Below are 141,592 nucleotides of genomic sequence, written 5' to 3' on the forward strand. Positions count from 1 at the left end.
TATGCTCAGTGTGGGAATAACAGACCAGCACAACCAGTTGATCAGTTGTGACTAAACTGGCTATGAAACAAAATCACAAAGCATCATTCCATGCATCTCTCTTATTTTCTTCTTGTTTATCATTTCAATCAAATTACGCAAGGTTAGTTTAATGGACTAGTACGCACCAATTTCTTGTCTTTTCCAGAACTACTGCTCACAGGAGCTACTGGGGTAGTCACTTTAGAGAGGCAAAAAGAGCATGACATGTTACACTCTAAATTTCTTAAAATCTATGACTCAAGAGTGGAAGACAATGGTATATGCCATATGTCAAAACAAAGTGTTATTATGTTGAAGATTGTAATGCAATATAGGTTATGAGAAACTAATCCTTATGTCCCAACATAAGCATCTTACTTTCCTTTTTATGCTGTGCTAACATGTGCCACTTCCCTAGAACACAACTTTTATACCATGCTGTAGAATCCTTTTTGAATTTATGTAAGCAATAGAAGCAAGACCCACTCTTACACTTACAAAGTTGTAATTTTTACCAAGGAGTTCCGTATCTTTGAGACCGCATAAATGTTAAAATACTAAAAAAATTCTGTGCGTATCCACACAAATATTTAGACCCATGCCAGTACATTAGAAAAGTGAAAAATGAAGGAGCAAAGCACGTGCCATTGAGCACCACTAATGAGTCCAGCACGGTCAGTTCTGCAGCTTGCTTGTGTCTTCGGTGGCTTTCCATTGTAAGCCCCACCCACAGTGAGTAGGTGTGCATAAATCCATACAATGATCACCGTGAAAAGAACAGCAAAACGATCAAATATATTCTTCCCTGGACGTATCAGGTGTGCCAAATACTGCAAAAACCAGTGTTTTATTAAGAATGTGTAACTTATATCCTACTATGTTGTGTGTTTAAAATAATGTTTACGAGAAATATATGATATCTCGACAAAGCAACCCACCTGAGAGAAAATGACTAAAAGGACTAGCTCTGGCAACCCAATTTCAACACATTTGGCAACCTAAACAGAGATGAAACAAATTCAACAATCATCATTGGATGAATATCAATGCAAGACAAGTGTGGTGAGTTTCTGCTTACCCCAGGAAAACCAAACTCATAAAGACCAAAGCCAACAAGAGAAACCAAAGGAACAGCTGAAAGTGGGCTCAGAAACCTAAGAATCCACATGAAGTAAAATGACAATCAGAGCTAGCACACTGTACGAACACAAAGCACTTAACATAACTGAACAGACCTTAAACCACAGAAAGTGACCCTTAGACTTAGAGAACTTGCTCACAAAGTATAGCATAAGAATATCCAAGAGCAGGCAAGTACGTGCTTAATTGATGGTATAAAGTTAGGTAGCATTATGAGAAGTCGCTCAAATGGAGGGAGAAATCTTGTGATATAACAAACCTTGTAACATTGCGCCAGAGACCACTGAAGCCTAGGACAATCTGAAGGGTTGAAGCAACAATAAGGGCACCTTGGGTGGCCCGCATTATCTTCTTGAATTTCTGAATAAACAGAGAAATATTAACAATAAATTAAGACCCAATATCACCAAGATGCACTGGATGACCTCCTTTGTGTCTCTAAGCATCTTCCTGACTATTAAAGAAGTTAAAGGAATATGCACTACCATGAATTATCAAGTTGAAAGTAAACTATTTCTGCATCAGTTTTTTATTCTTCCTTTTTGTTTAGATAAGGTAATGTAAAATTCATTATATCTCAGTACCAAGAAGGTATGAGAAAAGAACAAAACAGCTGAACTAAACCGTCTGTCATACGATACGACCCTTACACCATGAGTATAAATTTGTAAGCATCTATTTTTAAGAAAAGGAAGGTGCTCTACCTTTCCCTCAAAACGTCTCTTTTTCTTTCCAAACAATCCACAAAATATGTAGAGGAACTGTCTTCTGTAGTAACTTCAGTCTTTTATCAACCCTAGACACTGCTCTGTAGTAAACTTTTAACATCTCCTGGCATGACCACATTACTCCAAAAAGGTTTAAATTTGTGCATCAGCTTCTTTTGACGATTGGATGGTATTTAAATTTGTTTTTCTCAAAGTGATATTATGGAAAATTATTGTTAGTGTTTGGATTTGGTTATTGAAAAAAATTGGTACTTGTATATTTTTTACAAAATTGAGAAGTTGTGATTTTGATTCAATTGTTTGGAGAAATATCATTACAACCCTAAAACACTGTACACACTTTCATATTGCTGAAAAATGAGAAAAAATGGATTAAACATATTTACGAATAGTCAAAAGGTAACAAAAAATGGTTGTTACACCATATGGACCAAATAAAGAGAAAAGAAGAAAAGTGATGGAGTGATTGTGCCACGAAATCTGATCAGACAGGGAGTGTAAAAAATTGGTTTAGAATTGGGAACCTAAATGACCCAAGAAGGGAAAAACAAGGAAGGCTGTAATTTATTTCTAACTTTTCGAAAAGGATTTTGGGAGCTGGCTTTTGAGTAGATAAGTTAACCAATATCTCAACTTTTGTCCTTGACAATCAACCAATAAGTTCACTAGATGATCCAAAGAATAAAGAGAAAATGACTGGTGTTTGAGGACACTAACCGACACAGGATCTTCGTCATTCCATTGTCCAGAAAGGATAATCGAGATTGTAGGTGCAACAAAGGTATAAGACCCTCCAATCACAGCAGGCAGTCTAGTCCCAAAGATAGACTGCAACAAGGTGTTCAGCCCAGCGACGAATAGCGATGTCTGAATAACTTGGGCTTTTTCCTCCTGCAACGGGCAGGTATTCTTCCAGTTAAAATGTATAACACTACATGAGGTCAAAAGAGAAACTCATATCTTAAGTAGTTAAGTCGTTCAATGTGTCTGGAGGCCTCACATTTCCACCTCCCATTTGGGGAACTAGAGCAGTAGGAATGATAACTATGGTACCAAGCATAACAAGATAATGCTGAAATCCAAGAAGAATAGCTTCAGCTGCATTCCAACAATTACACAAAATCAGCTTGGTCCACAATACACATGGCGAAACCAATTTAAAACATATAGATTCAATCTAATGATTCTTCACCAACCAGTACCAAGAAAATAGGGTGCACATTTTCGGAGCTGCTTCCCATATCAAACCAGTTTTAGATTCCAATTTGCTGGTTAAAAACACAAACCCCATGAACCCAAAGCATAACATGACACACACAAATCGCTAGTGATTTATCTTTGAAGAAAATAGAAAAAGTGAAACCAGAACAAGTGATGGTCAATACACATTGTGTTTAATAACATGCCCTCTTATACCGTAACCAAACGGCCCCTTATTGTCTTATGGTACATGGCACCCAGGCCTAGCAAACCCTAACCCTATCCTACCTAATATCTGACATTAATTTTTCATGTATTTATTGCATTTTAATTATAATATGTTGAAAATATAATCAAATAATAAAAGTGTGCTCTCTCTAACAGCTTAAGCTTTTAGATGAGATGATCATACACTTCAACAGGATATCAGAGCGGTCAAAGGTCCTGAGATCGAATCTCATCGCCACCCAAATCAAAAAAAAATTCACGTGCTTGGCCCATGAAAAAAATTAGGCCCGCATATAAGGGGGCGTGTTGAAAATATAATCAAATAATAAAAGTGTGCTCTGTCTAACAGCTTAAGTTTTTAGATGAGATGGTCATACACTTCAACATAAAAAAATTAGGCCCGCACGTGAGGGGGCGTGTCGAAAATATAATCAAATAATAAAAGTGTGCTCTCTCTAACAACTTAAGTTTTTAGATGAGATGGTCATACACTTCAACATAAAAAAATTAGGCCCACACGTGAGGGGGCGTGTTGAAAATATAATCAAATAATAAAAGTGTGCTCTCTCTAACAACTTAAGTTTTTAGATGTCATACTTCAACATAATCATATGGGTTTTCCATTCTACTAGAAGGATTAATCCACCATTCAATTCAATACATACATAAGAATATATACGGTAAAATATGGGTTGTATTCATATTGGATTAACTGCTGATAAAACAAACACTACAAAGGATCTACAGATAAATCTTTCAAATGTAAATCCTCGAAGAAACAAGAAAAAAAAACACACGATCCCAATCTTTAAAACATTCAGAAAATATACCCAAAAAAAAACTCATACAAATAAATAAATCACTCAATGCTCTTTATTTTCCCCTTATCAGCAACAGCAACATTCATGTTCTCCCAGAAACGAATTCTCCTGTTGACAGCAGCAAGCTTTGATTCAACTAGCGTCAGGAGATCTTTCTCTCCTTGTTCTTCTCCTGGTAATGGTACTGGTGTTGATGATTCCTTGTGTTTCTTTCCAGGTTTTAGATTTTGAGAGTAGAGATCAAGAACTTCTTTACAGGCATCTAAATTGACAGGCCAAGTTTGCAGTTCCCCATTAGGACCAGTAATAACAGTACAAACCTTGATATCGCAGAGAGTTGCAGCTCCATTGATTTCCTCTTTATGCATTCTTTCTTGATAAGACTTAGGATTGTTTGTTTGTTTTCTTCTTGCTTTGATCTTCATCTGCAAGAAGGCAGAAGAAGATCAAAGCAAGAAGAAAACAAACAATCCCAAGTCTTATCAAGTGAGGAAAGAATGCATAAAGAGGAAATCAATGGAGCTTGCAACTCTCTGCGATATCAAGGTTTGTACTGTTATTACTGGTCCTAATGGGGAACTGCAAACTTGGCCTGACAATTTGGATGCCTGTAAAGAAGTTCTTGATCTCTACTCTCAAAATCTGAAACCCGAAAAGAAGCACAAGGAATCATCAACACTAGTACCAGAACCAGAAGAAGAACAAGGAGGGAAAGATCTCTTGACGCTAGTTGAATCAAAGCTTGTTGCTGTCAACTGGAGAATTCGTTTCTTGGAGAACAAGAATGTTGTTGTTGCTGATAAGGGTAAAAGAAAGAGAATTGAGTGATTTATTTGTATGGGTTTTTTTTCGGGTATATTTTCTGAATGTTTTAAAGATTGGGATCATGTGTTTTTTTTTTGTTTGTTTCTTCGAGGATTTACAGTTGAAAGATTTATCTTTGATATGCAGATCCTTTTTTTCTTTGTAGTGTTTGTTTTAGATCCAATATGAATACAACCCATATTTTACCTTTTATATTCTTATGTATGTATTGAATTGAATGGTGGATTAGTCCTTCTAGTAGAACGGAAAACCCATATGATTATAATTAAAATGCAATACATACATGAAAAACTAATGTCAGATATTAGGTAGGTTTGCTAGGCCTGGGTGCCATGTACCATAAGACAATAAGGGACCGATTGGTTACGGTATAAGAGGGCATGTACCCTTCGGGGTGGCACAGTGGTTTGAGCTTGGGACTTCCATGTTGGAGGTCTCAAGTTCGAAACCCATTGCCAACGAAAGTAAGGGGTTTGCCTTCTAGGTCGAACTCGTCGCACCAGGCTTGCCTAGTGCGGGTTACCTCTCCTATGTGGTTTGCGAGCTATTGCATAGGAGCGGGGGTTTTACCCTGTGCGCACCTAAAGGGTAGCACCTGCGGGTTTCCCTTGTCATCAAAAAATATTTAAAAAAATAAGAGGGGATGTTATTAAACATTCGAACAATTACACAGAATCAACTTGGTCCACAATCACTTGGTGAAACCAATTTAAGACAATATTTAGAACATATAACTTCACCATTTACATAGTGGCATTCCAAAACGCTTAGCTCAATAGCACTAAAGGGAAAATAAGCAAATACTTTGCAGAGTAAATACGATGTCGGTCCACAAAGAAATAATTTATACAGTCAGCTTTATAGCCATAAGCTCTCTATAATTAGTTGAGACTATATCGATGGTAAAGACATCTTTCTCAACTATAAGATACACACAAACCTTGAGATGTATAAACAAAATAGACTCCATCCACAATACAACCAAATTAGCCTCAATTTGTTGAATGAAATACAATCAAATGATTCTTCACCAAGAAGTTCAATACTAAAAGAATGGAAACTCAAATTTTGTGGAACATTAAAGCTGCTATTGGTATAGCTTTCCCTAACTGCAAATTGTTTGATGATAACTACACATGGCTACATATTTGTCAAACTGTGGAAAGAATGAAACCAGTGGTGAGTTGTAAGGTCGTTGTCTGGAAAAAACCTACTGAGGGAAGATTCAAACTCAATAGTGATGCTAGTTTTTTAAGAAGCAATAACAGAGCTGGAATTGGGGGTATCATTAGAGATGCAGTTGGAGATCTTGTAATGGCCTATTCAATTCCAATATTTTGTGAAAGTAACAATCAAGCAGAAGCTGAAGCTGTTAGATATGGTGTTCAATGGTCCAATCAAAACAATATCAACAGACTGGACTTGGAGATGGACTCTATGGTTATTGCTAACATGCTAAAAGAAGAGAACAACTCCAACCTTAAACTCAAAGAGATCATCAGGGAAATAAGGCTCAACATGGACATAGATGAAACACAAGTACGCCATTGTTTCAGAGAGGCCAACCAAATGGCTGATTTATTGGCAAAAATGGCATCCTCAAGTGGAATGGGTAACTTTTACTATTCTTTTCAACAACTTCCAAAAGAATTAAAGAGACCCTTTCAACTAGATAAATATCAACTTCCTAGTATTAGAAGGAGGTTTGATAAGGCTAACTTTTTTGTAAGTTGAATTATTCCTGAGACTAAGGAAGAGACTTTGTATAGGCTAAACTCTTCCTTGAAGATTGTTATCTTGTATTGTTACAGTGAGGTAAGGTCCACGCCCTCCTCCTTTTGAATGCTCTTTAATGGAAATAGACATGGAAAAAAAAACCAGTACAAAAAAAATAGGTGCACATTTTGGGAGCTGCTAGACCAGTTTCAGATTCCAATTTGCTGGCTAAAAACATAAAACCCATGAACCCAAAGCATAACATGACACACACCTTTGAAGAAAATAGAAAATGTGAAACCAGAACAAGTGATTGTGTTATCAAGTAGTACAGTGCAGTCTTCAAGAAAGAAAGAAAATGGGTTCACAAGAATCATAACCCATAAACCATATGCATCTAGACTAGCTTGTATGCACCTCGATTAATCCACTTGTTAGCCGTACTATCCCACATTGTCCCAACCCTAAGCTCCTATGAGCTCACATTAAGCTGAGATTCGAACCTGAACCACTCACTCAGTCGTCTGCTCAAAGAAACTAACAAGTACCCATTATCAAACCCCCAAAATAAAAAAAGATAATAAAAACACAAAGCAATGTAGTGGGGTAGCATAAAAGGGAAAGAGATGTAAAGAAACTTACGCCATGGGGGAGGACTAGTAATGCAGTAGGAAACATTAGGAAGCTGATCTTTTGGTGGATGTGGCACTGGTTCACTTGCCTTTGCTGCTGGAGCTGCTCCTCCTCCTCCACCTCCTGCCATTTCTCTCTCTCTCTCTCTTCACCAACAAGTGCAACACCCCAAATCTACAGCACACCCAAATCAGCAAATCTCTCAGAAAAAACTATGAAAAAAGAAAAAAAAAATGTCACAAAAAAAAGTTTGTGAAAGTACCAAGAGAGCAAAAAACTGAAGAAAAAGGTTTTATGGTACAGAGAAATGGAAAAATGAAGCTCAAAAGGAAGAAGAGTGACAAGAATGGAGCAGCCAGGCCACATGGTGTAGTACTACACACCCCACTCACTTTTGTATTAATGTAATGTAATGTAATGTAATAATGTAATAATAACAAAATTTAACTGAAAATTATATTTTACGACTTATCATCACTTACAAATTGAATAGAAGAAATAATATTTTAACATAAAATAAAAATATTAAAATAATTTCATAACGAATTATAAACTCAATTCTTTCGAAATTTAAAAGGACCTTAGTAAAATGAAACTATACATTAAAGAAAATATCAAGAAAGACATTTCTCGTTATTGATTTAGAGCAATAATTATTGGTATTTGTTGATTAGAAAAAAACTGTGCTAATTCACAAAGTTTTATAAGCAAATGTGAATTATTTCGCATATTACAAGAATACGTTTAACCTTTTTAACAGAGACTTATATATTGAAAATCAAATAAAGACATATTTAGAGTAATTTTATAACAACAAAAATATTTTTACCACGATTAACGAAAACAGAATTTTTATCATAGCACAAAATTTGAATTATTATTTTTCTCGAAAATAAATTTATAAACAAATATTTGTAAGAAATAGAAATTAATCAAAAGAATCTTGACCCCCCCCCCCCCTCTCCCCGCTTCCTGTGTATTAGTTTAAGTGCTAATTTATATTTATTACTTCAATAAAAATAGTTTATCTTTTGTCAGCAATCTGACTAAGGTTTTTTTAAATCTAAGCCTTATATTTTAAAAAATTTATATACTTCAAATAGAAGAGGATTAACATTTATTCTAATGACGGATTTGTTCGTACAACAATCTCAAATTAAATTAAGCACAAATTCCAATGCAAGACAAAGAAAGTTAATGCAAGATTCCCAAACATACAATTTGATTTTGAATTTAAAAAATGTGTTTCAAACCTAATTGCTATCAGTTCCATCCCATATTAAATGGCACTTTATTAAAAATATTTGTCTCATTTTATTCGATAACTTATTAAATTATGAGAGAATTAATTTTTTTTTTCATTTTACCCCTATAATTATTATGACCTTCGAAAGTTTAAAGAAAATTTGAAGTCCAAGAATATACTTTTTAAAAGCTATTTAATATGAACTAAGGGCAAAATCATTAATAGATTTAAAGATGATCAATCCATTAATAATTTTTAATTATCGTGTAAAATAGAAAGTGTATATTTAATATGAAACAGAAGGAGTATAGTAGTTTAATGAATTAAGATCACACTACTCGGTATTTATTTTTTTGGGACATTTTCAATGTATCGCATAAGAAAAAGAAAATAAAAAGACAATTTAGAAGATTATGTCTTTTTGTTTTCATTTGATCATAGATTTTGAAATTAAAATTTTAACGACTACGATTTCTTATTTTTTGGGTACATAAGAATATATTAATTGAAACTTTAAATTAAATAGAATTCATATCCAAAGTGCATCAAATTGGGGACTTCTCAATTTACTTATTTGAATAATTAATCTAACGATTAGAAGTCATAATTTGTGGGAATAATTTGATTCACATGAGACTTTGATCTGCAATAAAGTGCATGAAGGTATGTTAATCTGATTTGAACTTTAATTAGCAAAATATACCTTTTACATTTTTGTACATTAAAAATTATAGGATATTTAAAAAAATTAGAAATTAATTTTAGGTTTAGTTTATTCCACGTTTGATTGAAATAAATTGTAGATTTATCTCAAAATTATAGTGTTATTTTTATCTCACATCAAGAGCTCATTTGGTACGAGGAATAAGATATACTTAATCCCATAATTAATTTTTGATGAGTTTATTTTATGTTTGGTTAAGGCAAAATCACATGATAACTGATTCCGAGTCAGTTATCTCAGGATTATAGTGTTATTTTTATTCAACATTGAGGATAAAATAACGATTTTCAATCAAACAAGTCTAAAAGGTGAGGACCTCACGAGATTAGTTCAAGCGCTTTCGGTGGGCAGGAGTTGCCCAAATTCATTACACATACTAACCTTGTTTTGATTCCAAAAAAGGAGTTTGTGCAAAAATTCAAAGAGTTGAGGCCCATAAGTCTGAGCAATTTTACTAATAAGGTGATTTCGAGACTGCTTCATGAGAGGATTGTTGGAGTGCCTCTAAATATTATATCTCCTAACCAGTCCGAATTTGTGAAAGGAAGAAGCATAACGAAAAATGTTTTGTTAGCACAAGAGATTATACGGGATATATACCTAAGTAATAAAGAGGCTAATGTAGTGGTAAAGTTGGATATGGCTAAGGCATATGATAGAGTGGCTTGGATATTCTTAACAAACGTGCTAAGGAAGTTTGGATTCTCAAGGTGATAACAAATATTGTTTGGAGGTTGATTTTGGCTAATTGGTACTATGTACTAATTAATGGACAGACTTATGGCTTCTTCCACTCAACTAGGGGACTAAAGCAAGGGGATCCATTGTCTCCAACCTTGTTTATTATAGTTACGGAGGTGTTATCTAAAAGTCTTAACCAACTTAATGAGCAAGAATCTTTTAAGGGATTTGAAATGCCAAAATGGAGTCCTAAAATCAATCATCTAGCCTATGCAGATGACACAATTTTGTTTGGATCGGGAGACAGGCATTCAATGATTCAAATTATGAAGATTTTGAGGGATTATGAAACAGTGTCGGGACAAATGGTCAACAAGGAGAACAGTTTTTTTTACTTACATGAAAAGACACCTTTGATTGTAACAATAAGGCTGAGGATTAGGCCTGGCAATTTGTCTGTCACATACCTAGGGTGTCCTATATATTATGGAAGAAAAAAGAATAGCTACTTCGAAGGGCTAATTAAGAAGGTTGCGGCCAGAATTTTCTTATGGCATAACAGATTCCTGTCCTTTGGTGGAAAATACATTTTGATAAATCATGTACTGCAGTCCATACCTATTTACATGTTATCAACTATCTCTCCACTAAAAGATGTTATAGATCAAATCCATCCGTTTTTTGCTAATTTTTTCTGGGGTGACTATACAAAAGTAAAAGGTAAACATTGGGTTGCATAGTCTGAAATGTGCTTCCCAAATAGGGAAGGGGGCTGGGGTTCAGATTCATTTTTGATATATCTAATGCTCTTTTCGCTAAATTGTGGTGGTTGTTTAGAACTCAGACATCGCTATGAAGCACATTTATGTGGAACGAGTATTGTAAAAAACACCACCCCACAATGGCGAATAACAGATGTGCATCACATGGCGGAGCCAGGATTTTCAATAAGGAGGTTCAAAATCTGTAGAAATAGACACACGAAGTAGCCGAAGGGGGTTCGACATATACTATATATACATAAAAAAACATTTTAACCATGTATAATTAATGTAATTTTTCGCCGAAAGGGGTTCGGATGAACCTCCTTAGTATAAGGTGGCTTCGCCCCTGATCATAGGTCTGGAGAAAAATGATACGAGTCAGGGAAGATGTGGAACATGAAATTTGATGGCAACAGAAGGCAGGGAATGCTAGCTTCTGGATGGACAACTGGACTAAACAAGGTGTTTTTTATTACATTGAACCAAAAGGAGTATAGGAAGAAGTGGAGGTCAAAGAGATAATTCAGAATAGGCAATGGGATATAGCAAGACTAAGTCAGTTATTGTCTCACAATATAGTAGGTTGTATTTTGAAGGATATCAGTTCTAATATGAGCGTGGGTGCTCAAGATAAGGCCTGGTGGATGGGTAATTCTCAAGGGGAATTTATTGTGAGGTCATCATTTCATGTAACTAGGCAAAAAAAAAAAAAATTGAATAGATGACTAACTTCTGAATTGGGTGGTTACCTTTTAAAACTTCATTATTTTTTTGGAGAGTATGGAGACAGAGAATTCCCACATATGATGTTCTTAAAAGGATGAGAGTAAATATGGTATCAAAATGCTATTGTTGCAATGTGGAGGAGGAGGAAACAATACAACACATATTTCTAACATCCCTCATAGCCCAAAAGTTATGGAAGCACTTAGCTTCATGTGCAGATATTAACATTGAGGGAATTCACCTACAACAACTGATTACTACCTGGTGGAATTGGCCAGGACAGTACAAGGTGAAACAAATTTTCAAGGCAATACCAGTAATTACTTTATGGAAAATGAGTAATGCTAAAAAACATGAAAATGAGGTGACATATATGAGGTTGCTAGGGCAATGTCACCAAACAATTCAAATGTTAATCAAAGTGAAGTATCCATGGCTAAGATAAAAGATTCAGAATTGGCAGGAGATGCTCACCACTCTAAGCGCATACAAACCAACACTATACTATAGAATAATGTGCTGGGAGAAACCAGATTATGATTAGGTGAAATCAAACACATATGGTGCATGCAAAGAAAATCCTGGACAGAGCTCATATGGATTCAACATACGAGATAACATGGGAGATTTAATTTATGCGGAAGCACAAATGATAGGGGAGGCTATAAATATGGAAGCTGAAATTATGAATGTGTTAAAAACAATGCAATACTGCACAACACAAAATTTTCAGAAGATAATTATGGATACAGATTCATTGACAATTAAACACATGTTACTAATGCAATGGAAGATTCTTTAGTCACGTGCTGAAAAGATAGAAAACATACAACAAACATAGCAAGAAAGCAGGTTGAAGTAAAACATATATTTCGGGAGGCTAATCGATTAATAGACTATCTGGCAAACTGGTTTTAGATCAAGCAAGGCAAGTACAAGTATATGACTTCGATAATCTACCAAGCACATGAAGAAGAATTCTCAACATAGATAAACGACATATTCCATTATTAAGAATTAAAATAAGGAGAATCAACCCAACATGCTAAGTCAACCAAAACTACATAACTACTATATTTACAAATCCAAGTTCTATCTTCTAAGAGACGACCTAGTTGTGCTGAAGCTTACTTACCTAAGAGCAACTTCAGCTTACATATGAAGCTCAAACTCGAGCCTCAGGCTGATAACTCAAAGCTTTCAGAAGGAACGTCATCGTTGACTGTGTGAATTCCACACATCTCCACCGGGGTATACATCTACAAAAAAAGAAAAGTTAACAGGGAAACTAGTTGGAAAAGACACAAAATATGATGGGAATACCTTTATGAGCTGAGATATCACTTCGTTGATCATGGATGTAGAATATTGAGGTCCCAGCGGCGGAGAATGATCAAAGACAAGAAAAAGGGGATAAGAAACATGGAGGCGGATGAGGAGAGACAAAGAGAACTCTTTATAGTAAACCCTACTGTTGGGGAAGCTTAACTTGTCTTTCCTAAATTGGGCCAGCTAACTCCTGTTTAATTTGGGCTTCTTTAGCCAGCTGATGTAAGGATTGTTGAGAAGCAATAATCGAACCCCATATCCAAAAATTCATTTTTTTATTTAAAAAGTCTAAGGGTATCTCCAACCCTAAACTCTCCAAATATAGAGTTTTATATTTTTTCAGACAATCAACTCCAACCCAACTCTCTAAAAAGGAATTTTTTTCTCTCTCTTCAATATTATATTATTATTTATATTTCTATTTCATTTTCTTATTTCATAATATAAATCTGTTCTTTTTTTTCTTTAAAATAATCACTCTATATAATTTTCATGTAATATAAAATTATTACTTTTCAAATTTTGTATTTAATATAAAATTATATTTTATTCTAAATTTTTAAAGAACAACTACAAATAATTGAAAAAGAGAAATCAATAAACACAACCGCATTCACAAGCACAACAATTCTCTAGATCATACACTATTTTTTTTCCGAATATTGTTAAATCTGAAAATGACCAACCGGATTACTAAATTATTGTTGTGATTTTTAAAATTATTATGTTATGTATTGTATTGTTATCTTGTATATAAATTATTATGTCATTTATTGTATTTTTAAAATTTTAAAATGTTGTATTACATTTTAAAAGAATTATGAATATTAGAAATTTAATTAATTGTCTTATATGAAAAATAATATGTTAGTTACAAATAATATAATAATATTAAACTAATGACAAAGTGAAATAGAGAGGTGAATACTAGTTCTCCAAATTTGGAGAACTACTATTCACCTCTCTATAAACAGAGAATAGAGAGTTTTTTAGAGGGTGATTGGAGATCCAATTCTCTATTTTACTCTCTAAATATAGAGAATGAAGAGTAAAGTAGAGTGGGGTTGGAGATGAACTAAAGGGTGAAATGAGAGGGAAATATTGAAAATACTTTTGAGTTTATTTTTATTCCACATTGAGGATAAAATAACGATCTTGAAATAACTAATATTGGGATAATTAATTATGGAATAACATAATCTTCAATCAAACAAGTCTAAAGGGTGAAATAAGAGAGAAAATATTTATGAGCTTGACACAAGTTATTAGTTTCGTCTCCGAACTATTGACAGACTTAAAAACATTCATTTACTTTACTAACTAAACTTAGATACACAAAGCATGAGACTCTTAATAAAAAAACTGAGAGAAGAGTTGAAAACACTTTTAAACTTGATGAGAATTTAGAGGTGTATTTCACTCATGTTGCAAGATCAGGGGTATATTTAAGTTCAGTTAGTCAAGTAAAGAAATATTTTAAAAGCTTTCAATAATTCAGGATGAAACTAATAATTTACGTCAAATTTAGAGGTGTTTCCAATACTTCTAATAATTCTGAAATAACTTGTTCTCTAACCAAACGAGCCCTAAAATCATTAACGGGCCATGTGAGTTGTAAGATATGGGCTAGTTCAGTCTTGCTTCCAAGGCAGGCCCATATCATATTTTTCACTAGTTTTTCCGCCATTTTCAAAGTTCGTGTAATGCCCTAAAAAGAAAGATAATTTCAGTTCAATTTTCACCCAGAAACTCATAATCCATAGATTAACGCATCAATTTTGTCTCAGAAAAAAGTTAATATCTCTTCCAAATTACTTTTTTGTGAAGAGAGTTTTCAATTTTCATTTTAGTATAGAATTTAGAATTTCCATTTTCATGGCCTTACCAATTTTTTTGTGGTCTTGATATTGCAGAGAGCGAGCCAATGAAAGTCAAGATTTTGCGTATCCTTTTGTGGTTATTTCACTGATGATATGAAATGTACAAATGAAGGCTATGAAATGTATATATGTTAATTTCATTGGAGCAGATTAAAGTGCAGTGAATTATAGCAAATGTTAGGAAATAATTTCTGTTATGGAAACATATTTTTACAGTCTAAATATGCAACTAGTTTGATTCCCACTTCGTAGGATTACATTGGGTATGTTGTTGTTGTAAATATGTAATTAGTGATTGGATATGCCTTATCATGTGATCTTGGGATTTTAATATCATTGAGTTCTGAATTTTGTTGGAGAATGTAGAGGCATTGAACTTCTTAGGATTACAAAGAAGCATTCTCACTAGCCCTTTGGTCTTTTTCCTCTGAAAATCTACTTTTTTAAAAAAAAATAAGTTATTAGGTTTGAACCTTTCACCTCAACTGTGACTTCTATTTATATTCCATCGATTATTTCATGTTTTTATGAGGTGTAGAAGTGCATGTTCTAATTTTGTTAAGTAAATGGAGTGTAAGCTTTATGTTTCAAGTTGGTTAGATGCTTTGACAGAAGGATATGTTGTGATATTTCTTTGGGATATAGACTATATCATGAATTTTCCCTTAACCAGTTCTGTTGTGTTTTTTGCTGGGATCGTGAATAGAGTATGTCCTCTTCATGACATTTGGTATTTAATAGTTGTCTGACTTTAGACTACATTATGTGATTACTGCATCTTACTTCCTTGTGTGTTGCAGATGGCACACCGTTGCTTCATGGACATGGGACGCGCAAGATGAAACTTGTGGTATATGCAGGATGGCTTTTGATGGTTGTTGTCCTGATTGCAAACTCCCTGGTGATGACTGTCCACTAAGTAAGCCTGTTTATCTCTCACTGATAATTTTCTCAGTAAGTTACTGAATCACCATTCACATGTAAACCTAGTGTATCTGCATATACAATGAGTCACACCAATTCTAATATATTTACATGGATAAAATATTATGTTTTGTAGATTTCATATCGTTAGTGCCTTTTATGTCTGTACATTGATATGTATTTGCACTTTCAACTTTGAGATACATTATTGAAGCAATTGATGAAACAATTCAAGCATCAGAAAATTTTGGTTCCTAGACTTTTCGTCTGTGCCTTCCAATTGAGGTTATAAGTCTGCTGCACTATCTTTCCAAGAGTAAAAAGAAAAATGTGATTGTGCATTCATTTCATCATGTATTGACAAAATGGGAAAAAATCCTCCTGCCTTAGTTTACGAGGTTTACATATTTCTATAATTGATGTTACTCATGAGCACAAGGAATGGTATAAAGTGTTCCTTGATAATATTATAGTCCTTCATTCTAGTGTTACCTATCACTGTCCTACTGGATGGTAAAACTAGTTTTAGTTCGTTTGATTTGGTTGTAAGACTGGAAATGATAAAGTAAAGGGTACAACTTTTGGATACAAAGTAGGTGGGTTACTGAAAACATTGATATTCTCAAAACTTAGCTCTACAATCTATATAAAATCCCTTCAAGCTACGGTACCTTGTTTAAGCACTCAACGGAAAGAAGAATACTACTTTAATTGCACACTGTTTCTATTACTGTACTTACCTTAGTACACCACTTTCATTAAGTCTTGTGTTTTTCAGGGGTCTTTTTAGTTTGATTTCATTACTTAACACCCAGTCAGTGTCAAAGGAATTTGCAAATGATGTATATGAACCGAAATGAGCCATCCACATGCATCAAACCACTTTGATCGCTATAGAAACATGTTATTTTCTCTTTACCAAAAATATGAATGAACAAGAAAATAACTTTTAATATTTCTACACCATACTGCTCTGAAACAATCTTGTATATCTTTCGTTCCATAAAGTACCAAAGAGGCATAGTAATGTTTCCCAGGCTACCCTCCTTTAACTGTTGATATCTGATGTGAGCCGTTGGCCCTAGCCCCTATGAAGCATAAATGCTTGTCTTGCCAGCAGGATTTTATAAATTGTCTCGCCCTATATCCCCATCTCTTCTCTTCCATAAACCGAGAGGCATTAGAATCAGCCTCTCTTGCTAGCAGGATTTCAATAATCCCAAGAGAAAGTAGTTTACATTGGTAATTTTGTTTCATTCTATTAATACTTTATCCTTAAATTTTTTTGATAATCATGGTGTCCATGCCAGCTTGCGGGCACCGCGACTAATTCCATGAGATACGTGTTACCTCCCACCCGCAACAACTACCACGTAACTCTTCCACCAAGGCTCAGATATATGGGAAAATCACCGAGTGTCTGTTTTTGTCTCCGCTGGAATTTGAACTGGAGACTTCATGGTTCTTCTCCCACTTCATTGACCACTAGGCCACACCCGTGGATGCTCACTGTTTCTTATCCAACTTCAAGGAAATTACATATCCAATATGTATTGCAGAAAAAGTGGCAAATAAATATGCATGGATATTAAGAGAAGTACTCTTAAGAATCAAACAGACATTAGTGAGAACTATTGAGAAGTTGTGATTTTCTGAGAACTCCTATGTCTATGGGAACTTATTTAAGTCATTACTGGCACGTGAAGCCTATCTTCATGCCTAAAACCAAATTTGATCTCTAACATGCATAAAGGTTAAAGTTGGTGATACAGTGTGATTATTCAAGCTTCTGTCAGAGTAGATAGACATTATTTTTCATGGAGAGAAGCATGATTCAATACCACAAGCGTCTCACAGCTTGGACAAATCAAATGGATACTTAACAATTTGTTTTCAAATTTGAGTCAGTAATATGAGCTAGTCATAGAAAGATTTAGTCAATAACTGAAATGCTCTGTAGCACAGACATATTGTTTGCTAATACTGATTCTCAAAAAATACAAGATTCTTGACAAGTATTTGTACTCTTATCTTTTTGTTGACAGCTTATGGTGAAAATATTTGACCAAAATACTCAGTAAGCTGCAAAGTTACACCCTATATTAACAATTATCTTCAGAGTCTCTTTCAAAGCGTGTATTTTAAAAGGTTCACTTGTGTTAACTACAAATTCATAAGGGGAGAAAAGCTGTCTTGAGAAAGTCTCTGTTGGCACATTTAAACATGCCAGAAACAGAGATGATGCAGTGGAGGATAATTGGGCAGCTCCAGATGTATCACAAGTTTCAATTGTAAAGTTGTCTCTACTACAACTACTAACAATCTTACGTGGACAAAACAAAAACTCTTAAATGATCACAACGTTGTCTCTGTTCAGAGACCATGTGAAATCTGCACCTTCTTTATACAATTTTCCTATACTTCAGAAAAAAAGTGAATTCTATACTTACCTTTGCATTCTAAACTCACAAACCCTTAGCCTTGACCACCCTTAAAACCCAAAAAGAAAAAACAAGGGAGAAAAAAGTAAGTCTTTGGTATCTCTCTATGGCTCTACAAGGCTGGTATAAAAGGGGATGAAACATGCCCACCCAAGCTGAATTTGGGAGTGGCAAAAGGCCATGGTTTTACAGGCTATACTCAAGTTTTTGTCAGCAGTAGTAGTAAGTTAACCAGAATGATGCCTTTTACTTACGGGCAATACCAGAAGGGAGAAGGGAGTAGTACCTTGCAACCAAACTTGCTGAAAACACCAAGGTTAAGCAAGATGATTGCCAAAAGAATGTCCACCGGTCATTTTGCTGTATTTTCATTTTCCCCTTCTGATTATTTCTTAACAAATTCAGATTAAATGTTAATTAAACAGCAAATTAGGAGTGTCACTGGATATTGAAAATGAGGAAGACTTGACGTTTGATTTTTTGATATGGTTAGGGTTCATAATCTTTTTGTGGATGGTATTGACATGACCTCTCAGGAGTCTGGCCCCCTTTTTTTTTTTAATCTTTTGATAATTTACTTGTCTTTGCAGTATGGGGTGCTTGCAACCATGCATTTCATCTTCATTGTATCTTGAAGTGGGTGAATTCTCAATCTGGACAAGCACATTGTCCCATGTGCCGTCGTGAATGGCAGTTCAAAGAATGAACAAAGATGATGGTAGTAGAACGAATGAATTCAAAATTTAAGTCCACAACTAGGATTTTATGTTTCATGCCTCTTGAGCGAAGGGGTAAAAATTGCTTGCTTTCTATTGATATATTTCAGTAATACAGTGTCTGTGTGTGATAGTATATATTATAGCGAGCATAGTTGTGTCCGTCCCGATATACAATTATCAGTTTAAGCCTATGTGGCCAAGAATAGGTAGTGTATTTGTATCAGCCTTGGAAGCAGGTGTTGAAGTTCTACAGCCATGCCATCGATCCGGATTCTTTAACTGAGATATTCTTCTATCTGAAGATGACAAGATTCAAGCTTAGCTTACGGATGCAGCTTCTTATATTCTTTCTATCTGAGAGATGTGAAAACCAACAAGAGTGGTTTGATGAGATGTAAGTTGGATTCATGTTGTATAAACGTGAGACTCATTAAATTAGTGGTCATTGTTGGGCACAAAATCTGGTGTCAACGTGTGTGTATTAAATAAAAAGACATGGGCAAGTAGTCCATGTGTATGAGTCAGCTTTTTTTTATAAGGGTACGTAGTGCTTTTGTACTATCTTTCTGACTAAAAGCAGATTTGGTTGCTACTGCCTAAAGCAAAGCAACTTCTTTGGCAGCAAACTATTCCTTTATTACTATTCTTGCTTTAGGTAGAGGGTCAGCTGCTGACATTTGCCCTCTCTTTTTATTTTTTCCTTTTTTTGTGGTGCTATCGTTTTCATTGTTACCAAAATGAATTGAATTTCTTGACACAATTAATTTCATACATCATTTAAGTAATACTCCCTCCGTTTCACAAAGAATGACCTCCTTTCCTTTTTAGTCAGTTTCAAAAAAATGATCTCTTTCCTTTTTTGGTAACATTTTACTTTTTGCTTTCCACGTGGCATGTTTAAGACCACAAGATTAAGGACAATTTTGTACATTTAACATAATTTTAATTTAGGACCACAAGATTCAAAAGTCTTCTTTAATTTCTTAAATTTCATGCCAAGTCAAACCAATCTTTTTGAAACGGAGGAAGTAGTTGAGAACTACGACGTGACATAACATAACAACTTCCATCGTGCATAAACATTGGAAACAATAAATAGAGTGATAGACACATGAAATTCGATGAACTGTTTACCGATCCTACATTCAACAAGCTTGTAAACACGTGGTTAAACAAGATTATGAACCTCATTGTCAAATTACATATAAGCCCTTTATGAAGATGGATAATTATTCCTTTTTTGCTCTTGTAAAGGAAGCTACCCAATCAATCACTCACCCACCCACATGCGTACGGAACCAGAAAACACAATGGGTCAGTGGTGAATCTGATGCCAAACAAAATATAAGGAAAAAAAATGAATGAAAAGAAAGAAATAGAGAGAGAGTTGCTTTCTTAGAAAAATTAAAAGTCAAATCCTCACGCCACATCTCACCCGCATCTGTCAACTCACCCCCCCTAGCTAGCTCGACCCCCTCCACCTCAAATTACTATATACTATGTACCTATATTGTTCGGACTTTTAATTAAAAAAACTTTATTATAATATTGAAAAATCTCTTTCTGCTTTATTAAGCTCTTTCCGTAGTTGAGAGCTTCTTCAATTTAATTTCGAGTGAGTTTGGTTTTGACTTTTGAATGAAAGTTGGTTTTATAATGAGTTAATGACGTCTGTCAAGGACACGTATAGGATTTGATTCGGTGGATACGATGATAAATGTAACTTCATTAATGTCCTTTGTGAAAGAAGAATTGGCTGATGTCCACTACTGATAATGATGACTGTCAGACACAAGTATATAATTTGAATCGGTGGATATATATGATGATAAATGTTACTTCATTAATGTCCCTTATGAAAGAAGAATTGACTTAAGTCGAAGGCAAATCCATCGGATTGGCTGATTGCAGCGCTTATAATCACAAAACCTTATAGCTAGTGCTACCTCTATTTATCATAATGAAATCAAAGCAACAATATAATAGAAGGAAGAACTTATTGTATTGAAATTGGAGCAAACTAAGAATAGAACTTTGTCAGTATTGAAATTAGAGCAAGAATCGAATAGAAGGAAGAACTTATCGTATTGAAAACACAGGAATAGTAGAATAAAAGGAAGAACTTACAACTTTATCTTCTCCTCCAATCAACGACGACCGTCTATGATATCAGGACTGACCTATGAGGAGTATGAGAGAGTGATTCGACATGATCTTCAAAAGAAGCATCCTCAAATCCAAATTAAATCCCTACACCCGAAAGATTGTTCATCCAATCACCGAACAACGCATGTACACTCTCTCCCCCTTAAAACGCCGACCACAAAAAAACACTCCTATAATCAAAACCACTCATAACAAATACTAATTCTATTTATCTCTATCTTTTTCTTTAACCGAAACCTTTGAACCTCAATCATAGAAAACACTCTTAAATACGACGATATTAAATCAAAACAAGAATAGAAAAAATAGGCCTGCCAGGTGTGTTTAGAATTAGCCTTTTTAGTTTAAATTTTTTATTTTTTAGTGAGTGCAGTCACATTCTAGCACCACGTCATCATCAGTACTACTCATATAGTAGCAGTCAGTCACAAAAACATTTCAGTCTTTTTAACTCATCTTTTATGGGTCCCACAAAGTGTTATCAATGCGTCTGCCCAATCTGCCCAAAATCCCCTGCCCGTTTTCCCCTAATCTCTACAACCCGAAACTTCTCAAACAACAACAACACCTTTCCTTTTTAACCCTTTCATAAACACTTCGCGATTTCTTCTTTCTTCCTCAAATACTCCTACTTCGTATTTTTTCACAACTTAAATTAAGGTTTGTATTTTATATAGTTGTTTTTTTTTTTGTGTTTTTGTGTTGGTGTTTGTTTGTTATGTGGAAAGATACGAGGAGTTGTTTGTGTATGAATTGGATCTAACAATTTGATGTTTGCAGATCGGTGAATTGATGTTTTGGTGTTGAAATTGAGTGAAGGAAGTTAGGGTTTTGGGGTATTAATTGGGCGATCGAGGTTTTTTTTGGGGTTCTAGGGTTGAGGAAAATTGGGGATTTTTGTTTTGTTTGAGGAATTGGATGGTTTAATTGATGGTTGAGAGTGAAGTGAGTGGGGAAAATGCAAGGGGAGTTTTATTATGCATGGGAGGATACAAAGGGAAGAAGGTCAGGTTTGTAAAAAGGGGAGTGGAAGCGGTGGTCAGCACATGCCGGCGACGACTACAAGGAGGACTGTAGACGTCGGTGGTTCTTCTATTGTTAATACTGTTACTGCTGATTCCTTCTGTAAGGTATTGTCTTGATTGCTTTTTTTTTTTTCTTTTTCTATTTCGTTTTCTTTTATGTGCCCGTCTGCTCACTGAGGGGAGTTCTGTAATAGTGCATAAAAAAGATAGTTTTTTTTGTTTGCGTGCGATTTTTTTGGAGGTTGTATCATTTTAGCTTAGCTTCTTGCGGCTTTATGTGATAAATATGCTCATATGTTTGCCTTGTGTTTGGTCATATTTTGCAGAGAGGTGTATAGTTAGGTATTTGGTGCGCGGATGTGTTCTTTAGTATTATGTTAGCTTCTTATTCATCCATCATCTGCACTTGTGCATCTTGAAAGCTTGGTCGTGGTCGTGTATGGTTGTTCACTACTTGGTTGTTGTGTCTTTTTGGGTGAAGATACTGGGATTAGATAAAGCAAGCAGTTAAATTGCAAATATACCTCAAACTAGTGTTCTCCAAATTCTGGGTAGATAAGTGTTGGTTCTACAATTATGAAGTACTGTCAATACAAAAAAGTGCCTAGAAACTATGGAAGTGTGTTACTATAATTTTTTGTTTAGAATGAAGAGGATAAGGGTTTTCCCCCTTTCCATGTCTTCAACTCTATCAACATCTCTCACTATTGCTTTTTAGTTCATATATGTGTTATCCTCTGTGTAGTTTTCTTATGTTTTTACGCTGTTTGTAGTTTTCTTATATTCTGTTAGTTTATTTTGGTATTTTTTATTCTGGTTTTCTTGGTGAAGTGAATGTTATCCTCTCTCTGCAGGATGGTCGCAAAATTCGTGTGGGAGATTGCGCTTTGTTCAAACCACCACATGATTCACCGCCTTTCATTGGAATAATACGTAGACTAAGATTGGGTAAAGATAATAACTTGCAATTAGGTCTTAATTGGCTCTATCGTCCTGCTGAGCTGAAGCTTAGCAAGGGCATCTTGCTGGACACCACGCCCAACGAAATCTTTTATTCCTTCCATAGGGATGAGACTCCAGCTGCATCATTACTCCATCCATGTAAAGTTGCATTCCTTTCTAAAGGGGCTGAACTTCCAACTGGGATATCCTCATTTGTCTGCAGGCGGGTTTATGACATTTCAAACAAGTGCTTACGTTGGTTAACTGATCAAGATTATATTAACGTAAGTTATCATTTCATTGCTTGACAGTTCAGTATTCCTCTGCTAAACTATGGGCAGGTAATTTGTTTTACAGATGATATAGATAAATAGGGTTGAAATGTTGAATGGAAAAGGGAGAGAGAGAGTGTCTTGTTCTTGGATATGTTTTTCATCAAAGAAAAAGAAGGTTTTGGGCTGCTTTGCGGGGTGGTTCCTTGAAATGGTGTGAGAACAAGAGGAATTGCAAAACTTTCAGGCATTTTTTTTGTGATCTCGCTTATTGTTTCACTTATCAAATATTATTTTTCCTCTGCAGGAACAACAAAAAGAGGTAGATCAGCTGTTATACAAGACACAAGTAGAGATGCATGCAACAGTGCAGCCTGGTGGTCGTTCTCCTAAACCGATGAATGGCTCTATGTCGGCGTCACAATTGAAAACTGGTTCTGATAATGTACAAAATAGTGTAGCATCTTTTCCTTCACAAGTCAAGGGAAAGAAAAGGGAGCGAGGAGAACAGGGCTCTGAATCCATCAAACGGGAACGTTCAGTTAAATCTGATGATAGTGAAAGCGTCTTAAAATCTGAAATTTCTAAAATAACAGAGGAAGGAGGACTTGTGGACTGTGAAGGGGCTGCAAAGCTTGTTCAGCTCATGCAACCGGATAGAGTGGAAAGGAAAATGGATTTGACTAGTCGTTCGATGCTTGCAAGTGTTGTTGCTGCAACCGACAAGTTTGACTGCCTTGCTAGGTTTGTACAGTTAAAGGGTTTGCCTGTGTTAGATGGATGGCTTCAAGATGTTCATAGAGGGAGGATTGTTGAAGTTAGTAATAGTAAGGACGGTGATATATCAATTGAGGAATTTCTCTTGATTTTGCTTCGAGCACTTGATAGGCTTCCTGTGAATCTTCAAGCACTACAGATGTGCAATATTGGTAAATCTGTTAATCACTTGCGCCAACATAAAAACATGGAAATTCAGAGGAAGGCGCGAAGCTTAGTTGACACATGGAAGAAACGCGTCGAAGCTGAAATGAACATGATTGATTCTAAGTCTGGCTCAAATCAAGCTGTCACGTGGCCCTCTAAAGCACGGCTGCCTGAGGCTTCTCATAGTGGCGACAAAAATCCTGGTGGTTCCACTGATGCAACAAGGAGCTCAGTTACACAGTTTTCTGCATCCAAGACAACCTCAATTAAGCCTACACCAGTGGAAACTAATATGAAGTCTGCATGCTCGTCCCCAGGCCCAATAAAACAAGCATCACCTCCTTCATCTGGAAAAGTGGGTCAGCCAAGAATTTCAGCTTTTGGTTCCAGTGATGTTCCTCTGGCAAGGGAAGATAAGAGCAGCAGTTCTAGTCAGTCTCACAATCACAGTCAGTCCTTATCAGGGAAGGAGGATGCGAGGAGTTCAACTGCTGTTTCAATGAGCAGCATCAAGATCTCTAGTGGTGGTTCTCGGCACCGCAAATCGATAAATGGTGGTCCTGGACCATCAGTTTCTGCAGGTCAAAAAGAAGGTTCTACAAACAGAAGTTCTTCATTGCACCGGAATCCTACCACTGAGAAGTCACTGCAGTCTGCATTGAGTGGTGAAAAAACGGTTGATGTGCCAACTGTTGAGGGGAGTTGTCACAAAGTGATAGTAAAGATTTCAAACAAAGGCCGCAGTCCTGCGCGGAGTGTCAGTGGAGGATCATATGAAGACCCTACAATCATGAGCAGCCGAGCTTCTTCTCCTGTGCTTTCTGAAAAGAATGATCAGCTTGATCGTAATTCTAAGGAGAAGAAAGATGCATATCGATCAAATGTTACTATTGACAGGAATGCAGAATCATGGCAGAGCAATGTTTTGAAAGATGTACTCACTGGATCTGATGAGGGTGATGGATCACCTGTTGCTGTTCTGGAGGAAGAACGGAGTAAAACTGCTGTTGAGGGCAGGAAATCAGCTGAAGTTGCCAAATCTGGTTCTTCGTCATCAGGAACTGAACTGAAGTCAGGAAAGCTGCACGAAGCTTCATTCAGCTCCATGAATGCATTGATTGAGAGCTGTGCAAAATATTCTGAAGCAAACGCATCCATGTCACTAAGTGATGCTGTTGGAATGAATCTGCTAGCCAGTGTAGCTACTGAAGAAATGTCCAAGTCTGGGAGGGTTTCACCTTTTGTTTCTCCCCAAGGAGATAGCCCTTCAGGTGGGGAGACCTGCACAGGTGATGAGCTTAAGTCCAAGACATCTCCTGGGGATAGTTCTTCAGGTGACCATGGTGGGCGAAATGACGGTGATGCTAATGGTGATAAAGAGAAACAGTTCGTTGTTGCTAGTACGTCGTGGTCTGAGGGTAAACTACATGCTAATAGAAGTGCAGTGACGGATTTCAACAGAGATAAAAGACCCTCTTCATCTCCTTCTGAAGAAACAACCACGGGAGAGTGCTTTAACTCTTCCTGCACTGATTCACAGACTGCCGGAAATTTGAAATCAGATGTTCATGAGAAGTTGGTTGAGATGACAAAGTCTGCTGCGGCTCCTTGCAGTGTATCAGAAAAAGCGAGTGATGGTGAACAGAGCAAACAATTCCATGAGGAAAAAGTAATTTCCACTAAGACGCTTGATAATGTTCTAGATGGTGAATTAGGTGGACATGGTAGTTCAATAGGAGAGGACCAAGTCACTAATGGCCTTGTAAGCATAGAAGACTTGAAACGACCAGTTGGAGTTTCTGCTTTTAAATATGAGGGCGACAACAAAAATGACGTGAGTAGGGTGTTAGGTGTTGCTAGTACAGAGGTGAAACCGCCTTCGGTTGTGTCAAAATCTGAATCTACAGAGAGGGGTGACAAGGAAGAGCTGCAACAAACTGGTTCTAGTCGAGATTCTATTGCAGGGAAAGGTGGACATTCTGATGAAATGGATGCAAAGAATGTTTTTCAGTCAGAACAGCCAAATTCTGATAAAAAAACTGTTGATACTTCAGTTATTGAGGATAAAGCCGCATCTGAATCTAATGTAGCTAGAAGGAATTTGATAAAGGATGAACCTAATGCTGAAGAGATGACTACGCATGATTCTGACAGTGGATTACTTACTAAGAAAGAGACACCTGGATTTTGTAATGCAGAAGTGGAAAATGTGGAATCAAGAGAATCTAAATACTCTGGTGTAGAGGCCGATAGACCAAAGGAATGCGTATCCATCAAAGGGGAAACTTCTTCAAGCTCTGCTGCTGCTGCCCCAGATTCAGCTTCAAAGATGAAGTTTGACTTAAATGAAGGTTTTATTTCTGATGAAGGGAAATATGGGGAGCCAATCAACTCGACAGGCCCTGGGTGTTTGTCAAACGTCCAAATAATGAGCCCATCAACGTTTGCTGTCTCTTCTGTTTCCAGTAGCCTTCCTGCTTCCATTACGGTGGCTGCTGCTGCCAAAGGTCCTTTTGTCCCGCCAGAAGATCTATTGAGAGTCAAAGGGGAGTTTGGGTGGAAAGGATCAGCAGCCACAAGTGCATTTCGTCCGGCTGAGCCAAGAAAACCCCCTGATATGCATTCAAGTTCCATGATCATCTCTGTTACTGAAGCTTCTACCAGCAAGCATGGTCGTCCTCCATTAGATATTGATTTGAATGTAGCTGATGAAAGAGTTTTTGAGGACGTAAATTCTCAGGATTGTGCTTTAGCAATAGGATCTGCGGTGGACCATATAACTAACCTTGTTTCATCAAAAAATAGATGTTCAGGTTCTCCTGCTCTTCGTAGTTTTGGAGGACTTGATCTTGATTTGAATAGAGTTGATGAACCTAATGATGTAGGCCAATGCTCCTTGAGTAGCAGTCATAGATTAGAGGGTGCTGTTTTTCCCACAAGAGCATCTTCATCCAGCATCTTGCCAACTACAGAAGTGAGGAGGGACTTTGATTTGAATAATGGGCCTGGAGTTGATGATTCAAGTGCAGAACCGCCTCTATTCCACCAGAGTCATCAGGGAAACATGCGTTCCCAACTAAATGCTTCTAGCCTGAGAATGAACAATCCAGAAATGGGAAACTTATCGTCTTGGTTTGCTCCAGGGAATAGTTACTCAACTATGACAATTCCATCAATGTTGCCTGATCGTGGGGAGCAGCCACCATTTCCAATAATCCAACCTGGTGCCCCACGAATGTTAGGTCCATCTGCTGCTGGTTCCCCCTTTACTCCAGATGTTTTTAGGGGTTCGGTATTGTCATCATCACCTGCTATGCCATTCCCTGCTGCCCCATTCCAGTATCCTGTGTTCCCTTTTGGAACCACTTTCCCACTTCCCTCTGGAACATATGCTGTTGGATCAACCTCTTATATTGATTCATCCTCGGGTGGAAGACTTTTCACTCCACCTATGAATTCACAGTTGCTAGGTGCTGTGGCACCTCAATACCCAAGGCCTTATGTGGTTTCCCTTCCCGATGCTAACAGCAATGGAGCCACAGACCACAACAGAAAACGGAGCCGGCAAGGTCTGGATTTGAATGCAGGTCCTGGAGCTGTGGACTTGGAAGGGAAAGAAGAGTCAGTTTCGTTGGTATCAAGGCAACTGGACGAGCATGGGAGGATGTATCCTGTAGCTGGGAGTCTACTGAAGAGGAAGGAACCTGAGGGAGGATGGGACAGTGAGAGCTACAGGTTCAAGCAATCACCGTGGCAGTAGGAATGCAAAAAAACTGCAACTTGGCGATCTTCAAGGTGATATGAGATTCATTTACTTGTGGTTATGATGGTCTTCTTTATGATTTAGACTGTTAACCATCTTTGTCTATTATGTTGTATAAGCACTGGAAAGTGATTAGATTCTAGGCATGTGCTTGGAAATACTTTGTCAAAATTGCATGTGACCTGCTGTGGTTGAGCTGCTTGTTTGTTTGTGTACATTCCTTTTGCCATGTAGTTATTGCTCTTTTTCGAACTCGCGTCCCTTCTGCCGGCATTGTACACTTGCAAGATCTATGAAGGTGTTTGACAACACAATCTTTTAATTCTTGTAGTTTTCATTGATTGGGAGAAAATGAAGATAATTCAAAATTTTGGATATATATATTTGGGATCTTTCTCCTATTATCAAGTAACACTTGGGCTGTTTCTCCTTCCTGAGAATGTGATCTTAATATGCCATTAGGATATGTGTCATCCTTAAAACAGAGGAATGAGTAGTTTCATTCTGTGGAGAGTAATGCTTTGAAGTGTTAAGAGCTTGTGCATAATTTTTAGTACCATATTTTGAATTTAAGCATGATGAAGTATATTTGCTGCATATTTGGTATGACTCTTTCCTTTTTCATTGCTTCTTGCAGTTATCAAAGGATGGACTATGGTGGGCTCCTCAAAAGTGTCAGCTTCTAGTATGCTCTTGTGGTTGTGTGATGTGACCAATGATGTGTTGAGTCTCCAACCACCATTTCTTTCAATGTATGAAAGGAAGGAGGATTTCAATCGGTTTGTGAGCACTTTTGTCAGCCGTATTGTCTGGGTGGACACAGACGAGTCTTCCCTCTGTAAATATTTTAACTGTTGGAAGGCTTGAAAGCTGCAACACCCGGCAACTGCGGATAAGTTGTCTTATCCTTGACCAAGATATTGCCAGTGGAGGTTGGATTTCTGGACAGAGTAAAATGAAATGCCTTCTATGTTCTTTGTTGCTAATGATATTTCTTTCTCCCAACTTTCTTGGCTGTTCTCTCCTCTTTTTTGGCAATTACATAAATATAAAGAGGTTGACACCAAATTTTGGTTCTAAAGTGCCCATCTGCCATGCTTTTATTTAATACAGCTGCATTGTACCTTAAATTCACTCGGTTCCTAACTTTAGCTTTAGTCCGATTCACAGATAAAAGACTACCTCAAGGTTATATTATCAATGGTGTGGTGAGAAGTGTGTTTTACCTTCTAGCCATTATTTGTGTACAAAATGATTATTGAGAGCTAGAAAAAGAATACTTTGGTTATGTTGAGGAACCAAAAGGTGTAGAATTTGGAGCATAGGTTTATTGCAATTTACATACTGTGGTGGTTTCTTCCCCCCGTGTTGGCTGCTGATTACTGGAGTGGGGATTGTGAATGAGTAAATCTTTAATATTGTCTTTGGTAACCGAGAAATTCCCTGCGAGTTAGCTAACCTAACCTCAGTCAGCCAACGGGTTAGAGACTCACCTCCTCTCTCTTGCTCCAACTAGAGTATTATTGAACCAAGGCCTTAGGGGAGGTTGAGTAATCTAATACATAAACAGCCGCATGCATCCCTAGTATTTGGTATATCTGCTTTAGTTCTCCACAAGTAAGTCTCAGATGCTCATGACTAAACTGTTTTTTTTAACTTTTCTTTTTCCTGCTCCAGCTAATTCACCAGAATTGGCCAATTTTGGCATCTCTTTGTGGACGTGTAGTTGGCTGTTCACATGCTGGTCATTTTCACGAGGTGCCCTAAATTAAGAAATGACCAAATTGTTGCACTCTTTTGGATGCTTGCTTATTTGTTGATTATGGTTTGTTGCATCTACTTAATTTGATTGAATTCCCCTCTTCTCCTTTCAACTCTAGTCTATTATAAAATAACAAGAATATTTGAGAACATATCAGCTTTGTGGCTAAAATTCATCTTCAAATTTCCTGTCTCCTTGTGGCTGTTATATCTTTTGGGGTATAGTAGGTTCTTCATCAATGCAGGGTAGTGAGATACATGAGTTCATTCAATGCCAAAGTTCTTTAGGAATACAAATAAGCTTAACTTGTCACGTTAGTTTTCATATATCTGATAAGTGTTTGATTTTGTTCTGTAAAATGCAGCGAACACAAGGCCTCAATGAATCATGTTATAGGCCTTTCTGATTTGTATTCGTTTGTTGAGATGTTACTTCAAACAAATGATCTTCCTTCTGGTTGTGTGGAGAGAAATTGGTCTGTAGGATGGATCTAAGAACCCAGTTTCCCTTAACAAAATTTGGGGATAAGGGCTCGATATCGATCTAGCAACTTAACCAATGCCTAAGAGTTATGTTTTATAACGCAAAAAAGCATATATTGTTCGTAGTGTCTTCATTGTCATTGGATTTGATTTGGATCATCAAAAATAGTTTATGTTTGCTTTATCAATGAGTCAATTTCCACTGATTTCTTCAATGGTGGCCCCTGACGCTACTTTAAAAGTACCCAACAAATAACTTTATTACCTCTGTGTAGCTAAAATTGATCAGAATTAATTTCAACACACAATTTATACTCAATATTGTTTTTTTTAAAATTCAAATAACACCTAGTATCAACTCAGCAATCATCACACAAAAAATGGATAAATGGATATTCTATGTACAGTGCTTATAAAGACAAAAACAAAATACAGACAACAGAAGAAAATTAAATTAAACAAGGAAAAAGACATTAGACAACAAACACCAACCACAATAATTTTTTTTGTACCAACAAAAAGTAGAAAACTTGCACGCACCTACTTATCTTTTATGATGAGCTGTGCTTTCTTAGCCCCACTACTGAACTGTAAGGGGTCCCCGCGGATTAAATTGTCTCAAAATTATATGCTGAGACTAATTTATCGATTGACGATATAAATTTATCAATCAAATTTAATCATGAAATATTTCATCTTTATCTCGGAAAGGCCAGATATCCAATCACTATCAAATAGTAGTTCTGTTTGCGACTCTGGCACTCAAACGAAACTGGGCCCATCTTTGCCGAAGTTACTAGACGCCGGAATCGATGCGTATCTCGTCGAGAAATTCCGAAGCACCAATTCCTCCTCCTCCTCTCCGTTATTCCCCCGTCCTTCATCGAAGTTCAGTGAGTAACTCAAAGGATCATATTGGAATTTCGCATTCCTATTACCGCTTTTGTTCCGATGGAACCGCCGGATGAAAGTCTTCCATCTCGGTCCGGCAACGATCTCCGACCATTCTCGAAGCTTCTTCAAAGCGTTGATTCCTTTCGCCCATACAGATCCCTCCGTAACCGCACCGCTACGTAACCTATGCCACCAGTCCAACTTAACATATTTTGTTAATTGATTTGGAGAACGGAAAGATGGGAAGCAGAAACAACGACGACGTCTTTGAAATAGCGTATCGGAATTATTGATGCTTGGCGTTTCTGCATATGCGTGAGGAAATTCAGAACCGGCCATTGAAATATCGGTTAATGCATTCGCTGGTGATTAGAGAAGACGGAGAAAAAGAAAAACTGGTAGAGCTTAATAATAGAAGTTTGGATGATGAGTATATTTGGTGGGAAATAATGTAATGTAAGTTTTTAAAGGGCCCTTTGAGTAGATAGATGGGACGCTTGAGTGATATTTGATGTTTGATATTTCTATCTAAGCTTGATTAATTTGAATATTATTGAATCTTTATAGAATACATTCCATTTTAAAGATATCTAATTTTGTATGGACTTAACTAACCCTAAGATTAGCACTTTCATATGCTAATCATGAAATTGTAACTTAAAAGTCACACCTTAATAACACTGTTAGTGTAACTTGAAAGCCTTTACCAACAAGGGTTGTGGTGGATTGGTAAGTACTCCTTCCTTCATCCTTAATCAAGAAGTCTCAGGTTCGATTCCCCTTGGGTACGGAGTCACATTTGTTAGGGAGCGTTTTACCCCCAATGGGACTTCTTGGCGCGAATCCGGATTTAGTCGGGCTCCAATGTGGATACCGAACACCGGATGGGAAACCAAAAAAAAACTTGAAAGCCTTTCACTTCAATTCCTAACCCCTTAATGTGGGACTTTCCGGTGCGAATATGAATTTAGTCGGGCTCCAATGTGGGTACCGGACCGGATGGGAAACCAAAAAAAAAAAGTGAAAGCCTTTTCACTTCAATTCCTAACCCCCCCAATGTTGTGGGACTTCCCAGCGCAAATCCGAATTTAGTCGGGTTTCAATGTGGGTACCGGACACCGGATGGGAAACCAAAAAAAAAACTTGAAAGCCTTTCACTTCAATTCCTAACCCCCCAATGTGGGACTTCGGGACTTCCCGGCGCGAATCCGGATTTAGTCGGGCTCCAATGTGGGTACCGGACACCGGATGGGAAACCAAAAAAAACTTGAAAGCCTTTCACTTCAATTCCTAATCAACTTAAATGAATTCGAATTTAGTCGGATTTCAATATAATTATAGGATAAAAAGCTATTCCTAATCAATTCAAATGAATTTGAATTTAGTCGATTTCAATGTAACTATAGGATAAAAAGCTAAAGCGTTGCAGTGGACTTGAATCTTTGTGTAAATTACTTTAATTAATATAGGCCAAGTAAAATAAAACGGAGGGAGTACCAAGCCTTGGACTTAAGGCCGAAAAACATGGGCAAAGATCAAAATTTCATCTGTAAATTAATAGGTATATGTAACTCTCCGATACCGTAGGTAATATATATGAAACTCTACAGCTTACCATCGCCTGGCCGGTTCTTCTTCCCCTTTCAACAAACGATCAAAATTCAAGATTGTTTTTGTTTGCTTTGCAGAAATTGCTGTTCACTGTATATGCACAGGCACTGCAGCGGAATTCACAAAAAAACAAACAGAAATGCCAGGGCCGGGACCGCACATGCTGTACACATTGGGTTCAGGATTAGGATTGATGAGTGTATCTAATGGCCGGTTTAGTCCTCATCACTGCCTTACCTATTCCATTAACGCTTTCTTTGGACCGGACATTGGATCTTTCTCTGAGTGGCTAACATCAACCCTTGGGTTAGGAAGTGCTTTGGGTTATGCAATTGAGCCCTGGATCCATGACCCCTTTTATTATATACTTATTCTTGGTATCCCCATGTCCATGCTTTACAGCTCTGTCTCCAAATTTCTCCTGAAGAAGGGATTGCTCGATTCCATTTCTGGGGTTAGCCCCCTTATCTTTTCTTGGTAGAATTTTGTGTGTGGGAATTGATGGAATTATGAATTTTGATTGTGTTTCGGAAAACTACTGTTTTTAGGACATGGGTAATTCTGTTTCGTTCATTTCGTAGCTGAATTGCGTGTTTAGGCTTGATTCCGTTTCTGGGGTCAGCCCCTAATCTCTCAGCTTCTCTATATGTTTGTTTTACTAACAATTTCCTCTGTGGAAATTGATTGAGTTGTGAATTTTGATTGCTATTGGTGTATCCCCTTGGAGAAAAGCTACTGTTTTTAGGAGGACATGGCTAACTCTGTTTTGTTCATTTTTGTCGTTCCCCTTTCGTTGCTGATTGTGTTCCGTTTCTGGGGTTAGCCCCCTAATCTCTCAGCTTCTCTATATGTTTGTTTTATTTGGTTCAATTTTGTGTGAGGGAATTGATTGAATTGTGAATTTTGATTGTATTGGTGTATCCCCTTTGAGAAAAACTACTATTTTTAGGAGGACATGGCTAACTCTGTTTCGTTCTTTTTTGCTGTTCCCTTTCGTAGCTGATTGTGATTTTCTATGCAAACAGGTGCCGCTTACGAGAAAACAGTGTCTTTTCCTGGCGGCTGCTGGCTCTTTGTCACATTTTTTCTTGGACCATTTGTTTGAGGTAATGTCTGATCATATATGGTCATGTTTCTTGTGAGCTATATTTTGCTCTGGCCTTTTTATGAAATCTTGGTGAAATTTCTGAGAAAATGGCAGCGTAGTGTAGAACTGCATATAAGGTTTAGCACAAGTAGCGTTGTGAATGTGCCTGCAAAAAGTTTTGCACTGGTCCTCATTTAATGCGGAGTCATCAAGGTCTTACTAGTTCCATAAAAGAGAAATTTTGTTTCCCTCTAGAATTGTATGATATGTTTACAAATGCTGATAGTATGTCTTTATTCTTTTTACTGACTTGAATGTGGTTCTCGAACTGGTATTGTTGCTCGAGGAAAGGCTTTGTAAGTCCACATTGTATAAATATTGTTGTGTGATTAAGAAATAAAAGAGTATTTTGGGTCTCTGAAGAGAATTTTGCTGTAGCAAAGATAGTTTCAAGTTATACAAGTATCTTTCCTTATCAAAAATATAGTTTTTAAAGTAGCTTGTACAAGTTAATTACTTTGGTTATGTATTACGGGAGGGGAAATATGAATGAGTCACATCTGTAAACTTTCAGGCATAGAACGGGGGAGGATGAGGTAAACAGGGACCATGAAGTGGTTGCTTCCCTGTCCTCCCGCAAGAAGGAAACTAACACAATTATACAGTACGCATTAAAAAAAATTCTATTATTTTTCGAAGACTCATCCTTGTCTTGTAAGAGAAAAGATTTTTCTGAATATATTAATGTATATATAAATCTGTGCCTCTAATCATCTTATAATTATTTGTGACTGGTGAGATGAAAGGGAAAAACTATAATAGTGTGTCCCGTCAAGGCAGTATGTTAATCCTCGAGGAAGGTGGCAATTAGACGTTGTTGTACCATTGTAGACAAAGGAGGAAACTTTATTACTATTTGGAAGCGTAGATTGTTATTTAACTAGTGAACTATAAGTCACTTATTTTAACTAGTGAACTCACCTACTTCCAATTTATAGTTCATATGGCTTAATCCTTATTTCTTAAAGCTCTCTAAGAAAGGTCATATTGATCTCCAAATCACCTGTTTATTGATGTCTCTAAGACTAGTTTGGAGACCATATATCAAATGCTTTTATCTCTGTCAGTCATAAATGCAGTTCAAAACTTCCCTAACAACAAAGTGCATCTTTTCTTTGCTTTTAGTACAAACTCTCTCTCTCTCTGTCTCCTACCTGAAATCAGCAAATCCCTTTTGTTTAATTCCTTATAAGTTATACCTCTTGAAACAGGAAAATGGGAAATCTACTATGTACACTTGGATATTGAGCACAGGTTGGTGGGAAGGTCGAGCACCAATCAATCCAGATGCTGTTGTTGTGGTTTGCATTTTATGTAGCTGCTTGATCGCGGACTTTATTTACATCAACAGGTGTTTGCTGATGGATTATTCAATGAGATTTTGTTTTTATTTCACTCGCTTGCTCTGTCGTTAACATGTCTTATTTTTGCTCGTAATTCTCTTGCAGAGTGAAGCCGCTCAAACTGCTCAAACTACGAGTTATCAACTCTGTCAAGCTGATGTTGGTAATTGCTTCCGTATACTGCTTATGGTGTGCAACCCAAATATACTTGGTTCAACCTCGTCGGCCAGCAGTTGGTGAAGAGGCTGATCTTGGAGTTCTTGTGTTTATGGCAATATATTTTTTCCTCCCTCATTGGCTATGCATTCAGTCCATGAACTCAAGAGATCCCCAAGATCTTATGCCCTTATGACTAAATGAAAAGCATAGTGACTAGTGACATAGAAAAAATCTCAAGGCTATAATTGATTGAAGTCAAGTCCAGCAACATTTTGTAGAGGAGCTGAACTAGTCAATTTTCGCCGTTCCATTGCAGCATATGTTGCTCTTTAAGGTTCATGGCATCAGCTAGCCATAGATTTAACTTCCTTTCCTTGCTCCACAAAGTGTAGAGATTGTGATTTTGGAGCTATATCCTTTTTTCCTGGGGATGGTAGGTTAAACTGTATGGTAGGTCCTAGTAAAATATTTCGAAAAAACGTAGACGTTATAAGGTTTTGTTGATCAAATAACTTATACTAGCTCATATTTATACCTTCATTGTGCATTTTAATAAACAAATTGGAGATGTTACATGAATTAGCTCCTCTTAATGTGATTGTTTAATTGCAACTCTCTACATTTTTGCCCCTCTTTAGGTATCATGCCTTGGTAGAAAATGAGATTAGAATGAAAATGTAGTTTTTTTTTGTTTTCCCAAATGAAGTTGTAATAGTTAACCCCTTGGGATGTGGCCTGCGTGAACACGTGATATTTTATGCATCGAGCTTTAGTTAGAATAGTAAAGTACATAAAATCTTTAAAGTTAATTACACGCAACTTACGTTTTTTTTTTTTTTTTTAAGTTTATATGATCATGCAGTTATTACTAGTACTTTGTCATTTTGACTTCGACATAACTTACGTGATCCACATTGATCGTTTATAAAATTTGAACCTTATTATTATCTGTATAATTAATTATATAAAATTTTATTTTAATAATATTAAAAGTACTTTACAAGATCGTATATTATATGTTTTGTCATACACGTGCTGAAAAAATTAATTAATTTAAATATACAGATCACTAATAATAATCAAATGCTAAACCTCGTGTTAAATCCACCTGTCATGTAAGGTGAAATGAAGCCTTTTGAACAGTATGTTTAACTGAGCCTAATCAAATTTAAATTTGGGAATTCATAATTTCAAATGTGTAATGAATTCATTAAGTAATATGTATTTGAATCTGTAGTTGCAGTGAATCAGCAATCGGGTAATTCGTTAAATGATATATGTGCAATGAGTATCTTTTTTAAACTCATTCTATGAATCTCTTGTCTTTAGGTAAAATGTCGGAATAAGTCTACAAATGACTTCTTTTTTCAAATTAGATCCCTTCATCGGTCGCATATTCCATGTCTCAATCGATCGAGCTCTATCGATCAACTATAGGAAACTGACCAATAGCTCTTCTTTCTTTTGATAATGATTAATGATCCTCTTCAAACATTGGTGCATAACAGAAGCCTAGCTCAATATATTACCTTTCCTATCTTGTTTGCTTTCATTATGTTATGAGAGAAAGTTACTATACGTTTATTCTATTTAGACAAATGACTGTCCACTGAAAAATACAAAGTAGGATTCATTCGTGTGGCGAATGAAAGAACATTTAATTTATATTTTCTATTATATAATACTTGAGATCATAGAGGGAAAAAAAAAAAAAGGACAAAAGAAAAAGAATTGAATTGCACTCATTTTCGGGTCAGATTTACTTGGCTCGCCAGTTTAAATAGTTGTCCCCATTCCCAAGAAAACCTCGCGGGTTTAAATATAAAGTTTCCTTCCACAGCCCAGAAAAATTAGCCAACCATTAATCGTCCATTTTCGCAACATACTGTAAGTTCGATTATTCATTTTTTTCTCTTTGATTTTCAATTTTTACTTGAAGCATATGCATTTCTGTTTTCGATTGACAGCAGCTAGGGTTTAGCATCTGGATTTTTCTATACTTTTTTCCAATCTCAAAGTTGTTTGTTGATAGTGTAAATTTGTCCTCTGTGTTAGTAAATCATAATGGCAACGGAACAACCAAAACCAGCAACTGTAGATGTGAAAATGGATCTGTTTGAGGACGATGACGAATTTGAAGAGTTTGACATTGATCAAGGTGAGTTGAAATTCATTATTATTAGTTTTTTTTTTTTTTCATTTTTCTCTTGATGATTATCTCTGCATTGGAACTTGAGATTTAGCATCGATGTGTTTTTTGAGTGTTGATGGAATCATTATACTTTTATAAGCTTTATCCTAACTGTGCAAACTCTGCCTATGTGAGTTTTGCAAATTATAGTTGGTAGCAAATCCGTATTGAGAAGGATTGATTCAGTAAGTTGGCATCGAACTGTGAAATAGTCAAACTATGATGAATACTTTGAATAGTGAGTAGAGCTGATTGGATGAAAAGAATTCATTTGATTAACTCTTAACTAGTTTGAGATTGACGATTTTTGGTTGATAACTGTGCAAACTCTGTTTGTTTGTGATGAAGTCCTGTTCAAAAGGAGTTTTGCATGAATGCCGTGTTGCGCCTCTGGTTGCAATACTTTGATTTTTTAGCATTGCTGATTCTAAAAATTAAGACATTTTTGCTAGATGAAATAAATAAACAATATACCTGTTATACTTTGTCACTTCAGAAGAGAATTTTGAGTTTGTTTTGTATGATACTAGTAGTCTTTGGTGTCCTAGCTCACCTGAAGTTCTGATATGAATGAATATATATAAGTGAATAGGTAGTTTGTTCCTTTTGTTTGCTTGCAAAGTGATTTTTTTCCTGCTGGTCCTGAGCTTCATTGTTTAGTTGATTCAAGCTGCCTCACAGCGGAAAATTTGGGACAATACCCAGTCATATCAAATTAATAGGAAATTTGTTTGTTTTATTTCTCTTGACATTATTAACTAGTTTAGGATATTGCATATGTCTGATACACCCTTACTTACATGTTAAGAAATAGAAATGTTCTGTTTGAACCCTGAGGTTTTATGTCAACACAAGGGGTGGGGGTGGGTAAGTAGTTGTGTGTATTGCCCTAGTTATTTAATATGGAGATGAATGGTGCACGAATAATAGTCATCTGTTCTTGTTTAGTTTTCTAATAGGTCTCTTGGAGATAGCAAGTTTATTTCCAAACCTCTCAGTTCAAGATGCGCAGGAAGACCTAACTCTTGGAGATTGACAATTTTGCAATTATTAGTTCACTCATTCTTATACATATCTTAACTGCTTGATCTCCCCATCTGCAGTCATGCAAGCACTAGTCCCTAGGGCTTCGGTCTAGTGGTAAGAGTGCAACATGTGATATGTGAGTTAGGAAAATGTCATGGTTTTGAACCCAGTGCTTGGTGCCATGTTAGAAAGGGTAAAAGGGTGGTCCCGTTAGCCATATAGTTTTTACCGTGCACCACTGCCCTCCAGGGATTTCTTAGTTATTAAAAAGAACTTCAGTGATGCAAGCACAAGATAGGTTTTCCTCTAACTTACCAAATGACAACTCCCAAGAACTTCATAGAAACCATAGTGTCTGATTCTGGCACTTGGTTCCAAGTGACGTTGGTATTGATTTTTTGTAACAATCTTCTCAATTTGGAGAACAGTTAATCATCTTAGGTTTTGTTTCACCCATCACAAAAAAAATCATCTTAGATTTTGTTCCCTAAAAAACTAAATTATTCTCCTTTTCTTGTTTATCTTTTATTTAATTATGTATAAATTGGAAAATCTATTATTAAGTTGAGACTTATGTTGCTTAGGCTCCCCAAAAATGTCACTTCCTTGTCTGATCCTCCAAAAGTAGTGCCTTTTTGTGGAGGATCCAACACAAGTGCAATAGTATTTTTGGAGTGTCCAAACAACATAGTTTGAGACTCTATGACCACTTTGCCTTTGATTTTCTGGTTAATTTGCCGCTTTACCTCCTCATTAACATGTGGTGTTGACGTCTATATCTTTCAGAGTGGGAGGCGAAAAAGGAAGGGAAAGAAGCTACCCAGCAGTGGGAAGACGACTGGGATGATGATGATGTCAATGATGACTTCTCTCTACAACTGAAAAGGGAACTGGAAAGCAACACGGAGAAGAAATAACCAAACCTTCACAGGATTGTTTCTCTTTCTCAAGATTTGACCACAGATTTCTGTTCGGGTTCATATATTTCCCATTATGGTAGTACTCTTTGTTTCACCAAACGCGATGAACCTTAGTCTGATAAATCTGGATGCTCTTAATCTGTAATGCTGTTCTCTATGAACATAGTTTTTAGCCGAAAAAACCTTGAGGTTGGTCTTATGTTTACCATGCATGTGTAATTGCTTTTTGTCTGAGTGTGAAATGTATCACAAATAGGTGAGAATTATCATCCACGTATAATATAGTTTAACATTTATTTATTTTTTTAAATAAATTGGTTATAAATTAATTTAGTGGATGAAGATAAGCGAAAAGAGAGGTATATCGGTTAAGCGGCAAGTAATAAGGATCAACCATTAATCAGGATTAATTAACCTCTCAATAAAGGCCTATAAAAGGAGAATTAGCTGAAACATTTGGTGAATATTGTTGCTGTTTGGATGCATGGCTGTCTAAAACAAAAAAGCAATAAAACAAATACAGCCTCCATGCAAATTGCAATTTTCAATAATCAATAATACTTGCCATCTCCTAGCTTTAAATTTGTAATTCTAGCATCATATAAATTTTTTAAAAATTAAAGATGGCAGATCCAGACACTATTAGAACAGTTGTAGGAATTATCGGTAATGTCATATCTTTCTTCCTCTTCTTGTCCCCAGGGTAAGTTCATCTCTAATCTTTTTCTTACGTATGTTTTAATTTAAGGGCTCAAAATATCGCTATTTATGAAATTTCCTCTCCATGCAGGCCAACATTTGTGAAAATTTTGAAAGCAAAGTCAGTGATGGAATTCAAGCCAGATCCTTATATAGCAACAGTTCTGAATTGTGCAGTTTGGGTGTTTTATGGCATGCCATTTGTTCACCCTGACAGTCTTCTTGTCATCACCATTAATGGATTTGGTCTTGCTATTGAGTTGCTCTATGTCTCAATCTTCTTCATCTACTCCGATTGGTCTAAGCGCGTATGTATATATATATATATATACGAGCTTACTGTCTATGTATATAATAAGTTAAAATTACTCTTTTTCTAACATATAGAATTTAACACATTGCTACGACGTACCTGCAGCAAAAGATCATAATTGCTTTGATTGTTGAAGCAGTCTTCATGGCAATCCTCATCTTTGTTACACTAACATTCCTCCATGGCACCAAGGATAGATCAATGCTTATCGGAATTGTGGCTATAGTCTTCAATGTCATCATGTACACCTCACCACTGACCGTCATGGTAAGTTTGTTTATCAATTTAGTCAGATCTTTCTATAACAACATTAAGCAACCACATGCACTAATATAATCTCTTTTGTATTGAGCAGAAGAAGGTGATCACCACCAAGAGTGTAAAATACATGCCATTTTACTTGTCACTAGCAAACTTTGCTAATGGCATTGTTTGGGCATGCTATGCACTCCTCAAATTTGATCCCTATATCCTGGTACGCAATTTATTACTCTTTCTGTTCTAATTTATGTGAAAAGGTTCAGAGTGTGACGAGTAAAATTAAGACACTAACATGTCTCTTTTTTTTGTGTATGTGATTATAATAAAACAGATCCCCAATGGATTGGGTTCATTGTCTGGATTAGTGCAGCTGATCCTCTTTGCAGCATTTTACCGCACTACAAATTGGGATGAGGATGAAAAAGAGGTTGAACTAAGTACTTCCAAATCCACCAAGTCAGATGTCTGATAAACAAAATTGCAGAGATGAAACTCCCACACTGTTTTCTAAGTGTGTATATATATATGTGGTGTGATAAAGAGAGAAAAAGAAAAAGAAAAAGTCTACCATTTTAACAGTATACTCTGATGTATTTACCCTACATTTTCACTTTATTTCATTAAAGCAAATCAGTTAATATATGCATGAGATCTCCTATTGTAGACATCTTTTTCTTATGGCAAGAGTTGATCATCTCACCTGGCTTCTATATCCCGTTATCCATAAATTTCCTTCCTTATCGTTGTTAAGTGAGCATATATGTAATGAGTATGAATCTAGTTGGTGTACTAGTAAGGGAGGTACTGAGTTTAGTGGATCTTTATTATCGAATGCTATGGGACACAATCAATTCATTCCAATAGAATGGTATAAAAAGAACCAATAGAGATAACATGGACTAATATTTGGTTGCATCACTTGAAATGTTACAGGAAGCTGCAAATTCCCTCAATTTGTTTTGACTATTATCCTTATGTAAATCATACATAGAAGAAGATGGTAGTTCATTTGAAATCCAAACCACCAATGTCAAATATTGGGGAAGATTATATATTTAAAAGAAGTAAAATCAAACAACTACAAGTGAAATGAAGAAAATGAAAAGAAAGGTATAAGCTTTACACCATCTAATTGAGAAATGCAGCGCAATTTGCCAGCCAATATCCACAATCACCAGGAGAATCAGGCACTGTATAAGTTCAGGACTCTGAAATATTTGGTAGTTGAGATAGAATTAACCTACTTCTTTATATGTATATCTGCACGGATTCCGAGTGTTCAAGGTCCACGATGCTTCCGGAAACAGAAACAGCCCTGTTGTTGATCAACGGGGATCATTCCCCCTCCTTTGGATGTGTCAATAGCCTCTATCATGGATACTACCTCATCCATCTCAGGTCGCTTATCAGGATTAGCGTCCCAGCATCGTTTCATCACATTAGCTAGGGAACTTGGGCAACATCTTGGTATTTCTGGCCTCAAATTCTGTGTGAATAAACCACATTAAACAAAGGGAGCTCGAAACAAGAAAAAATATTAAACGTCTTCAGTTTACAACAAGCTTAGTCACTACAAGAGAAAAATATATATGTTCTTCTCTTTCTGTGCTCTCTATATATATCATGTGCTTGGCAACATCACTAGTTCTGTTTCTTTTGGAACTCCAAAAAGTGCTAAACTAAGAGACTTTACCTGGCGAACCACGGCTGAAGTCACTTCTGAGAAACTGAGATCAGGATATGGCATGTCACAGCAGTATATTTCCCACAAACAAATGCCAAAACTGTACACATCGCATTTTCTGTTGTACGGGTTGCCATTGAGAACCTGCAGTTTAAGCACATATATCAAAAATGCTCGACTTCATATACAGCAATGCGTTATTCTTGGATCACATTTTTATTAATTAACTTGATTTTGGGGACTATAGTCCTTAATCTTTACCATTCCTCTTCCGGGAGTTATAAAGGAAGATTAGACAAAAACAAAAAGGCGCTGTAACAAATATTCAACATAAAGGTTTAACCTATCAGATTTCATTTTATAGTGGATCAACAGGTTTAATGCATTGCAGGTACATTGAGATAGCAGGAAAATAGGTTTGTAAGCGCTAGAAGTGATTAGAGTATATCATCTAATGGACAGCGAACAAGCAAACAGACATAAGTGAAAGCTATCTGTAAAAAAGGTAAAAATCCTACTCCAGTTCAAATATGTACCTCAGGAGCCATATAGCCAAGGGTTCCTGTCTCCCCCGTCATGTCATTAGGATTAGAGGCCTCAACTCGTGCAACCCCAAAGTCTGCAATCTTTACAGTACGTGTCTTGTCCAACAGCATATTCTCTGTCTTAACATCTCTATGCACAATCTTCTGAGTGTGAAGGTAACTTAACCTACAAAGTTCAATTGATTGACCTGGTTGAGATAAATGACAGATCCTAGATAAAGACCTGGGCGTTAGAAAGGCAGAAAAGAAACTAGGTACAACTTACCCTCTGGCCAAATCAAGTGCAATCTGCACTACAACTTTGAATGCTAGCTTCTTTCTTCTGTTCTTGATAAGGTAAGATTTTAAGGCACCACCCGGAAGATATTCCACAACAACACAACATATATTACTAGGCATGCCAATATGACCATTTTCTGTTTGTATATTTAGACCAGAAGCCCCCATGGTCGCCCCGATGAACTGTACTACATGAAAGAGATTATTTTATTATGTAAGATAAACAGTTTATCAATAAGCTATGATTGCATCTAAGCAACAATCAGTGCATATGCAGTTTCTTGTAGGAATTGTGCTCTTGCAAATGATTGGCAGTTAAATCAGATGAGAACCCGGACAAATTAAAGTTATATATTTCTCATGGTTTTAATCATGCTCAATATAAGCTACTAAAAAGCAATGCATCCAATCATCAGAACATAATGAATAAAGATTAATAGTAGCCCGTAAAGTAGAACACCTGTTGTAAACTTCGACTTGAAATTCTTTCTTACCAATAACAGCATGAGAAAGCTTCACATAACTCTTAGTGTCCCTGAAGGAACACACTTTTTCCTTTACTTACATAGGTTTCTGCTACATCGATGAATAAATTATCTCAGGTAAACCACATTACTACAAGAGCCTTGGCAATGATGTTTTAAGAATAAAGAACTCTGCACTCCCTGTGCAATGCGACAGCTCAAATGCAGCAAATTTTCAGAGTTTGCAACTTTAATAAGAACTCAAAAGTTGTTTGGATTTTAGAAAGAATGACAGAATTGAAACATAGTGATAACATTGTAAGGTGATTGTTAAGGCTAAAATATAATCTTCCAATCAAGCAGACCTTAAATAATACACAAGTCAAGAATTGTAATGTTTTGTTATCATTTCCTGAATTTATTTGGTGGCATCTTTTCGTTCAACAGTTACTTCACCGATGTGAAGGTTGGGTAACACTTTTCTCCCATCACCCGCTGATGGTTAAAAGCTAGATGAGGTGTTTTATACAATTGAACAGGTAATAGAATCCCTATAATTCTATGGTTGAGTGCTTGGACCATGCAAAAAGAATTCAACATGCACACATAGGGGCGTTGACGACCATGTGCATAAAAAAAAATGACTCTTATATAACAGTTTTAAGGATTGAAATGAGACAGTACACAAAATTAGACATATACTCCAGGCATATTTCTATGAAGTTTAAACAACAAGCAGCAATATTCAACAAGCTCTAAACCCTTCCTACACATTATGAGTTGAAGAAGCTTAACGTCACCTTGGTTACATTAGGATGGTCAAGTTTATGCCACACTGAAACTTCTTGAGTAAAAGCTGCCCTTAGTGATGCTATTTCAGCTTCTGTTCTGTGGCCCTCTTCCCCCCAGTCCAGCAGTTTAACTAAGTGTCACAAAATAAATCACATGTTAACTAAAAGTTAGTTTCTCCCTTTTTCCCTTTTAACTGGTGCAAAACTTTGCAAATTGAACCGGAAAAAGGGCAAAAGAAAAAAGACCAAGTCTGGACAATGTTAATTCCCTGTAGCAATGACAATGACAATAAAACCAACACTGCAATAAAGAGGGAACAGGAAAATGAGATCCAGAATTGTATAATAGATGGCATGCATTACTTTAATACTTAAATAAGTAACAGATTGGTTCACATGAAAGTTCAGATATACAGCAACAAATGCAAGACACAGCCAAGTTAATGCCGTCATCTGCAACTTGCAAGAAATTCAAGCCAAACCCGTGCCTCTATTCACGGATTGCATAAGAAAAAGATCAAAATGACTAACCAGTATTCTGCAAAATCCAAACCCCTCCACCCCCAAACACCAATCAAGAAAAAGGAAAAAAAAAAATGAACAACAAGAACAACCCCAGAAAGAAAAAAGAAAAAAAAAGTATCATTATTCCAGCAGCTCAGAGGAACCCCACAAGGTTAAAACTGAACCCCACAAGATTAATATGGACCGTAACACAAAAATTCCACCAGACAAGCAAAAAAATCAAGTCTTTAGTATTTGCAAGAACCATTTTTTACCATTCTGTCATCTTAAAGCTAAATACAAGAAATTGTGTAGTTTAAAAGATTATTTGGAAAATGAAGAACTGACCGGCAACATCTTGACCATCATAAATGCCACGGTGGACAGTACCAAAGGTGCCACGAGCAAGAACAGTTTTGATGATGAGCTTTGAAGGGTCAATTTCCCACTCATATCTTTGCCTAGGAACAGATGAGCTAAACAGGGAGAGGTTGGGGTTGGGGATGGTGGGGTGGTTGGCCACTGTAGCAGTAGAAATGTTGTAGTTAATGGAAGAATCATCCTGTGGTTTCTTCTTATTCTTGTCCTTGTCCATAGTTCTTGCTCTGATAAGATGCCTTTCCAGTTGTTCATCCAAGCTCTTCAAATCAATCTGATCTGCTCTCACAAACCCATCACTGCCCTTCTCCATATTTTTTCAAAATCTTGCTTCTGCAAAGTTGTAAAGATTGGATTTTTAGCAGTTTCACAGTAGAAGAATTGAAAAAGAAGAAGAAGGGCTTGTTGGGGTATATGGTGCAAGGAGAGGAGAGTAGAGTTTGTGGTATAATATGTATGTGTATGGAAGAAGGGGGAAGAGAAGAGAGTATTATGAGAAGAGCAATGCCATGTGGGCACATGGAATTGCCTCTAGACAATGTGTGCTCTTTGACCCACCAATCTCCTAATATTTTTTAATCAGATGTCTCGATTTCAAATATCGTGTTACTCTAAATAAGCCCTATTTGATATGAATTCAAATTAATATGAATATGGAACATCATATACAAATATTATAGTATTAAAAACTAATTATATCATATTCTTACTCTTTTTCAAATTACAAAAATCCCTTAAATTTGGTGGAATTTCTGGATACATCCCAAAACGTCTTGATACATCGCGTCTCGATTTCAAATACATCACTCAATATTTTGATACATTGCATACGTCATGATACATCGCGTAAAGTGATGTATACGACCGATACATCTCGTAAAGTGACGTATTCGATTGATACATTGCGTAAAGTAACATCTCGATACATCGCGTATGTCTCGATATATTGTGTAAAGTGATGTATCCAACCGATACATCGCGTAAAGTGATGTATCAACTGATGATACATCACGTAAAGTAGGGATTTTTTGTAATTTTTTTCAAATGATGGAAAATTTTAGAGAATATAGTAAAATAAGTTGTGCATTTAGGTAATTTTTCCTTGAAAAAGTCCTATCTTCTTTTATATGTCATCGATATAAATAAATAACTCGTAAAATCTAAAATCTTATAAATAAGATATGATATTATCTACAATACGTAAAGATGATATAATAATATGAAAAGAAAAAATTATATATTGATAGTTTACAAAATATTATCTTTTTAAAAATTTGAAGTGTGTGTAATCGATATAAAAAATAATAAGATTAAATTATTGATTCAATTTAATGAGTTATAGTAGGTTATCATTCTCATTCGGATGTGGAATTTACTATATTTATATGTGGTTGTAAAAAGTTTAGTAACAATGTTTAAGAAAAAATATTTATTATCAATGCACAAAACTTAAATGCGTAATGTTATATTAATGGACACAAAATATCATTACAATCTTTATATATATATATTAAAGAACAAACTTATTTGAAGATAGGTTCAACTTTTCTATAAATAAAATACGTATATCAAAGATTTTAACTATAAATATATACTCTTAATTCAAATTGAATACGTATGTATATACCTACTAACTTGAATCTGAATCTTGTATTGCACTTCAATTTTAATGAATATCTTTTTTTATTATAAACTTGTTTTGTTTTTTACAAAATCATGTTTTAGATTTTTTTTAATTTAAAAAAACAAACAAATTTGATTAGTTAAAACCTCGCAATTTAATCATAATGACGATAGCATTTTTTAAATTTAAAATGTCAGGGTTGACCTTTGTTGTCCCTTTTAATTTCAAGAGCAGCTTTCTTAAGTGGGCAAGTTTTATGGTTGTATCAGAATTTCAAAATTAATTTTAGAATGAGTTTATTCATATTTAGTTGGGATAAAATTATGGAATAATTTATATCGATATTAATTATAAAAAAATAGTGTTATTTATATTTCATATTAAAAGACCAAGCCCTAGATAAAGTAAATCTTACTTAAGAGAATTCAACTAAATTGAGTCTAAGTATACTTAAAGAAGAAAGAGGAAGCTAACAAACTTCCCAAAGTGGGTGCAAGGAATCATCGAATCCAGTGTGAATCAGCAAGGACCACTTTGCAAGGCTAAATACTCCTGGGTGACTGATAGCTTTCTTTCCTGGGAAAGACCAGATCTACAATCACACTTTAATGAGCGAGCCTCAACCTAGACACAAGAGTTCACCAAGTCTAAGAAAGGGACGGTCATCCAACGAGAAGGGATAAATCAGGTCAGCCAGCTAAGGCCCACTTAATGCGCTTAATCAATCCGTTGCTTCTTTTCTAATCCCATCGGCCATAACGTGGTCTATAATAAAATAATTATTTCGAAATAATAATCTCAAAATAACTTATTCTCTGAGCCCTTAATGAGTAACAAACAAGTGCTTTGATTTTCACCTGCCAAAAAAGGTATAAAAGAGTTGTTTATACATTTGTTCACGTAATCACGTTGAGTTGTTCATATGGTAACTTTGCAATTCTAAGATTTTGAGTTGTACCTAATGAAGCAAAAAGGCAAAAAACTAAATAAATAGACATAATATGTGTATATATATATATATACACACATATACATAACTTCACGCCATTTACTCGATTAATTTAAATTTACACCAATTTTTTTTTACATACATGCATTCAATTCTTGTGATAAATAATAAATTACTAATATATATATTTTTCCAAATATTTTTTCTTTTCCCCACTTTTTGCCAATAATTGAACCATCATGTGATGTAGCCAACAGATATCATATACAACATGGATAAGTATTTCATTTCAACTTTTCATTTTTGGATTTTTTCTTCAACAACCTTTCTTCTTTATCATTAAATAAACACTACTAATTACTGTCTCCAATCAAGAGAATTTGTAACATTATTTTTGCAATATCCATTACCTGTATATTAACTCATGTCAGAAATCTTTTACTTCTTCATTAGGAAAGCAAAATGTTTTTTTCCATTATTTTTTGCTTCTAGTAGAATTTTTAAATAAATAAAAACGAAATATTATAATCTAAAACTGTTTTAGACGAATCACTTGACTGACCTCTTCATAATTTATTCATTTGAAATAGGGGTGGGCCCGGGGGACCAATCAAAAGTACACTCTTTCGTATTCTCTTATTTTTTGCTCTTTTTTTTAAAGTCTTTATACTAATACGATTTAATTTGAATTACTCATTTCATAACTAGACCTTAGAAATAGCACCGACATTCAAAATTACTATAGATCTATTTTTTTGGATTATAATATAACTTTTCGATTCGAACTGAATAAAATCCTTTCCACTATGAAATTTGATGTTACAAGTCATAGAATTAAAAACTAGTGAGTAGTAATAATTAAGATGTACAAAAGGGATGAAAAATTCAGTTTGCATGTGAAGCCTACTTCTTTTGACTTTTACAATTCACAAATCACAAGCACAAGTTTTGTTCTGGTCCTCTAACGTAACTTACTTCCCTTGTGACGGAGGGTAGGTCGATGAGAGCGGATTAAATAAAAGGACTGATAAATTTTTAATTAATATAATGACACATAATATTTTAAGAGATTTTTCATATCAAAATGAAAAGTTTTATAAGAAATAATATAAATTCACATGATGTAATGCATGTTTTGGGGTTTAATGATGACAATAACTCAAGGGACAAATCTGTGAGGTCTGTTGAGTCAAAATATATATTATGAGTTTTGATCATGACTTAAACCACAATACGTCTAGTTTGGGCAAAGATCAAGTAATTAATCGAATGTATTATAAGTAGTTTCCCATGAACTTTTGATACAAAAAATTGACCTAATTAAACCAATCGAAGTTAGTTTAAATGTATGAATTGTTGGCATTTGATGTGTATATTAATTAGTAGAATAGAATGTATTAGATATACTTGTAAAGAAGTATGGTAAGGTATTTGAATTATGTTTATAACAAGTACCATCAAAGAGAGGTAGAATTATCCAATTAAATCAGATTTGAGAATATAAAAACATGTCTTTATTTTACTTGAAAAAATCAAAAATAGATGAATAGAATTTTGGGCCGAATATACCTGATCCGATTGACAGCCCAGCCCATGTATCAGCCCATTTAGCGAAGGTAACGAGGTGATAAAAACAGCCCGGCCCAATACTCAAGTTTGATTCACGAAAGACAATATGGAAAATTTACAATAATTAAGAGAGAAAATTTCAGAAATAGAAAATATAATAGACATAATAAGGTTCTATAAATAGAGTTTTGATAATTGCGATGCATAGTTATAGTTCCATTTGCTATGGAGGCTGCGTTTTGTATATTTCTATCCGTTTGTATTTTGCTTGTGAATATATAAATATGGTAAGTATATACAAATTCTGTATTTATACATTTATGAATTTTTTAGAACTCCGTTTGTATATTTCGTTTACCAACATACAAACAGGGTAATTTATTATGATTTTTTCATAAATCGTATACAAATAGCTAGCTATGTGGTTTGCGAGCTATTGCATAGGAGCGGGGGTGCACACCCAAAGGGTAGCGGCGGGTTTCCCTTGTCATAAAAAAAAATAAATTAAAATTATAGCTATGCTTTGAAATTTGTAGCAAATTTAGTTGTGAAACTCTCTTGTTTTTCTCTCCCTCGATTGAACCTTTCCAACAAGCAATAGAGTTTTGATAAACGGCATTGTGCTTTCTTTCCCCTTGCTAGACTTTGGTATGTACATTACATACCGTGCTGATAACTATGTACATATCCACAATTCTAAACTTTACTCGTGGAATTACACAAAATATGTTGTTATTTTTATAACCTATATAAATTCTGTAGTATGAGGTATTATTTGCAATAAATAAAAAAAATAATTTTTTACATAACTTTTTTTTTTCTTTTAATATATATGTGGACAAATATATAATTTGGATGACATCAGACAGTCTTGTTCAGTCCGGAGAATTCTTACTTTCCTTTTCCACGACAGCCTTCAAATCTGTACAAAAATTTTCCTTCAATACCTACTCATCGATTCTTGAACTATAACAAAATTGGCGACTAAAAAAGTTCGAATTTTTTTCAGTTTGGTCGCTCCAATTTCAAACATTTGCTTAGTGAAATGAAAGGGGCAGATTTTAAATGGTCAGTTCTTGAAATTTTCCATATTTTATTAACTCTAAAATTTGTAGTTTTCGAAGAAATTTGCTTTGTAAAGATTCAAGATAACTTTATTGAGTATGTTTGGTGTTGAAACTGAATTTTGCAGGTACGATGGGTTCTTCCTGTCAATGTTAGCAACCAGTATGTATCCTTTTCAATATTCACACTGAGTTCCATTCGGTAAATGAGAGGTACCCTGGATTCTGAATTGGGTTTCTCATATATAGTTTCATTGACTAGTGTCTTTGGGGTTTTGTTTTTTTTTTGAAAAAGAATTTGGGGGTAGGGGATTACAAGGTGGGAGATTGGAACTCTCACCAAAATTGGTGAAAGTTCAGATAGCCAAGCGCAACTGAGCTACTAAGATTCCCGGGCTTGTAGCTTTGGTGTTCCTTGTCTTGAATTGTTTTATCTTTCCTTAACTGTTTCTTTATTAGAATCATTGTGGCGATAAATTGGAAGCGGTACCATCTTTGTATATATCCGTTGCACATTTGGATAGTGGTGGGTATTAAAGCAATGCTTTGTTTACTGAAAATTAGTGTAGTATTTATTGGAAAGACTCAGTTGTTTACCCTCTTGCTGATCCAGGTTGACTACACAACAGTGTTTCTTTTTCGGCTCTTGATGTTTGTTGATAATGGACTTGCTGCTGGAATGGGATTGTAAGGCCACCTCTCTAGGACTATAGTATACTTCCAATTTTTCTTACAAAAAGTCATTACTTGTCTTCTCCTTCGTCCCGAGCTAATTTTTAGGAGTTTTGCCCTCATTAAGAGTCCGTTAATTTTGATATTAGTCTTACCTAGGTGGTTGGCAATCTCCTCTTTTGTGCATGTAGTATGAATATCATGCAGAGTTAGTGGTGGAGCCAGGAATCCAAAAAGGGGTTGAAAGAAAAAAAATACCAAGGGATTCAACAACTTATATATATGCAAAATAAAATAAAATAAAGCATTTTAATTTGCCCTATTTTCATAGTATAATTTTTCATCTGCCCCTGTCCAGAGTTGTTACTTTGATTGGGAGTATCCTTTAGAATCATGTTTGATGTTCAACCCTCTCACTTTTTAATCAAAGCTAGGTGTGACACATGACATTAATAGTTAATGGATTTTCATTAAATTATTTTGGTTAACATGAGGATCTTATGGTCATTTCCTTACCCGATATGAATCATGGTTTCAGATGACAAGGACTGAAGTATAGGTGTTATTAAATTTTAGGGATTTGGGTTGGCAGCAGAGATACACTCGCTTTCGTGGAAGAATAGTTGTTCTTTCAATTCTTGCCCTGTTTCTGTATCCTTTTCTTTGGGCTTGGACCATTATCGGGACTTTATGGTTCACTAGTGCGAGAAACTGTGTAAGTTCCCGAAGATCTCATTGACTTCAGATGTTCTGGTCTGAAACCTTAGGATTGATATGATTGTCTAATTCTTTCAGTTGCCAGAAGAAGGTCAAAAGTGGGGTTTCCTTATTTGGTTGCTGTTCAGCTACTGTGGACTCATTGGCATAGCTTGCATATCAATTGGGAAGGTTAGTCTTCCAGACAAAAATCTAGTCCAAAAAGTTTAACTGATTACCTGTTTCAATTTCGACAGCAGTGTTGGCCTCTTCTTTCCCAAAAAATTGTTGAGACGACCTGTAAGAAGGATAGTAACCTTTAATACCCCTAACTTCTTATTATTTCTTGGGGTAATTTTGTCGTACGTACACATAGAAGTCCATGGTCTAACAAATGACTTTTATGCATTTGAAGTGATATCAATACTACATCTATTAAGTGTCAAATTTCTCTTTGCAGTGGTTAACTAGAAGGCAAGCCCATTCTTTACGTGCTCAACAAGGAATTCCTACTTCCGAATTCGGGGTATGCTTTAGAACCTAAATTGTATTGTTATATCTTCATCATTATTATTAGCTAAAATTTTGTGGTAACCCGTGCTATCTCTTGATGTTAAATTGATTTTTCCTTCAAAGTTTGAGGTCCCATTATTCCATTTTCTTGGCTTAGATGTGAAAAAATAATGATTGTAGTTTGCATTGATAGCCTTGCTTTTGGACTTGTGTAAGGTGCTCTCTTTTGATTCAGATTTTTGTGTGTTGAAGTTTCCTAAACCCCCTTCCACCAGCTCTTTGCATAGAAGTACCAAAAATTGAAATGAAAAAGAAAATCAAAGTGGTATACATTTTTCTAATATCTCATGGGGATTAATGCACTTTAATGACATCAAATTTCTTTAAGCTATGAGGCTACGTGTCTGTGAATTGACCTTGGTTGGTGAAAAATAGGCATTGTCTAATATACAAAGAGATGATGTGGATCTTTCTTGGTGCTTCCAGTAGTTCAATTGAAGTTTGAAGCTAGCTACTGTCTCAAATGAGCCGCTTAGTCAATGGATTCACATAGTTGACTGAACTAGTTTTGGATTGAAGCATAGTTGGTGTATTGATATTTGTTGTAATTAAGCTTATTGACACACAAATCTTGATCTTGTAAAAAAATGTGTAAAGCTGCAAATTGATGCCTCTTTCCAAAGAAAATTCTAGTGCACGAATGATATGAGAATATTGACGCTTAAACTTTATCATGTCATATCTGACTTGGGCATGAAATCAGAGTGATTAAAAAATAGGATTACAGAAAGCTCCTAGTACTCGTGCCACAAGAACTGTAACTGCAACTGTCTTTCCTTTCCTTATACACACTAATGGTGGTACTCTGTAGTTGTCACTACTTTATCTTCTAATTTTTTGGTTAAATATCATGGTCTTGTGCATCTTCTTGTATAGATCTTGATAAGTATAAGACATATTAGCTTAACTAGTGGTCTGATTTTAAGGTTCGGATGGTTGTTCCAATTCAAGTCATCACAGGAGTAAGATGATCAATTCCGAGTTACTTTACTGGATATATACTATTTCCGCGGGGAGATTTACAATTAAATAGAAGTGTTTATTGTAAGATATTTGGCATGATATAATCTAGTAAATTTATTCACTAATCAGCACTTCAACAATTTTGTTTTCGTGAGCTAGTTTTAGGAAGTTACAGCAATGTCAAGAATGAACTCAAATAATTTAAGTTGTTCAGATTAGTTTGTTTCTTCTTTTGAGGCCGAGTGCAACTGGACTCTATCTAACTTTTTAGGTTTTAGAGTTTGAACCTTCATAGTGTCAAGTGTCCCAAATTAGGTGAGGGTATAAGCTGTAGTATCCTTATATGGTCTTAGACAATCTTCACATTATGAGCTAGATTTTAGAGTTAAGTTCAAGGCCCATTTTTCTTAATATGGTATCACTCCCGACTCGTTTTTCTTAACACATAGTTTGACATCGGTAATAGATGTCTGATTTTGCTTCTCATAGAATGATATAGTAATTAGATATTTGTTTCTAGTGAAATGTTTAACCTTTGCCTCAATACAGGTGCTGGTTGACATGATCAGAGTGCCAGATTGGACTTTTGCAGCAGAAGGACAGGAGATGAGAGCAATGGGCCCTGATGCTACTTCTTATCATCCAGGACTTTACTTAACCCAAGCTCAGGTAACAAGTAACATTTTGCTATCAATAGCTGGAGTCATTAGTCAGTGGTCATCATAAATCTCCATGCTACGCTTGGTCAACTGAAATCCTTTTGGATCATCCTAACTTGGTGGTATCTCTCTATTTGGCACACAGACAGAAGCAGTGGAAGCACTCATTCAGGAACTACCAAAGTTCCGGCTGAAGGCTGTTCCTACTGACTGTAGTGAGTGCCCTATCTGTTTGGAAGAGTTTCGCATGGGAAATGAGGTAACTGCCTCTTTTGTGTAAATACTACTTTATTGTACTTCCTTTGAAAAAAAATAGAACTCTTATGGTTAACCTTTTCTCTTCCACCATGCCCTTAAACATATAACTTGACTGAAATTGTTAACATTTTGTAGAGCATTCTCAAGTGTGTTCAAATGCATACCATGATGTAATGATTCCGGCAAAATTATATTTGAGTACCTAGCCAATGCTCTAGCACACTAATTTTATGGAAGTTGAATTAATTCCTTAATATCCTTACAGAGTAAATTAGATCAAATTGTGTGAGACTACTGGAGATATAATTTAAAGGTGCCTGGTCAAATAGTATGGAAGTATTTATTTTCATGTAATGTCCATATCCCTAGCTCACTCTGAGAAAAAAGCAAAAGCATAACTGTTAAGTAGGATGATTTGTGTTTGGGTTCACTTTTGAGGAGATTCTGCCTTGTCGATTCTCTGTTTTTTTATTACTCAGCCTACAGATTACACTTGAGTTAGGGATCTGGGGATATTGCTGAGGTTGAATGCATACTGCTTTTAATTAAGCAGACCCAAAGGCATGTTTCCTCCCCCCCTCTTCTTTTGGTGTCAGAGAGATGGTAGTTCCCCTAAAAAAGTCAACACTAGAACATCATGGTATCAGATGCATACGAATCTTACATCCATGCTTAATTTAGGCAGGAGTATCACTTTATCTTACTACAAGATTTCATATGCAGGTTCGTGGTCTGCCTTGTGCTCACAACTTTCACGTGGAATGCATTGATGAATGGCTTCGCCTAAATGTGAAATGCCCTAGATGCCGCTCTTCTGTCTTTCCAAATCTTGATCTCAGTGCTTTATCCAATATCCGAACCGATTCAGAGGGGTCAACAGCCAATGTTGTGACAGCAGCACAGTATGTGAGATCCCAACCCTCCAGCCAGAGCTATCTGCTAAGAATGCAAGGTTTGCTCCGCCCTGTACACACACAGGATGCTGGCCTGGGCAGTGAGGTAGATCCTGCTGATATCAGCAACCAAGCATCCACACCTCATAGTCATGGAAACGTGGAACCTGTACAAGTTGTAGTGGAACAGTCTCCGAGGGAGCAATAACCATACTTCCAGAGGAGGTTCTTTACCTTTTCAAATTTCTAACTTGGTGATTCCTAACAACCTGTAGTCATTGTCCAGTGTTCGTAGTGGTTTCTCATTGCAACCAAATTTCATCAATTGGAAATGTGGTGGCAATGATTTATGTTCACAGCCAGCTTGTTCAGATGGAGCAATATATGTTTGTTTTACCACGAGTTTTATCGATTAATTCACATACTGTTTATTCCGTGTCTAAATGAACCTTCAAGACTGAGTTTCCCATCAGTAAAACTGTATCTGTTGCTACTTGTTAATACTAAAGTAGTTATATACACTATTTTATGTGTTATAGGAAAAACAGCTGTCTCCATGTTGATAATCAACTTCAAGTGTAACAGCTCAATGCTACATAGGTATATTTGTTGTTTGTTGTCTATTTATAAAATCAAATCAAATCAATTGATAAGGCCATGTAATTTGCCACATGGTCCCCAAGTTAAGGCATGGTTTCCAATTCTTATCATAAAGTATGATGTGACTTCAACAGTCTACCTTTTTTTTTTTTGGGCTTAAACTTCAACAGTCTACTTGATTTGCACTTGCAAAGTTAAATTAATCTCAAGAACCACTTGTAAATAGATGACGCATCTGTCCTTTTTGGAACAAACTTTACACTTGGGCCCTGCTGTACAGCTGTTGTGTATAATTTATACAATATTAAGTTATACCACACTCCTCTGTTTCAGTTTATATGACTCACTTTCCTTTTTAGTCAAGTTCCAAAAGAATGACACGTTTCATAAGAATTTAACTTTAAAATACTAATTTTACTCTTAATGAAATGATTTACAGCCATACAAACATTTGTGGGTTATTTTGGATCACAAATTTCAAAAGTCATCATTTCTTTCTTAAACTTTATGTCGAGTCAAAATACGTCATATAAATTGGGACAGAGAAAGTATAAGCTATACAGTTTTACTGTATAAATTAATAAATTAAACATATTTTTAGACACAAGATTGAAATTCGTGGTCACTAATTAAAATGGAAGATATCACTAAAAATCCTTGATAGAAAGCGTGTCCTTCCGAATGGGGTCCTATGTGACGCGAATTCAAAATAGTCTAGCTCCAATGTGAGTGAGTACCAATTTAAAATAGTCGGACTCCAATAAGAGTACTAGACACAAGGTAAGAACAAATTTGAGACATCAATTGAGGTAAGTAATGAAGATAAAATAAAGGGAAAAGAAAAAAAATGTGCAAAACAATAAAAAGATAAAAAAAAGAAAAGAAGAATAGGCCCCAGTGGTCCTTGTGCAAAACCATGAAGTCTCTCTCTCTGTTTCTCTAATCGGCCGTAAATTATCTTCTTTTATCCACAAATACAAACACTATTTTCCAAAGACTACATAGAAATCTCTGCGAAGAAGAAGAAGAAGAGTAGATATGGCGGTGGCCAACGCTTGGGCTGCGGCGGGACACGTCACCGTCCGTCCTTCACTATCTTCTTCATCACCTTCTTCTACTTATTTCGTTAATTTCCCAAATAAATCATTTCTTAAAAACCCCAAAAACTCCAGGCTTTGTTGCCGATGCGTTACTGTAAACAGCACCTCAACTCCTTCTGCTGATGAAAATTGCAATAATACTTGCTTCGCTTCTTCTTCTTCTTCGACATCGTCAGATTGGGATTGGAATCGGTGGACTCGCTATTTCTCTGAAATTGAACAAGCTGAGAGCTATGCCTCTGTATTAAAGGTCCCTTCTTTTATCCCTTTCTCTTATGGTCAATCAACTGATAGTTATTATTTCAGAAAGTCACTTTTCTCGATTCCAATTTTTTTTCAACAAAAAAAGTGACTTTATGAGATAATAACTATTAATTGAGTGACTGAAAATCAACTCTGTATTTTGATGAAATTGGTAATATGTGTTGCGTCTTTTGGAGTTTGTATTGCCAAGGTTTTAGCTGTTGTTGGTACATTTAACTAAGGTCTTTGTTTGCTGGGGGACTTTTTAGTTTGGTTAGCAGTCTGTATATATATATTGAGTGTGAGATTTGGTGAGTCTGTAAAAGAGATCTTCTTATTTGTCCTCATAACCACAAATTCTTGAGTATTTGAGTCATTGGGCACAATTAGAGCTGAATAGATATTGAGTATTCATTTACTTGAGCCGAGGGTCTTTCGGGAACAACCTCTCTACCTCCACGAGGTAGTGGTAAGGCTTGCATACACTCTACCCTCCCTAGACTCCACTTGTGGGATTTCACTGGGTATGTTGTTGTTATGTAGTTGACTCTATCTGGTTCTGGATTGAGGATATCTGTTGCAGTTTTGTCAGGCAGTGTTTTGTAACATCAGGTGCTTCTGTGGACCACCATAGATTTTCCTGAATCCATGTTAAATTCCTTTTCTTTTGGCTGTTGAACTTGAGAAACTGTATCTAATAATTGTTTTGAAATAACTGTATCTAATAATTGTATAAGAATGGAAGCTTCAACATGTTAGTGGAATCTGAGAAGTCTATGATGTAGTTTCTCTGAATTCTGATACACATAGAATTATGTTTTTAATCAGTTATATGGTTCATAGTTTGTGGAGATGGACTTCACACTTGCTTGTTACTAATTGGACATGCTTATAAAACAAAGAAAGAGGGTGAGTGGTGACCATAGAGAAATGAAGTAATTTGGCCGTCTTCATAGGAAGATAAGGAGGAGTTACGAAAGGTTTATGCTTTCTGTTCATAGCTTAGGAGATGTGAGTGGCGCTAATTGGTGCATCCTACCTTTCTAATTCATGTACACTCCATTGCATATGTCCCACACATTTGATGGAAGAATAAGGTAAAAGACTATTGGATTGGTCCCTTGTGCGTATACCCTTTGTGACAATCATAAATGCACAAGCCAGAAAGCGAGAAGACAAGTCTTTCTTTTTTTCCTAATTTATTAGCTAAAAGAAAGTTGTGGAGTTCTCTGATCCCTCACCTCATCATTTTGCTTTTGGAAATTTTATTCTTTCCTGTTGCTTGTGTTATTAAGAAGGAATCTAGAACTTACTAGCTATGATTGAATTTCACATTTATGATTTTGAAACCAGTATATCACCAAGGACAGAAATAAACTTCAATAGCTGATTGGTATGGAATTTGTACATTTTGGGCAGTTAGCTGTGTCCTATGTTTAAGTTGTTGACTAACCGATCTATCAAGGCCAAGAGTACCCTGAGGAGGTAGTCTCTTGTACTGTGAGGCATTCTTCCCTCTACACACTTAGTGTTGGTATCTCAACAGTTCACGCAAGAATTGACAGGAAGTCTTGTGCTAAAAAAACTGCCTCAAGGAGTAGAGAAGGGGATAGCAGATAACTACCCAAGGCTGTCGTATTCTTCCAATGTGGGACATGGGCAAAGGTCCTATAGTATGAACAACTCACAAAGAGGGATTCACAATTCCATATTCAAGCTATTTGAATTATCAAGTCAAACCAGCTGCTTGACCATCCAATTCAGAAAAAATCGCTACAGTTGTGTAAAGGCGTCATTTTAGAAACTGGGCAGCAGAAAAAAATTTAGGAAGACTAATAGGGAGTTGACAGAGTTGATCTGCATGCAAATTTTATAATGCAATGCATCTCTTTTTATGTCCCTAAAGAATGCATATCTTGCTTTACCACTCTCTAAAACCAAGTTTAGTGGTACAAATCAGCATTGGCATGCCATTTCTTCATTATTTTCTTGTCCAGATGAAACTCCTCAGTTCTTATAAAAGAAGAAATACTTGTTTTTCAGGTGTTTCTAGGACTGGTAGACATATATGGTCTCCGTATTTTAATTTGCAATAACTGGAAATAGGTGGGTAGATGGGAAACTTACGAGTTGATTGTTACTTTATAACATCACACTTTAGTTCCCTAGTGAAGAATTTAGATACATTTTGATCCATTTGTCTAGTCTATTCCACTGGTATCTCCACCATGCGCTGGTCCAAGAAACTCTTCTAGACAACCAAGAAAATGTTAGACACGATCTTGTCTGATAGGTCGTCATATTCAATTGATATTTGATTTTCTTTTCTGCTGCGTTTCCGTCATATAAGTGACCGCCAAATGCTTCCTCTTATATTATCATGAGCAGATCCTGTTTATTGATTATCTGAGAGCAATTTTAGTATGCTTCTTTTAAATGTTTGAGAAGGTTCCCTACGGAACGTGTGGTTCCAATGTAAAAGAAATTCAGATGGTTATATTTTTTTAGTTAAAAATGTCCCAGGAAGCTCTATTCCTATGAGTTCTAACTGGTTGTATGTTTTACAGTTTCAACTTGAAGAAGCTATAGAAAAGGAAGACTTTGAAGAAGCTGCAAAATTGAAAGCATCTATTGCAGAAGCTACATTGAAGGACTCAGTTGCTGAAATTATGTCCATGTTGAAGGTATTAATTGCAGTTAAAATAGCATTAAGTTCCCATTATCCACCGAGTTTCTAACTGTCTCCACTGGACACTGGTCTTCATTTGCATCTGGATATTGACAATGATTTCTTTTCTCCTTCTGCCTCCAGACTGCAATAGATGAAGAGCGTTATCATGATGCTTCAAGATTGTGCCGAAGTACGGGAAGTGGCTTGGTAATACTTATCATCTAACGCTTAAATCTGTAGGCCCCTTAGTGAGCCTTGTTGTACAATGCATACAATTTTTTAAAATTTATTTATCATGTATCAAATCTGTGTTAGAGTCTTTTTATGTCGATATATGATAGAGTACCTTTTTACTTTAGAACCACCTATTTAGTAATGTTAAGTTCATGACTGACCTTCCCTCACCTCTTATTTCACTTCAAAACTCCAGGTTGGTTGGTGGGTTGGCTATTCAAAAGATTCAGATGATCCATTTGGTAGACTAATACGTATTACTCCTGGTGTGGGCAGATTTATCGGCAGAAGTTATACTCCAAAGTAAGAATACAAAGCTGGAAGTTAAAGCTGCTAGTCATTTTTTGATTTTTGATGAATTGAGTTGGTTATTTCAGACAGTTGGTCAAAGCCTCTCCTGGAACTCCACTGTTTGAGATTTTTGTTGTCAAAGATGGAAATAACACTTACAACGTGCAGGTGACGTGCAACTGTGATTCATTTTTATCTTATTTTTTATCTTTTAACTTTGCTGGTGTGTACTATTTGTCTGTCACTGAGCTACCACGAAAATGAAGATTTCCTTTCAGATTTCTTGATATTTAAATCATCATGCTGACACACAGTCTCAAATGTATTTTTGTTATAAAGTGGGACAATGGGCAGATATCCACTTGTGCACCAAGTGATAGCTTGTTTTGTGTCATTATTACCAATCCACCGTGATAATCAGAACATTGTGCTAAAGGTTTCACTGTATGTTTCCAAGTTGAGCTAACTCACTGTTACCTTATCCTAAACTCAAATCAGAAAAATATTGCTTTCAGTTACTAGTCATATTTAGGTGTATTCTGATAGCAATCAGTGTCTTGCACTTCATCTAAATGTTGCTGCTGTTCAGGGTTGATTCTATATGTTATACTGTCCCCTTGACTGTGTTAATGCTGCTTCTGATGTCTGTTACCCCTGCCAGGTGGTATTGTTGCAGCGACCCAAAGGAAGTGCAGCAAGTTCAAGTCCATCATCTAAGTCGAAGCCAATGAAGGGACCTTCATCTACTGAAATTGAGAACAGAGCTGTAATTGATGTTAAAGTAGATGAAGCTGAAGCAGAAAAAAGCAATGAGAAGAGCATAGATTTTGAGGGAGCTGCTGAAGAGGGAATAAGAAGTGTGATAAATTTTCTTAAAGATAAAATACCTGATCTGAAAGTGAAAGTAATGAAAGTCAATATTACAGAAGAAATAACAGATGATGGTGATTCAGTGAAGCAATTTCTGGAAGAAGAAGATGAGAACACTATTTCCAGTGAGGAGACGGATGAAACAACTAGTGATTTGGATAACATGAATTCTGACCGAGTTACTGTAGGAGGAGATAGTGGCACAAGTGAAGAAGGAAAAACTGTAGATACCAAGCTTTTTGTAGGGGGTGTATTACATAATAAAGAAGACAATCCATTAAAGGACGAGTTTGTTCGTTTCCCTGTTGAGATCAAAGATGTGGCAAAGGATTCCTTTGTGCTTCACATTCCTAAGAGACCCGGAGATCATGATGCTAAAGAAAATACTGCGTCCAGCGTTAATGAGGCAGCTATTGCAGCTCAGAGTATCTCTGAACTAATGCCTCCTGATGTTGCCAAAGCATTTTGGAGTTCTGATAAAGCTTCTTCAAAAGTATGCAAACATATTCCTAAATATAATCGTTACATTCTGCTTGTAGTTGTGGTTTGAGGATATCATCTCATGTCACAGTGAGTTCAGTAACAAAGTAAAATGATGGAAAATCAACCAGCTACCTCGTCATATGAAGAGAGTATCTGGGTCCTAATCGAGAAAAAGTTGTCAGGAGACTCATAGCCTATTTCAGATTGTTGCCGTTCTATGTTTCTCCTTCTAGTTTAAGATTTAGCTTTCGCGTTGTCAAGATTTTATTGCTTTGATGGTTTAGGTGTATTATCCTATTGATTCATTGAATGTACACTTGCTGTAGGTTTCTAGAGATGTTAAGGAGATGCTAAAGCTTGCAGTTAGTCAGGCACAGAAGCGATACAAATTATCTGAATACACAAGTTTTAGTCGAATAACCTCCCCTGGGGATTTAGATCCTTTTGAAGGTAAGACATTCCCCTGTGCCCACTTCTCTCTTTTGTAAACACAAATATAAACACCGTCATGTCCCGCACTAAAATATGTTTCCCCCCATTCTTGCTAGACCTCCATGTCAATATGTGTTTGTATGCCTTTATCGCTTTGTTTGTCTCTTTAACATCAACTCCTAAACTAGGAGATAGAGACGAGGAGAGAGGTAGATATGTGGGACTTCGTCAGTAATGTAGTTTTTTCTCTTAATTCTAGGTCTATATGTTGGTGCATTTGGACCTTATGGAACTGAGGTAGTGCAATTAAGGCGGAAATATGGTAACTGGAATGTAAATGATGCTGAGAAATCCTCGAATGTGGAGTTCTTTGAGTATGTTGAGGCAGTAAAGCTAACAGGGGATATCAATGTACCTGCTGGCGAGGTTCGATTGTTTACTCTGAAGGTTGTTTTTTGTTTCTTATGAAAGCCTAATGAGTTGTAAAGCTTTTGATTTTCAGGTGACGTTTCGAGCTAAAATAAGTAGAGGAAGTCGCTTGTCCAACAGGGGGATGTATCCAGATGAACTTGGTGTGGTAAGTAACAGTTGGTCAATAATTGCTTTTTTGAGTGACAGTTCTCATGTTGTGTGGTTAGCTTGTTTTAGATTTCCCAGGTTGAGCAAAAATATCATAAGTATCTTCAACTGTCCCCCTTTTCATGCTATTTATTATTTGTTCCATGCTCTGATTGACTTAAACGGTTAAGAGATATTTCCTGAAATTTATAGTTGCTATTAATAGAAGATGTTGATTTTTTGGTTTTGTTTTTGTTTTTGAAAGAAGAGAATGTTTTAAGTTTCTGTGATCATAATTCTAAAAGATGACATTAATGGACTTCAACATTGTTTTGAGAAATTGCTTTAGACCATCTAAATTTTAATATGTCAAAAGTTACTTCACTGCTATAGGCAGATGAAGCTACCAATCCAATATGTGCTACTTGGTGAGGATTCCTGATGGTTATGCTTTTACCCTCCGTTCAAAAGTGCTCGTGTCTCTTCATTTATTGATGTCAAAGTGGTCAATTTCAAATTGGTCATTAATCTTTTTGGTATGAAAGTTAGATACAATGAAAAATATTTCTGACGATAGGTGCCATAAAAGGGGTTGCCTAGCACTTAAAGAGCTGGAGTAAGAATGACAGCCTTAGTAACCAAGAAAAGATGATAGTAAGGGAATTCTGCATGGAGAAAAAAATTCAAGATTGATGAACTCTTGGATGAGAAAGAATTAGGACAAGGACTTGAAAAAGATGTGTACAATCATGGAGTAGACAAAGAAGGTCACCCTGTGTGTTACAATGCATTTGGTGAGTTCACTCCCAAGATTTAAGATTTGAAAAGGTTAATAAAAAAGCGTTATGGAAACAGAATGGTGTCGAAAATTTCAGACATCTTAACATCTTTCCATCCGTCAAAGCCTTGGTGAATGGTGACCGTTACCTCTACTGGTATGATGTCACAGATTCTTTTTGCATTAATTGAGTGGCCTGGAGAGTGCAGACAAATATTACTACAATTACAACAACAACAACATACCTAGTGTAATCCCACAAGTGGAGTATGGGGAGGGTAGTGTGTACACTGTACAAAGACCTACCCTACCTTGGAAGGTAGAGAGACTGGTTCTGATATACATGGTTTGTTTATTTTGTGCCCATAAAGTATTAGTTGTTAGCCATGATACTGTATTACATTGATGAATGCAACTCTTCTTGGTGAGCCCTAGTTTTAGCATAGCATCAACTAATTTGGCTATATGGGAAGTCAGCTATGCATTGAGAATTAGAACAGTCAAATGATCCAGTTTAGATTGCTCCAGAATTACAGGTGTGACTCATCGTGTTTGTTTCTTCCAGCTTGCTGGTTACAAAGGTCAAGGAAGAATAGCTGAATATGGTTTCAAAAACCCAAGGTGGGTTGAGGGAGAGCTTCTACAACTCAATGGAAAGGTAATAAAACTGCTGGGAATTCTTGCTTACGTCTTTTTTGCCCTTATTTTCCATCTCACAGCTTTTGTTGAAAGGCGTAAGAGGTCCTGGTTTCTATTCATTTCTTTGTTAATTTTCCTTAGGGAATGGGACCACACCTCAAAGGTGCAGACCTTGGCTTTCTTTATGTCATTCCGGAGCACAGCTTTCTTGTACTCTTCAATCGCTTGAAACTACCAGAGTAAAGACACAAGTTGATTTTATGACTTTAAATCCAGTTGTGCGGTTAGGCTAGGAGAAGATCATATTCCTTCTTCCAACAGGTTATTTCCCTTTTGCTAGATAACTTTTGCAGTGTTTTTGTCAGATAGGAATCAACCTGCAATGTGATCGAAAAAGCCAACCCTTTCCCCTCCCTTTTTGCCATAGTGAGTGTTTTGCTGTCCAATAATGATACATCCTTTCAGTTTTCATCATAAACACTAAAAACTTATATCTTGTAATGCATTTTTTTTTTTGTTAAGAGTGATGTGGATAATAGTATTATAGCGGAGTTGAAATTCATATATATTAATGAGTTCCTCTTCTCTACTGTAGTAGAAAGTTATTCACGTTAGCTAGCTGGAAGGCAGAATGGCGGTACACATCTTCTAGTGGCTTACTTTTTTTCCCGAGGCAATATAGGTAGCTTTGATCAAAAGAAGTCCCTTTTGTGCTCCCACTTTGTAGAAAGAAAACTTCTTGGATTGTTCTCTTCTTCTCCTCTCTCTCTCTCTCACATATACACACACATATGCACCTGTTGGAATCATCAACTCACTGATCCGAGGTCATCTTGATCAAATGTTGACCGTGGTCAACCTGGAATTGCAAATGACATGTAAGAGAGACTTAAGAGAAAAGAATGTGATCCTTTGCTTAACTGCCATGATTACCCAGGGCCCAGGAATCACATGCATTAAGAGACCTTTTCAGTTTTTACTTCCTCTTCACACTGTATGTATGAGCTCATGTGACAATAGTTTTGAAGGATTCCATTTGGAGTAGAAAAATATTTTGTGCACACACAAAAATCTGTCTTTGTTGCAACAAAGCCTAACATGAAAGAAACCTTAAATCTATTTTTAAAACATGATGCTATCTCTAGCCTGAAGTATGTCTATATCCTCCGACAAAACTCTCTTTACCTTTGCTTGTTCGCGCCACAGCTGGACACTGCTACTGAAGTGCTAAGAAAGCAAGAGTGTAACAAGTTTCTGTCCTTTGCTTGATTAAAATAAGAAGAGGACTTTTGTTCCTTCTAAATGTAATTGAAAAGGTTGAAATCAATTGAAGAAAGGGGCTGGTAATGGTAAATAAATATCCATCAATTTTAAAGCATGTTGGCAATTTAAAATACTTTATGGACCCTCAAAGAGACGTGAGTATGTTAATGATTTTTTGATTTGGCCACTTATACCTACTCACACCTGCTACTATCTTTCACTTTGTTGTAGTCAACACACTCTGCAAGTCCAATCTTTAAGACTACTGAATCTGAAGAAAATACATCAAATTTAGGTATTTTGTCTGTTTGAATCGACTGATTGTGAGTCAAACTTGTGGGTGTCAGTCATATCGTGGAACATATGATCTTTAGGTATTTTGTCTGTTTGAATCGACTGATTGTGAGTCAAACTTGTGGATGTCATATCGTGGAACATAAAGAAAAGGAAAAAGAGCTCAATCACCCACTACTTATAAATATGACGACAAAACGATGTGAGTGTTGAATTTTGGAAATCGTGTAAGATATTGCATGGTGTAAAGTATATTTTTTCGTTTCAATTTATATGATATGGAGAACGGGGACGGGGTGCTCCTTATAGCAAATTATTAGCATGAAACTTTATTAAAAATACCAAAAGAGATAAGGTGGGACAAACAAATGGCATGAGCTTTTTTCGCTTTTTTCTTGTTCAAATTTTGAAATAGTTCGTGAATAAAGAATCACAATTCACAGTTTATACTATAGTTTTAACAGTTCAATTTCAGCATTTAAACTACCTAAAATTAGTTGTCATGCTTAATCCTTTTTTTGAAAGTCAATTTGACTCATTTTTGTTAAATTTAATTAAACCAACTTAATATTTTATATTTAAAATTTAGAAATTCAAAAAATTATACGATAGTTAAGTACCATAAGTTACAACTTTTTTCTTGTTAATTTGATGAAAAAATATGTTTTAAAATAGGGATAAGGGTCTGAAAAATACCCTAACTATGGTCGGATTTGCTGTTGTGATACTAAACTTTCATGAGAACCTATTACCTCCCTAGACTATTTAATACCGTATTTTAAACATATATATTTGCCCACGTGGACATAAAAAATAATACAAAATTATAAACAGTAATGTGTCCACGTGGGCACATATGTACCTTTAAAATACACTATTAAATAGTTCAGGGGGTAAAAAATAAGGTATTAAATAGTCTAGGGAGGTAATAGGTCCTTATGAAAGTTTAGTATCGCAACAATAAATCCGACCAAAGTTGGGATATTTTTCAGACCCTTATCCCTTTAAAATACTAGCCTAAGTTCACATAATTATACTTAATCAATGTATATATGTGTCTTTATATTAATTATAGTACAACTCGTGATTAATTATGCACACATTTTACCTCACTTTTATGATTTACCTATCTTTATTTATGGTAATTTGGTGTAAACACCAAAGAGGAAAAGTCACTTGAGGTAGCGAGTGTTCTACATTATAGTCGAGTCACAAATATGGTAAATTTTTTTTATTTTTAAGAGATGTGTAATTAAAAATGGACAAGTATATATAGACGAAGAGAATCTTATAAAAAGAATATAGCCCGATTTAAAATAAGATTGAAAATCCATCCAAACCTCGACTGCATATAAATAGTTAAAATTATACCTTATGTATATAATACATGTTGAGTTTTGTTTGACTTTTTCGTGTGTTTACATCTTCATGTTTTGACACCAAATTTAAACAAATATTTTTAATGATTAAAAAAAAACAGCATCGTATTTTAGCATGCATTACCATTCAAGAACATCACGTAAAGAATCACTTCCTTTTAGATTCACGTACAACTTAAGCGGAACACTTTTTTATCATCAACCAATCGTTATTCGCCACGTCACACTAAATTCCAAAAAATCCGCCTGGCACTCTCACATTGATTAATAGAAAGGAACACCATAATACCTATAGACCTCCATATATAGTTCACTACATCTCCAGTGATTCAAAAGTATGGACAAAGACAACCACATTCTTTTCCAAAGTATTTTCTTCACAGTTCTTCAAAAATCTCCCAATAAAGATCAGATTTTTCAAGAATCCCACCATGAAAAATCCAAACCCAGAACCCAATTTCAGTTCAAATCATCGAAATCTTCATAAACAGAGCAGTAGTCATATATCAATGTCGGATACAGAGTCACAGGTGAGTCAAATTGATTCTTTCCACTCACCACTTCGATCCGACTCGCCATTACGTTCTGATGATCCTTTCCCTGAACCCAACAACCCCAAATCACCTTCAAAGGCAATCGTTGCAGTAGACAAGTACTTTTCCCCACTCAGATCATCGCATAAACTTTCGTCGGAAAATTTGAGTTCGCCGGCAACCCCACCGCCGGCGGTGGAAAGGAGGTCGCCGCTGGTTTATGTAAGTAGGGCGGTTAGGGAGGATATGGCACCTGGGGTGACGAAGGTGGGTCCGGTACGTGGTGGTGGTGGTGACGTGGAAGGGGGAGAAGTTGGAGGTGAGAGACGGTCGAGGGCGGCTGTAGAGTCGATTCTTGAAAGGTCGCAAAGGGATGTGATGATGAACAGGGTGGCTTTAGGGTTTAGGGTTTGTGAGGTTATTTTTTGCTTGATTTCGTTTTCGGTTATGGCAGCTGATAAAACTCAAGGTTGGACTGGTGATTCATTTGATCGTTACAAAGAGTACAGGTGACCATTTTCTGCTTCTATCTATACCTCTGTTTATGTTATTTTTGTTTCAATGGTAAAGAAAGCATTTTTAAGTGGAGAAGCAAATTTTGCACAGAAGCAGTAGTGTGTGAACAAAGCTTGTGTGCACCTCAGCTGATAGATTTTAGCTGTAATTTGATTTTTTTGTGACTTTGAAATCTCCTTTCATCAGAAGCAGTCAAACCTCTTAATAACAACATGGTTGTTACAAAGAACATACTATATATAACATACTTCTTTCCGTTTCAATTTGATGTCTTACTTTCTTTTTTAGTCGGTTCGGAAAAGAATGTCATCTTTGCTTTTTTGGCAACTCTTCAATTCTAATTTTTCACGTGACTTACTTAAGACCACAAGATTGAAGGACATTTTCGTACGATCTACATATCTTTAGTTTAAGAGCACGCGATTCAAAAGTTCTTTTGTATTTCTTAAATTTCGTGCCAAGTCAAAACTAAACAAACAAATTGAAACGGATAGAGTAATATGAAAGTCGGTTCCCAAGAGAGGTCTGACTGTAATTCTGTTTTGGTTGATCCAAGGGATTCACAGTTGATTTCTTTCTCATGTTTTTTCCTTTTTATTCTCGTTTACTATTTCCTTGCTTTCCACAGCTTTAAGTAATGTTAGACCTAATTTTTGCCACAGGTATTTGGTAGCTGTTAATGTTATTGGATTTGCATATGCTGGATTTCAAGCATTTGATCTAGCACTCAGTTTGGCAACTGGGAAACACTTTCTCTCTTACCATATGCGATATCATTTCAATTTCTCAATGGATCAGGCAAGTAATACCATTTCAACTGGTGTACTCTCATAAATAAGTGTTTCTGGTTTGAGATGAAATTGGTAACTGGTACTGGTTTTGCTCTTAGGTATTCGTATAAGCTCTTAGAATGTTGCTAACAGGGAAGGGTACAGAGTCTGGATTATTCCACCTATATATATATATATATTCAATTGAGCTGCTTGTTTGAAGGAAAAATAGCATTTTTCAGTGGCTTCTTTAGTCCTGCTTTTATATTTTTATGTAGATTATAGTTCAGTCTTGCTCAGTAAAAAAAAACGATTTTCCTTCCCACTCCAAGGCATATGATTTGGATCCCTGGGAACAGGTCTTAGAGAAGTAGATGGCTCGGCTCCACTGGGAGATGGGAAACTATTTTAGTTCAGAGTTTATCAGAATTCTTATGGTGGGGTTTGTGAGAAAGAAAAACTTCCAAGTGCCTTGTGTAGGAGCAACTAGATAACTTCTTTCAGCTCTAGTGTTGAAGAAAAACTTTTCAGTGCCTCATCTTGGCTGAAGGCTTTGGACAACTTAGGTAGGGTAGAATCATAGGTAGCTTACTAATCCATACAACTGTGTGTTTGAGATGAGCTCAACAATGGATAACCTATAGAATTAATTATAACACATAGTCATAACTTCCTAAAGATATTTGGACCCTCCCGTAAAGAGGGTTCAGCACTTGGAGAGCAAGAATTTGGGGCTTAATAACTTATGGATGAATTCATCATTAGGAAGGTACTAGATACTTTTCATGGAAACTAAGATGACGAGTGATATTTGAGAATGAAATTTACTTCAATCGCCAAAACTATCAAAGCACACACCTTGGCCCAATAACAGTTGGCTAATCTTATCTAGTATGTAGTGTGTTTTGACTCAAAATGACCTGGTACATCTGATTATGGACCCTAAGGTGTTGTCATATGTTGCAGTGTTCATGACATTTACTTAAAGCTTCTTAAGTGTATAGTTTCTATTTAGCCAGTTGAAAACTTCTGGGTCAGTTTAGGTTATTGTTATTGTGCTGTATATCAACATATCTGACTTTATTAGTCTTGCTATTGTTCTGTGTATATATGCTCTGATGATAGTCTTTTGTTCTCGTACCTGTGCAGATACTGGCATATCTTATTATGTCTGCATCCTCTTCTTCTGCAACGAGGGTAGACGACTGGGCATCAAATTGGGGAAAAGATGCATTCACAGAAATGGCAAGTGCATCCATCGCGCTGTCTTTCCTGGCTTTCATTGCTTTTGCCTTCAGCTCTATCATATCTGGTTATAGCCTCTGCAACCGTACTTCCTCATGATCTTGAAATGAGTTACAAACTATTCATCCATTGCGTAATTTTGAGAAATTACTGCAACAAATATTTATGTCTAGTGGATCAGAAGTTGTACAGATGTAGTTAATAGATTTAGCTGTATAATAATCTCTTTTTTTCCCACTCCTACTGCAGAGGAATAAAGTATACAAATCCGGTTGAGCAAATTGTATTGTTGAGTACGTGAAAAGAATAATGTCAAATATGCATATATTCTTATGGATATGGTCTATGTTAAATCTTTATGATATATTGAACAGTGTGAATGTGAAACCTTTTTATTAAGAGACATAATCAAATCTTGAGTTCAGGTAAATGAAGAGGATTATGGTAACTTGATGACCTGCGTGAAAATAGATAACTGTGATGAATGACCACTTCAAATGGGTATTCTACAGTTCATCTACCTCAACTTTTCACTTGGACAATAACATTTTTATATTGAAAATTCATTAAATACAGACAAGTTCATTAGAATCATCCTATGTATTTCTTCACCTAGAAAAGGAGATTCTTGACACTGGAAAAAGGTCAGCTACAAAAAAAACATCTCTTTCCACCTGTCCTCCTCACCTTCCTCTCTCCAAAATTGATCCGAACACATATCGACTCATTTCCTTAATTTCCTCTTCCTCCTGCTGAAACATAGTCTAGTATCATTAGTCTCAGTTTGGACTCATCTTTAATATAGCCATCTGGAAGTTCATATCATAAGAAATCTATTGAAACACAGTTGTGGCAACGGCCTGAGGTGTTAAATAGGCTTTAGGATTTTCTATTCAACTACCATCTGAAGTCCTCTGATCCGAGGCTGAGGGATCCTGCTTTCGTGCCTCTCCAAAATTTGATCTGCATTTTATGGCATGAACTAAAAAATTAGGATACCCAAACTCAATGAATTGAGTTATCAGCGGAGTGAGTGGTTGAAGAACAGTTAGGATGCTACTACATGATAAACTTCTACAATATTGAATTGGAATTTAGCAACCCTTTTTCCTGTGCCTTTGGTTTTTGTCTGGAATGTTCTCAGGAAACAAGAAAAGAATCCTTATAATGTAATGACAAGTTATCCATTAGCACTTACTAGGTGAGTGATGTTCATGTATCTTCTCTTCAGTAATTCAGTTATCCATTAGCACTTACTAGGTGAGTGATGTTCATGTATCTTCTCTTAAGTAATTCAGATAGTAAACATCACCAGAAGGCAAAAAAGGTTACCAGCCCGATTTAAAGAAAGTGCGCCTATTATCCCTATAATTGCTGTTCAGAGTTCAACCTTTCCAGAAAACTAGCAGATATTATGTCGCAAAACAAATAAGTGAAAATCAGATAACTAACATACACATTATTATGTCCATGCCACCCTTGTCCTTGCAAATAATATGAAACTATAACCGAAGATGCAAATGATTCATATACCTAATTCCAACTAAAAAGGGAATGAGAAACCGTTGATTGATACAGAACAGTAACCAATACTTCCAGTTCCCTTCTCGTATTTGGTGGGCGGTCTAGAAGGTGAGAAGCCGGAGATTTTGAAGGAAAACATGAGTGTACATAGATTGAAAAGATGTATTTATCTTTTAGCGTTAGTGTGAAAACCTTGATGTAATGGAGCTAGGGCATGTAAATCATGGCAACTCTCCCTAATAGAATATAAGAGTGCTGTTCATTAGACTACCTCAACTCCTTATGTGTACAACAATAGAACTCCTTACTGATCAAAAAGTAACCAGTACTGCCAGTAACAGTGACATGATCACAAGGTCATGTGGACTCTTTGGACGGAACATTATTCTTAATGCAGCATAATTAATGAGAAAATGAAAAGCTCATCAATGAGACACTTTAATAAGTTTATAATGAAAACTCACCCGCAAGTTGAGCATTTCTTGTGATGCTTGCAGAATATTGATAAACAAACAGAGCATATGAAACCCATGTCAATCGTGTTTTTATGGCAAAAGCACCTGAAAGTTAGCCGCAAACATAATCAGACGAGCAGCAATACTTAATGGACTGTGAAGGGGTGAAGAGTACCCAATACCAATTGGGGGCTAAATTCAAAAATTTGTAAGAATGGACTGGAAATTGGAGCACAGATTTATTTGAGTCCAGATAGGAGGAAATTCAATAAATACTCTACTTTTGCTATTAGTAGAGAATGGGTCTCCTTGATAAACATTGTTTTCTTTTTTCAGGATAAGTATGCTATCAAAAGCTGCACTCTCAAAAGTAAGTCGTAAGTTCATAACACTCGTAATGACTCAAAGCTGCTGGAGTTAGGAAAGATATGTTAAGACAAAATTAACAGATGATACAACAACCTCAAATCAGAAGATCTGAGGAGAATTTCTGTCTGCCAAAAATACAAGTGGATGATGAAAGCTTTTGTTTAATTGAAGTAAAAAAAGGTACAATAGGAAAGAGCTTTCACAATGCGAGAGAAAAGGTAGTACAGTCAGACTATTCGTAAATGACATTGAGCTAGATGGATTAAACACGGGTCATTTGGTTGGAAACAAGTTATCCTGGGGTTAGCTATCCTGGGATAACTTATCCCACCATGTATATGGGATAACTTATCCCATCACTATGATATAAATAGTGGGATAAGTTATCCCAAACATGGCATAATTTTTTTTAATCCCATCACTATTATTTTTAATCCCTCACACCAAACGAGCCCTTAAGCTCCGTAGGTAATTTGAGATGATTCAAGAAGAATGAGATAAGTTAACACAAAGAACTTGAACATTGACAATAGAAAAGTTGAATACTACCATTAAAACGAGTACATAAAATAAAAGTGAGGATACATACCAATTATAATATAACCAGCTCATCATATGAGAAATAACTTAAATAATAGACACACTAATCACTTACGATGCACGGAAGTCAACTCCAACAGGTCTGGGAAGTTGCAAGAAGCTCCGAGAATGTAAATCAGTCGCAAAAACTGTCTGTATTTATTACAGTCTCGTCAGTATTTTCAAATGGAAAATTAGATCTCAAGACAAGACATCGAACTGTGGCAGTCCAGATGACATTTGGAGAAGATTTTCTAAGTCCACAAAAAGTACATTGGTACTTTTCAGTCATAGCCTTTTGGTTGATCACTGTATCTCCAACCCCAACAATAGTAGTACATATCAAATATTTAACACCAGATTTAAAATAGGTAAAACTTTTGGAAGGTCTTTTTAGCGTACGCTCCTTGGAAACAAAAATTGCATACACTAAACAAAGCAAAGTATAGTGACGTGTTCAACATGCTTACACATCAGATAGAAATTAATGTTTGAAGGCAGCACTGGAGACAACCGTAGATGTTCAATGTTGGATCCATGCTATTGACGAGTTAAAATGATAAGCTAGAGACAACTTAGTATTAATAATTTTAATAACACTTACAGAGAGATATTGAAACAGTCCATCTGATACTTGGGGTTTCAAATATACACCACCAGTTATGTAAGAAGCCTGTTCCCAGATATGCACCATAACATCAGTGAGCCAGAAAATAACTCATGCTGGGAAAGAATAGATTTTCAACCAAAACTTTCAGGTACAGAAATGCTACCTGCTGAAGAAAAGCAGAATGCTGAGATCCTATTACACATGAATCAATGGGTACCTGCAATAAAAATGCATTGCTTCTTAGAGTAGAATCACAGTATAACAATCTAAGTCCCGATCCCTAATTTTAAAAATTCTACATTTATGAAGACAATGTGACAACTTTCTAATTAATCAAGAAGGAAAATTGAAGGAAAGAATTGTTAAATCCTATATACCATTGAACGTTGAGCTGAGAAAATTGAATTCATGACTGCAACATATCTGCAAAAAAGAACATGTTTCAGCAGAGAACCTAACAATGAGAAGATTGTAGACGCTGTGAAGATCCAACATACTGTCCCGGCCCATCTGGAGATCCATGCAAACACAATATCTGCCATAATTTCAAGCACAATTTCTTAGCAAATATCAATATTCACATCCAACATAACAAAAAAGGAATCAAATTTTAAAGTACAAAACAAGAAAAGACTCAATTTTTTCCTAACAAACACCTTACTGATAAATGATCAAATTAACAAACACAAAAATGATGTAGTAATATCTGATAATATCACATTAAGAAATTGCCCATGAAATGAAACCGGAAACGGCAGTTAAAATGCAGGCATTTAATTGGGAATGGTAGTTTTTTCTTTTCTTGATAAGGATGGGGAATGGTAGTTTCACTATACCATTGGATAAAAATTGCAGTACAAATAAATCAGGGCACATTGAAATTTAATTGATGGTTTTGTTTAAGGTACATAAAACATAGAATAACTTAAAGTATTACCTCACCAAACCCCCATTAAGTTGGTTATGCACCTTTGGGGTTAAGAAACACTCTATCAGAAGTAACATGAAACATAAAAGGCCAAAGAAATCACTGGAAAAAACTCGAAGTTCTTTTTCCCCTTGGACTAGAGATATTTCCATGGATAAGGTATTTGGCATAATAACATGTTATACTAATAAAAACTAAAGTTCACTATCCCAAATGGATCGACCAGGAAAATATCACATAAGCATAAAATCTACAAATGTAACTGGATAAACAAAATAATACTAGTATAAATTCTCATAACAAATTCCATCAATTTAAAATCCCAGAAGAACCCATTTTCAGTTTCTTCTAAAATAAGGAACTTACCCGAGGCTGTGGATGAAGAGGCCCTGAACGAAATACCCGTTGAATGTCTAACAGTTCACATAGGTCAAGAGAAACACTTCCTCTAAACAAACATGAATTCAAAGTCATGCACCATAACAGATAAAAACCAGTGGCAGATATAGCTAATAGCTATGGGTTCAACCAAACTCAGTATTTTCAAATACAGAACATGAATACACAAGTAAGAAAAACTAAAATCTTAACAAAAAAAATTAGATTTTGTATCTAGAATTTCAGAAGTCAGTAAATTCAGTGCTAAGAACTTCAAAGAATAAACCTAGCAAGTCCAACACTTGGTTCCACCTCTCGATAAAAATCATTAAAGTTGCAATTCAATAAGCATTAAAAAAACCAACAAACATGAACTGATTGAGGATACAGCACAAAGCCATAGACAGTGAACCAGAAAGCAGAGAAAATCCAACTCCATCAACAGAGTCTTCTTGACTCAAGGACTCATCTTTATCCACAAAATCCTCCAATTTCTCCAACAAGCACTCAGCCCTTTGCATTGACGAAGTAGACGAATCAAATACATAATCACATGAATTGTACCCAGTTGCAATCACAACCACTTGATTCATCTGATTCAGTAAAAGTATCGAATTCAAGAAAGCAAGAACCTGCATTTTCCCCATACATTCCAGCATCAAAATTCAATAAATGGAGAACACAAAACTATTCATTTAAAAAAAAAAAAACAAATTTTGGGTTTTAGGGGTTTTTACGTGTGATATGAATTTAGGGAATGTGAAGGCAGTATTCTTCATTGAGCTCCAGAAGTAGGGATTTGTATCAACCAGAACCATCAATAGGCTCACATCGTCTGAAAGTACTCAAAAGAGATTAATTTAACACATTTTTCTCTTATTCCACTAGCATGTACGCATACTTCAGCTATACAGACAGAGAAGGAGACAGACCTGCGTAAAGCTTGGATGAAACCGGAGTCATGGCCGCCGGTGGAATAAACCTGAATTCACCGGTCAGTGTAGAGAGTGTCGCCGATGCAATATACTGTCGAGCTTTGCCTTTTTAGTCCTCCGGTGGTAAGGAAGCAAAGAACTAAAAAGTATAATAATTGTATACTGATTGATTTGTTAAGAAATATATTTATTAAATTAAAACATCTCATTATAACAACAAAGACAGTTTGGCCGAGTGGTCTAAGGCGCCAGATTTAGGCTCTGGTCCGAAAGGGCGTGGGTTCAAATCCCACAGCTGTCAAATTTTTTATTTTAATTTTCCAAATTATTTAAAACAAAAAACTAATTCCCTTTATTTTTAACTTTCCCCTAACCCAAATAATTACTAATTATTTTTTAGGAAAATTAAATACACAATTTATTTTATCAGATTCTCTAAAATCCTACTATTTAAAAAATTACAAAAATTCTTACTCTCTCCTATTCTCGGATACATCACTTTATGTATTGGTCGGATTTTAATTTTCCCCTAAAATTCAAATTATTTTTTTAAAAAAATAATTCCCTTTATTTTAATTTTCCCCTTACCCAAATTATTACTTACTATTTTTTAGGAAAATTATATACACAACTTATTTTACCATATTCTCTAAAATTCTTATTATTTGAATTTTTTTTTACAAAAGTTCTTAGTTTCTTCTATTCTCGGATACATCACTTGAATACACCACTTTACGTGATATATCAGGACGTGCACGATGTATCGAGACTTTGAACAATGTATCTAAAATTGATATATCAAAATGTTTTGAAATATATCCGGAATCGACTAAACTTAAGAAGAGATTTTTTTAATTTGAAAATAATAAGGATGAAATGTAATTAACTCACGTGATTTGCGTAAAATATAACTTTATTTAATTTTCCCCTAACCCAAATTAGAGTTTTTTCCTTTCTTAATTTTTTTTGTATAAAAACTATTTATGTTGATAACAAACGGGTGCTAGGTTAGCTATCTTTAAAATTGTTGAGGCATAAACCCAAGACTTTACACAAACACTCTGTTCAATCAAGAAAAACACAATTCAATGGGTTCGAAACCTTGCTTCATTGATAAACTAGTAGTAAGTACAAACTTTTTTTTTCGATTTCTTGTGCCAGATTATAGTGAATTAATTGTTTAATGCTAAAAAGATTGTATTTTTGGTTTGGATTAGGTTCCTGGTGATGTTGTTTTGGATCTTTCCAGCATGACTAACCAAACGATTAAACTGGGTGGCGGCCTCCAACAGGTTTTTCTTCTAATTTTCCTTTCAGCACTCTGATTTCTGTCTCATGGGTTTATAGATTTTTGCTTTGTACACAATTTTTGCTCTTGTATATACAACTATTATTGAAAAAAGGGTTCTTTTTATGCTTTATACACTGTAGTGAGTTGGAATTTTATTGTTCAGAGCACCAAGAAAGTTGCTAAAAACTATGTACATATAGAATTGGGAATCCATCAATTCTCTCACTGGTTTTGGATTATTACAATCTTACTTGCTTGATACACCAAGAACTCAACATTTGGAGACACAGTTCTTGCTATTTTGAAAAAAAAAATATTCTTTTTCTTTCATTCTATATGTACCAAAAAGAGACCTAAAGCTAATGTATTCAAAGTTGGCTTTTCTTGCACTTTGCCTGTATATGGTTGTTTTCCTCTGTGGATGGTAGTACTCTATTCAGCATTATTTGAATATTGGTACTTGAGAAATTTCTATCCTACTTACTGCGCTCTAAGTATAAGGAGGCAATACAGCAAAGTTTATATTTTCTAACTGCCTTCAAGATAAATATATCTGATGTTCTATACATATTTTCCCCGTTTTGGCAGGACCATGACACTGTAACTGTCGTCAAAGCAGGTATTTTGAGATTTTCAAAGCCAAACAAGTACTGGATTGAAAGCTCACACAAAAGAGTGAGTGCAGTGCTATCTTTCTAGAATCATCCAAGTATACACTTCTGCTGTTATTTTTAGTAGATTTTATTGGAAAAATTCCTGGTGTTTTGGCCAATATCTTAATACGTTTAAAGTGACCTGAAACTATTTCTTTTCACTACGCATTCTTCTCGTGATTAAAACAGAGATAGCAAACTGTACTTTGGATTTTCTTAGAGTGAAACAGTAGGGAATGTGTATGAAGCTAAATAAAGCAGCACATATTCACTGTTTAGGTTGAACTTTGGAAATTGATGTACCTCGTCAACTGTGAAATCATACTATAGTCTAAATAGATAAGTTGCTAGAATAAATAAGCCAATGTGCGTTATGGTGGATCTGCAAAATTTAGATGTCGTCAACTATTGCACAAGTAAGTTAATGCTACTATATTTGAGAGATAAAGGAAGATTTTCCAATTCTGAATTGCAGGGGTACTATATGTTTTTTTTTTTTTGCTCAGTAAATCAGCGAAAAATTTATGAAGGGATAAAAGTATGAAATTACAAGGTTAAATGTATTGTGTTGAAATATGGACTGACAAGGGAGCTATAGTACTACCTTATCAAATGGGAGCCATAGTACTAATGATTCCATCAGTGAATACTTAATTTCTAGATTTATACAAATCTTTTAGAAATAACCATGTTCAGTGAAAAAAATTAGGGTGATCTCTTCTGGTCGAGTTGAAGAGTTGAACTTTCCTTTTTTTTTTTTTTTAAAGAATAATCAAATTGAACTTTCTTTAATTTGCTGATCTGCTGTAATTTCTTACAGTATATACCTACCGTGGGGGATGCTGTCCTTGGAATTGTGGTGGACAAAAGAGCAGATGTAAGCATTTTTAAGTATTTCAAAACTGTTTCTTATTATTCTTATTGTAAGTAATACCACAGTTTATTGTGACAACTTCTTTATTTTGATTTCTGGTGAATAGTTATGTTAACATTGCTCCTAGCCGTGTCCTAAATTCTACTTGCTGCAGCATGAACTCTGTAACAGCTACACTTCTAAGTAGTTGAGTACGTTATGCATTTAAGAACTTAATTTTTTCAGTATCCCACTATCCTTCTCTTTTTAATGAGTTTAAAAGTCAAAAGTCAAGATATTGATACTCCTTTTTTGATATATAATAACCTTAGGGGTCGTTTGGTTGGGAACAAATTATCCCGGGATAAGTTATTCCATCATGTATGGGATACCATCACTAAGGTGTAAATGGTGGGATAAATAATCCTAGGACTGCATAATACCTCCAACCAAATGCAGGATAAAATAGTCATGCATTTTATCCGTGGGATTATTATACCTTATACCTTATACCTCACACCAAACCACTCCTTAACTTATTAATCTCATCATCTTTTGATGAGTTTCCTTTGATGCTGTTAAACTATGTATAATTGGTGCTTCTAGGAGTTTCCTGCTGCTCTAGATCTTTTGCTTTAGTTTGTCTTTCTGCTTCCTGTTTTTGATCAATCAGATCTGTGGTGCACTTATCTAAGACATAATGAGCATCCAATGCATAATTTTTGCTCCTAATATTTGAGGGGGTTTATGTGTGTTGTTGACTACTTAGTTTCATTTGTTACAGTTTGGTTGAAGTCAACTGTAGGGTTTTAGGTTCTAAACCACCATGTCTCTGCTAAGGACGTATCACAGCTGAAGTTGTGTAAAAAGGTCTGATAATGTCCTTAGTTGTGATCCAAGTCTGCTGGGAAAAAAGTTCTGTTTAAAGTATGTGTTGGTTATTGACCATATAGAATGACATTCATATTAATGTGGTGGTGACTATATGTTGATCATTGACTATACAAAATTACATTCATTGAGGTAAAAAAGTTGGTCCAAAAAATTTCTCTCTGTTTCTAGTACTTATGATGAGAGATTTCCTGTGTTTGTCTATTTTCGTGTCATTTTCATGAACACATCAAGATTTGTCACAAATATAATGATGATCCATGTAGCATGCATAAAATGTGAAACTTCATTGATTCTTATCTGAAACTGCAGCTTATGTCATTAAGATCTATGGTTTTTCCTTATGAACTTCAAATTCACTTTTGAGTTTTCTGGCAGAGCTTTTATGTGGACATAAAAGGGCCAATGATGGCATTCTTGCCAGTGCTAGCATTTGAAGGAGGGACTAGGAGAAACATACCCAAATTTGAGGTGTAATCCTAAGTTCCATGATATTTGAGCTCATATTCTTTGTTCTTTTCTCATCTTATGTTTTATTATGATAGAAAATACTTGTACCAAAATGAAGATACTGTTTTGCAATTTTTATCTGATTGCAAATATTTACTCTATGAATCTTGATCATTTGAAATTGAGTGACAGCTTTATTATTTAACTCAAATGGAGATAGATGAATTGGAAGGCTCCTTGCAAGTGGGGCAAACTCGACTCTCCTCTAATTGATAGCAGTTTAATTTACCCCCCCCCCCTTTCTTTTTGTAAAATGAGATTCAGAATGTAAGGGGAGAAATTGTGATAAATACCTTTTGAGAGCAGTTCTTTCCTTCATGTGCAAGCAAATTCCTCAACTACTTGGCTCATAAATCAATGCTTGTGCCTCTTAGAAACTGGCCTCAAATTGCAAGTTCATTAGGATAGACAGCTTTATGAGGTATTCACACCCACTATAGAGCTTTTCATGTTTCATAGGGGGTCAGGCAGAGTATTTGCTTGAAAATATGCCAGCACCAATGAGTCACAGGATTCTTCTTAATCATTTTTTTCTAATGCATCATGCATATATCAAGGACTATTTTCTGATGACCTATCTTGCTATTTCAGGTAGGTACTCTAATTTATACTCGTATTGTCAAGGCCAACCCAGGAATAAACCCAGAGTTATCGTGCATGGATGGTTGGTGCTTTATCTAAGTTGCAACAGAATTTCTTGAATTTCCTAATCTATGTACTGTTACTCTTAATTTTAATATAATTATCTTATTCGATACAGCTTCTGGAAAAGCTGCCGAGTTTGGACCCCTTAAAGATGGCTATATGTTTGAATCATCAACTGGTTTGTCACGGATGTAAGATTCTATTTTGGCTTTTAACTTGCAACAGTGAGATCTTTGGTTTAGATTTTACTGTAACCTTAACTTGCTCATCAGAAGAGAAACAAGAAAAAGGGTGAAGGTCTTGTTGCATGCTATTCACTTAGCTACATGTTCATCTTTTTGTATTTTTTCCTAGGCTGCTGAGCACACCAACATGTCCAGTTCTTGAAGGTCTTGGAAAGAAGCTAGCTTTTGAGATAGCTGTTGGTTTAAACGGCCGTGTGTGGGTATATAAATCTGTTCATTCTTTATTTATTGTGGTTGGTCCATCCATCTCTTTCCAAGTCTCAAATACTTTTGCCTCTATTCTGAATTTAGATACTTGTTCTGCTATAATAGGTAAATGCTGAGCACAAATCGTCAATCATCCTTGCTGCGAATGCAATAATGAACTCTGAGTCCTTGACCCCAGTGCAACAAAAGATTATGGTGGAGAGGCTGCTTGACAGAGTAAATTGAACTGGATTTAGCATTTTGACCATATAGCCTCTAGCAGCCAAATGAAGTGATGGATAATGTGATTGTAACCAGACCGCGGAACATAAAATGTGACACAAGTAAATTTAGCTTCTTCCTCGTGGACTTTTGGCCTGCGTCCTTCCAGTTCTTCACTCATGAAACCGTCCTGCTTGTTTATGTGATTCTTGTGAGAGTGTAGAGAAAAGATGTAACATTATTAGCAGAATTGATTTTTCCAAGAGGATTGTCTATGCAAACATTTTGTCCATGGTGTTGTATTTATTCTTCAAACCAATCTTCTGTCCCTCTTAACAGATTTGAATTTTTTGGCGTATCAGTCTCTTTTTTTTTTTTTGTGGTTTCTGTGTCAGCCTGCATGGACCTTGGCTCGTTACCTTTACCAGCTCAGAGAAAGGGGAGCAAGAAAATATTTGTTGATTTCATATGAACTTTTAAATCTTCTTTTGCATTTTTTGAAAAAAGAAAACAATTTTCCTCCTATCAAAGTAATGAAAAAAGACGTGATACTTTTCAAGTTTGAATCTCGAAAATAAAAAAAAATGAATAAAAGGAGTAACAGCTTTCTACTCACGCCTTATTATAAGTGAGCTAATTTTTGTTTAACCAAATCCAAATTATCATATAATTATCCTTCAAATTCTAACACACGATTCTTCTTTTTCTTAGCACTGGCACTATCATTAGAATTAATTTTATTAAATTTCTCCAGTCTTGATATTTATTTTCTTTTAAACGATTAGTAAATTATGTTACATCTTCTAATAATTTTCTAGGTTAGAGAACCACACGACTTTAGCTCTCAAAACTAAAGGAAACATACTACACTAAGCACGATCCAAAGAAGGATCAAATAAATCTATTATATATAACCTAATTCTACATTTAAGTAAAAACTTGAACCCATAATCTTTTGTACATGTAATAATAACTTTACCAGTTACGTTTTAGACTTAAATAATAATTAAAAAAAGAAAGGAGCTTGACTCTTTGAGGGCCATGTTATCTGCATAGGGTGGGTTTTGTCTTCTAGTTATTTTTTGTATCAATCAGCAATTTCGCACACAGAAAAGGTAGTAATAGTATTTGCTTCGAGATGAGCAAAATCCACTTGTGGGTTCTGACATACTATCATCGATAATCAATTCGTCTTAGGTAATTCGGTGCCTATTTCTATGTAAACAAAAAAAGTTTGGATTTTTTTTTTCCTTTTTTGCTTTTCTCCTCTAATCTTGGTATGTTCTTTATCTTCTACTGTTCTTGAAATTCAGTTCAATAGGAGTTGGATAACATGGCGTCTCAATCAGATTCTCCACCCAACTCAGTAAACGAGAATACCCAGAATCCAGGTACCCTTTTATTTGCTTTTCTTTGATGAAATTGTTGCTCTGCTACTGTTTAGTTGGTTCTTGAATATCAGGGAGAAATAGATCTTGCTGCTATTTTGTTATCTGAAAAGAAGTATTTTCCATAAAGATCGAATCTTTTTGTACTTTATGATGTTTGTGCCTTTTTGTCTTTAACTGGGATAGGAGCATGTAAGTGTGCTTCTTTTTACTTTTATGGATGGTTGCTACTTTTGGTTTGTTAAGCAATAAAGTAGTACTAACTTGATATTATTACATCTAATGATCATTTGTTTTAAACTGGAGCTTGTGTTGTTAGAAGCTGTATGATTTTGGTGTAGTGCAAATCTTTGAAATAATTAGGTCTTTTTCTGTGTTCTTGAACAGTTGCCGTAGCAACTAATGACATATATTAGCCTAATTTTCTCAAATAAATGGATTGATTTGATATCCAGTAACTGTATATAATGCGCATATTGATAACTAGGTGATTTTGTTTTCAATGTGAGGCTTCTGACGATGGTAGGTTCATTAACTAGATAATTTTCTCTCTGAGGCTTCACACAATCATAGAGTAGAATGCACCAGCAAACCCTCTCAACAAGAGAAACGATGTTGTATGAAATACCCAAATAAATCTGCTGCCCAAGAATGAATGGATAGTAGGAGAACTTAGTGAAAAACAAAAAGTAGTTTTGCTTTTCATATCAAAATCAAGAATACTATGTTGTTTTGATCAAATAATGAGGTTCTGTATAGAAGAATAGAATGCAATTTCCATGACCACATTCAAATGAGGTTTTGTTAACCTCAAGACTCTATGGCATTTTGAGCAACATGTTGCTGATTAGCTCACTATCCAACGCATAAGCTATCTCAAGGAACAACTACTTCAATGTAAACCTTACCTTATCAAAAAAAAAAATGCAGAAGAATATTTTAGATAATGTCTGTACACGGGTTCAAGCAAACAAACAGAGCTATTGGAACTCAGAGGTTACTTTCAAGTTTCAATAATTTGGTTCCCTTGCATTTAAAGATAAACCGACTTTTGATTAAGGAGGCATCTGTATACCTAATTACTTGAGCTGCTACCACAAAGCATGTCTATTTGAAATTAACATTTTGTTGTCAAATTCTCTTTTTCATTACACTTCAACATGTTGGGGGATTTCATGGGGTTATATCTGCATTCAATCTCTGAATGGCAATGATGGACTTCTTAACAACAATTATCAATGTGCATCATAAGAGTGCATAGACGTTATGAATCAAAAGAAAGTGCATATATATTACCAAATCAAAAAGAAAGTACATATATATTACATACGAAGAGAAGTGATAAAAATTAGTATATGTGGAACTTCAAATGTGCTCTAAATTCGGCATGCATGATTCTTTGCTGGAGATGCCTAGATCACTAGTTTCTTGTTCTCTGAGAACTGCTTCCAGTGAATTTATGTCATGGTTGAGATCTAATAAGTGTCTTCCACTTTAGCTAATTGCTTATAAGTTTATCTATGCAGCACTCTCATACTTTGCTCGATGAAGTCCATTGCTGAATTATATTTATAATGATGTGCTAATAATGTTGAGTTAAATAGAATTTCATTCTATATCGTAATCCAAACTTAAATTTCTAATTTGAAGCAACAGCTTCGCAACCAGCAGCTGAAGATCATCAAGGTCCCAAGCCTGAGGCTGCAAGTGGTAGCTCTCCAGCTTCTGTGTTTGTAAACTCTGAACCAATTCGGGAGGACCAAGTCCAGAATGCTATGAAATTTCTTTCACATCCGAAAGTTAGGGGATCTCCAGTCATGTATAGGCGTTCTTTTCTTGAGAGGAAGGGGCTTACAAAGGAGGAAATTGACGAGGCCTTTCGTCGAGTTCCTGTAGGCCACATTTAGATTTTCTTACATTTAATATTGACTTAAATGTAACTGAAACATCTACATGAAATTTAAGATGTATATTGATTTTGTGCCTAAATTACAGGATCCTACCCCAACTGTTACTAGCACACAGCCAGTTGCTGCTAATGAAGGTAATTCATATTGTTCTCGAAATAAAATTAGTGTTTGGCCTTTTATTCTTTTCTTGAGATTGATACTGTTTGGAGCCTATACTTGTCATGTTGTCCTGATAATTTGATGACAGATGGGACACAGAAGCCTCCATCGACTAGTACACCACAGGCTGCTTTACAAAATCTGCAGCCTGCATCAGCTCCGAGCAATAGCATGACAAAAATGGGGTATCTCTCTCATTTCCATTGGACTCATGCAGTTATTGCTGTAGGTCTACTCGCTGCTTCAGGAGCTGGAACAGCTGTACTTTTCAAGGTATTGCATAGTAAAAAGCCTTCTATTTATCATGCCAATTGGTACCATGTTTGTACTTTTTCTTCTCTGTCTTTGCCGATTTCTTCAGTGTAGATTTATTTTTCATACGCGAGACATCTCAAACTTTTATTTGTGGTAGCTCAATTTATTAGTAGTTTGGTAAATTGGTTGTTTCTTATTGACCGAAACAAAGAAAAGAAAAGAAAAAAAGCCTAATGATTTCATACAAAAGGTGGTAATCGATTAATGATGGGTATCTCATAGATGTAACTCTGGCCTCTCATATGTGAGAAGCTTGCATGGTGATGGAAAATTTGACCACGCCTATATACACTAGATTCAGGTCATTTCAGAAAAACGTGTACCTTAACTGAAGAATTATTTGAAGATTTTTAGTTAACCCTGTTCTGATTTTTGTTTTCCTTCTTTCTTTATTATAAATATCCCTGTTATGAAGATTTTCTCCAGATTTATTTGGTCTCCTCCGATGCCTTATCTCATTAGATTCATCTCTAAAGTAGGATTCTGGTTCTTATGACAATCTATTGGAAACTTTTCTCATGGACTACTCACTATATTTATCACCCACTGTTAAGTGACACATCCATTTGCAGAAATCTATTATTCCCCGGTTGAAGTCTTGGATACGCAAGGTTGTAATGGATGAAGAAGAAGATGAAAAAGGTATTGTCAAGGGAAAACCAAGTTTAGCAGAAGAAGCTGCTGTTGCTGCAAAAGCTGCTGCAGCTGCTGCTGCTGATGTTGCCCGAGCAAGCCAGGAGATGTTGGCATCAAAATCCGAAGGTTGGTTAATGTAAAATCTTATGTAATAACAAGTTAAGAACTGGATCTGAAATATTGTTCAGCATTGGTGACTTAAATCTTTCATCCTCTTTCCTATCCAGTGCTTATTTTTTTTACCATCAATAATCATGTTGGTGATTTAACTTGTGTTCCTCCACAGAGAAAAGGTATTTTGAGGAGCTGACAAGCCTGCTAAACTACCAAGTACGTGAGATGAAATCAATGACAAGTGCTATAGAGAAACTGGAAGGTGTGCTTCTCCATTTGCTCTTAAAGTAGAAATTCTCTACTTAATCAATAGATTTTTTGCATATTGACCATTTTTTGCTTTTAGGGGGGTCGTGTACTTTAAAAAGGATGTGTTATGAAACAAAAGGGGGTTAGAAAGGAGGTAAACTTTGGCCTACTGAGAAGTAAAGAATAACTTGAGTGTTCATAACTGAAAGAGCAATGGAGAAAGATAGAGATAATAAATTGTGCATAACCTGTGTAATTTTAGTTTGCTGATTCCAGCTTCAGCTGAGGTTGGATTACTTTTCGGCTCTGGATCTTTTTGGCTCAATAACCTTGGTGTTTGAATGTCATTGTTTATATGAGATTTTCGTGGTGCTATACTGGTCAAAGTATTTTTAGTATATGTGATGATACTTATTTACTTAGGTAGTTTCTGTAAAAGTTTATAACTCTCAAGCCACAGAATGGAAACTTGTGAACTTGTTCAAAGAATCATTTGAAGCTTCCTTATGGAGGATCAGGCGGGCTTGTGACCGTCTACATACCAGGGTGGCTATTGACCTCTACATCTCCATAAAATGCATTATAGCATGAATTTTCTAAGTTCTTTCCTTAAAAAACGTTTCGGTTGTTGGTCCCTGCAATTCTGGCTAAGTTCTTTCTCTCTATTCCACCGGCACTTCCTTTTATTATAATGTTTTCATTGCCTTGGAATTCTAGCAATCATAAGGTAAATGTCAGGTTCTTGAGATTTTGTTATGTATAGCTTAAATTTCATATATCATGCACTCCCTGACCCTTAGGGTGGGTATCCCACCTCTAAAGGGGAAGAAAAAAAAAAGGGATCCAAATCATCTTCAAACAGGAAGTGGTGCCTAATTTCAGTGTTCCGCTCATGCAGGGCAAAGTACTACTTATGGAAGAATACCTGTTTCGGAACTAGATGATCGAAGAATTTCAGTTACTCCATCTAGGGTAAGCTGTGTAGCAACAAAAAAGTCTGGATCTTGTAGTTGATATCTCTGTCGACTTTTAAGATTCAGTTTCTAATTTTCTTTTATGCTCCAGCAATCTTATGCTAATGGAAAAGTAAATGGTGATGCACATGCAGGTTCTAATTTCTGTTTCTAGCTGGATTTTTTTTCTCAAATCAGTTTTTATTGATTCTTTAAATACTAATGCGCATGAGTGGAACATTTTATACAGTGAGATCTTTGTCACCACCTGCATCTGTTGAACCATCTGCTGCACCCCATCCAAAGTCTTATATGGAGGTGACTCTTATGCTCTCTGGCTTGTTAGTGTATTTCCTAACTGTCAGCTCATCTGTTAGTAATTCATCCTATGTTCTTGATTACCTTTTGGTTTCCCAAAAAAAGTAGTTCTGCTTGGATAGATCTGGATCACTAGGTAATTGATGAAGGGAGTGTGTGGACGGGAGGGCGCCCAGACAGTATTATAGCCAACTCCCTTTAATTAATGGTCCTTTACCTAACTGTTAGCTCATCTATTAGTAATTTCATCCTATGTTCTTACCATTCTAAGAAGGAAAATCATGCAACTTTCTGGCTGGTGTGCAAGCGGTTAAACATTTTCTTGATTACCTTTTGGTTTCCCGTAGAGTTTTCCAAATCAGCTTTTGAAAAAAAAAAATAGTTCTACTTGGATAGATTTGGATCACTAGGTAATTGATGAAGGGAGTGTCCCAGACAGTATTTTAGCCAACCAGATTATCAAGGCTTTCTTTTTCCCTGATCAACTCCTCTTTATTTTTATTTCTAGTTTCACTAAGATTCTTTAATCATGCAAAAGTGTTGGCTTCTCTTCTTCCAAGCTGGAAAGACAAACTTTATTTTAAAAGAGGTGCTATATGCATATGGCAGTAAGCAATCACAACTCATGAGATCTGATAGTATTATGATTTATGACAGCATTTGGTAATTGTGATAATTCCACCTTGTAATGTAGTGCATGCATCTATCTTTGAACAAATCAATGAGTAGCACCAGTTGAACTTTAGGGAAATCGGCTCTTCTAACTTCATTATCATTTTACAGATTATGGCTATGGTTCAAAGAGGAGAGAAGCCTTCCAACATCCGAGTAAGTCCATGGTTCTCACCAGTGGCATTCTTGTATCTTGAAAAATAAAGTTTTCTTGAATAATACATTCATCTTCGATGCAGGATATAAATGATCAGCCACCAAATCCTAACCAGCCTGTACCTGATCGTGTTGCTGCAAAGCCTAAGGTTTGTCTTGTCCTTCTACTAACAATGTTGCAATTGGGTCAAATTTGAAGGTTGGATTGGGTCAATTTAAGAATTGTCTCTGCATGATTGACTTTTAAAAAGAACCATACATGGACATTCTGGCAGATGGACATGAAAAATAGAATTTACTAATCGAATCTATAATCCTATTCCAGTACTTCTTTTGATGAATTAATCACTGCAACTAGGATATTTCAGGAATATTGTATGGATTAAGTTCTATGAACACCTGTCACTTTGGTTTTGATACAAGAGTTACGGTTTACTAGATAGAACTTTCTATTCAATACATTCGGCTTTTTTTCTTGGATTGTCTGGAGGAAAGGTGGGGTTGGAGACAGGGTAATATGCAGTTCACTTGTAAGATTTACTCGAAATGGCAATGATAACCATTTAATAATCTGTGCTTGTGAACAGCCTTGGGAAGTTGGCCAGAGTCAAAATAATTCCAATTTCCTTCAATCTCAAGGGAGTGGCGATGGCTTGAATTATGGTTACCAAGACAATCTGACGAATGGAGACAGTTCAGCACCTTGGTGGCAACGCAAGAATGCCAGGATAACTGAAATTGAAACTGAAGGTGAACAGAACTTTGGATCTCCAGCTGCACCAGTTCAGGAACGACCAATTCAGAGATCATGGGTTCCTCCCCAGCCTCCTCCAGTTGCAATGGCAGAAGCAGCTGCAGCCATCCGCCAACCTAAAAAGTCTGCATCTCAGAACGAACAATTGACTGATGATCAGTTGTTAGCTCGTTCATCAGATGAGTTGCAGAGGGTTACAAGAATCTCTGAATCTGGTGGTACCCCTGAAGCTAATGGTTCGAGTTCTGGCCTACAGATGAGTGAGACTACACCAATTGCAGAAGGTGATCAAACTTTAAGCAGCTGAAAGATCATTTAATTTCCTTGATATAAAAGGCTGGGCATTCAGTATCGAGGTTCACCACGATCTTACAGCTACATGTTCTTGATGAATCGAGCCTCATTTCGTGTTTACCCCTATGTGAAGTCTACAGTTACATTTATCAACTTTGTGGTATATGGGAAAAAGATCATCTAAATGTAGCAAAGCCATTATGTTTCTTGTTGGTGGTCTATTCATTATACACTCTAAAATGGCTGCAGAACTTAAGAATTGTGTTTATATAATTCTACAGTTTGAATAAAGGTTAGATTATGATAATAACATAATTTGTGTTAAGCAATTTGGCGGATGGAAAAAGTGTTCCAATAAACCAAGGTGTGGCCTAGTGGTCAATGGTCAATGTAGTCGGTTGAGAACGTTCATTAGGTCTCAAGTTTAAATCCAACAAAAACATTCCATGATTTCTATCTATTTGTCTTAGCTTTAGTGGACAGAGTTATTTATATTGTACACAAGCTGACTCGACCACCATTGTCATAAAAAGAAGAAGTGCTCCAATAACATCAGTCATGGGGCCCTATGTTTTGGTGAAAGGCACATATCAATTGCTCAAAAGTAGATCAAACTTCAAAGTTATCTACAGGCAGCTCTCATAAGAATCTTATCCCTCTCATTATATTTTGTAGCTGGGAAGTTCACATGTTATATCAGTAAATAGAGCTTCTTCTTTTTAACTTTCTTTTTCTTTATTGATTCTAACTTATAACTAAGATAAGAATAATATATAATGATCTGTTCTCTCTTGGTATTATTACTAATTTAGATATGCAATCAAAGGCACAAAAAGCAAATAACAATATAAATAAAAGAATAAGAAATGTGTACACATCAACTTGATTTTTCCATTTTCATCTAGAATGTATACATGAGGTCATTGAAGTGGTTGTTAAAGTTATTCTATATATGTTAGAATCTGAAACTTCATGATACTGACTAATTCTTAGAGACACGATGATAAGGCCGAAAGTGGCTGGTAGGCATTATTTTTATTATCAAAATTATCTAGTGCAAGTATTTATTTTATTATTGAATTAATAAAGTCACCATAATTCTAAACAAAAAAACAATAAATCTAACCAAATAAGCCATTTTTTTCCACCTGAAAACTAACTAGAATGGACCCCATAACCTAAATAAAAGTTGTGATACAATTATCCACCCATTAGTTAAGTAACTTTATTAGTTAATTAAATTAAATAACTTTACATAGACAATTAAATGAGCATTTGAAAAATATAGAGCTATTTTGAGAAATTTGGTTAGGTTTCCAAGAAGTTGCTATTAGGATTTTAGCTTTTGCGTGATGAGTTGTGACTACTAGAAAAATGTGATAATGGCCCCTAACAAAGTTGTTTCACATGTCCTCCCTGTCAGATTCCTTGTATTTTTTCTTTATATATTTATCGAGTATGTGATTTTAGATAAGAGATTTAAAGATAGTAGATAGTTAAGCGTTGTCACACGTATCTTTATATATTAGTACTTGTAGTATTATTATAATACTTTATCCTTCAATTTATGTTATTATCTATGTTTTTTATCCTTAGAATATCATATTATTTTTTCAATTAATTAAATCATAATAGTACTAGGTAAATAGGACATCATGGTTAGAGTGTCGTGTTTTAGTCATGTTGAAATATATATTTAACTACCAAAAGTATTTTTGTTTTGTAATAGTGACAAAAAGGAACCAGCTATGTAAGCAGCGACAGTATTATGCAGACTATTTATTAACTTAATTCATTTTTGACTTATTCAAATTTAGTCTAACTTATTTATGTGACGCCTCTAAAATTATAATTGATTAAATCCAAATATTTAACAACCTATTATATTGATTACAAAGAAACAGATACAAATATATATATATATGTATGAAGTGATTATTTTGGATCTATTAGTTCAAAAATTATGATAAAGAGTAGACACTAGACATGCACTTTACACTTTTTTTACCAAAATATAGTGGAAGCTTTTAGCTATATGATTAGGACACTGATTAGTGAATATAAAGTTTTTGGCACTATATATGCTTTTTATTTGCCCCCCAAAAATATCAAAACTACCTGCTACAGTACACTACTGGTTCGTACTAAAGTAGATACAGTTCCTTATATTTTATTTTTTTAACAATCGTAGTGTTCGAATTAGTTTTTGCGTGTGCATTGATTCCATCAAATTAATTAAGACAGTTGGAAAGAAACATTTAGTCACCACCAGCAAAGTAGATACAATTCTTATAGTTATTAGGCATTAAGATAGAATTTTAATTATGAGTTCGATTGAATTTAATAATTTTGATAAAATATTTCTTTTAGTAGAATAGTTACTCCACGTTCCTATATATATAGATTTTCCTGAAATTCAAGCCTATAGAAATTTACCCCTAACGCAAGTTGTAGTCAATAACCTAATTAATTAATTCGATAGATTACCCTTTCGAAAAATTAATATACTATATACTATATCCTACTTCAACAGTATTTCTTTTTCTTTTTGTTTCTAGAACTTCTCCTAAAGTCTTAATATTATATATACTATTATTATTAGATGAAAAGGATATAAAGAGCTAATTAACCCTGAGAAGAAATTAAATCTTGATAGACTTTTGCAGTACGTCTAGAAACCTACTAATGGTAAACTTTTATGATGCTAATTAGAGAAATTAAATACATCAAGATAAATCTTCCTCTTACTTGCAAGAAATCTTATATAAATATAGGTTGTGCTAAAATACTTAAATAAGTAATTATTTCTTTAAAAATATGCAAGTTTAAATAGAACAAATTAAAAATAAACAGAGACAATGATCAAGTGTTGATTAGATCTTGAAATCAACGAGTAAATTAGAAATGGCAAAATTAGTCCATGAAAATATGATTCATCCAATCCGTTCAAGTTTGAGCGGATTATGACCCACTTATTTATTGATTCAGTCCATTTTAACCCGCTCAATTCTCAGTTCATGCATCTAGAACGACTACACTAAAATATAATTCAAATTGATGCATGAAGAATATTTTTAAAAGATATCATTTTTATTTATTATGTTATAGATAGTCATAATAAAAGAAAAGATTATTAGGTAATTAAAAAGAACCAAACTAGTAAGATTTGGCTCAGCCCCAAGTATAATAATTCAGTCTATTCATTATCTCTTGACTAATCAACAATTGTGGAGAATCACTTTATTATTGATTTCCTATTTTGTACACAAGAATAATTAATTAATGTACTAATAAAACTTGTATAAGAAGAAATTGTCTGATTCTTGATAATATTAGAAAAATCTATACCCTCTAGAACGACAAGGAAAAAAAACAATCAAAAAGTTTATTATTATGAACAAGTCTTCAAGAAATAAATAATTGAGAATTTAGGTAGAATTTATCCACTTGAAATATGTATTATAAGAATGGATAAGTCTTCATATAATTAGTAATTAGTTTGTGGTTAAACATGTCTGTATATGTCTTGTTTTCTCTAAATAAATTATTATGACAAAATGATCAAACTATAATCATAAGCTATGATGGGAAGTCTTCGGTTTGGGTATAATTAAATGGAGCTCTTGATATAAAGTATTTAATCTGATGGTCTAATCGACGTAAATTTAAATTAATTGATTATTTATAAGTATATGATAGAAGCAAATCAAGGATTTTAAATTAATGAATTCTGGATTATAATTCTTTAATTTAGTAAGTTTATGAATAAATTATTTATAAATATTAAGTAAATTTTATATTATTATATTATAAATATAAAATTTAAGCCAAAATTAATTAATTACATTGAGTCATGTTTCACGTATAAATCCGCCTCTAATAGCGGATATGGAATGCAAATTTGGAATAGAAAAGGAAAGGAAAGTTTCCTGACCAAATGTTTTATTGGTTGGTGAACTTGCGGATAATGACTAATAATTTAAAATTATCCCTTTTAACACTATGGTTAGAAGGGTTGTCACTTATTGTTTCATAATGTATCATATTATATTATGTTAGATTGTATTGTACTAAATTCTGCAAATGAATATAGCGTTTGGATAGATTGTATCGTTCTCCATCATTACATAATTGTCACATATTCATAATTTGAATGATAAACCTACAAGAAAGGTAAGATACGAGGTAGAGCTACTATGAAATTATGGGGTAGAGGATAAAATAATAATAAGTAAAGACAAAATGAGGGGGTGGAGGGGATCTGTATATGTTGTTCAGGTCAATGCAAATAAACGTATTCCTGAGCTTAATGCTTGAAAACAATAAGGGATTAGCTCAAGGAGTACTAAAAAAGGTGCTAATGGCAGCGGGACTCCCGCGGGTAATAAGAAGCTTAAAAAATGAAGCCCCTTTTTTTGAAATCCCACTATAGTAATGCCAATAAAAATTGAAAATGAGAGACCCAAAGTAATGAGAAAATGACTTATAACTGTGAAGCTATAAGGTATCATACCCGGGGGATTACAAAATAACGAAAAAGTAAAAGTGACCGAGATGCGAGGGGAAAACTTTTGTTTAACATTTCTAGAAAGACCACCTATTTGTTCGTTTACCGGGTTCAGCACGAAATCATAAATAAGCTCTACCAAGGATTGCCAAGCTTTGGTACTGAGTTTCCTCCTCCCTTTTTAGTAACAAAATAAATCAAAAGTAGGACCAAACTGAGAGTTAGTAGCATAAACAAAGATGGATTTGTGAATGAGAAATATAAGTTTCCTATTTTCATAGGAATCAATGGAATTATTTCAAATTGTTCAAGTGGGCTGGAGACGAGATCTTTCACTAGATCCACTGCATCTTTGTAGGCTTCACCCGCTACTCCGTTTTGATTCAAATCTTTCAATAGGGAGTCAAGAAAGTGAATATCGTTGCTTTCGCCATGTAGAACTTCGGCCGCTTCCAGAACTTCTTGGGCACTCTTGTTAGGCATCAACTCTCAAAAAGAATATTAAGGTAAAAACACGGTCACACCAAACTGGTTATTACATAAAATGAGTCTTTTTGTCGTTACCTAATAATGAATTTAAACGATACTATACAATAAAATTTAAGTAACAATCAAAACAAACATCGTATTTAAACTAACAATACTATAGAGTACAATGGGTAACAGCCATCCAAACAAGGTGTAAGTAAATAAAAAAAAATACTACTCATATATTTAATATTCCAATCGAGTACCTTTTTAACAGGTTAATTTGATGTCCTTATGTAATTAGTAACGAAATGAAAATTTTCAAGAGAATTTAAGATATAAATAAGTAAACATATGAAGATATCAAAGAAAGTTCAGTAACTATTATATGGTATATAATAAAAAATTAGTCATATTTAAATGTGATATAATTTTCTATTGAAGGAGATTAAAATGAACTCTTTAACTCTACCTAGCTCCGCCGTCTATGTAACCCTTTTCAACATTCAGCTAACAATTGATAGTGCATAATTCGTACATGCCAAACTTAACATCGCCAAATTAAAAATAACCCAAATTTGATGCTATTACGCTCTGACGCTGCTTTTAGTTTAGATATTTGTGTTAAGTCCCACTACAATTCTTTTACTTTTTTCAGTATAGAATACGAAGAAGATAATTTTTCTTGTAACTGAAATTTATACGCTTTTTTATAAGCTGATTTTTAAGAATAAAATGATGATCAAAGTAAAAAATATATATTTCTTTTATACAATATGGCCAAGACTTTGGTGACTTTGCTTTTTGTAGTCTCATTTTTTATTATTTCACAAAATATGGTGCCTGAACGAATGTGTGATTGTCAGACTAGTCAAGAATGTCATGACTTGGAATGTCAAGGGGCGCTCGAAACTTGTGTTGATGGATTTTGCGTATGTTTAGTACATTCCAATCATGAAGAAGGAAGAATGGAAGCATGCACAAATACATGTCTGAGTAGAGAAGATTGTACTGAATTTTTGAAATGTGAAAGTGGTTTACCAACTTGTGTTGATGGAAGCTGTGTATGTTTATGAATGACTAATTACATTTTTAATTTCATTTAATAAATTAAATGCAATTTTAAATTGTATTACTCTGGTTGCATCATGATATGAAAAAGAAAAAGATGCTAAATATATAGATAACCTCTTAAATTAATTCAGATATTTCATTCATAATCCATTAGATATTATGTACACATGCTTAATCACTGATTAACTATTTAATTATCTGAAGATTCCGTTCACTGTAATTAGCCTCAGAAATGCTGTAAATTCCGATTTAACCCATTCACATTACCCAAAAAGCTTACCAAATCTTGCCTGTACGGTAAGTATGACTTCCGTTTATCTTTTCCGTTTATCGCGCAACGCAACGCCGGAAAATCTTCAACGGCGGGAACTTTTCCGGTGATTTTACCAGAGTCAGTCCTTGTAATCTCTGTTTTCTCTTCTCGTTTTTTGAACGGAGTTGTCAAAAACACGAAAATTTCCTTACCGTCACTGTTACTCCGGTGAATGAAGTCACGTAACTTCCACCGCTTAGAAGAGGAGCCAGTGGAGTTGCTCTTCTTACGCAATTCACATGGAGGCTCTTCCGCCGATTTCGGCCTCCACACGCAGTATGTTCCCGGAGCAATTCCTTCTAAATCGTCGACTTCCGACGAGGAAGACGACGACGCAATTTCACGATCTTTGGTAAAAAGCTTCCTTAACGAAACTCGATTTGACTTCGTCGGAGTCGAAACTTTCTCCGAATTACTATAACCGGTATCGTTTAACGATAAATCTCTGTTGAAAATTGGACGGATCTGACCGTTGTAGAAGATTTCATCAGCAGAAATAGGCGAAAATTGATCAGATCCTGCCGTAACAAAAGCAAATTCAGAATCATCTTCATCATCATGTTTATGTACTTGATTTTCATCGTTCTCATTGTAGTCATCATCATTAAAGGAAAATTCGGAGTCAATTTCATTTTCAGCTGTGAATTCTTCTACAACTCTAGCAGCAATTTCTGTGAGATTAGTACGAGCAAAACTCGGAGACTGAGATAGTTCTGAACTCGCTTGCATATTTCTGATAATGATGAAACACTTTTTCCCTCTGTTTTTCTTCAAATAGATAACGAGAATAAAGTGCGAAATCTCAGATCTATTTATATATATAGGCTATACTATAGAGAGGGCGACGAGTGATTGTTGTAATATGGACCGACAATAATCTTAATAGTTCAGTTGATTGATTATCTAAATTTTCATATTATTAATCAAGTTCAATGCGGATTCTCCACACTCTGATTTTAATATTAAAAAGATGGAGATATGTATAGTTTTTTTCTTACATAATGCATGCACCGAATTTCGTTAATATGACGATGATTAAATGATAAATATTGTGTGTTTAAATGATACATATAAAAATAAATACGCATCCATTGTTTAGTAGCTAAATTTTGCATCAATTTAAGACTTTAACATACGATATGAGTAACATGCAGAACAGTACATAAGGTTTTTTTGAAGCATGCACATTATATTATATGCAAGTAATTAAGCACTTTACTATACTTTTTAAAGATGAAGGTTTAACCAAGTTATAATAAAATATACTAGGCCTAATAATAAGGTTTAATTAGCTAAAGTTGTGGTGATTTAATACTTATAGTAATGTTTTTGATTGACTAGTCTAACTATTATATTTATTTATATAGAAGATTATTTTTTTTCTTTTAGTCTAACTATATATCAGGCTATTGGATTAATAATCGTATAAAGCCAAGAGATTAGTTGTTGAATTTCATGAATCATGAATATATAAGAAAAAAGTTATAATAAAATATATATGATGTAGAAACTGTAGTAGATATGTATGTATATACATATATAGTTCTTTAATTTGCTTGGTTCATATATATACACCTAATACCTAACTATCATAGGTAAAAGTTATAATAAAATATAAATTCATATTTTTTATTATTTATAAGTTCAAAGTTAAAGTTACTACTTAAAATAAACAAATAATGTTTTATTAATTAAATTAAGTTAAATGTTTTGACGTTTAAAACAAACGATCCTTTATATTTATTTTGAAGTTCCCTTTAATTAATAGTCCTTTTAGTTAAGTGATGTCTAGTGTCTCTACAAAACCCTTTGGGCTCCCATTTTCCATTGTGAGGTCCAAGCTATCAGGCCCGTTTAACTTTACTGCACTCAGACCACAAACAAGACTATTTAAAAGTAGAGGTAAAAAAATCAAACTCAACTCATTCAATCCGTTTAAGTTTGAGTGGGTTATTGACCGGCTCATTCATTAGCTCAACTCATTTCAATTTATTAAAAATATGTAATCCGAATCGGCTTATGAGAAATCTGGTTGAAATATTTTCTAAAAACTTTTTTTTTTCAATTTGATATGTTATATATAGTCATTGTAAAGAGAAAAATAATTGTATTATTCATTAGCTCAACTCATTCCAATTTATTAAAAATATGTAATCCGAATCGGCTTATGAGAAATCTGGTCGAAATATTTTTTTAAAACTTTTTTTTTTTCAATTTGATATGTTATATATAGTCATTGTAAAGAGAAAAATAATTATATTAGGTACTAAAATAGTTTAATAAAACAATTAAGCTTAGTATAAATTGGGTTGGGTCTTAACCCATTATATAATCCATTACCTCACACGTTTTGACCCAAGCAAATTTGGGTTGGGTTGGGTTGGATCGGGTCTTGACCCGATTAATATCTTAACCCATTATGACCCGCCCAAATTTGACCCAACCCTCCCAATTGCCACTCTTAGTTAAGAGGTACACAAATAATCCATTAGATTCTTTGTTTACATTTTCTGGCCGATATGCGTAAATTAAACATGGTTACAAACATGGAAAAATAAATGCACAACTTATTTTACCATATTCTCTAAAATTTCCTATCATTTGAAAAAAAATTATGAAAATCTTTATTTTCCTCACTCTTACGCAATGTATCGGGACAGGTGTGTCTTGCATCAACAAAGGTAATGTACCAGATGTTGAGCGATCTATCAGGATGGGTGTGTTTTGTATCAGCAAAGGTAATTTATTAGGACGCGATGTATCGGAACGTTGATTGATTTATCTAAAATCCTTAAATTTTATGGTATTTTTGTTATTTAAAAAAGAATAGAAATATGATGTAATTAACTTTTAACACTATAAAATTTGTGTAATTTTTTCTTATAATAAATATGGGCAATCTATTTAGGTTAACTCTTCTATTTATTTTTAAAAATAAAAAATAAAATTCTAGTTGTTGCTGGCTATTATTTTGGTGACTGCTAAACAAACAGTTATAATTTTCCCAAATATAAATGTGATATTTATATTGAAAATTTTATAAATGACATTTATAAGACTAATAATTTCAAGTTATACAAGTATACTGGTTCTTTCAGGTTGTAACAATAAATAATATCAGGTTCTAACAATTTATAAAAAAAAGTTTTTTAAGTAATTGTAAAAAATCAGTTTTGAAAAAAATAAAAAATAAAAAAGGATAAAAAAATCAATTTTGAAAAAAATAAAAAGATAAAAAACTGATAAAGGTGTATTAATTAATTTTGAATTCATTGATGATAATTGTTAATTGGCATAAATTTAGGAGATTCAAACAAATTAGGAATATTTATTTTCCTTATTTCACTCAAATCTGTTTTTAAAAAATCGATTTTATTCATTTTGTTCAAACACTTCTCTCTTTGTTTTTTTTTCTTCAGAATTTGGCGTCACTCACGAGTAGATCCAAATTCTTTTGGTTGAATAATCTTCATTTTGTTGTAATGGATGGCTTCTTATCTATATTAATTAAACGTGGTGGTAGATGGGATCCTTCTGGTTAGTATTCTTTACGATTTATTGTTTGTATTTGTATATTACTGAAACGTAAAAAAAAAACAATGATACTGTAAATGACATTTTCTTATTTTATTTATGTATACTAGATTTAAGTTGTGATGTTTTTTGTATGAACATTAGTTTTTTCATAATACGTAATTATTTTTGTGAAACTGGAGTTAATATTGGTACGATTGTGTTTGTTATTTATTTTTTTTGGTTATTTTGTATATTTTGGTTATACCATGTATTTGTGCGATATTGGTTTAATATCTGAATGATTTGAGTATAACTGTATGAAATATTAATAGTGTTAGCGTTATAAAGTTATGAAATTTGTGACAAAAAAATGTATGAAATGTGTTTAATGGTATGAAATGTATTGTAACATTGTTATGAAACTGGTATTTTTTTAGTCAATTTGATAATAATAATAATGAGATATTTTTGGTATGTAGTTTAAAATTATAATATGAATACTATTTTTTTCTTCTGAAAATATAAATAAAATGTATAGGTTCGAATGAATTTGATAGTGTATTTGGCATGATATTTGTATGAATAATTATTCACTATTGTGTAAAAAATATGAGTAAGAATTAAGAAGTATGATGATTTGTATGAAATTTGAATTAGGTTGGTATGAAATTTGAATATAAATACAACACATGTAATTGCGGACGATTTCAAAATGATGAGATACCATGCGGTCATGAAATGGCAGTTCTCAGATACAGAAGACTACATGAAACAGATTATTGCTCTCCTTTTTATAGCTTGAAAATTTTCGAAGATGCATATGTGATCCCTGTTGAACCTCTCCCATGCAAGAGTACATGAGATATACCAGATTATGTTTCTGAGCCAAAATTGATGTCTCCTGGTTCAAAGAGAACTCTAGGAAGACCGCAACTTGAACGCTGGAAGAGGTTCACTGATGTGAAATTAAAAAGGTCTAAAGTTACTTGCAGTAGATGTCGTCAAGTGGGCCACAATAATAAGAAATGTTCAAATTACCCTGCGCCAAAAAAAATGATAGTTTATTTGTTTAAACTATACAAAAATTTCATTTTATTTTGTCTTTTAGACTCATGTTTGTTTTGATTGAACATTATACAAGGTAATTATGGTATGCATTTAGTATCCATTTGGTATGCAACTGAATATCCACTAATATTATTTAATGTAATTTACCATGAGTATTAATTAGGTATCCAACTGGTGTCCTACTCTAAACCAAAATAAAACAAGATGTAATTTATGTTGGTGCAAAATTTAATAATCGTTGTTTTAAATTGTTAGATTCATTTCTTCTAGTATTTATACAAATTGTATACCAACTTCATACATCTTTAAAATACTTATTTCACGCTTGTTAAGACAATATAATTTACAATTAGTATTAATTTGGTATCCATAAGGTGTCTAACTTGAATAAATATAAAACAAGATGTAATTGAGGTTGTTACAAAATACAATGATCACCATTTTACATTGGCATTATCATTTCTTCAAGATATTTATATAGATTGTCTACCAACTTCATACATCTTTAAAATACTTAATTCACACTTGTTAAGACAATATAATTTACAATTAGTATTGATTTGGTATCCATAAGGTGTCCAACTTGAATAAATATAAAACAAGATGTAATTGAGGTTGTTACAAAAGATAATGATCACTATTTTACATTGGCATAATCATTTCTTCAAGGTATTTATACAGGTTGGATATCAACTTGATTCCATTTTATTTTTTTTGTGTTAGAATATGAAGTAAAAAATATCAATCATGTATGAATTTAGATGCCAAAAGTATACAGTTTGGATACCAATTATAAGATAGTTAGTTCATGAACTCTAAATTAGTGTTCGTTTTGTTTCAGTTAATAAGACACTAGTAGTTCATGAACTCTAAATGTTGAATCTAATTGGTATGCAGTCTGTATATAACTAGTATCCTGAAATTATAATAGTCAATATGTAATTCATATGTAGTTGGTATCTGACTAGAAGATAACAGTGGATTTTATATATCATAAAATACTTAAAACTGTATTAAACACAAAATATTGTCCAAAAGTTTTTAAAAAAATGTAATTCTAAAAAATCTAAGTTGCAATCAACCATGCGAGGTCCACCAAATTTGCTAGCAACAGTTTCAGTTACTTCACTCTCATTGATTGCATCATCATCGTTCTTTATTTTACCATAATGACATATGATTGTGGCATACCTTTGACGATGATACTTTGCATCGATATCAATGTAACGCATATTAAAAACTTTATTGCTGACATATTCAGGAAACAAACACGTGTACATACCACAATCACTGGAAAAAAATTGGGAGAAAATTAATTTTAAGAAACAAATTGAGTTACCTTTTCTGATGAAATCATTAAAGTATAGGAATACGTACTTTGAGATTTCATCTTGTTGAGGCACATTCTTCATATGCTTGACTTTAAGTGGGTCGGATTGAGACTTGTCAACATATTTCGTACAATTTTCGTACCAACGCATAATATAGTATTTTTAACAAGAAAAATCACTAATTTGAATAATTTGAAAATAAATTAAATATATTACTTACCCTAATACTTTTTTTGCCTTTTTTGGATATTGAAATTTCTGAGTCCTCCTTTGTTGTTGCTCTTCTTCTTGATGGTTTTGAAGACTGACCAATTTCGACATTTATTGCTTTTTTTTGTTTTTCTTTTTTATCTCACTTACAAAATTCTAATTCGAATCAGAATGGGTTTCTACAATTTTTCCCTTCCTCTTTTTTTCCTTTTGATTTGCAGGACTTATCGTTTTCTTTGCTTGACTATTTTTCTCCTTTTGTGTAATGTGTTTCTTCGATTGAGAAGAACAACCCTTTGCCGGAATTTTATTCTTTTTGGACGGCGGGGTTTGAGTCAATATGTTGAATGTTGGAGCATGTATTTCATCCGTAGAAGTTGTTTCTACTAGTCGAGGACTCTTTCGAGGAGTTATAACATGTTTCTTCGACAGGAAGAAGATGAGAAACGAAATGGAGTATGTTTGAGAGAGATGAATTTGTGATTTCTGAAGATGGGGTAGTGGGGTACTGGGGTGGTGGCGTGTTGTATAGGATAGGCGTGGGGCATGGGATTAACTTGGGTGGGTGGGGTGGCGTGTAACGGTAAAAATGGAACTGTAATCAATATAAATCTCTAAAATTGTGTAATTGATAATTATTGAGTTTAAAAAGGAAATTGTAATAGATATGATTAAAATATTAATAATATAAAATTATAAAAAAAATTAATCATTTAATAAAGTAAAATTTAATTGGTTTTTAAATAAAGTTAAATTTAGTTGATATGTTACAACATGTAATTAAACTGTTATAAGTAAGAATTTTTTAAGAGTATGTTTAAAATCCGTAATATTGTCTCTTAAATGTGTATATGGTGTGATTTTTCCATATTTTTATTCGTTTCCTTTACTTAATTAATTGCTAACAGAGTTTGAGAAATTTCGTGGTTTTGGGTCTGTTAATGACTGTTACTAAAGTTGTATGGACCAAAGCTTGCAATTGATATTTTTTTAAAAAGAAAAGAGAAAAAAACCAAAGCTTTAATGAATCACTTAAGAGTTCAGGCCCAAATACTCTATCCTGGAGGCCCTAAATAACTCAAATGAACTATTCGAGTAATGGCTAACAATAGTGAAGTTCAAGATCTTATAAATTTGCCAAGTGTTGAACGATAGTAGTAGTATTAAAATAAAATTAACCCCTCCCTACGAGCTTCCATCATTTTTTGCTCGCTTAGTGACTCTTGAACCCACATTTTAGCATTGGAGGTGAGGATTGCTTACCATCCGACCAACTCTCCCATGTATGTTCTGTTTTGTATCTTAACTATATATATATATAGATACTAATCAAAATACTACTTGGTGTTGAGTATGTATTAGTTTAAATTTTTGCTTACCTGCCAAACATTAAAGCCAACATATACGATATATATGCATATGTTAAGGGTGTCCAAAATATATTATTTAATCACTTCACGTATCATTTTACTTGTATTTACAGTATTTTTTTTCAGACGATTGGACACCCTGACATGCATGTGGCTCCACCCCTTTGACTATAGGTTAATCTAATATGATATTTTTTATTCGAAGTAAGATTAGAAATTTCATAAATAATGGCGCATAAATTTTTATAAGTACCTATAGTTTGTCTAATTACTGGTCAAAGCAAACTATGTTAGAGAATTATCTACCACTCAAATTGTTGTACATTCTCTCAATGTATATATTTATGTATAACTTACATAAATCCCATAGTGTAAGATCTAAATTACATCTTATTCCTACTCTTTTCTATTTTACAAAAATCCCTTAAAATATCAGTCATCCCGATACATAAGTTTCATCTGGATACATTAATTGTGTGTAACATCTCGCACCTAGAAACGACTATAAAGAGTTTAAAATATGAAAGTATTGATTTTTGGAAAGAATAAGGAAATCTGGAAATTTTGTACAAGTTAAGAAAGTGAGTTTTGGTCATTTTCAAACGGCCATAACTCCTATCTCAGGAGGAGTTAGGAGCAGATCTTGATATGGCTGGAAAGTCCTTGGAGAGATATTTCCAACGCCACTGAGATTGCACGATTTCGACATTGTATGAGTGAGATATGCCTTTCGGAAATTGGGATGTTGGATTGAAGAAAGTCCCAATCCGGATTTAGGGAAGGGCAAAGTAGTGTTTTCTCTAATTAATTTCCTAATTTGATTTTAGGGGTTTATTGGGGTAAAAATAGAACCTGAATCAGTTTTGGAAAATTAAAGAATGCTTAGGGCTTGGAGAAGAGAGAAAGGAAGAAAGAACAGGAGAAAAAGGCAAGAATTCGTCAAGATCATCCAAGCTTACGAGTGGAATTCGTAAGGTATGTGAGATCTTTTCGTGTTGGGTTAGTTCACCCACATACCAACTTGTTTGAATCCATTGGTTTTGAGTTGTGTACATGTTGAAAAAGTGAGGTTCTTGAAGAACAAATTGTAGAATTCTTGTTGGTTGAGTTGTTGATGCTTGGAGGTGAATTGATTCATACTTCTGGGTTGTTTTTCGAGTTAAATTGGTTGTATATCGAGGGTACAATTGATCCTAAGTGTTTTTGGAAAAAATTATGGAAGTTAAGGGAGTTTAGAGATGAAAAAAGAAAGAGAAAAGTCGGAAATCGCTGGGCAAAAAGGGTTGGGTGTCGCGCCTGCCAGAGTGCCACAAAAACTTCTCTGAAGTTTGGCCTCTGGCGTGTCGCGCCAGCCAGAGTGCCAGTCAGACTTCTCTGAAGTTTGAGGGCTAGCGCCCCGCGCCTCTCAGAGCGCCAGGGACGCCAGTTCTCCCCAATCGTTCCCCACCTTTTCGTACTTGTTCCTAAGCGATATACCTATGTTTCCTAGTTGTTTCCAACACTCTAAGGTACATCTAAACGTCATGAAATCATCCACAAACATGAGATCATGAACCTTGAATCCATAATCCAATTCAAGGAAAGTTAAGATCAAAGTCAAAGAAATTAAGAGTCAAGTCTAGAAGTTTAAGAAACAAGTCAAAGCAAAATTCTTAAAGTTTTCAAGAGTCTTTATTAAACGTTTTAACTTCGTTTTAAGGCTCAAGTTTCAAGTTAAGCAAAGAGTAAAGAGTTGAGTTCATTTCTCAGAAAACTATTAGGGAACTAAGTATTCTCAAAGAGTCTATAAATGTTTCCACATTTGAGTAAGAAAAAGGGAACATCGATTCCAAGAGAGCTTTTAAGCTAATCTTTTGAGTAATTATCTCAAACCAAAGAATGAAGTTATGTTTTTTAAAAACATATGAGCTAAAGTATATTTTGGGAGTAGTATTGAGCACCGATATGAGGATGCGAGTTCATATTAACTCAAGTCTCTATAAACAATGTAGCCATCATGGGTAGTAAATGATCATACTTTTTAGATGAATCCTTAAGATGCTTTTAGCATAGACTAGTGGATCCACTAAGTTAAGCGTTCTATATGACGGCAAAGTATAGGACAATTTTGGCAGCGTGGGCAAGACGTTGTATCACCACTTAGGCTCATAGTGGTGGTTGTCGGTTAGAGAATCTCCCACTAAAGTTATATTACTTTTATATTTAAGTAAAGTTGAGTTTGTTATTGCTTTATCTTTAACGAACTAAGTTGTTTACACTGTTTTACAAGTTTTATATATATTGCATGTGTTTTACTGCTTTATATTGAGTTCAGTTATTCATGAGTTAAACAGAGTCAAGGTAAGTGTTCTTTTGTACTCCTTTCAAGCTTAAGTTGTTGTTTAGCTTTCCAACTCACATACTGATGCCAGTTGGCCTGCATCTTATTATGATGCAGATACAGGTAACCAGGATCAGCATCCAGCGCGCCGTTGATCTAGTTGAGCACTCCAGAGTCAGTGGTGAGCCTCCTTGCATTCCGGAGGACTCTTTTATTTCGCTTTCCTAGTTTTCTTTATTAGGATGTTGTGGGGTCTGTCCCAACATCCATCTCAGTATTATAGAGGCTTCATAGACAATCAGACAATTAGTTTTGAGTCTCTCATTTATGTATTTGCAGATACTTTGTTTTGAGACATAAGTTGTCATTTTGGCTAAGATATTATCATTTAAACTATTACATGAGTTTATTTTGTTGAGTTAAGTAAGCCAAGCCAAAGGTTCACTTGGGGCCAACAATGGTCTTCGAGTGTCGGCCACGTCCAGGGTGTAGGCTCGGGGCATGACATTGTGATTGTCACGCCCCGAGCTACCCCCGAGACGCGGACACGGGACCTAGGACCACAAGTGATCCCAAGCTAACCCTGTTGGCATGATCATGAGCATACTAAAGAAAATAAACTGATGCGGAAGCTAATTCATAAATAAATCTGAAGAGATGAGGAATACCCATATACTATAACTGAATATATCAAATCTGAGAGTTTAATACAAAGAAGTTATCAAACTCAAATACTAAGCTGAATCTAACTATGTCTGAAATAAGCCTCTAAACTGACTAGAAATGTTGGGACATGCCCCAACTAGATCTAGCAAAAACTGAAACTAAAGGACTAAATACTGAAATGAAACTCATGACTATTGTCCTCGGAGAATGAGGACTCACCACTGATTCTGCTGAACTGGAGATCGGGAACCGATCTAAGCGTGATCTGGATGCTGAGAACCTGAACCTACATCACGAGAAGATGTAGCGCACGTATGCGTCAGTACTTGAAAGGTACTGAGCATGCAGGATGGAGTAAAGCTGAAATAACATATAACTGAACAAAGCATACTGAGCAATGATATAATCTGAACATGATATGGATACTGAAATACTGAATACTGAGCTAACTGAATGCAATGACCAAATTTATAACATGCTGACTGAATACTGACTGAATTGTAAATGTGGTCAATGCAATAGAGTCTGACTGAACTGTGGGAGCTACTAATAACCGACATAAAACCACATGAGCTAAATGTGGAGTCCGATGTATACGCCCCATCGAGAGGACCCAATATACCCTGCCAGAGGTATAGAGGCATGCTGGCGTGATCACTAAACTGATGTTGCCCACAGAGGGGACTTACACCTACGTGGCTCGTAGTTCTGGGACTATATGGGTACGCTGAAACCCTAGTCCAACTCGGTATTATGCTACTCCCAATGAATTAACTGGTTAACTGGTTATGACTGAATTTCTGTAAATATTGGATAGCTCGAAACTGAACATGCAAACTGAGAATGCAACAATTAATCTGATAATGATGCATTCATAAACTGAGGCATGTAAAACTGAATACTGAAATATCTGACCTAGCATGTGTAATTCAAGAACTGAAGAAATACATAGCTAGGGTGCTGAAATTCATGCGATAAACTGAGCAATAACATGATAATCTGATTTGGAACATTTAAATAACTAATTAATGATGATCTGCTATAATTCTAGAAACCCTAGGTCTGTTCATAATCATGGAATCAAGAATCTGACTGAATTCTAGGGACCTAATGGGCGAAAGGAACCCACTAGTGAAATCCCACATACCTGGTGACGAATTTCACGGAGAAATCTTTCGATTTCGGGGCTGGAACTGAAGGAACCTTGCTGCGTTCTTGAACTAGGGTTCTTGACCTTTTTCTCCTCTCTAGCTTCTAATTTTCTAAGTTTTGATTTAATGAATTGACTTAGGTAAGTTCTAGTTATGTTTCTAGGTTTAAACTAATTAAAACCTCATGATTTAGGGTCTAAACGACGTATCTTAGGGGTTAAACGAAATAGGAAAAGACCAAAGGACCCCTGAATTAACTGCTGTCGAAGTGATCTACGGAATGGACCTACGGGCCGTAGGTCAATCTACGGTCCGTAGATTGGGTCCGTAGTTCGAGTCTGCCCGACAGGGCTTCACTAAAACAAGCATAACTTTTTACTCGGAGGTTGGAATTTAGCAAACTCGGTGGCGTTGGAAAGATAATTCAATTATCTATCTAACCATAGGTCATGGGACACATAATTCATTTTGTACTAAAAGTTATGACCATCTGAAGTTGACCCATCAGAATTTTCAGCTAACTGGCTGCTAACCTTCGATCTACGGTCAGACCTACGGACCGTGGATCGAACGACGGTCCGTGCTGGTCAACCGTAGTTCCTGTCAGAGGCTGGGTAAAGGAGGTCTTGATCCACGGACACAGACCACGGACCGTGGTCTGATCTACGGACCGTGGATCTGTCCGTGAGTCGAGACTTAACCAATTTTCTGAGCTGGCTGGGGAGGGGTTGCAGTGGCGAACCACGGACCACCAGCACGGGCCGTGGTCTGACCTACGGTCCGTGGATGGCAACCGTAGGTTGCACCTGCAACTTCTCAAAATCTGCATTTTTTGGTCTGTTTCGGATACGGGGTGTTACAGTGATACATTATAAAACTTGACTGTTGCGCTTAATATGAAATATTAACGTAAAATTGATTTTCTTTCCCACAAATCACACATAACTGATTTTCTTTCCCACAAATCACGTAGAATTGTTGATATCAATCCATTCCAATCTGTAGTAGCTTCACAAAATTCAAAAAAATAAATTTTCATCTTCTCCGTCAATTCGAAATCTTGAATCTCAAATCAACCATTGTAGATGATTGGACAAACGATTCACGATTTTGCATCATCAATTCGGAATCAGTTATGGACGTTGTGGTCATTATTGTGTTTTGATGTGAATACGTAAAAGGTAACTAAGCTGCATATGTTTGTTTGTTTGGCATTGAGTTCCAAAATAATATTTGCTGGGAATTTCTTGTGGCTGGACCTAAGCAAGGCATTGAAGCAGGACAAGTTGGGCTTAGATTAGTTACTAAAACGGACATGCAAATTACTGTAAGTGAATGGAGTATAAACGCCACTAGTATAGCAGATGGAAGGTTCTTAAACTTTATGTTGTCATGTGAATTAATGTGTAAAGATGGTTGTTGGAATTGCATAGGACTTCTGTCTTGTATTTTTTATGATAAAAAAGGTAAGAGATTAGTTGTTTTGTATTGTGAATTATTGTTTTTCAAATTTTGATACATAAAATCATGATACATTGCTAAAATCATGATAGTTGTTATGTATTGTGAAACATTTTCATGAGTTGGTTATTGATAAATTGGTATATAGTATTGTAATGTATCATTGCTATAGTTTTGTTTTGTCCTTTTAATGTGAATATGTAAGTTATGATACACTAGTATTAAACGACACTCGTGTATTGTAATTTGTATCTATGGATTATGATGTGGTCATTATTATGTATCTGAATGTGATTTGTATAAAAATGTTTCATGTTTCACGGATTTGTATAAATGTATATCAGTCTTGGATTACTTGTTTTGATCAATAAAAATATGGGTAATATATATATATATAAATCAATTTTGAATTTTTGTGAATGATTGTATCATTAGTTATTGTAATGTATCTGGTACATGTTATAAGATGGTTACAAAATTGTGTCGTTATGTGTTAGTTTGTTGTTAGATAGGTATTGCTTTGAAAATTAAAAAAAAAAACGTATTTATATAATGTATCACTGAATTTTTTAATGTTTGCAGGTTGTTCCATGTCGTCTGAGTTTATTTTTTCAGTTTATGATGATGGAAGAAGATACATTATTTTCCTTAAGCAAAAAATATATAATTGTGGTAGATTTCAACTAGACGAGATACCTTGTGGAGGTTGTGGACAAGAAGGACACAATCTAAGAACTTGTATTTTCTTACTCAAAGAGAAGTGAAACAGATCTTCACACCAACTACAAAATGCTTTGACCGTGTATCATGACCAAACTATATTGTATATGATACAAAATTATGAATATAACTGTCCATTCAACAATATGAACTTTATACTTGATACATCCATAAGAACTATTCAAAAAAAAAATTAGAACAAGCTGTAACCATCAAATTTATGTTATGATACATAATTTGCACTACAAAGTATCTTAATTGTTGAAAATAATGTATTTGATACAATAAGGTTATGAAAAAAGGGTCTATGTGAGCTGAAATAAAGTGTATCGATAAATGTATCACAATAAATAAGAATTAAGTTATCAATTAGATACATGAATGAATCAACAACTAACTGCAACTAAGTGTCCAATGTATCAGCATGAATGAATCAACAACTAACTACAACTAAGTTATCAAGTATATACATGAATGAAAAAATAAAAAAAATGAAAAAAATAATAATGGAGAATACGAAAAGTATCTATCTAGTGGTTTGAATTGGAGAGAGAATCCTTTTGAAATTCAAATTGAGATGAAAATTGTAACTAATAAGATTGTAAAGTGAAATTAGGGAGAGATTCAAATTTCAAGGAATGATAAAAGGAAAGGGATAAGTGGGTTAAGACTGGGATACTTATGTATCCGGTTGACTTGATAATTGGGGGAAAATAAGGGGTTTTGGAGATATTTTGAAATGGTAGAGAATAATGGAAATTATGAAAAATAAAGGTAGTATATAGCTATATTTATTTGTTCGCTATCTGTTCATTTAAACTAGTTGTATCAACACATACAATTTCATTGAATACATTGTATTTATTTGCTCAACCTAAATGTACCAACCTATTCAATTTCAGTAGATACATCGCACACATATTCTTTTATTTTAACTGTATTTTAACAAATGTACGTATATGATGTATGTGCGTAACAATAATAATATGTCCAGTATAATATTAGAATGTCAAAAGAGTATAGCTAGCTAGCTAGCCAAATGCTGGAAAGTTAAAATAGAGAGTATGAACACACAATTGTAAGGGCAAAACAGTAGTCAACACAATCTTATCTGTGTGTAAGCTTGTAAGGCAATCAAACACTGAAATTCAAATAAAATAAAAACGAAGGACACATTCATGCATATTGATAGATAATAAATGTCCAAAAGAATAGAGCCAAATATGTAGACTATTAGGAAATTCCAAGGAAAAATTAAATACTATACAAACAATTAAATTACTCAAATGCGACAGCCTGATGGACGCACGGTCGGCTTGTCACATTTCATGAATGGACCCATGTTGTCTTCTAATTTTATTTAATCGTACTATCAACATTTTATTTAGATTTTACTTATTTGAAAAATAAAAATAAAAAGTTCACTAATATGTAATTTTCGATTTAAAAATTTATTTGCTTTAAATATAATTTTTGAAACATTGCAAAAAAAAAAAAATTCATACTTTTCAAATTTCGTATCCGATCATATAATTTGAGACGGAAGAAGTATTAGATCGTACCACCGACTAGTTGATGATTTTGTCTATTTGAACAATATTAGTAATTAGTCATCAGTTTCTTGGCGCATGCGCGCATCTTCTCTGGCTGTTAGTGCCTGCATATCTATCCCTAATCTCCTAGTTTATAAAAAATAAAATTATACTAATTTGACTAATTTAAATTCTTTTTCATATTTTTAATATGGATGTTTTTCATACCCGAACAAAGTACACGAATAAAAAAGTAAAGAAATATCATCAATCACATCATGGACGGAGAGTTATATATACAATCCTATTTACAGATTTGACAACACTTAATAATTTTTGTTGTCTAAAAATTATATTTGTATAATTTATTCAGAACTCAATAACTTGTATTTAATTTGAATTCATAAACGCAAAAAATTCAAAAAAAAATTTGGACACAAACATATAAAATTCAGTGCTATAACAGTGGATGTTTTGATTTTATGTTACTTTGGTTAATATTATTGTCCAATTCATACTAGACCCTTAGTCCATAAATCAAAATCACTTTGTCGCAAAAAAAGAACGAAAAAAAGAATTTAGGAGGTTGTTGTTTTCTGTTTTAGTAATAATCTGACAAATAATTAATGTAAACCGATTTTTATAGTACTCTCAATAATCACTTAATAATATGATTAAATGTATATATTCTTACTTTATAATTTTGTCATATGGTTAAATTTATCAGTATTTTGATTTTTAAAAAAATTTTAATTTATGTGATGTGTTTTTTTTATCCTCTCTATCCCAATTTATATGTATATTTATTTATAATTTATCCAAAAAAAAATTATATTGTTCCATCTCTAATGAGTTTGTTTAAAATCACAATTCACGAGTACGTACTCAAGAGTCTTTCAAATATAATCTCTTTCTTAAACAAAGCACTGTCGATAAAATTAAAATGCATATTTTATAAAAAAAACCTGATCTGTATCAAAATATTCGTGGAATATATAAGAATAAAATAATGAAACTTTTGTTGGAAAAAGGAATATAATATGGTCCCAAATAAAACCAGGTCCATTCTTTTTATAGATTCGACGAGCCAACACACAAGTTCAAATTTTAAAGATATCAAACATATATTACACGTAGTGGTAGTAGTATTAATGATAAAATTATTTCACATGCATGCATATATTATAATAAATATGGTCCAATATATTTTCCATACACACAATGCAAGCTGCTGATAATATATATATTCTCTTACTTTTTCTTTCATTCTCTTTATATTATGTTGCATACCATGCAACGACAATCTTGCATGAGAAGAAAGGCAGAAAAAATCATTTCATTTTAAAGTTTCACCACATCTATATATTATATCTACAACTTTTGAGACATATATATATATATATATATTTGGAGGGTACTTCAAGTCAGTGGCGGATCTAGGAATTTTAATAAGAGGGTTCAAAATTTGAAGAACTAAACACAGGACTAACCAAAGGGGGTTCAACATTTACTATAAATACAAAAAAATAATTTTAACCATGTATAAAGAGTAATGTTTTTCGCCGAAGGGGTTCAGATGAACCCCCTAAAAGAAAGTTGGCTCCGCCCCTGCTTCAAATTAAAAATGAAAGTACGTTATGATGTTGATTTTTCAGATGATTACTCAATTATTATGAAATAGTTATTAGCTTAATTTATTACTATTTCAATTAGTTTAATGACCGTCCTAGGAATCAACTCATAAGCTATGCATGACACTATGAAAGGATTAGTAGTACACAGCCACAAGCCGCGGGGTTAAGGGACGTAAAGGATAAATCTCATTCGTTAATTTTTTTTTAAAAATTACGTATTTCATTAAGTATATGTTCTTGGGATATAAAGCTTGAATATCAAGATTATCAGTAATATACTGGGAAAAGGGTTCGAAATATATTTGAACTTTGACCGAAATTGTTGTAACAATCTCGAACTTTGGGCAGGATTTATTACCCTCTGTACTACTTAATTAATAGTGTATTTTAAAGATATATAGGTGTCCACGTGGACATCATAAAATATTGCATCATTATAAATAGTAACATGTCCAGCTGGGCACTTATATATCTTTAAAATACACTATTAAATAGTGCAGGAGGTAATAGGTCCTGCCTAATGTTTGGGATTGCTACAACAATTTCGATCAAAGTTCAGATATATTTCAAACTTTTTTCCCTACTAATTATATTGGTAAACTCCTTATCGTAATTTTAAGGTAAATTATATTACTGTTGTCAAGGGAATAAGAAGCATCAAGAATCAAGATTCATGTAATATACTTGCACTTCCAAATATTAATTCAAGAAAAGGTTTGGCTATTTTCCAATCAAATTACTTAATTAATTTGTTGTAAAGAAACGAATTAATGAATATTGAGGACACCAAAAAGTATTCTTCCTAATTTAAAAAGAAATAAAGAATATTTACACTTCTTGGAAGCCTTATTCAATGCCATCTGCGACATTTTGATTAAATTGAATTTGAGATTTTACTTGTTATGGGTTCTCATATAAGAGTTTGAAATCTAAAATATATATTTAACTTTATTTATATAATAATAAAATCTCGAAATACATATATTAAAACATATAATCCCTAGCTCAGTCACAATTTATATGATTTACTTTTTTTAGTCAAAGAATGACACATTTCTATATTTAGTACTCCCTCCATCCCATTTTATGTGACACTTTTCGGATTTTAAGATTCAAACAAGTTTATCGTTGACCGTAAGTATTGAATTTTCAATTATTGTGACTTATAGTACTTTTACGTAGTTTACAAATATAGAAATTCCATTTCAAAAAAATTGAAGATTCTATGCTTAAATTTTTGGTCGAACTTAAACTGTTTGACTCTCGAAAAACGAAAAGTGTCACAAATTTAACTTTAAAATATTCATTTTACTCTTACAAGTGATTTATAATCATATGAACACAAATTTCACATAAATTTTTCCTTTCTTAAACTCAGTAGCAAGTTATCAGAGGGAGGAGTTACTATTTTTGTTTTGAGCATCTTCATGATGATCATGTGATTTGTACTTTCAACTTTTGTTAAATATATTCTAGGAGTATCTCACACGTTATTTAAAAGATAGCAAAAACTTTTAGTATTTTGTTTCTTTTTTTACTATGGTCCTCTTCTTATTAAAACTTTAGCGGATTTTACGATCGATGCTTGATTTTCTTTTGCTTTTTTTTTCCCTCCTCGATTTTCAAACACAAATTTGATCGTAAAAGTTGTGAATTTTCTCTTTTTTATTTACAAAGAAAAAAAAAAGGGACAAAGTAATGATGAAATTGGTCCTAATAACATGTGATGAAGATATCTTTTTTTCAAGTTGAGAAAGATGATTGTTCTCTCTTTTTGTCATTTGGCTAAAGAAAGTAACATGGAAAATTTCTTTTTTTTTCAAGCTTGGGTAATAGTATAAGATTAATTGGAAAAGATGAACTAATTATTGCTATAGCTTTTCAAGTCACTTTCCTATACCAATTTTAGGGTTCTAAAAATCATGAAAGGCTTAGGGAACCATTTATTTATTTATCTTTTTGAAAAGCACAAAGGATATGATATGATATCATTATCATTATATTACTTTCCATTTGTTTTTTGAAAACACTAGTAATTACATTCTTTCTAGCCGCGCGCTAAATTTCATGTGTGGATCATTTGGATTATCGAGTATAACGAGGGGTGTGCGAGCATATATATCAGGAAAGACCAGATTAAAAAATGAAGTTATACAGGATAAAATGAGAAAAATATGAGGAAAGTTACATTGAGATGATATGAGCATCAAAACATGTAAAGAGGAGGTGCACAGAAGCAGTAGTAAGGAAGTGTGAGAATGTGACTATAGCAGGTTCTAATAAAGGTAGAGATAGGTCAAATAAAAATTGGGGATATGTGATCAAACATGATAAGACACATTATTTACCTGAGAGATAGAAAGAATTGAAGGTCAAGAATTAGCATAAAAATATATTGCCTCCGTCCCATTGTATGTGACGCTCTTTTCTTTTTAGTTCGCCCCAAAAAGAATGTCACTTTACTATAATTAGAAAGAAATTCTTTAAAATACATCTTTTACCCTTAATGAAATAATTCAGCCACACAAATATCTAAGGATTGTTTTACATCACAAGTTTCAAAAGTCTTTAATATTTTTTTCTTAAATACCGTGACAAGTCAAAGGATACCACATAAAATGGGACGGAGGGAGGGAATAGTAGACTATCTTATGTTGTAGTACTTGTATGAGGTAGAAGTATAGTGTCATCTTCTCCGTATTACTTATTTTTATCTAATACGGAGTATTCGCTTGGGACGGAAGTGGTAATTGTCAAGTCCCACTTCGCTTTTGTGATGTTATTTACATATTAATGATCCCCAACTTTGATATTTGTGTAAAAATGATCTTTTTAAGTTTAATGTAATTTTTTTGGATTAGTAAAGTGATTGTTAGCAACTTTATAAGGTAAATCATGATAAATCTCGATATGATCGACTTCATGCTATATACCTAGCTATCCTACGAGATTATTCACAATTCATATCGAATAGTCATGATTTTATTAATACAAACAAAAAAGATATAAGAAACAGATTTCAAAACTGCGGCATACAATCAAGACAAATAGTATGACTTCATGTTATATTCAACCTAGTTATCTTGGAAGATAAATTCACAATTCATATTAAATCATCGTGATTTCAACATTACTTATAACAATGAAGCAAGTGTTATATCATACATGCTATCACATTGTTGAGTAAAAAGATTGTGATTCCGGCCTTAACTCCTTGTATGATCTCGGACAATTAATTCAACATCGTTAACAACACCATATATGGTCATTAGAACGGGCACGTCATACGAGAGAATATATGCCTTGCTTGTAAGAGTCGAAGTAGAAAAGGGGTCCATACTGTCTATTGGGCCCCCAATTCTAACCCGGGGTCCACAATTTAGAGTGTTGTTTCGGTTTTTGAAGCCCAATTTGGGCCCATTAGCCTTTACTCTTTATCGAGGACCCAAAAAATATTCTCAATATAACTGTCACCGTCTGATGTATCCCACCAAACCACAAATCCAAAGTTGACAAAATCACAGCCGTCCAAATCTCCTTTATTGATGATGATACAGTCAAGATTAACCCAATGTGGGCCCTATTCAATCAAAGACAGTGGGCCGACAATAGCTAGGCCCACATAAGTTGTCTTTGTCCCCACCACATAAGGCCTTTTTCTTCCTTCATATTCACGTTCTTTAGCTCAATTTTTTTTCATTCTCACTAACCCTTTTGGATATACAGATATACACATATTATATATAGTTGTAACAAAGAAACTTTGTATTTGAAATATTTTAGTTACATATTGTTGAAAGTTTGTTCCTTTTAATATCAAGAGTGTAGCAATGGGGATTACTTCTTTGCAAGTTTGCATGGATTCATCTAACTGGCTACAGGTTTGTGTGTTACTAAATTCAATGTTGTTACATTTTCATGTTCCTTAGCTTTATGGCATTCACATTTTGACAATTGAAGTTTCGTTACGAATAGATACTTTTGCAGGAGTATACATAATCTATTATCTGGTTAAATACATTACGAGATATTTAAGCATTCATTTCTAGATATTTTTGCACCTTCTAATAGACCTAAACGTACATCTCTTAGAAAAATGTTGATGCATGCCTTCAAAAATAGTGCAGGATCTCATATGAAAGCTATAACATTTTTTGAGAGTCCGTAACAATATAGTTCTTTTTTCTTTCCATATTGTTCGGATGCTTCAAAATCTGATTTTGACTAACCATGACCATCTAAAGTTAGTCCTACGTCTCAATTTATCTGATGTTATTTGACTTAATATGAAATTAAGGTAGACAGACTTTTGAAACTTGACAGTCTAAGACAAGTTATACATGTTTGTGTGGCTATGAATCATTTTATTAAGGGTTACATTAAATAAGCATTTTATAGTTAAATTGTTAGTACTAAATATAGAAATATGTCTTTTATTTATGGAGCGACTAAAAAAGAAAAGTATGTCACTTAATTTGAGACAAAAAGTAAAGTAAGTCTGAAATATCCGACACAAATACATTAACATTTTTTCAGAGTTTGAGCAATATCTTCCTTTTTTTCTAACTTTTACCTATGTGTTTCTATTGTCAGGACACAATTCCCGAGGAGAATGAGTTTGATTCATCTTCATCTCCATCAGGTGGTGACATTTTTACATGTTCAAGGCCATTAATGGAAAGAAAACTAAGACCCCAACATGACAAACCTATTAATTGCCCTCGTTGTGACTCAACACACACTAAATTTTGTTACTACAACAATTACAGCCTTTCTCAACCAAGGTATTTCTGTAAATCTTGTAGAAGGTACTGGACTAAAGGGGGAACTTTAAGGAATATTCCTGTTGGTGGTGGATGTAGGAAGAACAAAAAAGTATCTTCAAAGAATTCAAAGTTGTCTAATGACAATATTACCCCTCATGTTGAATCATCTCATAATTACCCTGAAATGTCATTTTCCCACTTTGGTAATTTTATGGAAAATAATAATATGAATCATAATTTCATGCATCATGCACCTATTGATTTTATGGATAGCAAGTATCAAGCTTTTGTGGGGACTACTAGTACAAGAAATCAAGATTTTCTTGGGAATGTTAATGTTGGTACTGGTCTGATCAACGGTTATGGTGAGATGGATAATTCAGGAATTGGACCACATTATAATGGAGGGTTTTGCTCTAGTGCATTTGGGATGCCTAATATGAATGGAAATATAATTAATTATGAGGGACAAAATATTACAATGGATGTTAAGCCTAATCCAAAGATTTTGTCACTTGAATGGCATGATCAAGGTTACTTGAATGGAGGACTAGGAACTTGGAGTGGATTGATGAATAATGGTTATGGATCAACCACGACGACGAATTCGTTAGTATGAGGATTAAATTAAATCATCAAGGCTTACAGTCAAGTGATATTGATGGATATATAGGTGTTGGTTCAATTATCGTTATAGCACTAAGCTAAGTTACTTTTCACTTTAGTAACTACTTAATTTCAATTTATGTTTGTTAATCTCATGTTGTAATCATGAGTGGTTGAGATTATATCAGGTATAATTATTAGTCCTGAATTATCACTTATGTACTGGTTTTGTACTGATCAATATTCCTTTTTTTGTGAAGGATTTTGCTTAGTTTAATTAATTAAAGTAATTAGGATGTTAAGTGTGAATGTGATATGTTTTAGAAGCTGTTCAAATTCGACCATGTCTTAAATATCCGTAAGTTTTTGGTTATTCACATTTGTAATGTTGCAAATCTTGGTCAGCTAGCACTGTATATAAATAATGCTAGTGTTGAGAAATTCAAAGTTGTAGGCTTGTTGGATTTGATCAGATATCGAGGAAGATATTGTTCACCACTATTTTCTTTATGTGACTTGGCATAAAATTTAGATAAGTCTTCGTTCTTTTTATACAGATTAAAAGAAAAAATATGTCACGAATAGAAAGAAAGAGTATAATATTATTTTTTATGTTCAAAAAAAATGTGCTTAGTACTTGGATATGATAGGGGAGAATGTAGTAGCAATTATTTTAGCATCATATTTATTTTTATTTGTCGACGTCATTTTGTTTGTGAATCAATTATTGGTCTGGATTTGGAACTTTGGGGTTTGGACTAGTACTTTTATGACAGTAAAAGAGAGAAAATTCTCACTTTTCAGTTCGTTACGTAATTAAAAAGAGTCTAACGTCTTTAACTTCACGGTAAAATTTTGGTGACATTATTAGTTTTGTAGGTGAAATTTCAGAAAAGCGTCATCTAAAATATTCAAGTTCGGGAGTATTATATATAATACGGGAAAAATAATTTTATTGGATGTTTATCATTTCCCACCAACACTAGGTATAAAATAAATTAGGATGGATGGAAAGAATCACCTAGTGCCGACCAATTCTATGAAATATTTGTCACTTGCCACAAACAATTAGTACCAAATAACTCTGACCATCAAAATTAGGACACTTGAAAGATCACACAGTATTTTTTTTTATCTCCACTCAGGTTCAATTTCACTATAATTTAGATTTTTTATATATTTATTTATTTCCCACCCAATTATGCAGTAACAACATTGAAGCCCGACTAAATTCAAATTTAATCCACATTGAGAGTAAAGCACTCTCTATCCGACATTGAGGGTAAAACGCTTCCTAACAAAGAAATCCTTAACGATAAAGCGCTCCCCGACTATAGTTTAGATTTGCTGCTATGTCTAATCCCAAATTTAAAACTCTTATGACAGTTATTGTTCGAAAACAAAACCTATAAAGTATACTTGGCGTTAAAGAGTCGCAGGAAATACTAGTAAAACGGAAATTGATATAATGGACTCCCATCTTTTGACTTAAGATGAAGTTGATTGATTATAGTTGATAAACCTTTCTAATCCATACAGACAGAAAGAAAGAAAATTAGGCATTGAGGTTGTCCAACATCCATTCATTCAATAAAGAAGGCAACACAGAGCAGTAGCCCAGGAGAGAAGTACTGAAAATAAACAGCTAGCGAGGGGGGTTCTCAACAACAGTCGCATATATATCCTAATTAATTAGATTCACAGTTTCAATGACAACTAAGAAACTACCAACACTTATTATCAACTATGATGAAGAAGAACCAACCATGTTGCTTACCTTTTCCAAGAAGCCTTTCACCTCGCTTTCCAACTTGGCTTTCATCTCGGGGGAAATATTATCACCAGCCTTCTCAAGCATTGTTGTCATTGACTCCAGATTCTGTTTTATGACCACCAGATCAGGTCCCTCACCTCCAGAAAGTACACTAGGGGACTGAAGTGCATCCACGGACGTCTGTGTGTTGTTAGAAGTTGAAACATGACGGAGACGATAACTGACAAGGGAAGGTCCAAATGGGTTTCTGCTTTGTAAACTCTGCAAGGCTTCCATAGCATCACTATCCTTTTCAAACACAACCTGGGCAGTAGAATCATTCAGGTACAAAGTTTTGGATTCCTCTAACGGACCAAAACTGGCAAAAGTAGCAGTGATATATTCTTTAGAAGGCACTGGTGAACCCGGTGTAAAGTATAGCAGAAGAGTGTTGTGATCTCCATTAGGATTGGGTATCCCAATGGCAGCAGATTTAGTAGCTCTTCTCCTTTTTTGCTTGGGTTTAGCTTGACCTGTCACACAACTCATTTCTGTGACCTCCTTTCCCTTCAAATTCGGATCAGTGACCTGTCCATTCAAATCTGGTAGGGCTGAAGAATTATTCTGAATGTTTAATGCTTTCTCTTTCCTTTTCCTTTTCTTGCCTTCTGCTTTTGCAGACGAAACCAGACCGGTGATCTGTGAAATATTTGGTAATGAGCTACCTGCAGCATGAATTTCATTGGCATTTGGTTGTCCAGCTAAAAGTTCAGCATTCGGGAGGGAAGACGCCCCCTGTACCCCAAACATGTTACCTGGTTGAGGACCACCTTCCAAGGGTAACGAGCCGGTGACTTCCACACTTTTCAGCATTGGAATGAACTGGGTGTTGCCTTTGCTCACATCTGGCAGATTCTCAGAAACCAACTCTTCCTTCTTCCTCCTCCTCCTCTTAGGTTCAAGTTTACCTTGAGTAGGAGCAGGACCTATAACCTGCATATTTTCAACTGACAAACCCGCGTTGTTTACATTCAAGTCTGGTAGTCCACCTAATACCCCAATCTCATTATGAACCACAGCTGCAATTGCCGCCTTCTTTCTCTGTCTGTGAACTACTCCTTTTTTGAGTGTATCAGGTCCTGTCTGTACAGAATCAATAAGGGGAGAGCCATTCATACTGGTACCATCTGCAGTCATCCTAGGTAAGTTGGTTTTAGAGCTAAACTTGGGACCAGTTGCATTTATTCCATCACTTTTCTTTCTACCTCTCTTCTTGGGGAGAACATTCGGAGGAGGCTGTCCTTCTACTTGCAGATCATATCCTCCTGAGGCCAAAATATTATCAGACTGCAAAGTTTCCTGACACCCTAAAGTAGCTTCCTTGTATTCATCCATCTGAACTTCAGGATCTCTGAATGCTCTAAAACTCAAGTAAAAATCCCGGATTGGAATGGGACACGTGCTTTGAATAGGATAGAAGCAATCAAGAGCTGTCTGATGGAGTTCTTGGAGCATTTCTGCCGAAGAGGCAGCACCGAAATCTGCATTATTGCAAATATCATTGTCATTAACAGATTTCCTCGATTTCCTTAGTGAGGTCTTGTTACTGTTGTTACCAATTGATGTGGAGACCATAGATGGATTGGAGGAGGTCTTTACTCCACCAGGAGTAACTTCCTCACAATCTTCAGTTTCATCTTCTCCCTGACCAAGTGAATTCTTACGGGAGGCCCAACTGTTTACATAAGGATATGACAGGTACTTGCTCTTCTTCCGTTCTCGCGACTCAAAAGATTTTCCTCCGGCATTTTCATTCGCAATCTGTGAACGGGATATCATGCTCCTCATTCCTCTAGGAGACTCCAATGAGCCAGACAGCTCCATCTCAGTCATTTTAATATCATCAGAACCACTTCTACAGCTCTTAAGGACACTATCACCACTAGACAGCTTGTCCAGATCTTCATCCTTGCTTACTGATATCAGATTATTTGTTGGCCTGAGTTTGTACAAAGGCAATTGCTTATGGCCTATTGAAGTGTAAAAGGCAGATAGGCAATTCTCAGCAACTGTGAACTCAACATTACCTGGGCTACGAAGACCCAAAGCACGTGATTTGATGAATTCGAGTAAGTTTGAAGGTTCAAATTGAGATGCCGAAAAAACACTACCCCCATTCTCATCTTCCTTTGAAGGAAAATTTTGAGCAGCAACTTGATTTTCTTTTGAAAAACAAGAACAGGTCATCTCCTGTTTCACGCGCCTACCAAACTCGCCCAAAGCCTTCTCTATTGCAGCATAAAAGCTTCTAGACTTATTCTGGCGAGACATCAGCTCAAAATACCCTATAAAGGGCTTTAACTGGAATGGCCGGCACCAAACAGAACTAGTGTTACCAAAATGCTTAACAAAGAAACCATCCATATGATTACACTTCCCAGCATCTTTTGTTGTGTGCGGATCACAAATCATTCCCGGCCACCACAAGTCAGTCTTCATTTTTACCCATACCAAGTCACCCACAGCAAAATTGTGTTCTTGATTATCACTGACATTACCTTCTGCTTCATTCCCATTGACACCCATAGGGTTGTCAGTTTCCATGTAAAACGTGCAATCTGGACCAAATACATCCACTGTCAGAGAAATACCATTCCCAGAAACTTCTATCTTTGTAGGAGAATCATTTACGTGCACCTTTGACGTGTCAATATCTTCCACAGCATCAGCCACACCAATTTTCTCAACTCCATTATCAAGAGACTCATTAAATTCAGCACCCGATTCTTGAGTTTCATGTTTCAAAGTCCCTCCTTCCATCAGACCATCAAGTGAAACATCCTCGTTCTCCAGGCCAAGTGCCTCTAAATCAATAGTATCATCCACATCTCCAAACTTGTTCTCGATCTCAACTCCCTCAAGAACATTATAATCATCCACATTTGCAAGCTTATTCTCACTCTCAACTGTCCCCTGCCCGTCCACTAGCTTCTGCTCAGTATCAACACCTTCCAAACCATTATTATAATCCACATTTGCTAACTTCTCATCACTCTTAACTCCTTCTGAATCAATGTTATCATATCCATCCACTACCCTCTCCTCGCTCTTAACCTCTGAATCAATGTTATCATATCCATCCACTAACTTCTGCTCAAACCCCACTCCCATTAACTCTAATTCAGTTCCATCAACCACATTTTCTATATTCTTGTGCACATTAGCATTTCCAACACCTGATGGAACCTCTGTGACTGTGACCGATTCAGAAACAGCACCACTCTCACTTAAGCTAGATACAACAGAAACCTTTTCTAGGGTTTTACCATCTGGGGTTTGGCTTAAAACTGGTTTATAATCCACAGAACCCTCCACTAGGGTTTCTGAAATCTTCTGTGTTTCCATTACTAACTAAAACCTTAAAGTCTCAACTTTTCCACAAATCAAAAGCTACCCCTCAGTTCATCTCTGGATTAAAATTAAAAAAACAAAACAGAAATAAGCATACAACCAACAAAAATCAAGAACAGAATTCAAAAAAAGAAAACTCTTAAACCAAACTAAAGATATAAACTTTACTGTAAACAAACAAAGATACACATCAAAAATGACAAATTAACAAAACCATTAAACAGAACTTAGAAAAAAAAAGGGTTAAAGAGATCTGATCAGAACAAATCAAGTAAAAAGAGAAAAAGGGTATGTGATTTTCACCTTCTTTCTCTGTTCTTCTTCTGCCACAGCAATCAAAAGGGATGTTTTTTCTTGTTTTGTTGTATATCAAAATGGGGATTTTTTTGGTTAAATCTTGCAGATTTCAGTGTGTTTTTGTGTTCTATGTGAGTCGGTGTTACAGCTCTACTTTAGCCTAACAAATGAGTAGCTTCACCAAAGTGACACTTCCTGAATTGGGACAATTTTGTTCATTTTGGAATTGGATTCCATCTCTTAAACCTTAGATATTTTTACTCTCTCCTAGTACTTTTAAGGCTCGTTTGGTTTTTATGCATTATACATGTATAAATTAGTCATAGGTTTTATTTTATGTGATGTTTTTTTTTTATCTTGCTACATGACTTTTGTCCTTTTTGATCTATGAAATATTATTGTTGTGTAATTATCATAGTAATAATACGACTTGTTTTAAATCTGAAGGCTTAAACTTTGTGATCAGTCAAATATCTTTACGTAAGTGAAATAGAAGCTTAAACTTTGTGATCAGTCAAATATTTTTAGTACATGAAACAATAGTGCATGATAATTCCACGTATCAGTACTATTTGTATTTTAAAGTTTTTTCGGCACGTTATATATTTTGAAAAAGGTTCAACTTACTAAAATGATTTAATATTTGAGATTCGAAGTAGTATGGATTATATATCTCGGTGTATTTATTCTTATTTTGTCGTTTTCGTATAATGAGTAAGGAAAATCTTATCGTCTTTGAGTGATTTAGTAAATTTAATGTTTTAATTATTCAAAATTATAACTTTGGGCTTTTAATCAAAACTTAACACGTGAATGTTGCCCTTTTTTTTAGTAGCGATAAAATCAAGTATACGAATACAAATTAAAATAAGAAAATGAAGAGAGGGAGGAGGCCCTCCTCCGGAAAAAAGATAACTAACTATGTGGTGGGGGAAAGTAAATATTAAACACTACCCTACATCAATTGATATTAGGAAAGACGCGATAATGGTAATTAATCCATTTCATTCTCCGTTTCATTTTATTTGGCTCATATTGTCAACTTACTATTTTGTTGAAAAAAACATCGAGTAAATGTTTAATAATTACTAAATTAACCTTATTAAGTTTTTTCAAAATCTAAATTTAATTATTAGTATTTAGTAGCATTGGAAAATCATAATAATTTTTTCTTAATTTATTAAAATAAACAAGTAATAACGATTTATTTTAATATAAGGATCCAGTAAAATGAAACGGAAAAAATGGTGTATTAATGCCAATGTTGGTGGATGATAATGGAATTAATGTGGATAATCCTTTATTTTACAAAAGAGATCCCCTTTGGGTCATTTTGATTGGAACTATTAAATTAATCTGACAACTGTACTACATTTTTTTATTGGGGGTTTTGGGGGAGGGGAGGGGGTGGACCAGCCACAAGTCTTATATAGAGAAAAAAAAAAACTTACATTTTAACAAGAAAGTTATCTAGTTCAAAAATGGAAAATGTATTAATGGAGTATAAAATACACCATGATTTAAAAAAATTACCCGCACTTGATATATACTCCAGTCATATTTTTACTATGGTTAAATAATTAATTTTGGTAAAACTATATAGTGATTAGTGATTACTATAACTAGATAATAATAGTGTGCGTAAAATTAATTTGATGTGAACATTAAAGAAGTGTGAATCTTTTTATCAGCATTGATATCTTTCAATTACTTTTGTTGAGCACCTTTTTATTTTCGATGTCATCTATTACTTCCTCAATTTCAAATTATTTATCGTGTTAAAAACTACTATAGATAATTTGATACAGAGTGATACAACGATAACAAAACCAAAAACATATGAAGATCAACACTTGACAAGCTCTCGAGACAATAACAAACAACCTAAAATGAATGGATTATTACAGTTACTGGCAAGATCGATCGAGTAATCTTAACATTTTTAGCTAAATGGATAAAATAATTCATCACCTAATCGTAGTAGTTTGTAATTATATGTGTGTATACTCAATATAGAATAAGTGTATACATTGATTATACATTGTACTAGCTAAACATTATAATTTAAAACAATTAAAATTATTTTATTGTTAACTTTATTGCATTGTTGTGTAGTATAAAAAGAAAAAGGAAATGATCTTTTATAGTCATTTACAAATTGAATAGAAGAAAATATTATTTGTAGATTAAAGATCTCTTAAATGTAAAATAAAGAATTCTTGTAAAAGCAAACATAGCTATAAAACAAGTTTATAAAGAGCTATAAAATCAAATTTCCCTAAGGATTGAAGATACGTTTCTTGTATAAAGTACACGATAATTTGGGCACTAATTACTTTCTATTCCGAAAGTTTTCCAAATTATAATAATCCCAAATTTTTCAGAACTCGCGGATTCATTGTTTCTTCGACCAATACATAGCAAACAATACATATTATGTATAAGATATATAAGTTTTGTATTAGATACAAAATGATAAATCAGATTCACATTGATTTAGGTTTGAAATAATTGGGGTAATGTATCAAGAATAACATTTGTACTAGATACATTGTGCACTAACAAAGTTATAATGTATCTGATAGAGGTGAAGTGATATATCCAGACGGTAAGTGAGAGAGAAGGAAAAAAGGGATTTTTATAATTAATTCAAATGGTTGAAATATTTAGATATTATGTTATTCTAAATCATGTAATTACGTAATTTTTCCATTTTTCTTTCTTTTAGTAATAGTGCCTTTCAAGCCCATCATTAGCCAGCTAAAATAGATGGTGGGCCTTGGTCCCAGTAGAGGAATCATACCTACTAGGCCCAGTCTTCTTCTAACTTAAGAGACGTCTTAAAATTTCAACTTACTCGTGTTGATTAATCAAGAGGGTTATCGTTACTCCTTTCACTATGCGTATAAAAGATAGACACTACAAAATGAAAGAAAAAGCTATACGTAAAAAAAAAAAATTACTCCTCAATTATAGAACTCTAGTCTACACAAATAAGCAAAAATTATTTTTCAAAAAATATTTTCCTTCATCCCGGTCACACCTAAGTGAATAAAAAAAAAGAGACACCTAAGTTAAAAAATAAAAAAAAGAGAGGGGCATTCCGAGAATCGAACTCGGGACCTCTCGCACCCAAAGCGAGAATCATACCACTAGACCAAATGCCCTGCTCTGTTACTGTACTCTTCTTTATTCTATAAAAAGAAACATTTGAATAGACTTTTAAACAAATTTGATGTTTAGTGAGTGAAAATTTGAGAAACTGTCCATTTCTAATTTTGGTTTTGAGCCAAGGATTTATCGAAAACAATTTTGTAATGAACTCAAATCTAATGTAATAGTAACAAACTTCTCAACTACATTAATAAGACTTCAAATTCAATAACAATTCTCCAAAGTAAGCGTAACAACAAAAATGGTCAAAGCCCCAAACAAACATATAGAAAAATATCTAAAGTAAGACTACGGATTGATAGACGGAAGAAGGGAGATGAGGAGAACCAGACTTTCACAAAACAATAAGCATAACCTCTCTTTCTAACTTCTCTTCCTTTTAAACTCGCTGCTACTTGGGCTTGGATCCCAAATCAACCTTTGCAAAGGTCTTTTGGTCTTATTACTTTTTCTTGGCCAATAACCTAATTTTGTGACGTAAATTCATGTCGGGCTAGGGTTGATTCATAACAAATTTCCTTACTATCACAAGGTAGCTAAAATTTACATATACAATACACTCCTCAGACCTTGTTTGTAAGATTACACTAAATTTGTCATAAGTGACGGTTACTTATAAAAGATTGCAAAATCTACAGTAAATTATTGGACTTGACAAGTAAAGCTTTAGGACGAAGGCCCAATACTAACTTCAACTTGGTCCAAAATTTGCATTTCGTAAGTAGCGGCCTTTTAAAGTGACTACTTTGGTATTCCCTTTGTTCGTTTTTACTTGTCCACTTTGTACCCAATAAATAAAGTCTATGTTTTTTTACATACTTTTATTTATTAAGGGCAAAAAATATATTTTTCTCTTGATATATTAATGTGAACAAGTAAAAGTTCAGATTTATTTTTAATATAATGGACAAATAAAAATAAACAGTAAAAGTATTTTTTGTTTTAATTATCATCATTTCCCGTCTCATTTTCTAATCAATCACCTTGAAAATAATCAAATCATAAACATGTGACTAGACATTGGCAATTTTTATGAGAACTAAATGATCGGACTTGAGTCACGATTACCTTTATTGATCTACTATATTAAAATAAATTTTCAATTTTAAAGGAGAGATTTTTTTTTTGTTTTACTCTTAACATTAACTACTTATTTCAAATCATTTTCAAATTCATTAATGATAATTTATCAATTAATTAATATGAATATCATGATAAAATATACACTTCATTTAATAATTATTTTAAGTTCATTGTGGACAAATAAAAATGAACGTGAAAAATATTGCGTTCAATCTTCAAAAGAAAATTAATCAAATTGGCTCAAAGATAGGAAAATGAAAAGATGTTAGTGGAAACAATAATGTATAGAGTCTTCCCCTATATAAATGACAATTTAGCAGCTAGTAGACTATATTTATTTTCAACTTTAATTTGCTGTAAAAGAAGAAACAAATAGAAAAAAATTTCTCAATGTGCTGAACATTTTTTTCTAATTTGGAAATGTACTTCAATCTACATTGCATTATTGAGGTTTATTTGATTAGACCAACTTTATATTATTTTACAAGTGGAGTATTTTTTTTCTCTTTATTTCCTACATTATATAGTTGTTGATTAAAAAAAAAGGCATGCATATGCGTTGCATGTATTCAAAAAAGTTGTGTAAATTAATAATCATGCAAGTGGAAATTATATTTGCCAATGAATGGAAAGAATTATTTTTTGTTGTCTTCAATGCAACGTTTTCTTTTTTCTCAATCAAATCAACTCTTCTTTTTGCTCCTATTATTTTCGTCTTTATCTTTTAGCTTATGTGGGGGCGTTTGATAGTATGATAAAAATGATAATTAATATACGCATGTCAAATTAAATGAAGTAAATGAAATATGTTGCGCCTACAATCATCTCAAGCATTGATGTAGTTAGGAAGTTATTTTTTTTGAAAAACTCCTATTAAAATAAAATTATCCAATAAAGAAGCTATTATCAAGTGAACTCATATAATTGACCTAAATGGAAGAAAAAAAAATAGTAGAGAGATTAGACATGATGCTCACTGAACTTTGGAGATGAGGACGATAAGTGCTTTCGAGAAAATTAAGATCTATCACATATTTGAAATTAATCATATATGGATTTTTTTCATCTCACAAATTGATGAACCCAAAACTTATAACTTTAGGTCCACAAAACTTTGGTTATGTTCAACTAAATTGTACAAAAATAAATAAATTGAACTCATACAATTGGTATCAATTATATGAGGCACAAAATAGAAAATTTCAATTTACTCTATTTTTTATAAATAAAAAAATATAAGTAGGATTTTACAAGTTGCAAACAAAATGTAAGTAGAGGGTGATTACACATGTCATTTCGTCTTACTGTCAATTTGTTGAATAGGTTAACATTCATATAACTATTACCATTCAGTATATGGGGCCACGGATAAGACTGTTTGTCTCTTAATCAGCATTTTCAAGTTTGAGCCCTGAGTCTCATTGGTAGGATTGGCATGTGCAAATCAATACAAATGGGAATGTGGTCCAACAATGCCAATTTGTTGAAAGAAGATTCTAGAATTTTATGATATTAAATATTGATTTCTTGTTCTTTTTGTAAGCAAAATATACTTTAAGAAATCACATTGGCCTAGAAATCTATCTTTTGCAAAAAAAATTATGTATTGATCTTTACATTTATATAATATGTTTATTTATATGCATTTGAGAATTACGTCATTTTCAATTTATGGCTTTTATTAGAGTTCATTGAATGATTAGGAGGACATTGAAATTGTGTGGCTCTGACAATAATTTTATGGCAACAATAATATTGTTGGAAAAAAACTACTCCCTCCGTCCCATTTTATGTGGCAACATTTCCTTTTTGGTCAGTCCCAAAAAGAATGTCACATTTCCTTATATGACAAGTTTATAAAAGTACAATTCCTCTTTTATCCTTGTTGGTCCCACTTAATCTTAAAATAATACTCCAATACATTTATGAGGAGAGAGAAAAAAAGTCTACTTTTTAAAGGGCAATTTGGTAAACATTTCAAAGTCTTCATTTATTTCTTAAACTCCGTGCCCGGTCAAATGTTGCCACATAAAATGGGACGGAGGGAGTAATATTTATTGCAACAATAACTTTTTGTTGCTAGATATCATTTTAAGCTACAACTACATGACTTTTAACAACGTAATATAAGTTGTGGCAACGACATTTTTTGTTGCGCTTAGTTCACTTTTGGCAACAACATTTTTTGTTGTTGTGTATACTTATCGCATCGGGGTTTAAGGCAACGACATGCAATAACTTTTTTGTCGTTGCCAAAAGTACTTTTAGCAACAATACACAATATATAGCAACAAAAATTTTTGTTGGTAAATGCCTTATTTCTTGTAGTGATATAGAGCGTTCTCTCCCCCTCCCCCTCAAATGGGATCCTACATAGAGCGAATATAAAATAAGCTCCAATACGAATATTAAACAACAGGTGGAATTTTTATTTTTATTTTTAAAACTATTACTAACCATGCTTAATTTGGACCTTGCATTGTATATGGTCTATCTATTAACTTGCACCAATAAACCATACTACTTTATCAAGAAAGTTTAGGATAAACTTGTCTTGTTTCTAATTATGTTCTTTTTTTTGTTTTTATTTGATATTAGATATTTATTTAGAGTCTAATTAATTTAATTCGATCTTGTTCTTCAGTATTTTCTTCTTCTATCATGGAGTTACTTTGTCTTTAAAATTTTGAGAATATGTTGTGAATTTCTCAAAACTCTAATATAAGATGGAAGTATTTATTAATGATCAACTCTGGAAAGGAAAAGGCACACTTAATAATTATTTTTATATAATCAAACAAACAATATATAATATGTTTTTGTCGTTTAATTCAAGTGACCACTAACTTATTATGCAAAAGAAAAGCTCTACTGTTTAATTACAACAAATTAAAGTTATTCCTTTAGTATCAATTTATTTGTCTCATTTTTTATAGTCTATTACAAATTAAATACATGACATGTTTAGCACCATGAAATCAGGGATCGAAGTATAATTTATCATATATGAGTGTTTGACATATTTTTAGATAACGAGATTAAAAATTAACTTTTTTACTTTTTTAAATTTCGTGTCATCGATGTATAACTGCACGTGTAACTTTTACTTTCTTTTCGTCCGTACAGCCATGGTGTTTGTTACGGGAGAAAGTAAACTTGTCCTTTGGTGCTGCAAATAGCTTATTTATGTTTCTTTTCATTTAATAACTGCTGAGATAAGTTCATTTTTAGTTCTTTTAAAACCAAAAAGAAAAAACTTTAACGTTTTTTATTATTAAAAAAAAAATAGATGTGTGTTAAAGAGAAAAACATGTGGGGACCTTAGTGCTTAATTTTTTTTAAAAGTAAAAAGGAACCAGCTTCTAATTGATTTATTTAAATTATAACAAGAGAGGCCTCTTTGTATAGTAATCATATTTATGAATTTAATTTCTATATAAAGATAATATATATATTAGTAAATTTAACTCATTGTAAAAGTTGCAACGTTAAGTCGTTAACCCATCGGAAAAGTCACAACTCATTCAATATGAAACTATTCAAATTATATTATTATTTTTTATATATTTTTATTTAAAAAAAACAATTCATTTCCTATTTACACTTTTTAAAACACAACAATCTCATTATTTATTCATTAAATTCATAAACCTAATTTAGCTACAGTTCTAAGCATTTGCAAAAAACAACATTAAGGGACCACATCTCCACCAAGTGTGATTGGTGACTCAAAGATAAATTTAATCAATTAATTAAATTTTCTAAATTCATTTGTTACTTATAATAAATTTTATACTGTGTCGATTTTTGGTTCTATTTTGTGTAAATGCAGTTAGACGTCATTTTTAATTAGTCAACTTATGTTGGAAATTCATTAAAAACTAGTACGATAGATGCAGTTCATCTTGTCGTTTTTAGTTTCTGTCCATTTATTAAATTTTATATAAATACTAGATAGCACGGGCCCAATAATATAAATGGTATATTTTGGGAATAATAACCGAGTTTTTGAAGCGATTGTTTGCGTGGATAAAGGAATAAGTTTTTTTTATCACAAACCTGTACTTTCTTTGACGCTATTTAAGGCATAATAAGACTACCACATACAATATTTTTGAAATATTTTATGTTGTCAATTATCATAATTTATAGTATTTTTACGCAATTTTTAAATATAAAAAAAATAAGACAAATAAATTAAAATGGACCCAATATATGTTATTTTTGTTGTCTCAATTTATGTGACACAAATAAAATTTGGAGGGTCATCCAAATTTTCATTTTTTTTTAAATGTTTGAAGTTATTAATTATTGTGATTTATAATATTTTTATGTAACTTTGAAATAATGTACATTACTGGTCACTTTGTCCTAATTTATGTGATATGGATAAAATTACAAAATTAACCCTTTTAAAATGTCTTTTAGATATTTTAAGTTGTTAATTATTATTATTTATAATACTTTTTTGGTAATATTAAAATGATATGTGTTATTTTTTCTTTCCCAATATATGTGAGCCTGATAAAATTCTGAGAGTCAACCTATGTTATTATATAGCTTTTAAATATTTTAAATTGGTAATTATTGTAATTTTTAATGTTTTTTAAGTCATTTGTAAATGATATATGTTGCTTCCTTGATTGGGACTTTTCCATTTGTGAGATATATATATATATACATATCGTGCTATGCACGGGCCCAATAATATAAATGGTATGTTTTGGGGCTAATAACCGAGTTTTTGAAGCGATTGTTTGCGCGGATAAAAGAATATATTTTTTTTATCACAAACATGTACTTTCTTTGACGCTATTTAAGGCATAATAAGACTACCCACATGCAACATTTTTGAAATATTTTATGTTGTCAATTATCATGATTTATAGTATTTTTACGATAGATTCACTTCAAGAATCAGTGAAATTTTTTGTATTTTTTTTCAAAACATATTTTATATTGTCAATTATCATGATTTATAGTATTTTTACGCAATTTTTAAATATAAAAAAAAACAAGACAAATAAATTAAAATGGACCCAATATATGTTATTTTTGTTGTCTCAATTTATGTGACACAAATAAAATTTGGAGGGTCATCCAAATTTTCATATATTTTTTAAAAATGTTTGAAGTTATTAATTATTGTGATTTATAATATTTTTATGTAACTTTGAAATAATGTACATTACTGGTCACTTTGTCCTAATTTATGTGATATGGATAAAATTACAAAATTAACCCTTTTAAAATGTCTTTCAGATATTTTAAGTTGTTAATTATTATTATTTATAATACTTTTTTGGTAACATTAAAATGATATATGTTATTTTTCCTGTCCCAATATATGTGAGCTTGATAGAATTCTGAGAGTCAACCTATTTTATTATATAACTTTTAAATATTTTAAAGTTTTTTAAGTCATTTGTAAATGATATATGTTGCTTCCTTGATTGAGACTTTTCCATTTGTGAGATATATATGGATATATAAGTAGTGAAAAATGTAATCAAGAAAAGGAAATATTTTTAAAAGTTATTCAGATCTAATCTCCTATCTATTTAATCATTTTCAAAATGATTAAGAAGCAAATGAAAAATACACCACAAAAAAATCAATAAAAACTTTACATTAATATGACTCCACTACGTACTACTTTCTCATTCAAAATCAAAACATTTAAAATATTATTAAAATTAATTTAAATTATAAAAATAAACCTACAAACACTGTAATTTTTTGAAAAAGTACTACGAATCTAATTTTTATTATTACTTTAATTTTTTTTTACTATTTTTTATAATTCAAAATTTGAAAATAGTTAACTACATTATACTCTTCTTAAAAAAATGCTCTCAAATCTTAATTGATTATTGCAATATACAATTTAAAAATATGTTAGCCAAATTTGACTATATAAATAATAAGCACGGAAAAATGTAGAATATTAACTTTTACATTTGGTTTGAAAAATAAACACTTCTGTAAAAAAAAGAGACAAAATAAAATAAAACGAAATATAAATCAACTAAAACTAAATTAATTTTAGAATATTAATTTATGAAAGTATTATTCAACTGTATAATTATATTGTATTAAACTATCGCAATCTTGAATATTATATATTATACTTGGGCCTAATTCTTTTATAATATAGTAGAATATGTATATATATATATATATATATATATATATATATATATATTATTTCTATAAATAAATTATTTGCTTATGATAAACTAGAAACAGATTTATTATTAGAAAATGATTTTCTACAACAATTTCAGGATTATCATCAAACGTTGTATAAGCCTTAAAACTCCTTGTGGACATTTCATAAAAGTCCCAAGAAAACAAAATCCATATAATCTTGAAAAAGATAATGGAAATTTTAAAAGAAAATACTTAGAAAATCTAAGAAAAATTACTTGTATGTGTCTTAATCTAGAAAAGATTAAAGAAAATCTACAAAAATAAATGGAATTAGTATACAAAAATGCTAGTCATCCATATGAAACTCTAATATTTTCTATAAACGAAATGAAGAGCTACAGAGCACAAGAGTATTTTGAATATCAAAATGCTCTATCTATCTTAAAAAATTATAGAGTATTCACTGCTTAAAAACAGTATACACAGTTATCCGCTACCTTGTTTAAAGAAACAAACAACACAAAAATAATGGTATCAGAGCCTAATTACTAAATTATGGACACAGACTTTAGATCTATAAAACCTATCTGGTATATAGATATTGAAAGCCTTGTAACAATTTTACAAGCACTAAAAAATTTAGATGAGAATCTAAAAAGAAAAATAGTTAAAATAATAACTATGAAAAATAAAAGAGACGAAGAAAGATATAATATTATAAATTATAATTTCTTTGATACTTCTGATTATTACTTTTCAGAATAAAATGAGTTTAAAAGAAATTTCAGAATTACTAAAAGATCTCATAGAGAGTAATAAACAATTAACCTTATGGTTAAAAATGATAGAAATAGAAATTAGCTATATTAAAGAAAATCTTCCAGGAAGAATTACAAAAATAATAGAAAAAACTGAAAATTTTGACAAAAAGGTAAGTCAAAAATATATTAAAGAATTATTGTCAAAAAAATTAGCAAGTGGAAACAGTTACCAAAAAGGAAGTATGGATGAAATATTAATCCAAAAATTTCTTGAAAAACAGAAAATGAAAGAAAAGGATTTATATGATCTAGAAAAAGATCTAGAAGGTAATTCCGAAGAAATTAATTCTGAATCGAAAGAAAAAGAAGCTCAAGAAAATGAATGAACTAGATGAATTGGTTTATTCAATGGAAAATCTTAATCTTTCAGAAGAATTAAAAATATTCATGAATAAAGGGGAAACAGGTGGACCCCAAGGAAAATTTGAAGCATCAACTTCAATGAAACAAGATGGCAAGAGCCAGAAAAGGATAATAGAAATTTCGCTAATAAAGCAAAAAAGGAAAATGATTTTTCAAAACATTTTCATAATAATGATAAAGCAAGATTTATGCCTAATAGACTCCCAACAGGAGATATTGGAGCACAATTCTTAGATCTCGAATGCAAAAGAGATCCAGAAGACAGTCTAGACCTTTGGTCTCAAAACATGCTGCTATATTTCTTATTAGGAAAAGGAAATTATACAGATGAAGAAAAATATATCATCATGATAAATACTTTCATAGGAAAAGTAAATGACTGGTTTTCAGGATTAACTGAAGATGCAGAAAAAATAATTAAAAATGATACCTTAGAGGGATTAAAAAATTCAGTACAAGAAGGTATATCAAATTTAAAGCAATACATTGCAAATGAATTCTTTGGTGGACAAGGAAATATAAAAGAAAATAAAGAAGTTATAAGAACTATTGCTAAAGAGCAATTAGAAAAATTACAAATATGTAAAATGAGTTATATTCAAGAATACACTTGTGAATTCGAAGAATATTATTACAAAATATTTGATAGTGGTAAGGAAATGATACCTTATCTAGAAAAATATTATCAAAAACTATCAGGCTTCTGGGCAAAATACTTCAGAGAAGAATATGAAAAGGAAAATAAAAAAGGAGATACTCTTGGTCAAAGAATAAGTTTCCTAAAAAATAGACTTAGTCAACTTTGTATGTCTCATAACATCCAAAGAAAAGCTAAAAGGATAAATACACAAATTTATTGTAATGACAAAAAAACATCTTCTCAATGGGGATGTGATGATAGACCATATAAAAAAAGAAACAAACAGCACAAATATTCTATATTATTTTAAAAGGTAATTTATGCCCCAAGTTATACTATATAATAAACATAATATATAATATTCAAGAAAGTCCCAATCTTGAATATTATATATTATAGTTGGGTATAAACTTCCTTTTAAAAGTCTCATAAGTATAATATATAATATTCAAGATTGAAAAAAGTCCCAATCTTGAATATTATATATTATACTTCGGCCTAAACTCTCTTTTATAATATAGTAGAATAGAAAATATAAACATAAGAATCCAAATTAGTTGCTTGATGTATTAAGAAAATAATATTAATTAACACAAACATTTCTAACACCTCCAATTATATTGATTTTAATTAATTAAGAAGTCAAATGATGATCATTTAGAATTATTTCGTTATAATTGTCCTATTATGGGTTTTATAATCAATTCTTTGGTACGACCAATTTTTGACAGCTTGCGTGTTTACATTATTAAGATCAAATTCATGTCCTTAATATTTCTATATGCAAATGTGGACCATTTTATTTCCAAGCTATAACGTAAATAATATAGAGTGAACGTTAAAAAATATATCTTAAATATTTTAAATTTTATATCTGAATTATTTGGCGTGTCAGTTTTTCACCTGAAAAATCACTCACCATTTAGCAAAACACCTTTCAACTATTAGTTGTTTGAGTTTTATACCGGAACTTTCAAATAGAAAAATTGAAAAAATAGTAGTCGTGATAATTTTTGATAATTAATAATTGATAATAGTTCATGTAAGAAACTAACATACCTGATAATTCAGATATAAAACTTAAAAAAAGGAGATATTTTAGATATGATATGTTTTGACTATTAACTAAAAAAATATAACAAATTATTAAAATTAAGAATTAGAGACAGACATGTAGCTAAATAACAAAATATCATGTGATCACTAATCCTATTTTGCGATTAGTACTAACAAATTATCAAAAAATTATGTTAGCTGCGATCTGCGAGCGATTTAATTTTTTAGTGACGGTCGCATCCAAGCCAATAATTCGTGTACAACTTGCTATAACTAAATAAAATACAAAAAATCTTACATAAGCATATTCCCTTTAAGAGAAGTCCATTCTCATATACACTAAAAAAATTGGAGTTAATTTTCATCCTTTTGTGTCTTCTCATAGTAAATTATTTAAAGGAAAACTAAGCAAATACCCATAAAAGTAAAATAATTACAAATATATACTCCTTTACATTCATACCTCATTAAATAATTACACTATATATCTCCTCGCCCAACTAATTTCGCTTAACTGGTACTAAATCAATATCATGTACTGTATTGGTATCATTGATGCTGATAATTTCGCTTAATTGATACTAAATTAGTCGATATATATATATATATATATATATTGTATTGGTATCATTAAGGTTTCTTGTTCAGAAATTACTCATTAGTCAATGATACTATAAGAGTACTCAGAATCTCCTCTAAATAATTTCAAATTTTAAATATGAAATTCTCTCGATATTTTGAATCTTTTAATATATAATTGCTCGACGAAAAAAGAAGAGGAAGAAGGAGGAGGAGGGAGCAAGGGGAGCCGATGAAGATGTCAACTAGCAGCAATAGGGAAGCCGTTGGTCAAGTTTTGTAACTAAAAAAGTGTTGAATGATCACATTATATAGTAAGTGACTTTTTTTTTATATATATATATTTTAAATAGGCTATTTTTTTATATACAAAATTTAACCTAATAGACATTTTATTTAATTTGCCGGTTATTTATCCTTTGAAGCACAAAACAATCAAAAGAAACCAAAACATCCAATCAAGATGTTAGGTTTCATGCATCATAATTAAAAACTTTTAGTACTATGTATACATACACAATTAATTATATATATTGAGGATTAGGTATGAAATGAACAAGATTTGTAATGCTTATCTTGTTCATCTTCTTAGCTTAAAAATTAAAGTTATCTCATCAAAAGAGGGAGACAAACCCATAATGGTCACTTCAAAATCTCATTACTGCATTGTTTTTTAAGGTAAAGAATCTCCTATCTATGAAGAAATTAAATAACACAAAGTAGCTAGGGGTTGTGGGTTTCTAGGCAGTTTGGCTTCGATATGAATATTTTGATTTAGATTTTCAGTTTTTGAATTAAAAAAATAAATAAATTCAAAATATATTTATATTATAAAGGAGAAACATAAATAAGGTGATGTGGCGCCTCTATATGGCCTCCATTTTTTTTTCTCCTTTTTTGAGATTTTTTTTCTTAATTCTTTTCATTAAATATTTTATTTATTAAATTAAAAAAATCATATTTACTATTCTAATTTAATCTAATGAGTTACAAAAAACCTCCATCTATTCATATTCTCTACTTAAATAACATGTCTCTTCAACTTATTCTTATGGATTATCAAATCTTTAAATTACAATCATCCATGGAGATGTTGAATATTCATTTTTTTATTTTTCTCATTCATTCTTTTTATTGGTGTAGTTTTTTTCTCATTCTTTCTTTCTAATAGTGTAGTTTTTTTTCTCTTTTAAAAAAAATAAAAATTATTCTTCATCTTTTCCATAAGAAATCATAGACAAGATAGATATGTTCTTCACTTTGATGAAGATCCAAGATATATTCTTCAAAGATTCATTATAAAGAGATGTTCACATTAATTTAATACGAGATCATCAAAATGAAGAAGGAAGTTTAATTATGTTGAAAGATTCATCAAGAGAGATGATCATATTAGTATAAAGTTTGAATGCTTCCAATATTTTAAAGATTCATTAATATATTTTGATTTCAATATTCTAAAATTTTGTCATGCTTGAAAGTATATTATCTATGATACATTTCTTATAGTTATTACATATTGTTGTACTTAAAAATCTCATAGAGAAATGAAGTTGCACCTCTCTTTGGACAAAGATTCTATTTATCTTTTTTCCACAATTTTTCATATTTTTCTATTTACTTATTATTGTACAAAAATAAATATATCAATTACTACTCCTCTATTTATTGTTATACTTAAATGTCTGAATTTTTTTTTACACTCATTATTATCTTTGTTACAAAAAATTAAAAGTCTCAATATTTACTACTTTAATATTTCAAGATATTTGTCTATTTTTTTATTGTATTTTTTTCCTCTTTCACTTTTGTTAAACACGATGGAGTAGTACAAAAAGAGAAGAAGTTGATTTGCTTGCTGTCCTAATAAAACTTAAACACCTAACAAATGTTGAATAGTTCATGAGTTTTTTTTGGTCTTCATTATTTTATTTTTTCCTTCTTTTATTTATTTTTAAATTCTTATCTCCATAACTTATACCTAATTGAACTTTTACTTTAATTAATATTATTAACTCTTTTTCTTTAAATTTTTATATTCATAACCCCCAACTATTTAATTTCAAAATTTAAGATACCTAATGATATTAATTTCTTCAATTTTGTCTATATAAATTCATTTTTTTTTTCATTAGATTCCTACTCAATATTATTATTTTATTCCATATTTGAAATAGTGATATTCTATATTATTGTTATAGTATCAGATTTATACTTTAGTTTGACCATGAAAAGATTCTTGGATATGGATAGAAGAGGTGCCTAATAAGCATTGATTATATGATTTTTTTATCATCTTTGTTTTATTGATTAAGGACTTGACAAAATTGTGTTGTTATTTTTCTCGTTTTACTTACTTTTTCATATGTTTTCTCTCTCTATATTTTTTAAAATTTAGGTTCTTATAAATTTTTTAATTTTACTAAATTACATTTTCATTTAGGCTCAAATTAGTTATTTGTAACTTTGTCAGAACACAACTAACTACGCTAATAGACGTTTAAATTTTATTACTCATGGCTCAAAAAAATGCATATTAAGTATTGAAATATGGAATTATTAGGTATTTCTTATGGTGAAGAACTATTTAAATTTGTTTATTTCTTCTACTTTTAATGAATCACCATAATAATATAAGATATATACGAAAAATTAGCAATAGAGGTTTATTTAGATGATAATGAAAAATAGAGAATAATAATTATACAGAAGATGATAATAAGAGAAAAAACAAGGACAAATAAAGGATTAAATATCGAAGAAGAAATGAAGCAGAAATATTTATCTCTATTTCCTCCTATTTTTAGTTTCATCATTTATTTTTCTGAACTAAAAAAAGATTCATCGAATAGTAAATTTATCATTTGACAAAAATAAGAAAAAAAATCAAGTCCTTAAATATGTTTATCCGAATTTTATGTATTAACATCATAATGTATGAATTTTTTTCTTAATAAATTAGTCCTTTATTTTTGAAAAACATTTGATAATAAAAATATAATTCACTTGAAGCTCTAATTCTACAAAAATATTTGTATTGTGATTTTATCATTTTTTTATATTTCTATAATTGATTTTTTATTTTTTGTATCATAATTATTTTCTAAAATAAATTTACATAAATATTTCATAACTGCGCGAAGCGCGGCCAAATTTCCTAGTTCCAAATAAGTTTGGATTGGATCAATTTCATTATTTTCGATTTTTGGGTTTGAGCCTATAATAATTTCTCACTTGAACCCTCCATAATCATCCAAATAAAATGTTTATTTAAGCAGTACTGTAACAATTATCAAGTTATAAGTTCTTATTAACAAAGTTAAATCATGTTTGATATATATATATATTATTATATTCAAAGTCAACCACTACTCAATAATTAATATAAACTTTATGTGATTTAAACATAAAATATACGCGCTTCCTTAAGGACCTAGTGCCACAACTGTCCTAATAATATATTTATTACCGCTAAAAAATATTTTTATTGCGATGATAATCTAATAATATATGAATTAACTGTTGAGTTTAAAAATGATTAAGATGTCATGCAGAAGCTTATAATTGCAAATCATATAATTGATAAATATAATTAGATGACAACAACTTATAATAAAATTCAAATTATTAACGGGGCAAAACTCTAACATTAACAGCTAGCTAGCATTGATGCATATGAAATTATATGAACTATATAATATTCATTTTCTCCATACATATGTGCTTATGGAAGGATAGTGCAAAGTCAAAAGAGGATAATTAATCAATTTTGTTGGCATTAAAAATCAAAACTGCTGATGCATTGACAATAGAAAATATCACATGAGCCTTCAATGTCTATTCTCATTATTATCATGACTATATATTATTTATATAAATAATTGGACTTACAAACCGCCCGCTGACTTAATTGGTTATAATCAATCATATACATATAATACTACGAGTATATAATTAGAAATAATTCACACTTTAATTTATATATTTTTAATATATAGTAAGTAGATTATTGTTATTACTTGTTTGCACATGCATGTTGGTTGAGAATTGCAATCATCAATTCAATGAACCATATTTAGATCGAAAAATCAACTCTTTACGTTAAATTAAGGTTTGACAACATCACCTCATTAATGATTTTTTTTCAAAATAGAGTAACGATCACTCATGAACTATCAGAAATTATCTAGTGAAGTTGTCTATGTTTTTTTTTTTTTTAACAGAAAAATTACTTAACTATGCTTGTA

At 33.7% G+C, this 141,592-nt stretch overlaps 18 protein-coding genes and 2 non-coding genes across 21 annotated transcripts in view; 12 read left to right on the plus strand and 8 right to left on the minus strand.

Moving 5' to 3' along the window:
* The window catches only part of LOC125809729 (nucleobase-ascorbate transporter 6-like), an 11,113-nt gene extending 3,434 nt beyond the window's left edge, over positions 1-7,679 (minus strand). Inside the window, exons 1-8 of the mRNA XM_049489327.1 lie at positions 7,575-7,679; positions 7,322-7,486; positions 2,890-2,987; positions 2,607-2,780; positions 1,421-1,521; positions 1,100-1,175; positions 960-1,019; positions 667-851 (exon numbers count right to left, since the gene is read on the minus strand). Coding sequence (XP_049345284.1) covers positions 667-851; positions 960-1,019; positions 1,100-1,175; positions 1,421-1,521; positions 2,607-2,780; positions 2,890-2,987; positions 7,322-7,442 — 815 coding nt within the window. The 5' untranslated portion in view covers positions 7,443-7,486; positions 7,575-7,679. The remainder of the gene's footprint in view (positions 1-666; positions 852-959; positions 1,020-1,099; positions 1,176-1,420; positions 1,522-2,606; positions 2,781-2,889; positions 2,988-7,321; positions 7,487-7,574) is intronic.
* Positions 7,680-11,114: 3,435 nt separating this feature from the next.
* LOC125809628 (anaphase-promoting complex subunit 11-like) lies at positions 11,115-18,735 on the plus strand. Its single transcript, XM_049489223.1, has 4 exons — positions 11,115-11,189; positions 14,499-14,575; positions 15,463-15,581; positions 18,618-18,735. Exons 1-4 carry the CDS (start codon positions 11,115-11,117, stop codon positions 18,731-18,733), a joined length of 387 nt encoding a protein of 128 aa, XP_049345180.1. The 3' UTR covers positions 18,734-18,735.
* A 2,777-nt stretch (positions 18,736-21,512) lies between these two features.
* On the plus strand, positions 21,513-29,014 carry LOC125809767 (uncharacterized). The gene is made up of 5 exons (XM_049489366.1): positions 21,513-21,572; positions 21,693-22,042; positions 22,792-23,163; positions 23,459-27,870; positions 28,476-29,014. Exons 2-4 carry the CDS (start codon positions 21,890-21,892, stop codon positions 27,833-27,835), a joined length of 4,902 nt encoding a protein of 1,633 aa, XP_049345323.1. The 5' UTR covers positions 21,513-21,572; positions 21,693-21,889; the 3' UTR covers positions 27,836-27,870; positions 28,476-29,014.
* A 1,814-nt stretch (positions 29,015-30,828) lies between these two features.
* On the minus strand, positions 30,829-31,330 carry LOC125809677 (uncharacterized). The gene has a single exon (XM_049489270.1). It carries the CDS (start codon positions 31,313-31,315, stop codon positions 30,845-30,847), a length of 471 nt encoding a protein of 156 aa, XP_049345227.1. The 5' UTR covers positions 31,316-31,330; the 3' UTR covers positions 30,829-30,844.
* Positions 31,331-32,592: 1,262 nt separating this feature from the next.
* On the plus strand, positions 32,593-35,848 carry LOC125809674 (uncharacterized). Its single transcript, XM_049489266.1, has 4 exons — positions 32,593-33,041; positions 33,613-33,693; positions 34,946-35,085; positions 35,183-35,848. The coding sequence occupies exons 1-4, from the start codon at positions 32,727-32,729 to the stop codon at positions 35,427-35,429; spliced, it is 783 nt and encodes a 260-aa protein (XP_049345223.1). The 5' UTR covers positions 32,593-32,726; the 3' UTR covers positions 35,430-35,848.
* A 1,162-nt stretch (positions 35,849-37,010) lies between these two features.
* LOC125809686 (protein DELETION OF SUV3 SUPPRESSOR 1(I)-like) lies at positions 37,011-39,541 on the plus strand. The gene is made up of 3 exons (XM_049489280.1): positions 37,011-37,123; positions 37,292-37,394; positions 39,240-39,541. The coding sequence occupies exons 2-3, from the start codon at positions 37,301-37,303 to the stop codon at positions 39,368-39,370; spliced, it is 225 nt and encodes a 74-aa protein (XP_049345237.1). The 5' UTR covers positions 37,011-37,123; positions 37,292-37,300; the 3' UTR covers positions 39,371-39,541.
* Positions 39,542-39,684: 143 nt separating this feature from the next.
* Positions 39,685-41,345, plus strand: LOC125809765 (bidirectional sugar transporter SWEET5). The gene is made up of 5 exons (XM_049489363.1): positions 39,685-40,076; positions 40,164-40,380; positions 40,491-40,652; positions 40,741-40,860; positions 40,978-41,345. The coding sequence occupies exons 1-5, from the start codon at positions 39,997-39,999 to the stop codon at positions 41,113-41,115; spliced, it is 717 nt and encodes a 238-aa protein (XP_049345320.1). The 5' UTR covers positions 39,685-39,996; the 3' UTR covers positions 41,116-41,345.
* Positions 41,346-41,519: 174 nt separating this feature from the next.
* Positions 41,520-45,894, minus strand: LOC125809689 (serine/threonine-protein kinase STY13-like). Its single transcript, XM_049489284.1, has 6 exons — positions 45,262-45,894; positions 44,419-44,540; positions 43,141-43,337; positions 42,867-43,041; positions 42,340-42,474; positions 41,520-42,132 (listed from the first exon to the last, which is right to left on the minus strand). Exons 1-6 carry the CDS (start codon positions 45,602-45,604, stop codon positions 41,926-41,928), a joined length of 1,179 nt encoding a protein of 392 aa, XP_049345241.1. The 5' UTR covers positions 45,605-45,894; the 3' UTR covers positions 41,520-41,925.
* Positions 45,895-50,310: 4,416 nt separating this feature from the next.
* LOC125809717 (E3 ubiquitin-protein ligase SIS3-like) lies at positions 50,311-55,655 on the plus strand. Its single transcript, XM_049489313.1, has 10 exons — positions 50,311-50,501; positions 50,626-50,664; positions 50,957-51,023; positions 51,111-51,184; positions 51,746-51,884; positions 51,965-52,057; positions 52,326-52,391; positions 53,951-54,070; positions 54,206-54,319; positions 55,042-55,655. Exons 1-10 carry the CDS (start codon positions 50,479-50,481, stop codon positions 55,417-55,419), a joined length of 1,113 nt encoding a protein of 370 aa, XP_049345270.1. The 5' UTR covers positions 50,311-50,478; the 3' UTR covers positions 55,420-55,655.
* Positions 55,656-56,722: 1,067 nt separating this feature from the next.
* On the plus strand, positions 56,723-64,624 carry LOC125809574 (protein EXECUTER 2, chloroplastic). The gene is made up of 11 exons (XM_049489158.1): positions 56,723-57,161; positions 59,722-59,838; positions 59,967-60,032; positions 60,256-60,362; positions 60,437-60,518; positions 61,012-61,713; positions 62,030-62,153; positions 62,395-62,561; positions 62,638-62,712; positions 64,037-64,129; positions 64,252-64,624. The coding sequence occupies exons 1-11, from the start codon at positions 56,850-56,852 to the stop codon at positions 64,351-64,353; spliced, it is 1,947 nt and encodes a 648-aa protein (XP_049345115.1). The 5' UTR covers positions 56,723-56,849; the 3' UTR covers positions 64,354-64,624.
* A 2,789-nt stretch (positions 64,625-67,413) lies between these two features.
* Positions 67,414-70,540, plus strand: LOC125809576 (CASP-like protein 4A3). Its single transcript, XM_049489159.1, has 3 exons — positions 67,414-68,088; positions 68,758-68,893; positions 70,015-70,540. The coding sequence occupies exons 1-3, from the start codon at positions 67,478-67,480 to the stop codon at positions 70,207-70,209; spliced, it is 942 nt and encodes a 313-aa protein (XP_049345116.1). The 5' UTR covers positions 67,414-67,477; the 3' UTR covers positions 70,210-70,540.
* Positions 70,541-70,644: 104 nt separating this feature from the next.
* LOC125809743 (general transcription and DNA repair factor IIH subunit TFB4) lies at positions 70,645-75,994 on the minus strand. Its single transcript, XM_049489341.1, has 11 exons — positions 75,886-75,994; positions 75,691-75,788; positions 75,342-75,585; positions 74,942-74,988; positions 74,145-74,182; positions 74,025-74,070; positions 73,811-73,864; positions 73,642-73,710; positions 73,114-73,190; positions 72,099-72,194; positions 70,645-71,073 (listed from the first exon to the last, which is right to left on the minus strand). The coding sequence occupies exons 1-11, from the start codon at positions 75,914-75,916 to the stop codon at positions 71,004-71,006; spliced, it is 870 nt and encodes a 289-aa protein (XP_049345298.1). The 5' UTR covers positions 75,917-75,994; the 3' UTR covers positions 70,645-71,003.
* Positions 75,995-76,109: 115 nt separating this feature from the next.
* TRNAL-UAG (transfer RNA leucine (anticodon UAG)) lies at positions 76,110-76,189 on the plus strand. The gene has a single exon. It is a non-coding gene; the product is annotated as a tRNA-Leu (tRNA).
* Positions 76,190-76,896: 707 nt separating this feature from the next.
* Positions 76,897-81,640, plus strand: LOC125809668 (uncharacterized). The gene is made up of 9 exons (XM_049489260.1): positions 76,897-77,012; positions 77,106-77,180; positions 77,768-77,854; positions 78,653-78,709; positions 79,955-80,047; positions 80,678-80,750; positions 80,847-80,922; positions 81,086-81,176; positions 81,289-81,640. Exons 1-9 carry the CDS (start codon positions 76,977-76,979, stop codon positions 81,406-81,408), a joined length of 708 nt encoding a protein of 235 aa, XP_049345217.1. The 5' UTR covers positions 76,897-76,976; the 3' UTR covers positions 81,409-81,640.
* A 961-nt stretch (positions 81,641-82,601) lies between these two features.
* On the plus strand, positions 82,602-89,617 carry LOC125809617 (peroxisomal membrane protein PEX14-like). 2 transcript variants are annotated; one of them, XM_049489215.1, is made up of 12 exons: positions 82,602-82,775; positions 84,423-84,664; positions 84,768-84,816; positions 84,930-85,114; positions 85,729-85,918; positions 86,079-86,168; positions 87,054-87,127; positions 87,221-87,263; positions 87,359-87,426; positions 88,210-88,254; positions 88,338-88,403; positions 88,842-89,617. In XM_049489215.1, the coding sequence occupies exons 1-12, from the start codon at positions 82,718-82,720 to the stop codon at positions 89,313-89,315; spliced, it is 1,584 nt and encodes a 527-aa protein (XP_049345172.1). In that variant the 5' UTR covers positions 82,602-82,717; the 3' UTR covers positions 89,316-89,617. The 2 variants fall into 2 exon arrangements, with proteins under 2 accessions (XP_049345172.1, XP_049345173.1); XM_049489216.1 differs by having other exon boundaries at positions 82,610-82,775; positions 84,429-84,664.
* A 3,959-nt stretch (positions 89,618-93,576) lies between these two features.
* LOC125809629 (ATP synthase subunit a-like) lies at positions 93,577-94,294 on the minus strand. Its single transcript, XM_049489224.1, is given in 2 exon segments — positions 93,577-93,965; positions 93,968-94,294. Coding segments are annotated over 2 exon segments (714 nt in total). The 5' UTR covers positions 94,293-94,294.
* Positions 94,295-95,508: 1,214 nt separating this feature from the next.
* On the minus strand, positions 95,509-96,406 carry LOC125809711 (uncharacterized). The gene has a single exon (XM_049489306.1). The coding sequence runs from the start codon at positions 96,391-96,393 to the stop codon at positions 95,578-95,580; it is 816 nt and encodes a 271-aa protein (XP_049345263.1). The 5' UTR covers positions 96,394-96,406; the 3' UTR covers positions 95,509-95,577.
* Positions 96,407-116,373: 19,967 nt separating this feature from the next.
* LOC125809710 (dof zinc finger protein DOF5.6) lies at positions 116,374-118,042 on the plus strand. The gene is made up of 2 exons (XM_049489305.1): positions 116,374-116,524; positions 117,237-118,042. The coding sequence occupies exons 1-2, from the start codon at positions 116,474-116,476 to the stop codon at positions 118,026-118,028; spliced, it is 843 nt and encodes a 280-aa protein (XP_049345262.1). The 5' UTR covers positions 116,374-116,473; the 3' UTR covers positions 118,029-118,042.
* Positions 118,043-119,584: 1,542 nt separating this feature from the next.
* LOC125809695 (uncharacterized) lies at positions 119,585-123,748 on the minus strand. The gene is made up of 2 exons (XM_049489289.1): positions 123,483-123,748; positions 119,585-123,236 (listed from the first exon to the last, which is right to left on the minus strand). Exon 2 carries the CDS (start codon positions 123,171-123,173, stop codon positions 119,760-119,762), a length of 3,414 nt encoding a protein of 1,137 aa, XP_049345246.1. The 5' UTR covers positions 123,174-123,236; positions 123,483-123,748; the 3' UTR covers positions 119,585-119,759.
* Positions 123,749-126,571: 2,823 nt separating this feature from the next.
* Positions 126,572-126,643, minus strand: TRNAP-UGG (transfer RNA proline (anticodon UGG)). The gene has a single exon. It is a non-coding gene; the product is annotated as a tRNA-Pro (tRNA).
* Positions 126,644-141,592: the final 14,949 nt, after the last annotated feature.

The sequence above is a fragment of the Solanum verrucosum genome, unplaced genomic scaffold (genome assembly GCF_900185275.1).
Source record: "Solanum verrucosum unplaced genomic scaffold, falcon-dt-bn FXZP01000121.1, whole genome shotgun sequence".
Taxonomy (NCBI): domain Eukaryota; kingdom Viridiplantae; phylum Streptophyta; class Magnoliopsida; order Solanales; family Solanaceae; genus Solanum; species Solanum verrucosum.

Excerpts from the sequence above, each read along its gene's own strand:
- LOC125809628 (XM_049489223.1), top strand. The coding sequence starts at position 11,115 with ATGTGGAACATGAAATTTGATGGCAACAGAAGGCAGGGAATGCTAGCT. Across the intron at positions 11,190-14,498 it reads GGACAACTGGACTAAACAAG|AAAGATAATTTCAGTTCAAT; the intron begins GTGTTTTTTATT and ends TGCCCTAAAAAG. Across the intron at positions 15,582-18,617 it reads TGGTGATGACTGTCCACTAA|TATGGGGTGCTTGCAACCAT; the intron begins GTAAGCCTGTTT and ends TTGTCTTTGCAG.
- LOC125809767 (XM_049489366.1), top strand. The coding sequence starts at position 21,890 with ATGCATGGGAGGATACAAAGGGAAGAAGGTCAGGTTTGTAAAAAGGGG. Across the intron at positions 22,043-22,791 it reads CTGCTGATTCCTTCTGTAAG|GATGGTCGCAAAATTCGTGT; the intron begins GTATTGTCTTGA and ends CTCTCTCTGCAG. Across the intron at positions 23,164-23,458 it reads CTGATCAAGATTATATTAAC|GAACAACAAAAAGAGGTAGA; the intron begins GTAAGTTATCAT and ends TTTCCTCTGCAG.
- LOC125809677 (XM_049489270.1), bottom strand. The coding sequence starts at position 31,315 with ATGGCCGGTTCTGAATTTCCTCACGCATATGCAGAAACGCCAAGCATC.
- LOC125809674 (XM_049489266.1), top strand. The coding sequence starts at position 32,727 with ATGCCAGGGCCGGGACCGCACATGCTGTACACATTGGGTTCAGGATTA. Across the intron at positions 33,694-34,945 it reads TCTTGGACCATTTGTTTGAG|GAAAATGGGAAATCTACTAT; the intron begins GTAATGTCTGAT and ends CTCTTGAAACAG. Across the intron at positions 35,086-35,182 it reads GACTTTATTTACATCAACAG|AGTGAAGCCGCTCAAACTGC; the intron begins GTGTTTGCTGAT and ends ATTCTCTTGCAG.
- LOC125809686 (XM_049489280.1), top strand. The coding sequence starts at position 37,301 with ATGGCAACGGAACAACCAAAACCAGCAACTGTAGATGTGAAAATGGAT. Across the intron at positions 37,395-39,239 it reads AGAGTTTGACATTGATCAAG|AGTGGGAGGCGAAAAAGGAA; the intron begins GTGAGTTGAAAT and ends TATATCTTTCAG.
- LOC125809765 (XM_049489363.1), top strand. The coding sequence starts at position 39,997 with ATGGCAGATCCAGACACTATTAGAACAGTTGTAGGAATTATCGGTAAT. Across the intron at positions 40,381-40,490 it reads ACTCCGATTGGTCTAAGCGC|CAAAAGATCATAATTGCTTT; the intron begins GTATGTATATAT and ends ACGTACCTGCAG. Across the intron at positions 40,861-40,977 it reads AATTTGATCCCTATATCCTG|ATCCCCAATGGATTGGGTTC; the intron begins GTACGCAATTTA and ends ATAATAAAACAG.
- LOC125809689 (XM_049489284.1), bottom strand. The coding sequence starts at position 45,604 with ATGGAGAAGGGCAGTGATGGGTTTGTGAGAGCAGATCAGATTGATTTG. Across the intron at positions 43,338-44,418 it reads ACCATCCTAATGTAACCAAG|TTCATCGGGGCGACCATGGG; the intron begins GTGACGTTAAGC and ends CATGTAGTACAG. Across the intron at positions 43,042-43,140 it reads GCACTTGATTTGGCCAGAGG|GTTAAGTTACCTTCACACTC; the intron begins GTAAGTTGTACC and ends TGAACTTTGTAG.
- LOC125809717 (XM_049489313.1), top strand. The coding sequence starts at position 50,479 with ATGAAAGGGGCAGATTTTAAATG. Across the intron at positions 51,185-51,745 it reads CTTGCTGCTGGAATGGGATT|GGATTTGGGTTGGCAGCAGA; the intron begins GTAAGGCCACCT and ends ATTAAATTTTAG. Across the intron at positions 54,071-54,205 it reads TTTACTTAACCCAAGCTCAG|ACAGAAGCAGTGGAAGCACT; the intron begins GTAACAAGTAAC and ends TTTGGCACACAG.
- LOC125809574 (XM_049489158.1), top strand. The coding sequence starts at position 56,850 with ATGGCGGTGGCCAACGCTTGGGCTGCGGCGGGACACGTCACCGTCCGT. Across the intron at positions 59,839-59,966 it reads AAATTATGTCCATGTTGAAG|ACTGCAATAGATGAAGAGCG; the intron begins GTATTAATTGCA and ends TTCTGCCTCCAG. Across the intron at positions 60,519-61,011 it reads ATAACACTTACAACGTGCAG|GTGGTATTGTTGCAGCGACC; the intron begins GTGACGTGCAAC and ends TACCCCTGCCAG.
- LOC125809576 (XM_049489159.1), top strand. The coding sequence starts at position 67,478 with ATGAAAAATCCAAACCCAGAACCCAATTTCAGTTCAAATCATCGAAAT. Across the intron at positions 68,089-68,757 it reads GATCGTTACAAAGAGTACAG|GTATTTGGTAGCTGTTAATG; the intron begins GTGACCATTTTC and ends TTTTTGCCACAG. Across the intron at positions 68,894-70,014 it reads TCAATTTCTCAATGGATCAG|ATACTGGCATATCTTATTAT; the intron begins GCAAGTAATACC and ends GTACCTGTGCAG.
- LOC125809743 (XM_049489341.1), bottom strand. The coding sequence starts at position 75,916 with ATGACTCCGGTTTCATCCAAGCTTTACGCAG. Across the intron at positions 74,183-74,941 it reads CTCTTCATCCACAGCCTCGG|ATATTGTGTTTGCATGGATC; the intron begins GTAAGTTCCTTA and ends AAATTATGGCAG. Across the intron at positions 72,195-73,113 it reads GGAGTTGACTTCCGTGCATC|GTGCTTTTGCCATAAAAACA; the intron begins GTAAGTGATTAG and ends GCTAACTTTCAG.
- LOC125809668 (XM_049489260.1), top strand. The coding sequence starts at position 76,977 with ATGGGTTCGAAACCTTGCTTCATTGATAAACTAGTA. Across the intron at positions 80,048-80,677 it reads GAAACATACCCAAATTTGAG|GTAGGTACTCTAATTTATAC; the intron begins GTGTAATCCTAA and ends TTGCTATTTCAG. Across the intron at positions 80,751-80,846 it reads AGAGTTATCGTGCATGGATG|CTTCTGGAAAAGCTGCCGAG; the intron begins GTTGGTGCTTTA and ends TATTCGATACAG.
- LOC125809617 (XM_049489215.1), top strand. The coding sequence starts at position 82,718 with ATGGCGTCTCAATCAGATTCTCCACCCAACTCAGTAAACGAGAATACC. Across the intron at positions 86,169-87,053 it reads TGCTATAGAGAAACTGGAAG|GGCAAAGTACTACTTATGGA; the intron begins GTGTGCTTCTCC and ends CCGCTCATGCAG. Across the intron at positions 88,404-88,841 it reads GTGTTGCTGCAAAGCCTAAG|CCTTGGGAAGTTGGCCAGAG; the intron begins GTTTGTCTTGTC and ends GCTTGTGAACAG.
- LOC125809711 (XM_049489306.1), bottom strand. The coding sequence starts at position 96,393 with ATGCAAGCGAGTTCAGAACTATCTCAGTCTCCGAGTTTTGCTCGTACT.
- LOC125809710 (XM_049489305.1), top strand. The coding sequence starts at position 116,474 with ATGGGGATTACTTCTTTGCAAGTTTGCATGGATTCATCTAACTGGCTA. Across the intron at positions 116,525-117,236 it reads ATTCATCTAACTGGCTACAG|GACACAATTCCCGAGGAGAA; the intron begins GTTTGTGTGTTA and ends TTCTATTGTCAG.
- LOC125809695 (XM_049489289.1), bottom strand. The coding sequence starts at position 123,173 with ATGGAAACACAGAAGATTTCAGAAACCCTAGTGGAGGGTTCTGTGGAT.